This window comes from Merops nubicus, unplaced genomic scaffold (genome assembly GCF_000691845.1).
Source record: "Merops nubicus isolate BGI_N331 unplaced genomic scaffold, ASM69184v1 scaffold5261, whole genome shotgun sequence".
Classification (NCBI taxonomy): Eukaryota; Metazoa; Chordata; class Aves; order Coraciiformes; family Meropidae; genus Merops; species Merops nubicus.
Window position 1 is genome coordinate 1 of NW_008590142.1, and position 104,996 is coordinate 104,996.

Consider the following 104,996-nt stretch of genomic DNA (forward strand, 5'->3'; position numbering starts at 1 on the left):
GCCCGCCCGGCTGCCCCCCTGCCCCGCCTGGGGCCCTCCTGCCCCATGGCCTGCGCCGCGGTCCTGGGCTGAAGCAGATGGCTCTGACAGACCCCTCTGTGCAAGAGTGGAGGGCACAGGCCAGGTTCTGAGCACCCCTTCGCGTCGGGTGTGGAGGAGACAGCTTTCCGGGGGAGAGCAGCACCCAGGGGTTCTCTGGGCTACACCAGAAAAAGAGGACTCTCACAAATAAAACTCTGCCATTACCAAATTAAATTAATTAAGCGTAACAGCACAAAATCGACCATGCGTTTTCCAGAGTTTTCACTAGTATAAAAGAGTAAAAATCAAAAGTCTCTTTCCTGAATATTGTTGAGGTGAAATGCCCAGCTTGGGAAATGACCCATGACCCAGGGATGCCTCATGCCAGGAGGACAGCTCCCCACCATGCAGGCTGAAAGAGATCCTCTGTTTGCTCCAAGCTGCGGAGGGCCTATGGCACACAGACACGTAGCTTGGACTGCCTCCAGCTGCAAGCGGGGATATACATGCACACAAATTCATCACACTGTCGTATGAGATTATTTCCTTATGCAAAGCTGGCTCCCTTCTGGACACAGAAATTCCCGCTCTGCTTCCAGCCGTTGCCACAGGGAGATCTTACAGCCCCTCCTCAGGCACCCTGACCACCAGAAAGACTTGGCAGCTGTGAGCCATGCCATGCCCAGCATGCCTGCAGAGCACTGTGAGTCTTCTCTTCATCCCATCCCCCTGTCAGCCCCCTCTCAGACCACTTTTTACCTGAAAAAACACGTATGGCCTTGAAACAAACACGTGTGCCTGGCCCAGTGGAGCAAATCCCAGGAGTTTTATGGTCAGGCACTTGTCTCTGGAGGTTTCCCAGGGACTCAAGGTACTTACAAGAGAGCTTAAGGAGTATTTTAATTATAGACTTCCCTTAAGAAAATTAGTCCATTCAGTGTACAGGGATCTCCAGGGGCAACACCTGAATTATGGCAAAGTAGAGTACCCTTCTGGTTACCCTGTTAGTACTCCATGGGATGAGGAATTTGAGATATAAGTACACAAATTGTACTTTAACTCCGCTCACCCCATGCCTCCAGTTCTTTGGCTCATGGGTAATTTAGCCAGTCACTTTCTAGATGTACTTACTCTTCTTCCTTCTAACAAGCCTCCAGAGCAGAGGATGAGAGAAGTTGTCACACTCTTATTCTGCAAAGGAAATGTGCTCTTATTCTGCAGAGAGTGTGTAATACACCCCAGTGGGGTGAAACCATGAAGAAGCAGACCCTGTCTATGGTATCAGGTAAGTACACTGGCTTTTTAAAAAATACATTTTACGGTCAGTGTCTCCACCACAAAACATAAATCCTTCCGTGATACCTTTTTTCAGGATCCCCGTTTGCCAACAGTAAACATATGAGAGCTGTTTTTATTCCCACAGCAGTTTATTGCTGTGCAAATACCATAATTTTCAGTCTCTACAAACAGAGATCCTCATCCACCCAGTTTGTTACTATACTTGCTGGGCAGAGGGATGCAGTAAAAGTCATGATTCCTCTGGATGTCCAGAGTAGAATTCTATTTTTTAACTCTTCCCCTGCCTACAAAGGCTTAGGGTGATTCTTTCTAATTCTGACTATGCTGCACGATAAATTAGGTCTCTGGTCTGAAAATCCACTCCACTTTCTTCCTCCCATGTTGGCCATATGCAGAGGAGGAATTGCCACACAGTTACTAAGACACATTGTCAGCTTGTGGAAATTGGTTTAATGGAAAGTGTCATGCTGAAGCTATGCAACATTTGGGTTATGGGCTTAGTTCCAATATAACAATTAATGAACCACCATGTTCATGAACCACAGTTGGTCATTCCCCTTTCTTGTCTCTAGTTTTGGTTGCATAAATCCAAGACTCTGATATCGCTGCAGTGTAGGTCAGCCCAGCATCTTCCAGTTTCTCTGTATATGCATGGACATGTGGAGTGAGCATATTTGCCCCAACAAGCATCCTCAGCATGTACCACCACAGGAAGAGGCAAATCTAGATGGATTTAGGTGACCTGTCAGGCTATTATTAGTATAGATGGGTCAGCTCCTGTAACAGAGGGCACACAAGCAAATGTTGTAATTCCACAACTATAGATGACTGATTCCTAATCTGTGTGACCAGGAGCAAGAAAGGAAAGCAGGAAGCAAATAGGAATAAGCTGGAAAGAGTAGACAGTATCAACTGAATCAGTTTTCTCAAACACATAGTTCAGCTGGGCTGAGGACATCTAGTTTTCCACAGAAGCAAATGGTGATATCAGATCAAGGACAAGGAATGGGATATGTATCAAGAAGCCATAATTTCATCAACAATAGAGGCCAAATTCTGTTGCTAAATCAGTACATACGCTAAGTTGTGCCATTGCAACCACTAGGCCCATGCATGAGTTTTCAGCCACTGCCACCTGATAATGCTCTATCTTATTTAAACAGTTCGCAGTGGCACTGAGGTGAAGATCGGTCAGGTGGGATGAAATTCACTTTATTAAGGGTCCTCTAGTGCTTAATGCAATGGTCCTCCTAATTCCTTATATATTCGTGTTGTAGTTCAACTCCAGCCAACAACTAAGCAGCACACAGCCACTCGCTCCCTCTCCCCCTGGTGGGATGGGGGAGAAAACTGGAACAGTAAAAGTGAGAAAACTCGTGGGTTGGGATGAAGACGGTTTAATAGGTAGAGCAAGAGCTGCATGCACAAGTAAAGGAAAACAAGGAATTCATTCACTGCTTCCCATCAGCAAGCAGGTGTTCAGCCACCTCCGTCCTGCATAATGGTTACCTGGGGAGACAAATATCATCACTCTGAATGTCCTCCCCCTTCCTCCTTTTTCCACCAGCTTTATATGCTGAACACGATGTCATGGCAAGGAACAGCCCTTTGGTCATCTGGGGTCAGCTATCCCAGCTGTGTCCCCTCCCCAGTTCTTGTGCACCCCCAACCTACCCAGTGACAGAGTGGAGTGAGAGGCAGGAAAGGCCTTGACTCTGTGTAAGCACTGCTCAGCAATAATGAAAACTTCGCTGTATTATCAACACCATTCCCAGCACAAATCCAAAACAACGCCCCATACCAGCTACTACAAAGAAAATTAACTCTATCCCAGCCAAAACCAGCACAAATCATTATGGAAATGAAGTGCCTTCAGAGCCTCCTGGCTGTATCCACAACGGGGACTGAGGAAAAGCAACCAGGTCCTGGGCCCAGATGTGTAACTCGGCCACAAACTTTTCTTTCTGTGGAAAAGAAATCCAGGTGTGTATGTTGGAAGGGGGCTAGCAGTGAGACCTCTCACCTAGTCAAGGGGAAACTGTGGCCGTGAAGCACCTGATTTTGCTGCCCAAGTTCAGCTTTATGGGGAAATCAGACTCGTAAGGAGACCCAGATCCCATTAGCAAATACATCCATCTTCCCTGTCAATTAGATGTACCACTTTGCTCTCAGATGAAGGGAGTTGAGCACAGCTGTTACCCTGAAGACCAAACTTGGACCTCTGTCTTGTGCCTGAACAGGCAAAGGACACCTCTCAACACAATCCTGTAATTATATTGAGACATCTTCATCTAAACATTTTAATGCACTTTCTTGAATGAAAACATTTTCATAAGTATATACATTTCTTTTCTTGTTGAAGTGCTCTACATGGGTTGTTTGCATATTTTTCAGTTCAGAGCCTTGTGTATAGTGTACCCATTTTTCATCTTTTTCTCATTAAAAGTTTTTTTTCTAAAAGCAGCTTTGCTTTCATTTTTTTGAGGGTCTTTTGAGATTTCCTTTTTTAAACTTCCAACGAAGATATTTTTAACAAACAGTAATTATAAAACACAATACCTGATAGCTTCCCAGACAGATGGATCACAAGAGAGTGTCATTGGAGGTGGGTAGGAAATTACACCCCTACCATTCACAGATGCTTCTTTTCCTTAGACAGAGACACGTATTCTGCTCCTTGAAAGCTCTTTAATCTAACAAGCACACGGGGAAGAAAACATCCTGCTTATTTCTACATTGAATATTGTTGACTACAGCTCTGTCAATCAGTGCAACCCATTTCAATTAGGTTTTAGACAGTAGATTTTGACAAATCACTGTCTGTTAGTATAAAGTTGCTATTGGAACAAGTTGCTAAATGGTGTGATGCATTTCCCATTATTTATCCAGTCCTGACTCAAAGTCTCTGTCTTTGTAAAATATGTGCTGCAGTTCCACCGTAAATTATGCTGGGAGCAGTTTTCATAGTACAAAATCTATGGTATGTGTAATACTAGTCAAAATGGGAGTAAATATTGCAGACTAAAGCCTCATCCCCCTTTTTGGAAGCAACTTGGGACTATGAACAGCAACCGTTTTATGACAAGTTTCATGTTCCTCCTAATCAAGGAAGGACACAAGGTTGCTAAATCACTGAGGTATTTCTGAACCTGCCTAAGTCTTGGCCAACCTAGAGTTAATCTCTAGTGTTTCTGGACAATTTCTTGTCCAGAAATAACCAGTGAAGTTCTGTGATGAAAGGCTTACCCCCACCCACAGAGAAGAGCCCAAAGGCACCAAGGAAGCCCCGGTTAAAGACACAAGACTGTGTTCCAACCTCCCCCGGGCTGTCCCAGGAGAGCATCAGCCCCATGGTGCCGATGGTGAGACCGAGCACTACGAGCCCCTGGGGGCAGCTCTCTGAGGCACTGCACAGGCTCAGGGATCCCTGGTCTCAGAGACAGGACTCATTATGGGATGCGGGGGAAGAGTATGCTGGGATTGTGCAAGACGTTATGGGATGTTTAAGAGAGGAATCAAAGGAGGGACAAATGTGCTTAGGGGAGAAAAAAATGCGAGGAAATAGAGGGAAAAGGACATAAAAGGGTCCAGCTGCACACAAAAAGATGCCTGGTCAGTATGTTTGTCTGGCCATGCAGCAGTCTGTCCTGTCTTAAACAACTCCATTTTGAACTCTTTTCTGGGAGCAGGGCTCTCTCTGCTGTGTGCATGTGTGCAGGAGGTTGGAACACAGCAACTGGAGTGGGGCTGTGGCCCTGGGACCTCAGCTGTGGGACCTCAGCTGTGTGGGTGCCAGCAGCTGAGGAAACTGAAAACCAGTCTGAGCCCAGCTGCTGGAGGGATCCACCTTTAGGTACGAACATCTATCTATTCCTGCTAATGGACCTCCATCCTGCTGAGCCAGAGAAGAGGACAGGATTAGGTCATTCATGCCATCTGTCAGTGTGTATTCTGTCTGCTTTGCTTTGTGCTACTTTTAGTCAGTGCAGATAGGTGTATGCTCTGCATGTGTGCACGCATGTGCCTACCAGCAAAACATGCTCAGTCTTGCTGCTGGCTGGGCCAGGGAACACTGGAGCTGCGGCAGCTTCCCCTCTGTGGGGCTACTGGTTTTGGCAACTGCTAACACAAGCCTTGTAGATATTTTCAGGCAAAGTTTGAAATTAAGAGTCCATTATTCTTAAGTGAATTGTCAAATGTCAGACTGAAATAAAACACAAGCTGCAATGGCCATTAGAATAGGAACCATGGGGAAAGTAAATAACAATACCAGATCCTCTTAATAAAGCCACAGTATCTCCATTTCCAGCTCAGTCTTGAGCTCTTCTAGCAGTGAAAGAGATAGACGCAGTACGGAAAATGATGGAGGGAAAGCCAAAAAGCTGGGGAGGGGACATCCTGGGAGGTCTGAAGGCTGTCGGCTCTGTCAGAGATGAGGACAATTAGATCAATGTAAGGCATATTTGTAAAAGTGTCCTGACCGAGCAGATCAGCCTCACAAGGCCCTGGCTCCATCCCAAGCCGCTGACACCCGCTGACCCAGATCAGAGGCAATCAGGGAGGCACACAGCATGGCCAGCCAGCCAGAAACAGGCACGGAGAAACACAACCAAGCCCAGAGAGGACCAGATGATGGTGCTTCTCCTGATCTCTCTCTTCATCAACACCAACACAGCCAAGAAGAAGCGTTTATAAAAATACCATTCACACAATTAGAAGACAAGGGGGAGGAGGAGGAACAGAGGGAGTATTGACAACATCAGTATGACAGACAGACGTGCATAGCACCGCCAGCCCTGATCAGAAACTGAGCCAGATGGTCTTTATTTGTTAGGTTGATTAGTTAGTTGGCTTGTTTGTTTCTCTTAATAGTAATACTCTGTGGGTTTCTCCTTGCTCACCTTTTGGGTTTTGAAACTTGAAGTTTTTCTCTCAAGCTTTTCTTCAACAAGTTAAAGCATTATTTAGAAAATTACCTTCTTCTAAAAAAATGAAACCTGAGACACTTTTCCACTCACAGGAAGTAACACTTAAAGAAAATAATCAGAATCAAGAGCCACACAAGAAAATTGCTGCACCATCATTTTCCCAATTGACTACAGGAAAGTCCACATTCCTTCAGAGCAGGTGAGGAAGTTTCCCTTCCCCAACTCCTCCTTCAGTCAAAAAGATCTTAATTGCTCAGCTGTAAGGGAAGATTTCATTTTCCTTAGCTACAGGACAGCCAGAGTATAAGGAGATCACAGAGGTCCAACGCTGCCTGCACCAACTCTGCTGCAAGTCATGTACTTGGCAGGGCAGAAGGGTATTGCTCTTCAAGTAGATTTGCTGTTACTATAACCAGGAATGGGCTGCAAAGTGCCCAAGGCAAAATAGCAGGATCCCTCTATTTTAAGGAATGTGTGTATATGCTAAGTATAGAAACCAGATCTGACATCCAAAGCAGCAGAGAAAATTAAAAGAAAATGAAAATAATGCTATTTATGACTAAAAAAAATCACTTTAAGATTAGCAACAAGCAAAAGAGAGCTGGAGAACTATATAATCCTGTTGCCTTGTCTCTTCCAGTGTTTTGAAACATCAACAAAACCAGCCATGACACCAATGTTTAAAATGCAGCGCACGCCCCAAATGTTTTTACGGTGGCTGTTCACAAGCAGGGTTAAGCTCTGCTGCAGAGTAGCCAGATTTATCATGTTAGCCAGTCACCCGCAGAACGAGACGTGTGTACCCTAAAGATCAAGTACTACAGCCTATTAACCGCTCCTGAAAAAGTTGGCCTGACCAAACAGATTAAAAGCTCAGCTGTTGAGTGGTAACCTGCTTGCTAATTACCCTTTTCCCACATAATAATTGATTTATCTTTTCATTAGCATATCATTACCCACCTTTCCTGGGCTACCTTCACCCTCTGCTGCTCTGGGAACTACCCCACATGTAGGTGGGTGCAAGGAACAGGAACCCTCCACTGCTAGAGGACCACCAGGCCTCAGCTTGAAGCTACGAGCTGGGCATTAAACACCTTTTTGAGGCAAGAGCAGCTTTTCCTTAGCGATTGCCCAAGGCCTCAGCCACGGGAACTAACTTAATGCCGTGATGTAAACCCAGCACTTCTGCGCTCTGCCCTGGCCATGCATCCTCCCACCAGACCCCCAGTGCATCTGCCAGCTCCTCCTCAGGGGAAGATTTTCAGTTTAAGCTGGTGACCACCAACTCTCACCTACTGACTCCAATGTCCATGGGCGCTCACTGATTGGGTGCCACAGACACAAATGTCCCCCAGAAAGACCCCAGCTAATGGGGGTGCAGGGCAGCAGCAACATCAGAGCAACAGATCTCCACAGGACAAAGTCATGAGGACATGCTTGTCGTTCTCCAGAATCTGCCAAAGTTTCATCCATCCCCAGGAAGGACCCTGAGTTGCTTGTGAAGCAGCAAGCTCAGCAAACCAAGACCACACAGAGCTGGCCTTGAAATCCAGCTTCTGTGAAATTTCAATGTTACGTTCAGATGTGCTAAAAAGAGAGCATCCACCTTCCAATTTCCTGTCTGAAGGCACTTTGAAGCTGGCCCATATTATTTAAGGGTATTTTTTTAATGCTAAATTTGAAAATTCCTTCGTTTAATACAGAAAAATTATTATAGATGCTGGAAGGTTTCTAACATTTCACCTGAAACGCACACATCGGATTAAACTCTTGGCTGCAATGTCTGAATTAATGTAGATGGCTGCAAAGAAAGAATTGCTGAATTTAAGCCCATACATAGAAACCAGTGAAGGTGGAGAACTGCAAAACAAGGCATGTAGGACTAGATGGGAAGACAGATTCTACCTCAGTCAGTTATCAGTATTGAAGTACTCGAGACAGAGGTGATTATTTCAGGGAATATATGTAACAGCACGTAAATCCTTCATCTCTAATGCCTCTGATACAGCCTAAGTTTGTCAGTAATAGTCATCTAGCTCATGTGGGGCCCATGGGCAACCCACAAACCGTAAGTCACCAGACGGGTCGGTGAACTGATTGCAGAAAAATAATTAAGAAACTAAAGCAAAAACACACACACACATCATCCCACACAGTTGGCAGGAGCTCATGGCAGTGCCTGCCCACAGGCACCATTCGCTCCCCGGTTGCTGGTGTTCACATCAAAAAGGCTTGTAGGTCCTTTGATTTTAAAAGATTGAGAAATACTCATTTAGTTTATGTGAAATAGGGCAGAGCTATGACTTTGGCTCCTCAAGCCTGAGTCTTCCTCCCCTCTGCAATCAGGAACGTGCCACCTCCTCCTCACTGTCCCTCCACCATGCAAAAACTACCAACAGGATTTTCCCAGGCTGGCAACAGAAGCAGGTCCAAGGTGTAAAATCTGCATTTGAAGTCAAATTTCCACAAAACTCTTCCCCACTCGGTTCCCAAATCTTCTGGTCGGTAGCACCAGTGGGGGGCAGGACTGGACCCTGCTGTGGTGAGATGCCCGGTGGGTAGCGTTACTGCTCCAGCAGCTTCATCTGCCCTCTGTGAGATCAGCCCACCCGTGGTCCCCTGCCCAGGAGCAGGACAAGAAATGCATGACCCTGAAGGGTCCCCAGCGCAGTGCAGTGGAGTCTAGCCAGAGCTGCAACCACAGGCACCTGGCTTGTCCCCCAGGATACATAAAAGGTGAAAGGACCCCATTACTTATCAATTGGGCATCCTGACATCACCAAATGAAAACAAAGACTGAGAAATTACAACATACCAAAAATAAGGTTTTCAAGTACTAGAGACCCCACAGTTTTCCAATAAGTAGTTAGCGTGATCTGCTAGGAGTTATTGGGTATGCATATTTAGCTGATTGATAGATTTTATTAGTAAAGCAGATTTTTCTGTTTCAAGATCTGTCCCAGTCTCCCATTAGGAGTATGAGAATGTTGTTCCTCCCCAGTAAGGAAACCAGCATCTTATAATTGCTCAGAGAGAAGAAAAATGTAGTGCAGGGATTTATTTATTTTTTTTTAATTACCCTATATTTAAAGAAAATTTGTGCTTTTTTTCCTCACTATTTGGGTGGAGAACCAGGACCAGCAAGCTCCCTGTTTCTCCTTGTTTTGAGTTACCATCAAAAAGTTGCCTGACAGTTTTTCTAAGAGCCAAGAAAGTCAGCTAGTAATCATATGGGGTTGTGTGGCCAAAGGTACATAAACTGACTTCACCTGGGACCAGCAGTAGATCAGATTGCATTGGGCGGAATGAAATAAAAAATCCCAGAAGTCTAGTTTCTTTGGAAATACACCAAAACTGTCTCACTATACCAACCTGGCACATCATATGTAAAAAAGTGACTATTTCCTAGTACAGTATATGGGGTGTTTTATAGAAGTCAAAAAATCAGAATGGCTTTAGTTTGACATCGTAAACGCAATATATTGTAATGTCATTGAGAGACTACTTGTTACCCTACTTGTCCCAAGATTAAATGCTGAAATTGAGCACACAGACCTACCTACAGTTCCCCTCTGAGCACAGACATGCTGGAAAAATCTCTTTGTCATGCAACTTGGAAATAATTACAATAACTATGTAATAGTAGAAAGCACTTCTGTTTAATTCACTGATATTATTTACATCGGCCCAGAGAGTTTAGAGTGCTGGAGAGCCACACTATGAGAATGACACCTTCACGTGCAGCAAATCTCCCTATCTGCATCTACAGCTATTCTCCTGCTTACTTTGCAAGGCAGGCTGTGTTTGTAGATACTGGTTAATCGTCCTCCCAGGGGGTCACCCCCTGCCAGGGGCCCGGGGCAGAGCCGTGGGGATGGGAGCCCACCACCACAGGTGTAGGACTAGCAGGGCTGCAATGAGGCATTTACCTCTTCTTCTTGGGTTGCTATACAGGATGCCATCCATGATTATTTTTGTTTCTCCCCCTGTTCATGATCAGCCCTGCAATGGCAAGTTGGTAGGTAAGGGGGTTGCAGAGAGTTAAAAGCTGTCTCAGTGTAGCTTTTGATGTTTTGATGAACAGAAGCTATCTGCTGTGTGTTGGGTGCAGTAGTAGGTTTAGATTAGATTATCTTTTTTTAACAGGCTGCACCATAGGTTGGAGTCAGTGCACCATTCTTCCTGGATTAGATATATTGTCTCCAATGTAATTTACAGATCACCAGCAGCCTGGAGGCAGGGATTATTCCACTTTAAAGAATAAGAAACAATGATAATTAAAAGATGTTTCAGACAAAAACCTAATATGATTTTATTCAAATGAAGTTTTTTAAAGTGTAAAACAGTATTTGTTAAGATTTTCTCACAGATTAGCTTCTGAACTCCAGAAGAAAAGCATGGTGGCTTCACCCCTCATGCAAGATACCTAGCCTTTTAGAGCTATAAAATACAAAATGAAATGTCAGTTAGATCTGATGATGCTTGCTCTAACTCCAGATATTAATCACCAGCTATTCATAGGCATGTAAATAGAAAAAAAAAAAAAAAAAAGTAGTGAGAAAGGACTAGGAAACCGATATGACCAGCTGACTTCCTAAGCAGCACAGGACCTAAAGCTTTAAGTTTCTGCCCACAGCTCTTGCATGTCTAGCTTTCAAAATAACTTGCTGTAGCTGCATCCAACCGAGGGCAAATTAGTCATGCTCGTGGAAGAGTGGCTTCCATGGCTAATGGTTAATAGACATATGCAGTGAAAATGGCCTTCATTGCAAAAGGTATCCATGTAATGGAGAGTCTATATTCTACTTAGGACACTTGCTCCTAAAGTCCAAAGGTATTTCCAAAAATGGGAGTCAGAGACAAAGATTTACATGCTCTTTTTTTTTTTTGCCTTGTATGGTTATTAACATGTAGCAATTAACTCAGCCACGCTCTCGTTGCTGCTGGCTATCCCCAGCAGCCGTTACTGGATCTCACAGTTTGCTCTCTCCCCGCATTCCTCAGCTCTACCAGATGTCAGCCTCTTCCTTTCAGACGGGCTGAAAGCTCCTTCTGAGAGAAGTCCAGAGCCCTTTCTAACTTCTCTGTGTCTAAATTGGTGTTTTTTGGGTTTTTTTTGGTTTGTTTTGGTTTGGTTTGGTTTTTTTTGGTTTTTTTTTTTGATTGGTTTTTCTTTTCTTTTCTTTTCTTTTCTTTTCTTTTCTTTTCTTTTCTTTTCTTTTCTTTTCTTTTCTTTTCTTTTCTTTTCTTTTCTTTTCTTTTCTTTTCCTTTCTTTTCTTTTCTTGTCATGAAAAGACAGAGTACTGAGGACCTTAACCCAGTACAAGGTTATTCAAGTTATCTGCTTGCCATTAGGTATCACTGTTCAGCACTGAATTATTTATTCCAGCTTCCTAGGCAGGTGTGTGGCAAATTTCCATACAGCTTTAATGGGAATCAGATTGCCAGCTTCAAACCCAAATTCTTCATCTGCACCACAGCATGACTGTGAAGTGTTGCTGAGCAAGGGCGGGGTGAACAGCTATGTAGGAACAGACCGCATGGTCACAGCTGGGAGAAGTATGTGGGTCTCACTTAATAAAACTTGAGAGAAAATATTTGTAGCTATACAAAAATCCCGACAAAGATGGCAGCGTGATACGTTTCATGTAACCAACATGGCTCTTTCCCGAGGATGGGCACGTAACACGTTTCGAAGCTTGATATCAGTGGGACTTGATTTTCAGAGCATGCAGGAGGGCACAGGCAAAACACCTGCTGGTAGATACAGAGGAGGGTGGCACAGCTTGGCAAGGACACTCTTCACCTGCAGACTTGCTCTCTTCCCATTTCCAGTTAGAAATTCATAGTAGCACGTGCCCAGGATGAAGAGATGGGATTCTTCTACATATAAAGGACATACAGAAGACACGAACGAGCCAGGACAAATTAGGTGGGAACCTCAACCCTAACATGATCTCACTGGAGGTACCAAAGGCTATATCATTTGACTGACAGTCTGTGTGTTTACCTGAGCAGGTAACCCTGTGCCTCCTCTGAAGTCATCACAGCTCAGGGTACAAACATCTCACCAGAAAGTAGGTGCTGACATCTGGTCCTCTGTCCATCGCACGCTCCACTGGGAGATGCCCAGATGATCAGGTCCAACAGGCAGCAGAAGCCAACTGAGATGAATCGCACCATGGGCAAGTCATACACAAGAGCCTTTTGCAGGTGGGTAGCCTCTAGATGAAAGCCAGTTTGTGTGGTCTCATCAAAGGGCTTGCCCAGGCCAGCAACCAGCAACCCAGGTGGTATGGCAGCCAGCATCTCAGTGGTACTGGTACTGCTGGATCTGGTCTAGAAGTAGGTGGTGGGGTGCTCCTTGGGTGGCAGCTCCCAACAGTGCTTCCCCCTGCCAAGCTGATTGCTAAAGATTTATCCTACCCAGCCCACAATTAGGAAAGTTCTGTGGGGAACTATGGGATGCACTTTCTGCAGAGCACAGCACACACCTGAGTGCCTAGAAAAAAAGTTTGAAATCACATTTCACAGAAGAACAACAGAATGCCTTTATTTATTCCCTGCCAATATCAAACATGACTCAAAGCCAGATGTTAAAACAAAATGTCCTGATTTTTACTGCCACTGCTACTTTGTGCTGATTTGGTCAAAAATAAAAACCTCTTAAAAACAACAATTGCACAGTTCTGGAACAACAAACCAGATCAGTGAAGAAGAATAAAAAGCTGGTACTAACTGATGGTGTCTGAATTTGTTTCTTTTAATAGATAAATGTCTGTGATTATCACCAAAGGGGTAGAGCTAGCAGTTTCACTGAAGAGCCCTTGAGTGAAGGGTCCTCAGTCTCTCCCTAGGCTTGCACAAATTGCATGACTGCAAGGCTGGCTGAGCTTCTTGCCTTGACAGTGGGGCACTGAGGAAGGGGCTGAGAAAATATGGTCTCAGTGGTGGATGGGGAGAGGGAGACCTGTGCCTGTGGGAGATAGTGGCCGTGTTTGCAATGCTGCAGCTTGAAAGCGTGCCAACGGCAGGCATACTTTTATCACAGAGGAGCAGACAAAGAGACTCACTAGCCCTGAAATCTCAGAGCTGTCTCAAATAACAGAGTCTTTATATGAAATTCAAACACCCTACGGTGGCTTCTGTGAGTCGAGTTGCCTGAAGTGTCATGCAGCCTCGGGTGAAGCAGGTACCAGAGGGCAACCTACATCTTAACTGCTCACTTACATGAATAAGAAAATAAAACAGCAATGGAAAGAAAAAGGTGAAGTTCTGTTTTGGTTATACTTTCAACGCACAACATGAAGGTCAATACACCTTTAAAAAGTTCAGACTTCACATCTTTGGCAGGTCGGTCTTCTTAAAACAGCCTTTGATGGGCACATAGCTTATTAACTGCTGTGGAAAGTCTTGGCCTGGAGTTGGCAAAGCTTTTCATGACCAGTATGTGAACAAAATAACTCTTGCTGAAAAAATAAGAAGCTCAAACCAAAGGCCATTAGAATATAATATTTTTTTGTCATCTCCTATTTGTGAAGGATTAGAAAAGGTCTGTAATTCCTATAGATATGTATCATCCTTTAGAAACAAAGAGGATTCAGGGCTGAAAAGACCACAAAACAGCAAAAGACAAAATATCAAAAAAAAAAAGACAAAAAGATAAAATGGATACAAGAGATGAGGCAAGAGGTTTCTCCTCCTGTGGGAAGGGAGTGGACATCTCCTCTGCCCCATGGCTCGCATAAGTTGCTTGCCCCCAGCATCCTCCGTCCCTTCACAAGCCACACTCTATTATAAATGGCCTCACTTGAGCCCACTTCTGACACTTGGAGAAACCCTTTTTCATCCTGTCAGTTGTTGGCACTTGTTCTTCAGGAAACTGAGCTCTCTTCAGTTCTGCAAGCCCCACTCCTCTCCTGGCTTTCCCACTTCCTCTTTTTCCCCTGCTTTCATTTCAGAGACTTCTCCCCAGCCCCCGCGTGCCTCAGCAGCTCACCCCTCGACGTGCAGGCAGCTTCTCCAGCACCAGCCCGGGGTGGCTGCACCCTCCTTCCGCTGCACTCGCTGCCTGCAGGGAGGCGCCCGGCACAGCTCCACCCCAAAGGCAGCAGGAAATTGTGCTGGGCAGTGCACAGCCTGGCAGCACCTGCCCGCACTTAGAACGAAAAACAGCCTAGAAATCGGTGAGGCTGAAAAGATTTCTTTTAAAAACAAAAGTTCTCCGTATCAGGGTCCCAACAATTCTCAGGAGATGGGTCCTGGCCTTTGTTTTTGTCATACTGAGCAACAGAGATGGAGCAGAGTATGAGTGGTCATCTCAAGGCACGGCACAGAGGAGGCAGTCAGGATCTTGAGATGAGGAGTCTTCATTCAGAGGGACAAATAAAGTAATGAATTAAGGTGTCCTGGTGGCCAAAGGGCTATTACACGTGAAATAAACAACTTTAATGAGGTTGTAACTCTAGATTTATAATCTCATCTCGACGTGCAGGACTTCAGGTGCAGAACTCCATTAGCACTAATGGGATGTGCACAATTAAAGCCCCGAACACCAAGATGAGACTATTGCTATTAAAGGCAGCCACAAACCAACTTCAGAGAGGTTCTCCTATTCAGCTCAGCAGAGCGATCCAAACGAGAGATATTCTTTTGTAGCTAATCTGATCACTTTGCAAGGTGGTCAAGTATGAGCACTCCCTGTGAATTCCCTGTAAGGTGGAGGTGAGTTGGTGGATACTCTGTATTTCTTGGGTCGGATGTTACTCCTGTTCCTGCACATTTTATGGGCCAACAGTTCTCCTCTGCCAGGAATAGGCTCCTGCTCTCAGGAAAACGGTCAGTAAAACTCTTGACTTCAGTCACCGTTGCTTCTTGCTTTCAAACTGGGGAGGAAGCAGCACAGACTTCCCACTCCAAATGTACCAAAAACCTCTCACCTCCCATGTCTGCTCCCTGGCACGTGGTGGGGAATGAAGCACAGGATGAGCAGAGTGGCTCAGCTCGCAGATATCGTGTATCTCCCCTGCAGGGATCTCACACTGAAGGCTGCTTATACTGTGGGTGGCAGAGCAGTGCAAAAATACTTCATCTAGTTGGGATACCACAGCAGTCCAGTGAGGTGAGTTATCTCAGGCAAAAATTCATCCCACTGAACTGCTTGCTCCCGAAGCCAGCTCTGGTCTGGCCCATGCCCCAGCATGGCAGTATTTAGCTCTAAAAAAAATCACCAAACTTTTGGGAACTCAACCCAATACGAAATAGCATTGAAGATGCTCTAGACTTTCATGGGGACAAAAAAATCATTGCCTATCCCAAATGAAACACAGGACAAAGTAGCTCAGTATTTTCAGTGTGTAAATGTCTCACCTGTTTTTAGGAGCAGAGCACGTATTCCTGCGCCTGAGTGACAGTGTGCCAGCTGAGACCTGGGATGCTGCTTGTTTACCTGCTATTTAATAGTGGCACCAGGCAATGACCACCAGCTGAAAAGGGCAGCACCTTATATTATCATTTTTTTTTCAGCAATCCATGCAGACAGTATTTTTGGAATGGCTCTCTTGCCAGAGAGTGGTAAAAGCTATTTAAATCTGAATAACACCACAGCATATCTGAGGGTGATGGAACAAGGTGCAGAGGCTGCAGGCAGAACTACAATGATAAAACATTAAATACCGATATGACTTTAGGTATTATATTAAACTCTCACGAGAGTTGTAATTCTTCAGATATATGAAGCATTCAGAAAAAAGGAATTGAACCCTTCATCACACGATTTTTTTTCTATAATATTAAAAATGTAATTTTACCAGAAGCCGTAGGGACTTCTGTGTTCATAATATACTTAAAGATTTTTACAAGCTAACATTAAAACTGACTGAAAGGCCACACACCTCTTGTTCACACTTAAGTCTGCTCTGAAAGCTATTCAATTCAGTTTTGCATTGTATTCTTAATACTCACAGATTTTAGCAGTACAAAATTCTGACATCATTCCTGAAAAGTCCATGTTCTCACAGAGTCCATGGTTTTACTATCAGCTTTAGTGGTAGCAGGCTTAAGCCCAGAAGTCTTAAATCTGATAGACATTAAGAATGGAGAAAATTTACTGGTTAATCTAATTTAACTAGCACAAAAACATTCTCTACAAGGCCAAGGTTATTAATGGCAGTGTAAGTAGCCACATTTATGTGGAGGCTACTTAACATTTTCCATTGTAATATTCCGCTTCAGGATAACTTTGAACAATTCAGGCTAAATATTCTTGATGTTAGCTGTCTGACTAATAGGATCTTTTTTGGGAAGCTTTTGCTCAAGGGAATCAGCGATTTCCAAGGCTGTTGTTACAGAAAAGGAAAAAAAAAAAAAAAAAAAAACAAACCCCACCAAACCTACAGTTTCACATGAAAAGCTCTGGTGCTTCCATAATGTAAAACAAGAGGCTTGATCATCACCCTGTCAAAAATTCAAAGACTAAGGATGAAGGCTGAGAAAGAACACAGAGTATTAAGAAATTAAAAGCAGGTGCTAAGAAGAGGCTACAGATCAACCTTATCTGTCTGGTAGGGTTAAAAGGCTAGGAGCATTGATCACATCTGTGTATTTCAGTCTCAGCACTGCTTTGCTCTTTGGCAAGTAGCAAAGAAGCCCATGAATGCCCCTCTGCTGTCACGTATGTACAGCAGGTAATTGCACTGTATTGCTGCTTTCCACTCTTTTATCTCTGACACAGGATAACTGTGCTTCCAATACAGCCTCAAAATACTGTTGGCATGGCAGTCTACACAGATTCATACAATAAAGTCTGCTTTACTAAACTTTGGAAACCTGAACCCACAAAAGACAGGAAAAACTTGGAATTGTCAGAGCAATCTTCATCCAGTTACTCAGCATACAATCTTTTAATGGCTTAATCATGTACTATTTTCTCTGTAAGATGTAATGATCAGGCAATTATACCTAGATTGTCCAAATTATATCAAGGACCTGCTGAGCCTGGGCTGGATTGAGCATATGAAGCACTTGAAATGCATATGGCAGACATGACATCTGTCTTAAGGAGCTTACACTCTGAAAATACAAGTGACAGAATCGCTACTCACTGCACCGGAGGAGTGCAGCACTGAGATTCAAAGACCTGCTCAGGGTGTTTATCTGAATCTACTATACCCAGGTTTAGACACAGGACTCCCACCTGGCTCACATCTACACTGTCAGGCTGGTGTGCAGCTCATACGTTTGATATCAAGAGGAGCTGCTCTAAGGAAATTACTCAGCTGTATTTACCAGCATGACTATTTACACTCTCGTGACAGGAGTGGCAAGTTCACAGCTCTTGCCTGGGTGGCAGGCAGAGGTGGTAGAAAGGAAAGCTTGTGACTAGTGGGGACAAACTTCTCTCCAGGTGTGATAGTTCCTTCCTTTGGGACTGCTCAGCTCATAGCCCAGGTGCCCTTCCATCTCCTCCAGTGAGGAAAGCCCTCCTGTTTTCTAATAGAAAAGCAAAGCTTCTCTTGTCCCATGAGAAGAATCAGCAGCCACCTACAAAAGGGGATGAGAAAATTCAGGTGCATGCCAGATTCATACCATTTTAGTCATTTATTTTAAAATAGCTGGAAAACACCGTAAATATACAAATGGAGTCTCTTCTAATAATGCTGCGATCTGATGAAAACTCTTATGACATAAGAAACATTTGCACTAACAACTGCTACAGGAGTTAACTTTCATGCCAGTGTGTATAATTTGCAGAGAACCACAATCCAGTCACTTTGTGACCACATAACTGGTTTAGTGCTCTGTCAGAAGCCTCTTTTCTTCTCATAAATCACTGCATTTCCCTTCTACAGATATATAAAATCAAAACGTCTGAGTATCTTTCCAAGGAGAAGTTTTTCCTTTCGAGAGTGGAGATCCATTAAATATTCATCAAAACATTCTAAAAATCAATAGGCAAATGGGAGTTTTTAATTTCCATGTGGTTTGCTCAACTGCAATCTATGCTGTCCACCCCAGGACGGATGCTAGTGGTCCATCTGAGTCCAGATCTGCAGAGCTTCCTCTTCACACACATGCACTGTTCTATGCACAGCTGTTGGTATCAGTGTAAATGAAGGGTTATGTTGGGCTTTTCTGAATAAACAGAGCTTATGCAGTTATGTGGTCTCAAAACTCCACTCTGACAGCTTCTGAACTCATTTGCCAAGTGTAATGAGTGGCCAAGGTCCCAGAGGAGACGTATGTGATGCAGTCTGAGGGGCTGGGAGCAGGCAGTGATGGAGAGCGACTCGCCCAGCCTGCCAGGAGCCAAACAGGTGAGGCAGAATGCTCGACCAACAGGCATTTGAAAGAGGGTAAGAAACTCCTGGAGGGAGCTGAAGATATCGTGTGGTAGTTGTGTGCAGGAGTCATTTGGAACAACTATTTGTGGTTGAAATAAAAAGACCAAAAAGCTTCAAGAAATCAAGTTCTTGCTTGTGCTCATGTATGTAACTGTAGAAAGTGCTCCTCTATAAACTGAAAACATTTTTCCCCCCTAATTGTACTAGAAATTTAGATACTCTTAGAATATGAATTCAGGAGTCAGGTTAAAAATGATTAAACTGAATATGACCTTGCAGTCCATGTAAACAAGTTGTTAACATCGTTGAAGCTCATAACTGCAAATCCTTTTGGAAACTATTTTTCTCATACCTGGTTACAATGGATTTGCCCGACTACTGCGTTATGTTAAATGCTACAGCAACTAATATGACTATGATTTTTTTGCTAAAAGGAACATAAATATCTGTGTACAAGTCACTGATTTGGCCCAAAGAGAAACTGCTCAAGTGCTGCTGTAAGATAGATTAGCCTTGAACATCATATTGCTTATTACTTCTCCTAAAACTTCTAAATTTATTGTTATTACTTATATATCTCTTTCAAGCATTTTTTATTATCATATCTTGAAAACAGGAAGACTGTTGCAACTGGTGAATTCCAGCTATATAATGTGTTTTCTTGCCTTAGATGCAACCTGCAAGCTAATGATTAAATTTGCTGATGTTAAAGAAGTCAAGCTAAAAGATTTGGAAACCAAAAAATTATCCAATTCTGTAATAAACAAAATCTACTTGAAATCATTTGATTTGTTTTCAACATCAGGGTACATAAGCAAGCAAATACTGAGTGTGGGATGGGACCCCTGAATCTTTTGACTTTCTAACCTCTTAGCTATGACTCTCCATCAGTTTTACAGAGATACAAGAGATGAAATCACACACTGAATGATGCGAACAGGACACTCTTTTTGCATATAAAACTAAATTTGTATTGCTAAAATCCAGAAGAAAAATATCAAAAGCTTGATGTATCATATGCTATTTAAGGAACACCATCCTCACTAATGGTGAGAGATTAATAAATCGATCAATTACGCCAGAATGGAAATCCTTGTTGCACCCATTCTTTTCATCTTATGAAGCATTTGAGTCTTTAGCTGTGTTTCTGCTGGAAAAATATATTGCTACTCTTCCTTGTTTATTTTACTGATGCCCTAATGCCTTTTAATAACATTGTAAAATGGATCTGGCCATTTTTCCTCATATATAAATGTGTGCTTTAATTGAAATAGGACATTAACTTTTCTCTCACTAAGGAGCCTTTCACCAAAGCTGTTGTTTCTAAAGACATCCTCTACAGCTCTGTTCAATTTGCTATCACTCAACATATGATGAGTTGTGTCAACAGCAATCTGTGCTGTCAATTAAAAGATCAAAAAATAAAACACAGGCCCAACTTCGTATAAACCTCCTTCCAGTTGTGAAGCTGCTATGAATAGCTTCTGAATCACTCCCTCTAGACTAGTCCCAAGGAGCAGCACCACCACGCCCTGAGCAGGGCCAGTGCATCCAGGCCCCTGCTACTAAAGATGAAGAGCATGAGGAAGTTGAACTCAGAACCATACCTGACACCTGAGCAACTGAAACTTCCACCATGAATTTGATGTTCAGATCACAATATTTAAAGCATCTTTTCAACTGCAGATAGAGCTTTCCAGAAGAATTCATGGCAAAATAAGGCACATAGTGACAGAAGGCACTGGATTTAAAGCAGTATACTCTTTTTGCTTAAAAAGTCCACAAGCTGTGGGCCAAATGTGAAGAAAATTCAAAGGAAGCATAAAATCCAGGGAATGAAAATGCACAGGCATGGAAAATCATGAGGAACATCTCTCACCCTAGGGCTGGCAAACTGGGTGGGAAGTAGTTCTACAGAGAGCAATTCAATTCCTCTTATGGCACACATCACACAGATTTCAGCTGGTGATATCATTTGCATGACCAGTTGCCATTGACTTCTTAACAGAACACCAGGAGTCCTTTGGCTATCAAGTGAGGACCAGTAAATAGCGCTTGCTTCTTAAATACATCTCAGATTGTCACCAGTGATTTGTCATACCAGAAATTCATCAGAAGGAAATTAAACCAGGCAATACTGACCAACAAGATTAAGGAATGACTGCTCAGGAATTTGCAAAGCACAGAGTATAGACACAACGACATCAGATATCCTGTCCATGTGTTACTGGTCACCGCTGCCAATATCATACTTTGGTGCTTTGTTAGCACCCAGACGGACATCTGCAACCTCCCCCAGACTTTCTCTACCCTGTCCTCTGTGCAGTTGTTTACATCTGCACAATTGCCACACATTCTTACCTAGCAGTGCCTTACATTTGTCCTGTTCAGCTTTGCAGAGAAGTCCAAACTTTGATAGGATGAAGAGGAGTAGAAATTCAGCCTCTAAAATGTTTTAAGTATATGGGGGAATATCACATGGAGCACAGAGGAAAAAGGTCACGACAATCTGATGTAGAATAACTGGGGAAAGCACACCAGGTTTCCTCTGTGTGGGCAGGAAGGGGCAGAACGATTGCAGTTCAGATGGAGCTTGGTCCAACTTTGAGAACATCAGAAGGATAAAGGAATAACAGTATGGTGTTATTCAGTAGATGCTGAGATAAGAACATGCAAAGTATGTTTGGATTACAGAAAAGCTCTCCCATGTGGTTTAGTTTAAATATTAATATAAAGGATTAGTGTCTGATACAACTGTGGCAGTTCACCGTATCTGAGGAATTACACATTTGCTTAGTTAACCGAGCAGATGGTTCAAAGTTTAGGATCCTTTCCTATTGTCTGTCCTGAAGACAACATCAGGGCTGTCCACATAACCAGACACAATTCAAGCTGTTAGAAAGGTTGAGTTGAACCCTTTCCACTTCATGTGGTGGAGCAAGCATCCACCATCCATTATTGTGACTCCTCAAGGCACGTGCTACCTTTAAGTATAGGAGTACTAACTTTTATCTATGTAATATCAAATTATATCTACCTCACTTTATCCTGGTAAAGCCCTAGTTTTCTGTAGAATGTGAAAAGGGAGCAGGGAGAGAGAACCACAGCCTCCCCTAAGCAGGCGGTCATGGCAGTACAACCAAGCTAGTGCTACGATTACGAGGTGGCACTTCACATCCTACACAGGCTCCAGTTACCAGTACAATCAGAGTATTTTACAAGAGCACTGGAGCAGAGACAGTAAGTGTCACAGCAAAACTGGTGTTATACTGGTGGAGATCCCAAGTACTGACCAACAAGAAGTACTGTTTTTATTCAGCATCAAAACTAATCACCCCTTTTTCCTCCTTTCAGACCTCACTGTTGAAAGACTTGCACAACGTCTAGCTTAGACAAGTTCCCTGTAAGGCTTGTGCCAGTTAGAGCTAGATTCCAAAGTAACATTTTCTCTTACAAGGATTATAGTTCTGCACAAATAAGAACCAGTTATTGACAAACTATGTCAGCAGAGACCTGCATGGTTAGGAGTATGACAGGAGAGACTGTGGCTAGATGTGGAATATGTGTATAACTAACAACTGCAAGATAAAATGCGTATTTTATCTCCTCTGTGCATACTCATTACCTGTGGACACATGATGGAGTTGGAACCATGGGATGGACGTTTTGCTTGCATCTGCAAGTACAAAAAGCTTGCTGATCAAAAAGAAGTTCTAACTCCTTTAGAGATGATTTTTAAAGACTCTAATGTCACTACATTTTTATTTGCATACAGAAAAGCCTTTCACAGCCAAGGAAAGAGAAAAAGTACTGCTACAATAATAAGAAATGGAAAGAACACGTCTTATAGTGAGTGAGCTTCCAGCACATTCACATTAGGGAAAAAACATGTAAAAGCGAAATTCCACAAACACAGAAATAGTGGGGAAAGCCCACGTCTAACCCAGCATGGAGACACAGTCCCATCCCTTTTTGTTCCTAATCTCCATAGCTGTCATTTCTCATTTCTAGATAAACAGCTTCAACTGACTCCATCTACCTCGCTCAGGAAGGCTCCCTCCAATTATTTCCCTTATGACAGAAAACTGAAGTGTGATTCAGAACAGACTAGTCAAATCATCTCCAAAGTCGACTTACACCTCCCCTGCTTTTGAATCTTTCTTCTGTCTTGATTCAGGTCCATGCCTTTAGAAGCCACAAATCTCTACTGAGATCTTCTGTATTTCATCATGGACTTCAACTGACATTTAGCCCACTTGATCTATATAAAATTTACCAACCTTGTTAAACTCCAGCACAGTAGAATATTACTGCCCCCTTGCTCGCATTTACATCCTTAATCTTAAAGAACATGCAACTTGTTTTTAACCTATTCCAAGTACTTATTTTGCTAACACCTTCTTTGCAGACTTTCCAGTATGTATAGTGTTACTGCTGCTTCCTTCTATACACAGTCACTACAGAGCCTGTCTTCTATTCCCAGTTACCCAGACGATCCTTTTTTCTGTCTCAAATGTCTCATCTTAGTCTAGTTATCTGCTCCTACTGGTAGTTATTTTGGCCCTTCAGAAAACTAGGAAATTAACATGGTTTGAGTGTTATTTGTGTAGGAATTGAAATTCAGTCATGTGGCACTGTAGCAGGATACTTAACTAATCTGTGATTTCAGAGTTCACTGTATGGAAGCTAACACAAAGGTGCCCAAAGTTTCCAAGGCAAAAGATCAGACCGGCATTTTGCCAGATATGTGAGGGCTGAACAAAATTTGCATCCATATTTACATAAATAATGCAATCACTACAGTTTAGACTGGAATAGATTAAGTCCTTATTCTAACCTTCAGTTTTCACATACTTCTGACTTTCCAAAACAATCACCTCAGGGGCTGAAATGTTCCATGCTAGGTCCACATTTAGAGGATGTTATTTATTCTAAAAGACCAAAGCACACTCCTTCAGCCATTTTAGGCTTTCAGAACTCACCACACAATGACAAGCAAGAAAAAAATCAAGGAAAAAAAAAATCTAAAACAGTAACATGTGTGAGTTGCCACATATTAAACCTTGAAATTAACATACTCGTTAAAAAGATAGGTAGCCCGAGTTCAGGAACAGAGGCACGTCCAGATGGAGAAGTTAACGCAGAGCAAGTATGATGTCCACGTACACCACACGAGCTGCTTCAGCTCAGCTACCTCTACAGTTCCTGCCATGAAGACTTCAGTAGCATCACCAGATTTTGGGCCAGTTGGTGGTGGCAACAGAAAATGGAAAGACAGCTTAGCATGCCACGGTGTGGATCAGTCTCCACACACCACTAGCTTTGTATCTTCCAAATGTGAAGCCTATTTGTGATATATGGAAGGCCCACTGCACCAGGCTGCCCAAACAGATGAAAATAAAAATGAGCAACTGCTCCCAGTGACTAGCATGGTATGGTTGTAAGCGCTCAACCAAAACTGGGAAATCTTACATTTCTTCTGTGAAGTCAACTATATTGAACATTTATATTAATTTGGTTTCATTTCAGATTCCAAGTGAAACAAAACCTGCATTATTTGCTATGACTAAACATGAATAACTGCCAAACATTCAAAAAACCTGAGTAACCACATAAAATTCCAGTTCAATAGGGCCAACAAACAAGGAAATACTAAAATATTGTTAAAATTTGCCTTTATTTTTCTTACAGGAGAATTCAACACAAGCCAAGGTGACTCTGTTTTACAAGACTCTTTTCCCAATATACTAAATTTTCAAGAGGATCATAAACAATATAAACTGTAAATAACTTTTCCTGTTGAGGGCTAGAGCAAATTTTCTTCAGTTGTTGTTATCTTGGAGAGCCTGAGCCATGAAGAGCTTGCCCAGGTTCTGTGCATTGAACTCCTTAATATTCTGGCAGTAGGTATTAATTTGACCTGTCAATAGGAAAGAAGAGTAAACACTTGTCAGTTCTGAAATTCAGAAAGACATCCTAGAACATAATTTTTAAAAAGCCAAATGTGCATGAGTCATTCAGGTTTTGTAGAGAGAACTAACCAAACCAGCTAAACTACCCTATACTTAGGATTTTTACATTTTCAGTATTCCCAAATAGGTTTAGGAAGAAGAAACTAAATTAGCAGAATAAGTAAACTGATATGCTCAAACCCCCCTTAATTTTCCTAAATTTCTATTACATACAATTTCTGAAAATACATATGACAATAAAAAGAGTAAACAATTCTTGCTGCTCTTCTGGAATCTTAATTACATTAATTGTTCAATTTAGTTGCTCTAAAAATACTACAAGACTGCATTTCAGTTCAGTTCTTATGCATCTGCTCTCCCTATTAAAACACTCATAACAAATATTTTTTAGGAGAGGGCTGAAAATTGTGGTACTCCTCTTTGACACTTTGCTAGCCTTCTGTTCTGCCTAATATTTCACTTTTTTAGCTATTTCAAAAATTGAGGTATGAAGATGTATCAGCGTTTTACAAATGAAATGTGCCAATCAAAACATTTTTATACATGTAATACTACAAATTATTTCCCTTGTTAGCTAGGAATAGCAAAACATGAAGCCAATTTAATCAAAATTAAGATTGTTTAGAAGGCAAATAAACTCTCAGTTTAATGCTCTGTTTGAAAAGTTTTTAAATGCCTCAGAGACAAAAGAGCTAAGTTTTATACCTTCTCCACAAACTTTACTTCATCTAAGTTGAAATGGATGCTTTCAATTCTTCCCCTGACTACGGTAAAAGAAAAACGAAGAGTGTGCTTTGGCTGAAAACTGTTTTTTCCTTTAAGTATAATAGTTTTCAATTCCTCCTCTTATAAAAAATGATTCATCCTACGCTATCACTTTCATAAAGCACAAGTGTATGCACATAACACTTCTGTTGCATTTTTGAGCTATGCTAAAGCTGAATGTTTAAATACTTTAATGCTCCTAGGATTCATTAACTGGTAAAAACTACCAAAACAGTAATTTTTTTTTTTAAAGACTCTGGAAGGAACAATAAATCAAGAACATTATTTCTTCTAAAAGCAGCACTCATTACAAGTGTGTAACAATATTAATATTTAAAAAATAATCTCTTGGTCACTCCAAAATGTAATTCTTTTAGTTTTAGAGCGGTAGTTCAAATTAACTTCTTTTTTTAATGTCAAAGCACTGTTTTCTGCACACTAAATTACCAGCACTTCGGTTTAATTTTCTTCCCAGTACAACACAAGGTGACAACTAACTGATCCAAAAAGCCTGCTATAGTTAAATCAATTTGCTTTCTCATGACATTTTTCAAGTTTAGATTACTTAGCAGGGCATCTAGGTTTTCTGCTCTCTGTTGCCATTCTGAGATCCCAGACATTTTTACCCTTCCAGGAGGCACACGACAGTCACTGGCTTTTGTACCAGACTGTGGCTATGTGCTGCAGCATACCAGCAAACTGAAGAAACTGGGTGTGTGGAACCTAGATCCCTGCTTTGTTCCCATTTACATTTTCATTCACTTTGGGGTGCAGGAAGATGGGGATAGTTTCCTTAAAACTGTCTGTAGAAATCAAAGCAATTATCCCAATTCTGTGCGAACTTCAGAGCAAAACCTTCTCCACAGCCACAACAGCCAGTTCAACACCCAGGGATGTCATCAGTAGCTTAGGGCTGCAGATAACTGCTCTGCTCTGAATCAGCAGCTCCAGCCCAGTCCTGCCTCTTGTCTGTACAGCCCTTTCATGCAGAAAGATTACTCCATGGGTGTTTCGTCAGCTCTCCTTTAAAATCCCATTTCACGCCTACAGAATGGAGCCAAGGAAGAGGCTCTGGCTGCTGCTCTTGCCCTTTCCCATCAACCCAGGAGGCACACAGGGTCAAGCAGGAGTCAGGCACCACAGCAAAATAAGAAATAAAGAGAGAGAGTCCCCATACGTGAAGTTTAAAGTTTCATGCAGCCATTCCAATCAAACCAGTTTCTTGCTTTCAGAAACTACACATATTCCTATCTGCACAGGTAACGTGCCTCTGCTGCTTGCCCAGATGGTTTGAAGTTTTCCCGTGCGCGGTAGCCTCTTCTCTAGCAAAGGCCCGGACTGCACACGAGCAGTCACATTTGGCATTTTTTGTTTAATACTGCAGACACTAGCTAGGGCTGTAGGTCACAAGTTAAAACCACTGCCTTGGACCAAATGAAGGCTACCATATGGAGTACTATCAACACCAAAACAACACACCACAATGGCAAAGGTAATGAAAAATGAAGATGCTTTCTAAGGTCACAAGAGCACGTTTTCCCAAGCTAGCATTCATATATGAAAAGATATGTTTAAGAGATGACTAGAACGTTACCTGCAATAAGGAGTGACTCCATTCTTGGAGGTGGCTGTGGTGGTTTAAAAAGCTTATTGATGTCCTCCTCAGGAAGAGGGGCTTCTCCTCGGCTTTGGCGCTGCATATTTTCTTGCTGACGTCTCTGCTGGTACTGAAAATAAAGGAACAGAAACAGAATGCAGTAGGACCTCCAAAGCAGCAAGACATTTTTCTTTTCAAATGCTCTTTACCTAACCATCAAGTATGTTTTAAAAGTTATGCTTTTTTCAATATAATTCAGTTTACTTCAAATCATGCAAATGCAATTCACAGTTTATTTCAATTCACAGGTAACAAGCACTCCCCTCCTGCCCCAAGCTGGCACTGAAAAATTAAGTGGTACTGAGGTGGTATGGTCAATCTTTTTTTTTTTTTTTTTTTAATAGAGATAAATACTGTATCTGATGGAACGTATAAGCGTAGTAGGTAAGGCCTCAACTTCTTCATGCAAAAAAGGAAAATGAGGTTGGAATATATAGGTATGAGGAGCCATTACCTCAAATAGTTACAGAAACCCGAAGTACTGAGTTTTATGCAAGTTAAAGGTCAAAACAATATTAATGTGAAAGAGAATCTGATTATTTTAAGCCAAAAAAGACTAACACTAAGCTGAGGAAAAAAAAGGTGGATGAAACAAAGCACAATGATTCATTTCTCCATTACAGTTTAGATATATTCCACCACTTCGATGCCATTTTTTTTGTGGGTTACCAGAGGATATACTAAATTAGCAGTTTGTAGAAATTATTCTGCTATAAAAAAAAAAAAATTAAAAAAAAAAAAATCAGATTTATTTTCAGTGCTTCCCTTTGCCATGTACATTACACAACCTTCATAAAAATTAAGGCTGACCATTTCTTCAGCTACTGGATAAACCTCTGCTCTTGCAGAAGTACATACATTCGAAAACACATATATGAGATTTTGTCCTGTATGTCACAGCCAGGAATTAGTTGTTGTGTTTTCCTCTCAAAGCCCTCTCATTCAGCACAAAAAATCTTTAAAATAAACATGCCTAAGAGTACAGGGTGTTTTCTCTCACTCACTTAAATGTATCTGTGCATGTGAGTCTGAAAACAGTTCATACTTGGTGGCATACTCAAATGAAGTAATTTTTTTTCCAGTAGTAATGACAAATACGTGTTTTTGGACAGTGTTAAAAATAAAATCTTAAATGCCCATATTTGTAAGTGAATTGCATGCAGTTTCTTCTTTCTTTGCATTACCCCATTCACTTCTCAGCAGTCTGCCTATTATTCTCTATTGAAACAGCTTGCTCTTAATCACAACTACTCCATTTTAAAAACAAAGTTAAGACCACTAACTATGCTGCAATGAGCCACTACTAAAGAAGCTATAGTTAGCAAAGAAATGAAGTGAGACACCATGGAACCTACTTTGCTCTGCTTTTCATAATAAAGAGATCCCCATGTTATTACACTTTGAAGTGGATGCCATCTTTCTATTCAAATTAGGTAGCAAAGGAAAATAAATTTTCTGAAGGTAATGTGCGTGAAGCTTCTCTGTCCTCAGGAATTACAAAGTCAGAAGAGATCACTGATCATGTACTACCTCCCTGAAGTGTTCTCTGTCCAAGCTACATTTTACTTAAGTGAATAAAAGCCAATTTTGATTTTAAAATAGTCAGTGATGAAACATTTCACGTGAACCACAGGTGCTCTTTTCAATAATTAGATACTCTGTGTAGCAATAACTGCAATATTTTATCTTTAAAGTGGCCTGGCCCATTTTCAGTTGGCTGATACGAAATCTTGTCATATCTCTGTCTGCTAGATTAAGGAGTTCAAATTTATTTTTCACGCAGGTACTTCTTGTGTAAGCAAGTCACTCATTAACTTAATTTATCATGCGAAGTGAATTGCGTTCACTAAGATCTGCTTTCCAGGCTTTTAAATCATTCTCATAGTGCTTTTTTCAATTTGCCAGCATTCATCTATAATTAGACACAGTACTGCTGTATCAAATGCAGCAACAGCAAATAAAGTGATACCATCTCCAAATCACAGAACGGTTGAGGTTGGAAGAGACCTCTGGAGGTCACCTTGTCCAACTCCTCTGTTCAAGTAGGCCCACCTAAAATCAGTCTCCATACTCAGTATTTTCTAATTTTGGATTTTAAAAAGGTCATCATTTTTTTGGCATGAGGAATTAAAGTCAGCATCACCTGATCAGTATCACTACCTACTGATACAAAACAAAACTGAAATGTCATTTCCAATTAGAGAATAGTCTTCTGTCTTTCAAGTATGGACTATATTTCTTTAATTCTAGATGCGTGACGACATGTGATGGTATTAAACACAGTTTGTTTTGGAACAATTCACTTGTACTTTCAGCTCTTTCATTTACTAAACCTCTAATCCCTGTGTTCACAGCATATATATCAATGGTTTTGGTTATTCATAAATCACTAACAAACGTGTAAAAAAGCACAGAAAGACCAATCCACACTACGTGTCAGCAGAAGTGAATCAATTTGAAAATTCCCCACTGACAAGAACATTTTATACATCTATTTAATGGATGTGTCTCTGAAAGAATTTTATCTTGCTTAGATCCAAATTCATCTGCCTTAGATAACACCACCCAAAACATATGTTGTAGAAAAAAATGCTTTCATTCAGGTTTTTCATGTTACCAACCTGGTGTTTCTGTTGCTGCTGCTTGCTTACATTCCTCAAGTAGGTATTGTATTTAACAATGTCTTGGCTCATCTCATCCACTCTGTCCATCAGCAGCTGCAGACTCTTCCCTAGGTGATTACTGAAATAGAAGAAACACTACTGAAAGACTGATTAAAAAAAGAAAAAAAAAAAAAAAGTCACTTGAGCAGCATTTCTGCAATAATGGCATAGTTTTCAAATGTTAAGTTCCTGGTTATCTGTGTTCATATATTTATTTGGTGATACTTTACACGGCATCTTCTCCTCCAGCATCTTTGCCACATTGCAAACACATTTAAATGTTTTGGTCTTTGCAGGGAACCTCACAGTTCTTACTGATATCAGAGACACAAGTCAAACCTTTAACAGAGAAAGTCGGATGCTTTTGTGACATGGCAACCGCAGTGTTCCAGGAGATGTGCTCAAAGAATTTGTTTTCAAGTTACTGCTAAGTCTTCATGAATATCTAACTGTCCCTTTGCAGGGATAGTTAAATACTCTTCAGAACTTCACCTCATTAACTACTCTAATCAAACCGTGCGTGGAAGTTCAGCCGACACTGCTTGATCCTAGCTGTTGGGAGGAGTGTTGGGTCCAGCCCAGGCAGCCCCACATTCCACGCCGTGAGCAACATGGAGGCAGCTCGGCGGGGCGCGCCCAGCTCCAGTGACGCGTCTCCTGCCTTGGCCAGACAGATGCAGTCTGTTAAACAGCTTCACTGCAGCCGCTGTCAGCGGCGCATGCTGTATTCTGCAGGAATGTTCAACTGAAGGTATAGCTTCCAAGTCAAAGTTTTGGAAGTTTTCAGGTTGGTGCCCATGGAGACAGTATTCATCCTAAATTGTGTTTACAGGGTAACACAGTAAAGGAAGGATACTTACTGCTCTCTATTGATCTCTTCGATCAGAAGCTAGCTTGTTTGGTGGTCTGATGTAAGTCTTACCCAGTCCTACTCGGATGAAGACCAATGACTCGAAAAGCTGAACTCCTTCATTCTCCTCCTCGACTGAAATTCACTGCTATTCATGAGCACTGCTTTCAAATAAAAAGTTTGGTGCACTTCTATGTCACAATCATATCCTTTGGTCACTGCTTCTCCACATTGCCCAAGTTTCTTTCTGCCTTTTATAATGCTTTCCTGCCATCCTACAGCCTGTGAACTGAGGAAACTAACTGGATGAGACAGGCATGAAGTGAAAAGGGAACTGCATATGTAATAATATGCACATCCCCTTTTAAGTGTAAATTATTCCTCAAATCCACAGAACTCCTAGCTGCAGACAGAAGCTGGTAAGGTACTGAGGCATGAGAGGATACCTGCTAGAACGCAGCTATAGACACCCTCATGTCTGAGTACTAGGACAGCTATTTCACTAGCTGAGATCCCTGCTCACTGAACATAACTTGTACCAGTAACTTCAGATCACAACTTATTTACAAGCCAGACTTTTATGTCTCAGTTCTGTACAGAGGCAGATGGTGAGGAGGACTTCACGTACAGAGCAGCAAGAAAGGCGCCACTATAATAATTATTTTTAAACTTCTTGGTTTTTTTCTGGTTGAACATTTCAAGCACATGATATTTAGATCTGTGTAGTATTGCCATGGCTAGGGGTGTGCATATTTTCAGGTTTTTATAGAGTTTATATTATAAAGTTAGTGTTAGAACTGGATATTATCAGAAATGCCTATGTAGGTACACACTAAGCCTTGCAGGGTATGTGGACATCAGGAATACGTAATTATTTTACAGATAGTGCCCATATGAAATATAGCTGGTTACAAAGAATTATTTTATGTGAACCTCTCTGGGACCAGCTTAGTATAGCAGAATACAGAAACAGAGAGTTATTGTTAGAAGCTGCAGTAACACAACGTTTGCTCTCACTGCCAGGGTAACAAAAAAAGCTAAAAACAGATAACTTAAACAGATGTGAACGGAGACATGAAGTGATAAGTATACTGTAAATACAGGATCAGCTTTTTCCTCAGTTCTCATGTGGTTGATACCCTTTTTTGCTCCATCTTTCAAGAAAATCAAAAAGACTAACAGGAAGTGATTTGTAAAAATGTATATACACAATGTTTAAGGAAAGTTTTATTCAGCTTTTTATTCCATTTATTCTGGTTAGATTCAGGAAGTTAAATCGCACTGCTCCAGTCCCTAAGACTTACTGTACACTTATTTAGCCTAAAGACTCCTTTAGGCACCTACTCACCCTCTGTGCTCCCCTAGAGTGGATCCCAAAGATCAAACTGCTAGGTACCTAGACAACCCCTATGCACTAAAAAAAAAATATTAAATAATTAAAAATATATTTGAAAAAAATTTTTAAAAGGGATGCCAGTAAATGCTGCTCACATCCCCATCAAGATTCACTCTTCTACAAGGCTCTGTGATAGTTGAATGCAGACAATGTGGAGCTCAGCACTTGCATTTGTTGTTATTCTGAGGGTATCAGTAATAAAGAAAATGCATTTTCAGTGGATGCATTTCAGTCAGCTGATTCAGCAAAAGAGTCAATTACACTGAGTTTACATTTAAATAGACAAGCAATGTAGACAAACAGGAACAGACATATTAAGGAAAACAGCTGGTGCTGAGAAACCAGTGCCCATGCTACATGTGTTTCAGGAGGTTTCTTATCACTAGTTCTGACATGGTCCAGTGACCTGAAAGCCTGTTACTGGTTGAAGTACAGTAAGTACCCTTTTAAAGCCTATTTTCAGTTTAGTGTCATCTGAAACAAGGCAGGTCTTAGATCACCTGAAGATAAGGATCTGAGCACACTCTTAAACTGAACTAAATGACAGCTCCACCTCAAGATAGCACCAGGAGACTACCACACCTCAGATATCAGTGAAACTTTGTGGGAGAAAAATATCAGCAGCAGAACTGCCATCATACTATGAAAGACAAAATCCACACATGGGAGCTCTCCTTTTTGGAGGACAAATATAGAGAATAAAAGTAGAAGAAACAGAATGGATCTTCTCCTGTAGTTATGACAGTTAAAAATATGTCATGTGGACTCTTACACACCTAATGAGAACACTCCTTCACCAGAATTGCTATTAGGATCACTCACCTGTACTGAGTGACCTGTAAAAATTCCAGAAATTTATCAGTTGAGACTTACCTTTGCAGTTTGGATGACATAATCAAAAATGCCAGAAAAGGACAAACACATAAAAACTGTCAAAGGGAAACTGTCAATGTCTGTTTAGAAAAAAAAAAGAGCCCAGAAAGTATAGCCTGCCAAGCAATTTCTCGTGCTGTGTGTTTTTGCTCTAGGAGTCTTATACTTGATGGGGTATAATTCGTCACCCCAAAGGGCAGATATGAAATCAAGTCTTTGACACACGGATTAATTCTCATTCCTTGTTGAATAATAACAAAGGTCAAATAATTCTGAGGATGAGAAGTAGAAACCTGTGAACAGAGTAGCCTTATCTGCAGATATCGGTCATGATATTTTCTATGTGGTGAGCCTTACATTTGGTGGTGGTTATGGTCTAGCACCCACAGAAGGAGAGAGCAACTGTACATTAACTAAACTCCTGTATCACTCACTACACAAGGGCATCCTGTTAGGATACAGATCTGGCTAAGAGACTCAAGTGCAAACTTCCCTCTTCCTAAGGGAATGTTGGTACCACAAGAGCCTCCCTTTGCAGACAGATGTTAAGGACAGCAAAGGTGCAGCTTGCTGGTGCCGGCAAGGCCAGTTTAAGAGGTTCCAGCATCAGCATCTTCCTGCTTCTCCCTCCCTTTTTGCCCAAGGATTACAGCTCTCTCAGCTGTATGGATTCAGCTGTTTGCGTGGGCACACTTCAAACTCTTTCAGTGAAATAGTCTACTGTAAACGCAAAAACACCCTCTCTTGGGGTTTCCTTTTTTTTTTTTTTTTTTAAGGAAGGCTGAAGGAAAGGCTGGAAGGGAAGAGTAGGAGCCTGCCTTTTTCCACCAGAGTATTCCACAACGCTATTTGTACAACCATATTCTGAAATAGATGAGGAAATAAAAATCTTTGAGGTAGGAGCGGTGTTAAGATGAAATGGGGGTAGTGGGGAGGAATGATGCAAGCAGCTGGGGCTGGAACCTCAAACTGGCTCTGCTTCTGTAGGATTCATAATGGGGAACTACACATGAAGCCCATATTTACTTCAGCATCTTTAGTCAGGAAAGGATTCCAGACACACACTCGCTAAAGGTCTAAAACACCCAAAACGCAGCCTTAAGTCAGACACCAAAGCTTCAAAGAGAGGCAGCAATTCACATCATGCTCAGCTTCCCATATCCTGCTTATTAGTTTTAACTGTCACCACACACAGCTCGTGGGCCTCAGCTTGCACTTTTGGAGAAAAGCCCAACTACGTACACAGGCCCAAGAGGGAGCAGAGGCACCCAGCCTCCGAGATCTGAATCAGGTGCCCTGGTACAGCACAGTAATTTTTGGGTATAATGCTTCTGGAGTCCAAAGAAGATGGTCCCCTAAACTTGCCTAGCATCACCATACACAGACCCCCTCATTTATTTCATTCTATTTTGCTTGCACCTAGCCAAGGAAGATGAGGATAGGGAGCAGCTAGAGGAAGCATAAGAAAATGCTGTATCTGCTGCTCTGTTTTGCCACTTCCCATCAGCTCATCTGAGGCCCCCCGCAGAGTCACTTTTTTGGGGGAAAGGTGCCACCCTGTGCAGCGTTTCTGCTGGTGAGAACAGCTTTGTGTGGATTAGAGAGGTACTGCTGGGCAAAGTACATCTTTTTTGATTAAATATTTCTAAGGAACGTTCCCACCGTTTAGCAGAATTTGTTTATATCTCAGCATTTCAGCCCAAGTTCAACCTGTGCTCTTTTTAAGAGGATTTTGTTTGAATGCAATATGTAAGTCAGGAGTCTTGAGCTCCATTCCATTTTCTACTCTGACTTTGATGTGTGCCTTAGGGCAACACGTTTACCCTCTCTGTGTCAGCTTCCCCCATCTGCAAATTAGAGATTTTCATAATTATCTTAATAATCCGTTAAGCCCATTGAGATTTCTGAATAAGCAGTACAATGTACAAAGGTTAATATTATTTTCAAAAGCCAAAGCAACTCTCCTTATGTCATTTTTGCAAAATACTGCATCTGATGTTCGAAAAAATCTATCTGCCAAGTAGATGTTACTGCAGTAAATGTTCAGCACATGTTTGCTTCTACTGACGCACACTATTAGAAAAATTGCTTGAGACAAATTGAGATATTATAGAACAACCCTATTATGAAGCTAGACCACAAAAAAGCTTTTTTTAATTTAAACTAGATCATCAATAGAACAGGGAAGAGATGGATGAGAATGGGAAAGTTGGTTGTAATTATTTCTCTGAAGATCTGGAACATTATCTGACAGGATTTTAATTCTTGAGTCTCTATCAAAAGACTGGCAGTACTCCAAGGTCTTCAAGATATTTTGGTCCTTAAGAGTAGCAGGAGGGTAACAGTTTGAGCAAAAGGCCTTCGCTTGCTATTACTTGCTAGTCTTGTGCCATGCTGCCTTCAACTCCTTTCCCTAGAATATTCCAGTCAATTCAGATTTCACAAGAGAACACAAATTTATGCCCCAAAAACGTAAACTACTCTATACAATTATCGCAAATGTACTTCAAAAAGACAGATATTAAGGTGTAGACAAAGTACCTCAAATAGGTACAGCCTCAAACTCAGACAAGGTGGGTGGCTGAACATGTGAAAATCTTGATGAAACAAACTCTCCAGAGGAGAAGAACTATGGGTAAATAATTTCATTGCCAAAAACATTGCTTCAGAAGATTAAAAAAGGTTCAAGATACTCCCAAAAGACCAAAAAAAAAAAAAAACCACCCCGAAAGCCCAACCAACCCCCAACCCTTATAGAAAATAATAAATAAGGCAGCCTTAAATTTACTGCCAACTAATTCTACAACAGTAAAGTTAAATGAGGATATGCGTCAAAATTAAAAGTTAGTATCTGAAATGTTTTAACCACAACTATTCCAAGAGAAAAATAAGGAAGTGCAAAGTGAAAATAAAACTCCAGAATAGTGGAGGTTTGAACTCCCCTACTTCAGGCAATGTATTCCTTGACAGAGAAATCTTCGTAGTTGAATTCAAGTAAAAACTAGTTAAATATTTCAGCAGGCAGTATAAATCACCCTACCTTGACTAAACAAGCATTAAAATGTTTTAATTTGCTAGCTGCTGAGTTATACCAATGTAAGCTATCAGTGAATGTAACCTGACTGGTAACTGAAAGCAGCTATCAAATATTAAAAAAAAAAAAAAAAAAATTTAAAAATAACCAACCAAAAAATCATAGAAAACCCTTCAAATAAACCCACTGGGGTAATTCACAAAACTTTATCTTCTTCAAGGCCAACTAAGCACTAAATACAAATTCAAACATACCAGGTGATCCAGAAGAATGCTGCCAGGAAAATCAGTTCAAGAGGCATAATTCAGAAATACCTCTGAAAACTGATGAATCTGTTTTTTAATTCTCCATTATCAGGAAATTTTACACTTCAATAAGCTCAAGAAATTTCTGCAACTATATAATTTAGTAACTTGGTAAGTTAATTGAAAAAGCACTTTTAACTAGGTTTATCAAAAATCCAGTTCCATCTGTGTCATTGTCAAGAACAGCACTGCACTGCTCCCCAGAAAGAAAACACCCAACAAAAAGAAACTTTGATTCACTAAGAAAAAAGTTCTCTCTTTTTTTTTTCCCCCTGTTATGAAGGATTCCTAAACGTAACTGTGAAAGATTCTTTTTCTTTTGGGCTCATGTTTTTTTTGGTCACTTCTCATCCTGTTCACTAAGGACCAACACAAAAGCCTGTCTTGCACCAGGTTATTAACACCATCATTTCAGAAAAGAAATTAATCTGTACAGTTCTCATCTTTTATCTTGAGTCAGGGCAGTGGTACGTAACAGTTACCGTGTGATGCAAAGCTGATGAAAAAATTCGGGTGCGGTTTGTGATCTGTTCCCATCGATTTCCACTTCCACAATTACGTTGCATGACTATAGTCATGCAGCCATCCGTGCTAAGATCCAGGGTGCTGGGTAATCCCAACAATTTTTACACAGAAGCAGTCAAGGGCCATGCTGTCAGATCACCTGGACACCTCCTCAGCACCACCCTCCTTTTCACAGTAAAGTGGTAGAGCTCATGAGCTCATGTCATCTCCTACATCCAGTGCTCACCCTCTCAGACAGGAAAAGTTTTGTGATCTTTCACCAAGGCAAGAGCCTGACAGAAGGCCTGCAAAGTCAACCAGACCGAACATTTTTGAATTGATGAAGTGAAGACTTTTTGCCAAGGTGCAAAGTCACAACTTGACTGGACAAAATTGTTGACTAAGTATCTCTTGTGACGTTTGTAAATTCCCTGGCACAGTTCAGCCCTACACCTGGTTCTCTAAAAGCTATCAGATCCCTCGATACGTGCGTGAAAGCTCAAGTAAAGAAAATAGAGTGGAAAATTCTTGTGAACTCAGGCAGTATATGGTGGACTACCCCTATGGACCTTACACTTTGGGGAGTGAGAGGAGGAACCAGAAAAAAATAGGAAAAAGAAAAGAGGCCACTAGTATTCAGCTAATGAGCTAACTTCGTTATCGGAGTCAGAGGGAATCAGAATGTTGGCAGATAACACCCTGATGTAAAAAGAAAGTGTTACACCCCAAAAACCTATTAGGGAATACATCCCAGTTTCTATGTGCAACAAGATATTGCATCATTTTGTGTATCCGGTTATTTTAGTCGGTCCAATAATAATCCAATTAACTGTACCGTGTTGTGTAAGATTTAAGCACCACCAACTTTCTAATCATACTGCTAAAGGTCATGCCTACTTTGTTATGTATTTTCAGGGCAAAGTGCTACATGAATAAAACGCTATTCTTAAACAAAGTTATGATAGGATCATTCTAGAAACTCCTAAACAATTTCTGACATCATGAATGCTGGCTGTCATGACAATCAGTTTAAGTATTTTTGCCAGTTTCTCAGATACAGGCTTTTTTTTATTTTATTTTAAATGCATCTTGCTACCATTGTAGAATATGATTTTTTTTTTATTAAAATAATTTATAGAATTACTTAAGCAAGATTTAACAAAACAATTTTTTCTTTCCAGTTCTATTTGCCTGAATTTTATGAATGCCAGTATTTTCCTAAGAAATATACACTACTGAAAAGATTATACACTTCAAGCAGTACAGGTATACACAGATTACAGACTGAAATTAGTCTTTGAATCTAATGCTATAGTTTTACCATGAAGCTTTTCCTTCAGCAAAAAACATGAAGGGTGAAGTTTTAACCTCATTAAAAGTGAAGGCAAAGCTTCCATGGACTGTAATAAGACTGGGATTTCACCCAAGGTGTTAAACTGTGGTTTGGGAAAGCGAATAAAAATACATCCATTATTGTAACAAGTACTTACCTGCTAGCCAGACTGAGCAATTCATGTCTATCGGCTACTGCAGATTTCTTTTCCAGTTCCCACAACATCACATTGATCAGGTATGAATTCTTAATTACAATGGGCACTTCTTCAAACATGTTTTCATAAGCAATATTTGCTTTTTTCAAGCTGTGAAAAAAGTTTAAATATTTATTAATATAGCCAGTAAATTTCTTGTTCTTTGTACTGAAACGTTGCTCCAACAACAACTGGCAATTTTTTAAAAACTCTTGATTTTCGTAGTTCCCCAATCAAACAAGAGTCACATTTTGGTAAGAGAGCATTTGCATGGCAAAATTTCACATTTACAAAGACCAGGAAAAGCTGCTCTAGGAAAAACTCTGAGAAGTCAAACAGCCGCTTTGCTTGCTAATACATTACTTACATGAAAAAGCCTCCAGCAAAAGTCTGTACGGACAGGATTAACTCTGCCCCTTCCAAAATACTTTACTGATTTCCCTGACATCAAGGTTTCTTAAATAGAAGTGAAAAGTTAGTTACCACATGACACTGAAATACCTTTAAAATCCTAACTACTACCATGAAAAGAGAAATTTACTCAGTAAATGAATAATTAAAATTTTTACTGGCCAAAAATGATATTGATATTCTGATATCAATACTGTGGATATTAAAATAGATTCAGTGTATATTTTTTTACAATAGACATATAGAAAGTATTGTCATTGCTTTATAATAAAGCAGACAGTAATACCTTTTTGTCTCACTCACTCTCCTTTTTTTTTTAAGCAGAGAAGTGTTTGTTTGTCATGGAAATGTTATGTTTAGGCACCAAGCAATGCAATGATTACGTTTTTTTCCTCAAGGAAGAAATTTTAACAAGTGCTTGTGCTTTTGTCATTGAACACCAAGCTGTCTCAGAAAAATGATGACAGCTAAGGCCTACATCTATTACAAGCAACTAATCTTTTGAAACAGAGTAATTATCCTACTTTATTCCAGAAAGTTGTGTGCACAAGAGGGAGTTAATTTAGAATAAATACAGAACAACTATTCCAGAATACCTGATCAACTTTCCTTATGGAAAAAAACCCTTTAAGACAGACCAGCTATTTCCCCCTCTCCATTTCTTGCTATATTATGGGCTCTGTCCGCTGACATGACTATCTTCACCACGGTCCTCACAGCCAGCTTGCTGACCATCTCCAGAATCTGTTCAGAGTTTCACCACTTCAGCCCTTAATTTAGATGCCTGAAGACAGACTTCCGTGCCTTCTCAGCCCACTGTATCAGTGCACATCTATCACTGCCCATGTATCTCCACTGTCCCCAGCACACACTATGACATGAGATTTTAAAATATAGTATTTCATCATTCCATGTACCCTTTTGTTTCCCAAGTAATCCAGCAAAACCTATGAGAAAACACTATTTTAAGTTACTTACGCTTCTGGAGAGAAGTCTTTTTCTTTGCAAACTTCCATCAGTTTGGGAGTCAGCCTATATGCCTTTAGTGACAAAGATCCTTGGGCAGTCTTAATGGGATCTATAGTTAAAAATTGAAGAAGCGTATTGTTACTGACTCCACTTTGCCTTTTTTTTTTTTTTAAAGATCTGAATGACATAAACAGAAGGAAAATAAATAAGTAGCCTTATTTAAAAAAAACTTAAGATAACCAACACAGAAAAGACACTACAGAGGAAGTAAACCTGTTCTACTGAAATGTGAAGTACATCCAGCTATATACAGTGAAGCTGATTAATAAACTTTACTTGGAGAACATGAGGGGATCTAGACCCATTCTACTCACAACATTATTTCTCCATTAAAAGTCTAATTCACATTTTCTTCTCCTTCATATGAGCTATCCACAAAATTTATGTAAGAGCCAGCTCATTTAAATAAAGACTTTTCCCTCCAGTCATTATGCAGTTAAATTAAAATATTCATTAAACTACATTTTATTAAAAAAAAAAAAATGTAATTTCAGAGTAGCAACAAACTAATTCAGATCAAGTTGCCCTGCTGCTTCGTGCATAGCAATGTAACTGGTATACAAAAAGATCAGTTTTGACTTGACACACTACCGAATTTAGGTGGAAATTTTCTAAACAAACTGTTACATTCCTAGGACAAAGAAGCTTAACACTTGCAGCATGATAACGGCTGAAGCATGCCAACATGAGAATAAAAGCTGTGTTAACATTCATGTTGTCTGAAACTTAATACAGTAAAACTTTTAGCAATCGGTGATAAAATGAAAACCAAAATAGACTGAAACAAGTGGAAAATTCATCAAGGTCTGATGATGCAATGTTTCCAGCCAATATAAGTATACTTTAACAACTTGTTCTTTACTGTAATCCAATTGTTAACATACTGAAACAATTTTGGGGCAGCTCATAAGATTGATCGTATTCATTAGTATTTTTTCTGACAGATACTCAGGACGTTACATTTACTTCTCAGCTGGAAACTATATGCAAGTCTGCCAGATATGGCAAACTGTGAGTGTTTGGGGAGGGGGAGGCTATAAAGCTGTTAAATTGCCTACGGTTCTGATACAGCACAGAACATCTGGTCTGGAGAGCTTGAGGAAACACCATTAAATAGGCAGAAAAGAAAAAAATCTTTGTGCTAAGAAACAGTCCAGGTTTTGTATGCTTCTGTCAGAGGTATAAAAAAAACTTGGCAATTTGTGCGATGATTGGTCAGTCACGTACAGAGCCAGACACGCTAGCAAGCGGGGTTTGTTAGACATCTGGTCAGGTTCCACCACCCCTTCAACGAGGGAGGGGAGATGAAGGAATAAAAATGAAGCAGCTACTCCAGCATTCCAAAACGTACACATCAGGGCTCTGATAGCAAGAAAAATAAACAGAAAGAAGGAAACCCTGTCTAGACTTAGCTGCTGCTGAGGCTGCCGTAGACACAGGGTTGGTTGGTATTTACTCGAAAAGGCCTGCCAGGCTACTCTTACAGGCAAAAGACAGAATACAAAAATAGTAGTAATAATATTAAGAGGGGAAAAGAATAATAAAGGAAACCTCGTACTAACCGTAAATGAGAACTACAGACTCCTCAATTGCATGCTGGTAACTGAACTGGGAGTCCAGGAGGGCACGAGTGACAAAAGAGCCATAGTAGGTGGACTGGTACCAGCCAACGTGAAGATGGTCGATGTTTACGTGGCGAAGGCTCCGCATCATTTCCATCTGGTATTGAACTAGATTGAACAGAAGTACGTTTCGGTTAAAAAAGTAAACTCACACAATCTGTACTATTTCAAGAGAGACCTTGGTATAAAACGAGGAAATTGTATTTCATCTTCATTTTTGCAACTGCATAAAAGTTTGTTCATTCACTGCTGGCCTGTCTTCATTAAAACCTAGAGCTTCCTCGGAGAATGAGATTAAGACTAGTCTGGGTAAGCAGGCTTTTGCCTGTTAATTTGCTGAATTTATTTAATTGCTGAAGAGATCAACAAACTGTTACATGTCATTTACAGTGTGTATTACCTTGCTTATTTTTTTTAAAAATAGGATATAGGTTTCATCAAGCAATAACATTTTACCATTTAGTAGCAATGAAATACTGTAATTTAAATGAAAATACTGTCAGGCATTAGGCAACTATTAGAAAATTCAAAAGGGGAATTATTTAATGAGTGTATTAACTAGAAAACAACCTATTTATGCCTTTTCCACAACATAAAACTACACTTTCAGTCCTAGAGTCTGAGGGATCAGCTATAGCTGTCAGTTTTGAGTGCATTTATCTTCAAATTCGCTACACTGTTTCTTCTTTTTAGGTATACATAAATGCCTATGTATGCTTCTATTATACAATATACACACACCTATTTATACACAGGAAGTAACCTTAGACAGTAAAACATTTTTTCCCCATTCTTTTAGCAACAGCTGTAATGTCTCATTGCACCAACAAATAAATTCTGTTTCTATTAAATGCCTCATTCAAGCAGATTGTCTTGATGGAACAGAATTGTATTCAGGAATGTTTAACATAATCCCATCGAGCAGATCAACACACCTTACCACTTCGACCTTTTAGACAGACAGACACTGTGACTGCTGGTTAAATTTACAGGAACAGACTTCAGTGTGATTATCAGATTAAACAGCTCTCACAGACAACTGATAGGGAAGCAAATGCAACCATACTACACCATCCTTATGTTTTGTCTGCAGCTGCAAAATTTACAAAAGATAAAAAGCAACCTCCTTCTATTCCTTTATTTTTGTTAAACTTTTCAAGGCTTTGCCTTGCACAGATGAAAATATGATATTCATTATAAAGGAAAGCAACATAAATTAATCAGAGAACAGAATGTGCTACATTTTCAGACCCCACTCCATATCCTCAAGAGGAGGGAAAAAAACCCTACCATATTCTTTAAAGATACTAGGAGACATTTTTCAAGATTGAACAAATATTTTTCCAACTTATCACCCTTACAACACCAACTGCATTCTGCAGTCTGCTGGCCCTTTTCATTAAACTGACGTATCTTACTAATTGCATTTTTAAAGTAATCAACATACACTTGTATAAGCCCTTGCAGTCTTCCTCCATCAGCATATGTTGGTGCTTGCATTCTACTTCACGATATCTTAGTATACATTACTTAAAATCTGTGTTTCATCCATGATAGTACAGTACCTCACAACTAATACAGCAAAACCATCCAGGCTATAGTCTGAAATCCCATCCTACACTGCAAGCAGAGAAAAGATCTGCACCACTTGGCTGTCTCCAAACCAAGGCGAATTGGAAGATGCCACTACACGCTCCAGGGCAGACAGCTAACTAAAATTGATCAAACAACTACTTCAAAGACAGTTTGAAAATCTTTTCCCTTGCCAGATCAAAACAAATTTTAATCCCACTTTCATTGCTCAATTCCTGAATTACTAGCTAGTTTCAAGTATGCTTTAGCAGGTAGCATCTCAACATTTCTCACAAAAGCAAAGCCCAGATCTAGCTTGTCAAAGAACTTCGGTCCTCAAACTTACAGTTTTGTTGTTTTTTTGGCGGAAGGGATGACACTAGCTTTCTAGAATTTAAAATTAAAACAAAGAATACAGATCTCCCCCAGACCAAACTAAAAGACTCCTGCTGTGACCACACTTTTGAATTGAAAAAGCACATGAGCCACTTATTAAATGTAGCTAAAATAAATTATTTCAGCTAAAAGAAGCTTTTCAAAGATATGTGTGTGTGGAAAGCAAGAAAGACTCGCTTTTGACATGATGTGCTCCAACATGCTAAAACATGAAATTGTGGTTAGATTCATTCTAGCCAAATGAAGTCATGAAAAGGAAAATGTCGAAAGGGATCTTCAAAAGCAGCTGAAAGAGATAAAACATCTTTTCAGACTGAAGTTAACTGAATTTTTGGATAGCTGAGGTAGACTGCTCCTTGCAGTGGCAATTCTCCTGTAATTGAGGACACTGCCAAAGTAGAGGTGGTCATGCAATGATGGGAAGATATATATTCCTATGAAATCATGTGGCTGACCCATTTAGATCACGTCTTCCTTAAGAGGTGTAATGTTAAGGAGAGTGAATGCCCTAAGAAGACATCTAGATCTTTACAAACCTGCATAAAGATATATCATGCCCTTAAAAGTGTTCTTCTGAGAGATAATGGGTAACCAAGTTCCAGGACAGCTTATTTTCTTATAAACACAGTGTAACCAGCAATATGTTAACTGAACACAAGTGTAAGCAATGTTGTCTAGAAGAAAAAGGACTCACTGAAAACCATCCAGATTTCAAGTCAGCAATTCCTTCTCTCAGGACTGTTAGCAGTTAGATGATAATGAAGGCAACAGCACAAAGATCTCAAAGAACCAATAACGAACGCATCAATAGCTAACATCTCTGCCTTGGGAAAACAACTGCAGAAATTAAAACAATGATGCAGTCCCCACCAGGGAGAAACGGAAACCCTTTTAACCAAATGTACATATTTTATAAGATGTATTAGTAGCTAGATAGCTCCAACAAGCTGCCCACTTGCACAAATGGATTACAGCCCCCAAGCTGATTTTGTTGATATCATTACCACCTTTTCTTTACATCTTCTGCCCAGTCTACAAAACATCACCTTTTTACCTAGAAGTTTAGCACAAACTAGGCGAAAGCTCTCTCCTTCTACCCAGTCCTCAGTCTGGTAGGACTTGGGACAGTCATGCACTTCTTCTAACGAAGAATTCACCATTTCAAATCATAACCTCTCCTAAGCCATGGCGCAAAGGTGCCACTAAGTCTGATGGTGCCCAGAGCTGAAGTGAGAAAGGAAAAGAGCAGCAAACACCCAGGCCAGGATGTTTCCCCATCTCCCCCACATTTAAACTGTGTATCTATTTTTTTAAACACATTTTTTCACAAATGTCCTTATGATGAGTAAAGCCAACAGTCATGTTTGTACTTCCCAGCATGCTTCTTGCACTGAGAATGCACAGCTTCTACCTCCTGAGCCACCACACACCTCCTAAGCAACACTCTGGTGTGGGCTTCCTTTGAACAGAAGATTCTCTCTCTTGTTATTATTTTTCAAAAAGCCTTCCTCCAAAAGGGCAAGTTTTCTGTTCGTTTGCAAACAGACTGCGGGAGGGAGCATAGACTGTAGAGGGGTAGGAATTAATGCAGCCAGAAAGTGTCATAACTTGACCAAAGAAGATAAAAATGCAAAAACTATATAGTATGGGTAGCTCGCTTGAATATGACTGACTTCTGTCAATTTGCACTAACAAAATCCCTTGACTGGAAATAGTAACCTCTATTACAATAGTTTGGTGGGTATTCTCCCCACCCTCCCCCCTGCCCCGAATGCAACCGTGTTTTAACAAACTTGCTAAAGATTAAAGAAAATACTAAAGTAAACACTTTTTCCTTTTCTAAAAGGTACTGGCAACAATAGAAATTTTATCTGGGCTTTAACACATAGAAGGCATATACCCTACCTTACCAATAAGAAAATAACATACCCAAAATTACTTAATAAATCAGAGACAAGGCCAGAAGCAGATGACCCGTTCCAACAATGGGACAACCCAGCCACATCCTCTAAACACCTTAAAATATCCTTGGTCAATGACTTCACTATTTGAAAATCTCATTTAAGAATAGGTCAAACCAGATGAGGCACTGAATAAAGGAAAAAAGGTCCATGTGACAATTTTGAAATGCAAACAGATCTAAGACACCAGACTTCACAAACAACTGGCAAATTCACATCCTTCTTGAAATAGCAGCTTATTTCTAAAATGCTTCCAAAACAAGTGTTCGTGTAGTGACCTGATACACAACGCAAGCTTATTATCACTAAAACGGTATTATTTTTATTTCTTCATAAACAATTCATTAAAATCCAGTTCTCAGGAGGTCATGTATCAATGCACGTGTTGCCGAAATTTAGCCCTTAAATAGCTATCATTGCCATCAGAAGAGATGCATTTCAACTTGGCCACATTCAGACTGCTGGTAAATATTATGACATGCGAAACTCTGATCAAAGATGGCCTGAAGGCAATACATTTGATGGCACCTCAGACGCTCAAGGCCTTAATTTCCAAAACATATTTTAAGCTGATACGCCTTCAAAAATCTGGTCTTAAGAGCAGCAACTCATGTGTCTCCTAATAAGCCAAGCCCCACGAAAGTGGAAAAACTCTGTACCCCATATCATGTGCTGTAGATTGGTTTTATGTTGCTGCTCACCCACCTCACAGCAGCATACACTGGGCACAGGCAGCACTACCACAGGAGGTTAACAACTGACTCTACACCATGAACCACTAACACCTGGATAGCCTTCAGTCTGCATTTCACAGCTTTGTCCCTAAACTACGGGCTCAAACAACAGAAGTTAAACACGTCTTCATGAGGGCAGCTCACCTATTTAAGAACAAGGTAGACCTTTACTGCTCCCTCACACACAACAGCCTCCTCAAGAAGGCTCTCTGGAGTATCTCGGGATGAATATTGTTTCCTCATAAAATTTTGGGCATGCAGAAGACAGATGAACTAAAACTTACGGTTGTCACTTCAGGACTGGGCATAGTTTCCAAGGGACACAAAAGTCTATCAGAGGAAAGAGCACCCAGCCTCTATGTTAAAACATCTCTGAATTTAACTGGCAACGTGAATATGGCAAATTTTGGTTACTCTGATCAAACTACATTGAAAAACAGCTAAAATATTCCTTTTATAGCACCAATACTAATGTGGATAGTATTTTTAAGGCAATAATTTGTCTCTTCTGAAGTGCTACCATGTGGTAGCATGCGTACTGAACAAGTGCTATACACTACACGATACTTTTTAGCAGCACAAAAAATTCTGTTTTTTCTGTACATACTAAGCTTTGCCAAACCAAATGTACGCTTCAGACAGTATAGTATCTTCAATGACTAAAACAAGTTCGCAGATGCTAGTTCAAGGAACCAGAGTGTGCATTCGAGAAGAAGGAAAATTCATTTAATTTAATTAAGCACAGAGAACTATGGAGGCAACGGATTAATTCATTTCCCTCCACACACAATCTCAATTATTTATCTAAAACCTATGAATAAAAATGACTGCATCTATCGATAACAACTGCAGTTGTGTAGATACAAATATAATTAGTACCACAACCAAGCTATTCTGGTTTAAAAAATACAAATAATGGGCAAAGCGAAACAAAAATTCACAGTTAATTCCAACAAAGACAATGTTTTACCTGGAAAAGCCTTTAGATACTGCTGAAATATATTTTTTAAGTGTGTGACATATATGCATGTATGTATTTGCAGATTTTTATCTAGATCCAGTCCCCCGACACTTCTCCCAAGACAAATGCACAAGCTCAGTAACTCAACAATTCCCCTATTCAGGGAGAAAAAAAAAAAAAAAAAGTAAAGTAAATATTGCTTTCCTCAATAGCATTCATTTCCTCCTCTGAAATATCAAGTTAGGGTTACAAAACAGTACTGTATTTTATGCACTTTTTTCTATACTGGGCTAAAAGCACCTGATCTCCTCTAAACTTGGAAGCTAAGGAGACCAGGGCCAGTGAGTAGTTGGATGGGAAAAAAAATCACCTGAAAACAGGCAAAAGTCCGAGAGTCATAGTCAATCATAAGACCACAAAACAGGTCAAAAGACTTAATTCAACTCCGTTTTAATTCAAGGACACAAAAAAGGACAGACCATATTTGTCCACAGTAATTAAATTTTTATTAAGGAATTGTTATATTTTAATAAGTTCGCAACTGTGGAATCATCTGAAAGACTTTGTTACAAACCTGCATTTTCTTCATAGACTGTGGGATACACTGCAAGCACATCTGTAGCAATCACCTCCATCTATACCACTGATGTTACTGCTTTAGTAAGAGCAAATCCAAACATCTTCTGTGAGTAAATGCTCATTACGGCAATTGAGGCTTTGCTCATGTCTTAATGCTTTCTAAAGCAATAAAATCTTTCATTTTATGAGAAAGGGGAGAAACAGAAGAGGTAAAACTTTAAAGTAACTATTCATTGTGCATGCTCAGTGAACTCACTCATTTTTAATCACGACCACAATTCACTGTTAGTTTTACCACAGCACTGTGTGATATTGATTGTGCTCTACAGAACAGGTATGGGGCACTTGGAGGAGGTATCACAACCAGTAGGTGCACAGTGAAAAGTTACAGCAACATAAAAAAAACAAAACATGTTTGAAGTGCTTCTGTCTGGAGATACTTACCCAAGATGTTAAGCAGGTACCTCCAGACTGTAATTATCAGTTTAGAGAGCTGTTGCCCACGCAGAGTCTCCACCAGAGCTGATGACTAGCTCTGGCAGCAGCGGTAGCTACTCTGGAGTGTGGGACACCACACCAAAGCAGGCAGTAACTGCCCATCACTACTTTGCTACTTTACAGAGGTGGCTCCAAGACATGGGCCAGCAAAAGGACCTACCTCCTACCAAAGCACAGCAAGGTAGGAAAGGGTAGCTCTGTCACTGGTGGGAATAAAGGAGGATGAGGATGAGTTTCCAGAGAAAAATGAGTAAAACAAGGGAATGAGGAGCACAGAGATGTGCGTGACAGGACCAGGGGAAAGCGGCAAATGGAAGCACACCACTTCCTGCACATGTGCTGGCACTCACCCAGTGTTTTCTGACAGCAAGTCTGGGGCTCTGGTCTAAGCACATAACCACCAAATTAGGAGGCAGTCAAACCAATCAAGCCATCATATCATTTCATTAACACAAGCAAACACTCAGATAAGCCTTTGGACAAACTAAATAAATCTCACGGACCACACGATTCTCTATACAACTCAAGGTAATGGAAACTTGTGCTGTTTTTAAATAAACACATCAAGCCTCAAGAATAGGCTAAAGAAGATGGGCAGGACTGTCAAGATAATTTGCAACACTATCTTCTAAATTAGGCAACGTTATTCCAAAGAATAAAAGCATTATCATACTATCTTCCAGAAATATTAAAACACTTGAGTCTTCTAAAAGGATTTTTTTAACTCAGAAATCCACTTTAGCATCATGACATTAAAGTTGAAAAGAAGCAATATAATTTCATGATTTTGCGGACAATGATCTTTAAGAAACAACTGCCAGAAGGAAACGTGACATATTTTGAAGGTTTTCTGCCATATATTTGGACTAGTTTTCTTGCCATTTATATGGAAAGCTCCATCTTCACAGTATCTTAGAAACTCTCACCACTTAATCCTCAATCTTCTCCTATACAGCAGGTAAACATTCATATGTAGCCATCCAGTTGGCCTACTATGCTACTATTTTTATGTTGACTAAAGATGGATTTGACAGAAGATTAAAATCTTTATCAAGAAAAAGAGTTTCAGTCAGCCAACATTGTCGTGACAGCAGTAAATTACACTACTAAAAATGCCATCTGGGCAACTTAACTCTTGCTTGCCTTATAAAAGGATGAGATGCTCTCTCGTTTCCTAATAAACATCAAATGCCTAATGAAAGCATCAAGTGTTTTCTCTCAGGAAGGCATATCCATGAACTTCAGCACCCTGAAGACTTTACTTATACAATTTTCGTCCAATAAGTATCATTCTAGCCATTAAAATGCAAAGTAGGATTAGAGGCATGAAAAGGAATCAGCACCATCAAAAAAAACCTGTCTGTTAGAGTAACTTCACATTTGACTAAGCACATCCTTTAAAAAGACAATTTTTTAAAAGTTTAGTGAAATTTCCTTAAATTTCTTTACTGGTCATTGATTTTTTTTTTTTATTGTTTACTCTAGTGAGGCTAAATTAACATGTAAAAGCTCCTTCTTTACAAAACATTAAAAACGTATCTACCTTTGTGCTACAATCTACAAAGCAATTAAGCACACAGTAACACAACAGTGTGCGGTGAAAATCAAATTTCTTTCCTAAATGAATGGCAAACAGATTAATGTACTTTTACGAATTTTTATATTACATAAATTATCAAAACTGTTATTAAACTATCTGGGAAATATTTGGAGATGTTTAAAGATTAATGAATTACATGGTCATTTTTACTTTTTTTATTTAACACATTTTCATATTCAAAAATCTGAAAGCAAAATGGAGAGAGACACTGAAATGGAAACAACTTAGCCACCGCTGCACTTTGAAATTCAGTAATGTCACAGAGCACGCATCACAAGAAAGTCAGTCTCCTTTGGTCAATAACTTTTCAGTAAGTGAAGAAAAACAATAATGATTCTATATAAAGGGTTTGGAGGAGGCTTTTAAATCCTTCACCGCCCCTTGAGAAGCAGAGCAAGATTTTTCTTTTTTGTTAGGCTTCAAAGTTTGGGGATCTTGTACCACTCTTAGTTCACACTGCAAAAATTCAAAGGGCAGGGGGAGGAGGTGGGACATCTTAAACAGCTTACTTAAAGCCAAAACACCCATCCTGTCCTACTAGATACAATGAAGCAAGTGTTTTTCTGATACCTTAGCATTAAATATCCACATCTGTTTTGAAGAATCTCTCACACTGTTCTTAAGTTTCAAGCTGACAAAATGTGGTCTGAACACTGAGGCAGGCATAGCTCCCACACAACAGTTTTCCTGATCAGGAGTCATTAAAAGGAAAAATCATTGCTACAGACTGTTTCTTCAGTTGAAACCTGCACAAGCTATTTGTTTTCTGTGACCTCCACTAGCCTGTGGTGAAGCGATAACACAGTTGAACGTTTGGCAAGGAGAATCAGTCACGAAAAGTTCTATTTTTTTTGCAAAACAGAATAACAACATGGTAGGTATACCCCTATAAACATGTCTTTTGAATCAGAATTACACAAGTATCTAGCTTTCAAACATGTTGACTGCACTAGAAAAAAAAAGACAAGCATGTCTTCAGCCTCAGGCTTACAGCTCCTTCCATCAGGGAGCTATTTGTGCAGAGCACAATCTCCCCATGCACCAGGAAGGCTTGAAGAAGTTAACATCTACTGCTCCTTTAAATAAGAAAGGAGGACCCCACACAAGCCCGAAGATTCACAGTAGTTTTGCAAATACTACCAGTTTTATCTAGTCCTGGTGCTGATACTGATCAAACAGCACTAAAATGCCATATTAACCTTTTGCTTTTCAGTAAGACCAACACTTTATAAAACACCACCTGACATCTCTCTGTAGCACATCCTATCGAGCAGGAGACATTTATATGTCCATGACACAAAGAAAGACTGAGACATCCCATCCAGCTAGCTTAGAGAACAATGAGTAAACCATATGAACGCTCCAACAGAAGACAGCTTCATTTGGATCTCTGCTGCACTGCCACCTATTTGTACTCCTCAAGGCTGGCAGCCAAGTCCTCAAGCCATGAGTAACATAACTTTAACTCACACAATGTACAAGTAAGTCAGAATCCGAGCGAAATCTTTAAGTCCTACCCAGCAGATAGATGAGAAAACACCTCTCCATTACAAGATCCAGGGTCAGCCATTCGCTTTGCAGGCACTGACTTACAGATAAAATGACTCAAGTCCTCTTGCTTGCAAACCCTGCATTAATAAAAATCTTCACCCTTCTTTAGCCTGCAGACTGTAAGATCTGAGAGTGATGGATTCCCTGTTGGTTTAGTTCTCAAGCTACAGATCCAATCACTACACAGGAGACAAACACACGTTCAACATCACTTACATTGCTGGGCAACTCTTTAAGAGAGAAAAATCAACTTTTACTATCCTAGTGTTAGCACAAAAAATTCTTAACACGCAGGTTCCTGAAAGGATAACTAAGCAAATCCTCCATCTAAACATTTCCAGAGATGATATGAAAGGCTTGTGCTGCACATGTGGAGGCTATGGATCCACACTTAGCTGATGCCTAATGAGAACCAGAACTGTGTATTTGAAATAACTTTTTTTTTTAACATATTAATATATTCATAAAGGATATACATTACACTAGATTTTTATTGCAGAATGCTGTCTACCAAGAGCTGTTCTCAATTCTCTGCTAGGATAGTTCAGAGTTTGTGAAACAATATGAAGGAAACGTTGCAGGTGGTGTCAAGAGTAGAAAACACTGACTAACATTTTCTAGGGAGCTTGAAGAAAAATATTCAATTTTGGAGTACGAGTAGGACCAGTGGTTCAAACATTGTGAAAGAATTTGCCTGAAAGATTTCTGAATTATTGCAATTGACAGGACATTTTCCCATCTCATGAAAACCTACGTCTTTTTACTAAGTCCTGTGTGCCAATGGTCATGGCACAAACATTTTGAAAGCTGCTGGCTTCACCAAGGAACAACACATTGAATCAAATTCCGATAGAGGCAGTCCCCTCTTGCATGTGAAAACCAACCTCCTCCAATTCCTGAAGCCAAATAATATTATCTAAATGTCAACATGACAGACAATAGCATTAGCAGGGTACTGGAGATACAAAAAGTTATTTAGTGACTGTGGATGCCAGCGGGCAGCAAGAGCCTACAGTGATGAGAGACATGACATTCTGACCAGAATATCATCATCCAGAACTGATGGCATCCACATTTTCAGCACTTCTCATTCCATACAGCTAAGCACCAATGTTAGAAGAAAAACAATTTGTTAACAATTTTGGAGCTAATCAATTGAGGAAGTATGTTATGCTTCATTAGGTGAAAACTTGTTTTTATGCCAATTCCAACACAGAGATGTTTGAGAACATCACTTGTACATCATTGAGCTGTTTCCTTACATGACTGCTGCCACAACAGCTATTGACTAAGTAATGTGCAACATTTAGTTAGTGAAACAGCATTAATGTACTCGACATTTTAAAAGCATACAGTTTCAGGCATTACAGTACTGACTTCTTAACTGCAACACAATGCTTTAATGCAGGGTTAGTGACTTACAGCACAGGTACCACGGAAAGCCAGCAGGTAGACTTTTGAAAGACTTGCTGGCAGCAACTGCATCATTTTGACAAAAGAACCATGAAAGTCTTTTTTTCTCCCAGTTCCCATTACCCTTGTACCAGAATGCTCACTCCTTAATCTGGGCAAGAAAAATACAATTTAACATACCACACTTGGAGGGAAGGGAGGGAAATGTCAGTCCTAATTTTAACACACAAGAATTTACCAAAGTACTTAAACAAGCGTTGTTTAGTCTTCAGAGGCTTTCCACACAGATGTGGAGGAAGTAAAACCTGGTACAAGTGAATGACATTTCAACTGGCCAAGACAGTCTCAGCCCAACTGTGGTGATGCATTAACATTCTCCAAATCCCAGAACTATTTCTACATCAGACTTCCAACCTTGTCTTGGACAATCTGAATAGTTAGCTACTATAGGTCCCATTTTCTTCCCAAGGAAATCAGACTTCTCATCCTCACTTACTGCTTCCTTCTTTTCACTCATGTGTGTATGTATATGTACATATGTACACACATATATGGGGAGGAGGAGGAGGAAGGAGAGAGAATATATGCAACTCCCTCTATATTTAAATATGCATTTAACCAAGAATTAAGGTGGATACCATGGTAAACGTTAATGCACGTGGCAATGTTTTTCTATACATGGAAGAAGGGTGTTGTAAACCAAGTTCAGTAGTAAATAATGGAAAGGCAACTTCTCAGCAACAACGACACAGAAGCCCAACAGAATATTACAAGGTTGATCTCTCCCCTACCCTACCCCCATCCCAAACTTCCCAAAAGAAAAAACAAACAAACAAACCAGTTTATAATTTCACACCACTGCCCAGATAATAACCTGACAGGGAATTCAGACCAAGGTAACTCAAAAAAGAAAGCCCCGTTTCACTGGGCTTTAGTGCTGCAGTTAGGAGCTGTAACAATGTGTGGTACATGCTGAATGGCGTTACCATTGCTGTTACTCCATGGAGTTTCTAAAGCGCAGGCTAACACTAGCAAGGCCTGTTGTTAGTGTAACTTCTTCAATGTGTCCTCAAAGAAACAATGAGTTCAAGCCAGCTTCAAAAAGTCTTTTCCACAGCACAGTAAGAGGAACAATAAAACCAGGAGTGGTTAGATATTTGAGGTGAAATGTCTTCTCACAAGCAGCCTCTGGCATCTGACAAGTTGAGATCATCCATTATGTTCAAATGCAGAAGATAGCAAATAATTTAAACAAACAAACAAAAAAAAAAAATCAATAGTTTAAGAATATTACATTTAGAAAATAAAGTTTGTGGTTTTTAGATCAAGCTACGCAAGACAGCGCTAGGGTGAATTTCACTCCTTTCTAGGGCTTGTAACATCATATGGCAGGATTCTGCAAGCCAAAGCTAATATTTCAGCAACATAGCACTTGCAACTTTTATATCTTAAGTGTGGCTTGTTCTTTCAAAGTAGCCAAGAAAAAACTCACACCCTGTTTAAACAGGCAGAAAAAGTGCTCCGTGCCAAGGAGGAAGTTATAAACTTAAAGTAGGTTTTCTTCATGGGAAACAAGTTGGGAAGCAGGGGGACAGATCCCCTGCAATCACTCCTCTGACAAGTAAGAGAACAGGCACAGGGTAACGGGCAGTGCGTTGGAGCTGGGGGCAGGAGGCTGCGGTTCCACTGCTCGCCCAGCTGAAGGACCCCCTGCTGGGGGCTGGACCAGCCTATTCTTTCCAAAAAAAACTTCTCTAAAGATTATAAACCCTTGGGACAGCATTCACCATTTATTCTGAGCAAAGCCCCAAAGCAAAACAGCCCTGTTTGAGGAAAAGATGAATCATTGAGTCACTTGGTGGTACCTACATTTCACTGACTGCCAAAACGCCTTCATAACTAAATTATATTTACAAACCTAAATTACAGGTGGAGAAAAAAAAGTTCATCAAGATTAATACTATTCAAAGAGACTTTAGATAAAAGACACAGTGATGATGAGGTGTGCAGGATCAGCAGCACAAAGTCCATCTGGAGGCCAGTCACTAGTGGTGTGCCCCAGGGGTCAATACTGGGTCCAGTACTCTTCTGTCATCTTCATTTATGACCTGGATGATGGGAAAGAGCACACCCTCAGCAAGTTTCAAATGATACAAAACTTGGAGAAACAATCTCCAAGAACTAGAGGTTTGTGCTGATATCCAGAGGGACTTCAACAGGATGGAGAAATGGGCTGACAGGAATCTCAAAGTTCAGCAAAGGGAAACGCAAAATCCTGCCCCTGAGGAGGAATAAGGCCAAACACCAGAACATGCTGGGGTTGACTGGCTAGAAAGAAACTCTGCAGAAAAGAGCTTAGGGATCCTGGTGTACACCAAGTTGACCATGAGCTAGTAATGCATCCTTGCAGCAAAGGCGGCCAACAGCCTCCTGGTCTGCATTAGGCAGAGCACTGCCGGTAGGTTGAGGGGCATTGGTGGCACACATCTGAGGTGATGTGTCCAGTGCTGGCCTTCCCACTACAAGACAGACACGGGCTTAAAGGAAAGAGTTCATGGACAGGCCATGAAGATGATGGGATAGCAGGGCATCTGTCATACAAGGAGAGGCTCAAAGAGCTGGGACTGTTGAGCGTGTAGAAGAGAAGGCTCAGGGGGATCTCATGCATGTGCATAAACACTTAAGCAGTGAGGGGCAGGGATATGAAGAAGGAACAACTAGACTCTTCTCAGTGGTGCTAAATGGCACAATTAGAGGTAATAGGCACAGGAAATTCAACTTAAACACAAGAAAAAATTTTAAAAGAAGCTGTGAGGATGGACAAACTCCAGAAAAAAATGACTGTCCAAAGAAGCTGCAGAGCATCCATCCTTGGAGATGACCAAAACCCTAATGTACAAAGGCATAAAGAGCCTGTTCTAGTTGATTCTGCATTGAGCAGGGGGACTCTGCTATTCAGTGATTCTGTGACTGAAAAATAGAGCTTAGTAAGTTAGAATATGGTAAACAAATAAATAATCAAACCAATAAACCTTAACTCAAGTCTTTTAATTCTTTTTTTTTTTTTTTTTTTGAGAGCAAAGATCACAAAAGTTCCACTACATACTAAAGCAAAACTATGACGTTCTAAGTAATCCAAGTTTGGCTTAAGTAAAATACAGGCTTTTACAAGCAAACAACCATAGTGTGAAATTTCATCAAATGGGACTTTTTGTGTTTCAAAAGCAGTTATTTTCATTCCGCATTCATCTTTTTGTTAGTTATTGAAAATGTTAAAAGCAATTATGCAGAGCGCTATATAATTCTCAAAGGATTCAGCCCAAATACTTTTTCAAATGCAAACAAGACACTAGTCACAATAGGTACAAAATCTTCGGTTAACAGTCACAGGCTATATTTATTTTAGCCACACTCATTGAATGTCAAAAATGCAACAGAAATGGTTTCAAAAAATTAAGAAGGGTAAGCCAGTCTGAAAATATTTTGTTTCACAAACTGTGCTTAGGTTTGCGACTGCAGTTCAGTATGGAAAGCAAACATGAAAATAAGGAACTGTCAAAGGACAGAAAGGAATCGAAGCCAAGGCCTGAATAACACTGAACTGCATGTCAAGAGGGCTTGAAAAGAGAGGCCTAGAGAATTAATTTTGTTCCACAGATGGGGAAACACGACAAAGAAATACAAATTTAAAAGCATCTTAGTACACTGACCATGATCTCCTCTTTAAAATTGCATTTAAGAAATATTATTACAGCCATCAACAGCAAAGTAAATAAACTCTCTTGAATAATAATTTAACCAGAATAAAATCTAGAAGAACTGCTGAAGATCCTTTCTCTGCAGGACATTACAAAGAATGCTATTTTTTGAGGTATTTCACTGAGAAACAAAAATCTGCATTTGCCACAGATAGACATTCATACCAGAAAACAGTTCAAAATAATCAAAGTTTAATGAGTTGAACAGTGGCAGCTTTGAACTACCTGGAAGGTGAAAATTCAGAAAGAATAAGCTCAACTTCTGTTTCCTTAAAGTAATTATTTTAATCTTCCCAATTCGTTTTATTTTTAAGCAGAAAAATCATAGCATCAGGTGGCAGCAGGAAATACTGCAAACTCTGTCAAAAGTTCTCTGCCTCAGAAGAAAGGTTTTTTACTGTTCTCAGAGTCTCCAAACAACTGCACAAAAACTGCAGTTTCTGTTTCCAGCACCTCCTCCATACTTTACCGTAAGAATGCACTCAAGGGGACTGAAGGAAAAAAAACTCCAACACCTAAAACCCCCTTCTTTCTGTAGGAAGGCTGTGAGCCACAGCACTACTTATTACCCAGCATTAATCTATCCATAAAGACACAGAGCTTGTGGTGTGTGTGCACAGAGTCCTTAGTTATGAAACACCGACTACCAATATGATGTTTGGCAGCACAATAAAAATATTTATTTCCACATATCAAATAAGTTCAATTCCTATGTAGTTTAAGAGTCTAAGACACTTTTTCCTACAAATAATCTTGGGTTTTCATAGAATTAGGGGGTCTTGAAAACCATGTCCCGCTACTTGGGTGGGTGGAAGAGAAGATTCAAGGTGAAAAGTGGCCTCACTAGAGTCCTGTGACCTAGAAACATTTGATAAACTGGCAGTTGCATTACCAAATCCACAGCGTGGGAGAGCTGAATTCACAGTGATTTCACAAATCCAGACTTCCAGCAGGGACCCAGCATAATTCACTCCATGGTACACTACCATTTCTACAACGGACAACCCTTCCGTGGGACTTTTAGGCAACTGGCTAAATTAGATGTCTGGTTATGACAACACAACCAGAACTTTCCCGTTCTGCTGTTGTCTTCTAAGGGAGAAGTGGATCCCAGGCTGCTGTCTCTTCTCTATTCCCACAAGGCCACTTGGCAGTGAATCTAACCCTCCAGCCCTCCTTTCCTGCTTTGGAAACAGGAGGAGGAACAGAAATACTGTGCCTGACTTAAAGATATGACAATTATCCTTTAAAATAGACTTCCAAATTATGTTTTGGAGACCAGCTGCTGATCACATCACACTGGCTATAGTAGCCAGCTGTTGTTTTAAAAAATAGCTATAAATACACAAAATACTCTCCCGATATCACTTTTCTATGTAAGCAATTGTAGCTGTTACAAGGAGGCTATGTAATTAAGTCCCAAAGGGGAGAGATGGTTGCACAGCCAGAAAGGAGAGAAACACAAATGGAAGAGTACGTACACAGAGTAATCCTTGCTGAGACCCGCTCGACGTTACACAAGAGTTCAGAAAATCCTGATCCAAAGTGTTTTTAAAATGACTGTCTCTTTCACTTCTTCTTTCAAGGACAAGAGCAATAAAGGACTTGTTTTCCAATGCTGCATTTCAAATGCAGGAATTGCACTTCATCTTTGCTTGATTTTGCAAAGTCTGACAATTTTTCTCCAGAACTCAAGTGTAAAATTCAAATCTACAGAACAGAGACAATTTAAAGTGCTTACTTGGTTCCTGCTTACATTCTAGCTGAAGCTGACTAAGAATGCACTCTGGGGTTTTTTTTTGTAAGCTGGGAAATGGAGTATTTCTTTTTCATGGAACCAATATAGCGAGCAAAGAAAAGACAGAAGGCAGAGCCTGGTGAGCAACACCATTAAATGCACTTGATGAGCAAAAATCACGAAACACTAAAAGACTTGACAGACATTTCACTTGGTGTCCCCTACAATTTTCACTGCTAAGACTTTCCAAAATCTGGTCTTGTTATACTCCTGAACCACAGGTCAGAAGTACTAAAATTTTCATTAACAGATACCGAACACACATCAGCTTTAGAACAATCTTGCGACTCAAACACAGCAAGGACAGCACATAGTTTCAAGCATGTAAGCAGGTGCAAGAGCACAGAAGCTGAATTTCTGATCTCCAACCCTTCACAGAGGCAACGGTCACTATTCAAAGACAATGAGCCAGAGACGTGGCCCAGAGATCGATCTCCTTTCACAACTACCAACTGAAACCCCCTTTCTAAGGGATCTCTTCTTGAGATTGACAATTACTGAACTTGCTGAGGCTTCCTCAACCAAAAGATTGTTTTAAGCTGTAAACACATTTTAACAGCAAGAATGTAAGATATTAAATTGCATGACCTCGTAATAAAGAAATATAAAAGCAGACAATGAGTTACATAAAACCTGCTCAGTTTAGGGTTGCATTATCTTTACAAACAAGCTTAGTGTAAATCAAATTGGATCACTACATGAAATATCTTGTTGAAATGTAGTTTAAAAGAAAAATATATTTAATAGGAGATATCACAATGCTTCTCTAGGTTATAAAAGGGTTCCTTTATCTCCAAATACCCATAACACGTTTAAAATACGTTCTGAATTTTATTTCTCACAGTGTTTGATATAAAAAACAAACCAGAAGGTTGCCCTAAAGATAAATGAAACATCTGGTGAAACATGTAATAAGCTTCAGGCTCACATCTGCTACCGAAGTTAGTATTCCCTCACCATAGCTACAAGCTCTGTGCAAAGCTCTGTAAGAATAACTGAGAACAGGGAGGATTATAAGGAACACATTCCTCAATCTAAATTGATATTTCCTCTTCCATCTGAATCAACATTGTGCTTCCATATGTAGGTATTAATGTCCAGTGTTAACCCTCAGTGGAATGTAATTTCTAAAAGTAAAGTTATCTCATTCTAAATCTACTCTATTTTATATCAGAGGGGGCTTTAGGCAGTTCTATGCACATGCAACCATTTATTTAGGAATATTTATATGCACATAAATATGCATGTGTTTCCAGATAAAACTAGATATACGTACACATATATAGTTTTCACTCAGCTTAGACCACAAGCAAACTTAGAGCAATTAATTCATCCAAATGTCACTCCATTTGATAGGATTTGTTTTGAAAAAATGAGCAGACAGTAAAAGGCCTAGTTACTGTAATTATATAAAAGTGAAGCATCAAGTATCTTCAAGTAGTAACTGATAAAACTGAATGTGAGATACTTCATAAAGAATAAACTATGTGTACCTCCCATTCCTGTTTCTATAAGAAGATTGCTCAATATTTATCTTTTTTTTCCCCATTCACTCCTAAACTTTCAGTTTCTTCCATAAACAATGACAGCAAAGTGTTTACTTTTAACGCAAGCATAAATTGCTTTGTATTTGTGACATTTTAAAAAGACCCTTTTGTGCCATGGAGAGTTTAGACAAAGCCAGATATCTACACAGTAGGGAAAAAACTCACATTTTGTAACAGCTGTGAAAGATCAGTCCTCCAGAATAACTGAAATCAACAGCAAACTGAGAAGTGTTTAGGAAATAAAATGTTTCCATCACCTCATACTATCATTCACTTCCATTAGTACTGATGAAAGAGAGACGGGATTTTACACAGTGTTATAAATGGTAGGAACATTACTGACAGTGGAAACGGAGCTTGGTCACTAAACAATTCTAACCTCAAACCTGGGACAAAAATCAGAAGAATAAATACCCTAGTGGGCATTTGGTTAAGTCAGATTTAGAAGATGAAGAAGTGATATCCAGACCCAAACTTATTTTCTCTGGATGAAAACTTCATAGTAGAACTGAAAGCGATTAATGCCATCCCAGGAACACTGAAAGTTTTCCACAGAATAGACCACACGTTAACACAAACTGTGTTGCAGAGAACTCCCTCAACATAGGACCCTTTTCTCCCACCTACTTTTGCATAATAGCCTTTATCATCAGAATCAAAAAGGTTTTACATGTACTTAATGCAAGACATGAGATAAAAACATTGAACAGATAAATGTAATGTGGTCAACTAAGGAAACTAGAGACAAAGAATGAGCCGTGGAAAACGTGGTTAAGTGAGTAGTATCTTGATACAAATCACGCACGAGACCAAGAACCTATCATGCAGAAAGAGAACTGTGATACCAAGCATACCAAATTATGAGGTGTTGATGTGAGGCTTGTGCCCTGCCTGACGCCCTAGAGAAAAGTGATGAAAGGTCCCAGGAGAAGACTAGATAAAGGACCACCTCTGACACAATGAAAACCATGAGGCAGAGGGGGCACTTGCATTTGTTCAGTTTTAAAAATGAGTAAGCAAGCTCCAACTTCTGTTCCCAGCTACTGTGACCAAAAAAGTCTACCTTGCAATGTAACTTCAAAACACTTTGAAGGCAAGTGGGATAGCAAAGCATAAAATTGCCTAACTCAAATCCGCTGTGGGGAAAAAAAATACCACACACAAAAGAAAAAAAAAAAAAACCTGTACAAATGATCAAAACATCATTTTGACATGGAAAGCCCAAAGAAATTTGTACGCTAGAGTCTATAAATCACTATATGTTTACACTACCTTCTCCATGTACAGCAGTTTGGAGGAATCTCAACCAAAATATCATCTAAAGACAAATATTCGGCTAACTTGTAAATTTGTGCTCACAAAGACTTCTTCCCTTAATGAGAAGCAGAACAGTTGCTCACCTTTTCTACATGATTTGACAAATAAGTCTACAGTTGTGATACAGATAGTATTTTGCTCAGGCTTATTTTAGAATTACTGGATCTGACATATTACCTAGACATTTAGCTAAGTGTAAAACAGGTCATCCCAACAGCATTTTAGAGCTCTTGACCATTTTATGATAAACTAAACTCTCCACTGTTTTAACAGACAACAAAGTAAGGCAAAAAAAACCCAATACTGTTCCATGTTACGCTCAGTCCTTTACCCCGAAATGCTGCTGAAAAGGGTGGCTGCTCATTCCTCCTCTTCATCTAGTTATGTGAGCTGCCACCAACTTCTTAGATACACTCTCCAGCAGATCAACAAACTAATCTGACTCACTTTATGTCCATGCAATTTCTAGATTGTATGCAAGGGAGAAGGCAGGAACGTGCACCCAGATGCACAGAAGAGTCAGGACCCATCCCATCCTCTGACTCTTAGATTAGATGGCATGTATTATGAAATTCACCTGCAGACAACAAATCACTCCCTCTAGAATGAACAGTATCATAACTCGAAACAACCAAGCAAATTTATTTTTTTTTAAATACTTCCTTCAAAAAAAACTGCCCCACTAAAATAACAAAGAAGGGATAAATTACATGTTACAGTTAATTTACCGTTTTTGCAACCATCCAACTTAATACACTACTGCTCCTAGGCCACAATATAAATGCCTCTGTTACCCAAGATTTGCTTTGCCAGGGAGTGAGCTCTGAATGACAGATCCTTGTATTACAAAATTTAACAGACGAGAGACTGCTGCAAGCACATATTTAAATTAAACACTACCTACAAAGGTCTCCCTGCAACAACCACCACTTGCTTCAGAAAAGGCAATGCAATGAAATTATCTGCTCCTAGTAATGCATGCCCTAACAAGGGCTGTAGCTAATTAGGAGAATCACAAGAAAGAAAAGTAAATAGTATTAAAATTATTTAAAGTCATCCAGAACTTACAGAATTTATCGAATAATATGTATGTCCAGCCTTACTTTGATTTTCACATATGAGAGACTGAAAAAAAAAAAAATTGCAAAACTCAAAGCAAGAGCCCTGTGACATTAACTGGAAAATGTAATTTGCTTAAGTTTAGAACGTGAAGTAGGACAAATCCATACTCAGTGCCCTACATATGGGTACAAGATTTATGCGGTGAATTATGAAAAAGGAGCGTCAGGATTCTGGAAGAATATATCTTTTATTTAAATGAAGTCTTCTGTGTAAAAAGCTGTGTAAGTGTGTTTAGTTGCTTTGTCAACTAAAACAGGTATTTTGGGAGTAGTGTGTACCAAGATAGAAAGTATTCTTATACATACAAGAAAGCTCCAAAGCAGTTTGGAATAGAAAAGCATTCAACAGAAGAGTGCATTAATACACGATTTGAGCATTTTTATATAAAATGAAATTATTAGGAAATAGACTTGAAAAATTCTATTGCCAAGTAGTTACTGGGCTTGGAAATGTTGACATATCTTGCTCGAAGCCATTCTGCATTCTTCTTCCCATCCCGCAGCGCATGCAAACCACTCCCTCCGCACACATAGCTTTGTGGTGCTGTCGGCAGGTCAAGCAGGATCAAATTATGCAGAAGAAATAATGGTACATATTGTATTTCACTCTACGACCAATTAACAACTACATAAGTCAAGACTTGAACCATCAAAGAAAATGTCTTCCCCTGTGCAGAACTCTATACAGACAAAATGAATCACAAAGACTATTATTCAAATTCCAACTGTGAAATGCATTTCTTGTGATAGAGATTTCTATTCTTGGGAGACTGGTAAAGCAGCAGAAACAATTAAAAGGATTGAAACATATGTTTAATTCTGCAGCAAATGCAAGATCAAGTCCCCAAATTGGGTTTGATCCTTCAGAGTAGGTAACAATGGCCTGAGTTAACAGCTCCATGCCCCTTCTAGAGAACTGACATTTTTGAGCATCTTCCTATGGAATGAGCACTACTTCACCAGCTCAGGCTTCATACAAACAGTCTGAATGACCTTTTCCTTGTTTCTCAAAACTTCTTGATTTCCTCTCTGAATAGGACAGCTGACAAATACTAGCCAGTACCTTCTCTTCTTTTTCCCAGTTGGCCTTCTTCCTTAGTTTGACATTCCCTACAGCTCATTTGCTTGTTAATCCAAGCGAGCTTTATTTTACATGAAAAAATCTCACCTTGAAATACATCTATTTTCATCGATACGTACAGCTTACTAAATATACTGCTCACAGTCAGCACGTGGGGATACTCTCAAGTTCTACCCTAGACCCATCCTTAAAAGAAGTCACTCTTATGCACAGGAACAACAAACAGACAACTACATGAGCTTGATATTTTCTTGATTATAAATCTGACATTTGCTTTCCTTTGCCTTTGACCAGTACACTACCAATTTCTTCATATCAATTCACAAAGCTGACAGTTGTACTAAAGTGGTTGTATAAGACAAATATACACCAATACAATACATTCTTTACTTTAAGGGTGACTGAGCACTGGAACAGGCTGCCCAGAGAGGTTGTGGAGTCTCCTTCTCTGGAGATACTCAAAACCTGCCTGGACACATTCCTTTGCAACCTGCTCTAGGTGAACCTGCCTTAGCAGGGAAGCTGGACTAAATGATCTCCAGAAGTGCCTTCCAACCCCCACCATTCTGTGGTTCTGTATGCTATAACACAAGTTGATCTCCCCACTTTTAAGGCTTTTGTCTGCCTTTCCATTTTCAGTTTTGCATGAGGATTTACAAGCAGCAAAACAGGCTCATTTCATTTTTGCTATTCCCACATCCCATACCCATACCCATCACCTTTTTTTGCAGTATTTTAACTAAATCTGTGAGGGGAAACACAAATACTGCCCTTTTTGCTTACGAAGAGCTGTCTGAAATCAGTTGCAAATCCATCTCATTATTCTTTGAGAAACCACTCCTCCACCAGGATGTTTAAGAAAGCTTGGTAAAAGTCTATCAATTTATCAGGTCTACTTTAATACCCAAGTTGGTAACACTTCCAAGCAGGGAAACATGATAGTCAGGGCACCGCAAAATAACAAATATCTTCCCACAAATAAGCAATAAGTTTACTAAGACTGGGTACTAGGAAGGCTGAGCTACCATAAGGACACAAATAGTAGAAAAATTTCTTAAAACTGTTTCAGTTCATTTTCTAAATTATAAACAGCCACACACACACACAGAAATCCTCATAGATACAGTCCCCTCCATCTCACCACAATACTAAGGGCAATGAAGGTTTAAAATGTGCTTAAACAAAGAACTCATGAGGGGTTTTGGAAAAAATCAACATGTATACACTACAACACAATAAAAACTTGATTAAAAGCTAGTATCTTATTTTTTTTTAAAATGGTGTTACACTGAAAGCTTGTTATACCTTGAAAAGTAAATCCTGTATACAAGATATCTCAGCCCTATCCTCTCTTCACTTGCATGTTTCTGTGAGGGTGTACAATAGTGCTGCCTTATAAACTTGGAATGAAAAATTATCATCTCCTTCAGTAAATACTTCCAGCCTTTAACAGGTTAGTCATACACTGCTTTAAATATTTACTTTTACCATTTGCTGATTAATTCCTTTCAGTGATATGCCTTTATTATAACCAAATCACAGATACAGTCTGATTCTGAGGTGAAACGTCACTCGACATCTTCCCTACCACCAAATTAGCTACTCTCTTTGAGCTCTTCCCTCTCCTAAACAAAAAGCAAGCCTAGCGAGACCTATCTTGATAGAACAAATTTGGCCTCGGAGATATTGTCAAGAGACATTCACAAGCCGCTACTCCATCCTTCATCCACTTTCGTAAACTGCTCCCTTTGTCTGCAATTACCGATCACTTCCACAGCTCATATAGCTCCCCAGGCATTGCAAAATACTAGAAATACCAGAAAAACCTACATGCTACTTTCAAGTAATTCAAGAAAGTAAAAAAAAAAAAAAAGTTTGAAAATCAGTAGGATTCCCTCTGTCCACAGTGTTGAGTGTAACTAGATTATGGTCAACTCAATTTGTCATTGCTTTTTCCCTCAATTATCCAAGGCCAGTAAAATTTTCAGAACTGGGTAGGTAGCTGTCTTGTTCTAAAGAAACGCTTAAAAATCCTGCTTCAATCTGCCGACTGCAAGGAACAGTGCAGTTACCAGACTTGCTTATCATCTTTGGTGGAGTTCTATATAAAATAACTGAAAATCCATTAGTTTTGTTGATTTTTTTTTTTTCTATTTGTCATAACTGACTTGTAGAAATTACATGAGGAAAAAAAACCTTAGGAGTCGTTAATTAATTATACTTAGAAAAGCAACATGTTTAAGTATTTCTAAAGATTTTACTTTTCCTCCTCTTCAGCATTACAGTAAGAATCACAAGCTTTATTTATTTTGAAATGACTTAGAACCCATTTTCCTCTAGCTGTTTGTAATATTGTCCACTGTCTTCTAATAGCTGTGATGTATCCCTTTTTTCAGTACCATATTATACAAACTATTAGAAAGTCAGCTGTTTTGTTTTTTCAACTTCCATGAAGGCCATCCTGCTACAGCAATTTACTGCAATTTATTTTCTTCTTACTTTTAAGGAAAAAATATGCCTAAAAAAACAGCAGACAGAGTCAAGTTCAAATACTGTGACTCTCATGTTTGTTCAGGTCTTGTTCTCCAGTTGCTTCTAAAACAACATAGCTAAACATCTCCAACAAAACTTTTTAAACACGTGTTTCTGTTTGAGGGGAAAGAAGAAGAGCACTATTTACATGCCCAGTTTTCAGATAAGTTATGTTTAAAATAAAATCTGGCCTGAAACATCAGAATACTAGTAAGTATAGTGTGCCAAAAATGCCTGCCACCATCTGATGGCACCTCAAACAGACTCATCTAATCATTAACTTTGTATGCAACCCAAAGTGACAATATTTTGTACAAACAGCTCTCTTGTTTACAAAAATAATCTGTTTTTGCTGAGTAGAAACAAATAACTTTCCTAGTATGTAGACACATTGCCTTCCATAACATCTATGCAGTACACCAAGTTTTTGTAATTCATACCTTAGATGTGTTTATCACAAACTACAGTCTACAGTTATGGAGCACACAATGATAAAGCAGCTTTAGCAATTTCTTAAAAGCATACAATGCATGTCCCTCTGAAAATAAAAGGGAGGTAGCTGGTGTGCTTTAGCTTTTCACATGAAGAACTACATAATGCTTAAGAACTTTGACATTTTACACTTTGTCTTCATTTTTTAAAAAGTAAAGCCATGATTTAATATGAAGAGAGAGGATTAGTCCATAAAAGTCTGAGAGGAAAAAAAAAGAAAAATAACTAGATCTTTTTTTAGCAGAAGACACAAACTGAAACAATAGATTACTATTAAAAAAAATCACCAAATGTTCTAAAACAGATGCTGACACTTTTACTTTGTAGTGTTTATATAACTGAGGAACTGAAAATGAGATTAGGTGACACAAGGCAAAAGACTACTATCCTCTTCCCATTCAAAGCCCAGATGACTACCAATTTAGGTGAAACGTATTCTTTGCTGTCAGATATTCAGCAACTGTGTTACTGGGAGCCACAGAAAAGCCTAGATGAAACACCATGTCTGCATTTCTGGCATGACTGAAGAACATATATATTAGGTTTCCATATGAAAGTTCTCTCTTTACTTAGGTTAGCAGCAGGAGTTATTTTAAAGAATTACACATTTCCCTCAGTGTCAAAAACTTACAGGTCCTGAGGGTCTTTTGTGGAGGTAAAATAATCACTTAGCACACAGTTCATCAAATTTCTTCAATGCTGCTTTTATGCATTAAATCAAATCCTGCAATTTTTACATTGTAAGAAATAAACTTACCCATTTTAATCTTATCCTTATGAAATGGAGAGACTATGCTCAAAGGGAAAAACCAATGCTTTGTCTTGTAACTTCTACTTCTGATCACCATTTCACTCCCAGGAACATTGAATTACAAATCACACCACAGTAAATATTTTATTTATTCATGTATAAATTCTCCTCTTTCCACTTCTTTCTGTTGTGATCTCTCTTAGCTAATTAATGCTCGTATGTCTTCCGTCATCCCTTCTGCATAAGCTTTGCCTATTTACTTATGCAACTCTCACAGAGTAAATACAAAAAGTAGTAAATTATCATCTTGCAAACATAAAAGTAGCAAGCTATCATCTTCTGCATTTCTTTTAAGCATTCTCTGATATTTTTTGCCAATCCTTCTTTGCTTTTGCATCTCTAGCGGGGGAGGACCAGGGCTAATCCATCTAAAATTTTCTCTAAAGTTCTATTAAAGACATTATTCTTCCCAGTATATATTGTAGGTAAGCATTACCTAGTAGCCCATTTACTACTTAATATTAATAACCTACTTGGCCTGTTCAAGTCTCAGTATGTAACTATTTGGCATGTCTCTATTCCTCAGCAGAATGGACTTATAATACTTTTTGACTGCTATGATATCAATTAATTACTGTATGTAGACGTCATGATATAGAATCATATAGCTTCCATTATGTTATATAAAAATTATTATAAAATAATATCTACTTCTAACAGCATGCTTCTTTAAATAATGAAAACTTGTTTATTTTTAAAGTATAAATTAATAAAATGTAAACTTCAAATCAATATTGAGCTGCAGTGAGACTACTACCATCTTACTTTTCTTGGGAGTAAAACCTAACTAACTTGCACTAAAAGTAGCCAGTTCAATTCAATTCAAAAAAAAAAAAAAATCTCCTCCAGGGCTGCATCATTAAATACTAAAAACTTCATTTCCAGCTCACTGTGAAGGGAAACGGCAAATACGTGTTTCAAAGAGGTCAGCTGGATTCTCTTTTGCAAAGACAAGAAAACTACCTGAAAAGACGTACGTTTTCTTGACCATTATTGTTTTGTGAATTCTTTTGTAAAAGCAGCAAAGCAAATAAATCTGTCCTTCAAAGGAGCCATCCAAGCTTTTGAAAAAAGTCTCTTCACATTTCTGGGGTTTTCTGCATCTTTTAAAAATAATTGTGTAAAGCATTTGAGAGGCTCTACTAGTTAGTATGATACCAATTTAAAAGAAGGAAACAACATGTTCTTTTGCCAGATTCCAAATCAACTTGATGTCCAGGCCAGGAACAAAGAACCACCATGCTCTCAAATAACGATTTAATAAAATTTGTGGCATCTGAAGTAGCAATCTTTACCTCAGCATGATAGGCGCAGGCATCAAATTTAATAAAATGACCCCAATAAAAGTTAATCGGAAGTGATTAAATGTATTGGCAATAAAACAAATTTTATGGCCAGCAGAGTCAGTTATCTTCTGTGTGACACATTAACTGAGCCCTGCAAATGGGCAATGCATCGGGACCACTTCAACAACGACAAACCCGCGAGTCAGCTGGGAGAGAAACCCCACGCAGAGGGAGCACAAATTAATGACACCTCCGCAACACTGCACATTTTGTGCTACACAGAAAACAGAAACAGCCAAAGGGGTTTATTTTTCTTCAAAAAAACTTTACTGAGGCTACACCAACAGGTATCCCAGTAACACCTGCTCTTTAGCTACACACAAATGCAGAACCAGTACCATTAAAGAGCCATGAGCAGCAGGTTTGCAGGTGTACTTATAAAACAGGGGATTCATTCTGCTCCACTATCTATCATGCAAGTTTGAACCCTTACCAGTGTGAACCTCCAACATTTGTAACATACCTAATGTGACCCTAATTAACTTTCTTTGGAGTGAGGCTGATAAACTAGAGTGAGCTGGTTAATACTGCATGGACACAATAGATCACAGGAGTAAAAAACATTTTTAAAAACAGCATCAGTGGATGCATCTAGCTCAGAACCACTCAAATTGTTTTCTGAACTTAAAGCTGATGTTTTCCCCCTGAAAACGATCCATCATCTTTCCCATCACAACAGTCATCTTTTTGCCATTTAAAATGTTTCTAAAATTGTCTCCTATAAGCTTTGCACATCTGTTGTAAAAGATCTCTCTTTAAGAAACTACTTAAATTATGTTCTGCTCTCATTGCTCTTATTTTAAAGAAGAGCTGAATAGCTTTGCTAAAAGAGATCCAGATCTAAAAAGGGGTAAAAAAAAAAGTAAATAACAAAAATGTTGTCCATCTTGAATATTTGACCTTATGATTTTGCCTTGCAGCATGAGATGCATTATTGCCTATTAAGAAGCAGAAGAAAAAAAAACTAACTTGTGAGACAACTGCAGCTTAAATAAAAGATTAAAACCAATTATCAGTCCTGTCAAGTAGCAGTATCTTAAGTGCTGTTTACTTTTTAATTTTTCTTCTCCAAAGCCGAGGTCAAAAAAATGTGTTTTGCTTGCTAAGCACCTAGGTAATACCAGCTTTCTTTCACCACCTCTCATTGTCTAGTGCCTTAAAATCAGAAGAAAGTCACTACTAACAAGAAGTGGTACATGTAATAAGGAAATCATGATTCATGAAGTTTGGGGGGCAGGGGGGTGTAGGAAGGGGTGCATGCAGTGTCCATTTTTATCCATACGTACTTCAAACCAGAATATAAATTGTCATAGTTCCAAGAATTTGTGAAGCACTTTTCTATCTTAAGAATTACTTCTCTCAGTCACCTTTCTAAAGATAGCTTTTTCTATATATTGCTAAAAAGGATACAGCCTATAGCACTGTTTCCCTAAAAGATATATTTCATTTAATATTCTAACACCTCTTCAACCAAATATCCCATGTATCCTTTCCTGGTACATATTAACTTCTACTTACTCCTGTCTTTATAACCAGTATAGACAAAAAGGCCCTTTATATGGACATGGTTAAAATAATTTGAAAGATAGCTCTGATTATTTTACTCCTAACATGAAAAAAGGCCAGTTAGGAATGAACTAACTGTAAAAGTTTTCCATGGGCCACAGAGAGGTGTGATCATACACGAAAACAGAAATGCCATTTTATCTGATGCTCATCAGTTCTACCCAAGCCACAGCCATGCCTTACAAGAGCATCACTGGCTCACCTGGCATTGTGTGACCGTCACCAGCTACACACTCACTTACTGAATGAGCAGGGAACTCAGGCACTACAGGATTACTGGTTTATGATTTCTCTAAGTGACAAGAACAATAAGGCACATAGGGAGAAGTTTTAAGACAGTTGAGGAGAAAGGGAAGAGAGTGAAAACACTTCAGTTCTTTCAAGGTAAAACTCCAGTCTGCAGCATCTAAAAAAAAAGCCAAGCTGCAGTGCTTGTAGCTCTCGGCTAAAAGAGTACTTCGTTTCCCCTTCCGACAGTTCCCCACAGCTGCCACCTGTAAGATCACAGTTCAAAGGACCATGGTGGAGGGAGACACAGGAAAGGAACCCACACAACTGAAGAGCTGGAGAGGCAAGAAAGAGTGAGAATCAGTTACTGTCTTTTGTTTAGGGAAATTAAGAGTTGTGATGTTAGACATTCCAAAATTAGCACAAGACAAACTTCACACATTTCTCCCACGACTACCCAGGCATCCCAAAGAAGTCACTTAAATTCCTCTATGCATCAGTTTCTTTAACTGTAAACTAGTGACAGTTTACCCCACAGAGAGGTTATGAGGCAATTAACTGATCATAAAGTGTGCCAAGATCCTCAAATGAAAGGTGCTATGCAAGTGCAGGGTATTAATCTCACACTCTAGGTACAAATCATTCTCTTATCCCACCTTCTACCTGGTGTTGGCAGCTTTACAACCATTTAAACTCTCTACTACACACGTTGGCTAAGTTCCCCATAGCAGACATCTTAGACACAGTACACTTTTGTGGTTCAGCTACCTACAGTTTCCTGCATAAACCAAGGCATTTGGTTCAAAACATCTGCAGCTTCATGTAGACTGCCCAAATCCACAGCCTGTGAGCTGCATACAGACATCGAGTTTTTGGCCTCAGTACTATTGAGAACCATGAAACTGCTGTCAGCTGCATGTAACAGGTATGTTGCCAGATACCATCTAACTGGCATAAAAGCTGTAGCATAGAAGCAGCAAAAGGACCACTGGCCCTTTGTAAGTTGAACTTCTCTTTGTGTGGTTTTCAAAACATGCATTGGTTCTATAACCAGTCAGAATGCTTACACTTTACTCATCATAATACTATTTAAATACTAATTTAGAAGGAAGTCTTCATCTAATATACCAAAACAATCTTAAGTTTGGAACAGGCAGTAACATTAACACTGGAAAATTCACAGTCATGATTCACTGGCGAATATGGATCCCGCAGAGGCAGCAAAAAGGACAGCGCAGCAAAGGGATAGTGCTTTTATCAACCTGGTCTGCAGGTCAGAAGATCAAGTAGAGAAAAGGTTTCAAAGCAAGAAATATAGGGGGAAAAGAGCAGCAGTGCAAGCAAGAGTAGATCTGCTCTATGTTAACAAGACAAGCTGGGGGAAGGAAAGAGAAAGATCAAGGAGAGAGATGAAATAGTCATTAATCAATTGTTACCCTAATGCCATAATCTGCATGGGAGAGACTTCAGAAAACAGGTGATGGTAAAAAATTATTTACCATAAAGCAATATTCCTTACAAAAAGACAAAACAAAAAGCAAAAGACTTTAGAAAGTTAAAGAAAATACAGCATTTGCAAGGTTTCAGATTGGATGGAAGAACAGCAGTTTCGGAGTCCACACGTGTGGATGACATGATGACAACAAAGCCAGTTCAAAGACAGCCTTATGGGACACTACGAAGGAAACGCAAAACAAACCAGAATGATGATCAAAGTTACACAGCACTGCCTAAATCCACTTTAGTTCTGCACTTACTATAGCTTCTAGTTATGATTTACTACTATAAACAAAGCCCTCCCCGCTCCAGAGGCTCAGAAGTGCTTTGCAGCTCCCCAGGCTTGAAACCAAGGTCCCTTTCCATTCTTTTCTTCCAAGTCCCTTTTGAATATTTTTCCCTTTTCACAGAGCCAACAGCAATAGCATTTTATAGAGGTTCAGTGAGCTATACACCTTTCTGCTGTACAGAGACAAAAAAGTATGCATATACATTTACAGGAGTCCTGACTGGAGAAGAAAAGTATATTTCAAAGAAAAATAACAACGGCACTTCTAAATATTTAATATTTTTTTGAATTAAAAGACTGCTGAAGTGTATAAAAACACCGGATCAACTACGTTGTTCATGTCATGATCTATTAATTCTATTCCTACATAACAAAAATGGGAGATAATTTGTTAACTTGTAGGAATTTGAATAGATTTGTAAACAAAATACATTTAGTATTAGTAAAAATTTGTAAAAGCTTTAGTTATTCAATCACACCTACAACTCTCTTAATACTTTCAGCCATTTCTTGATAAAAACAGAACAGTGATCTTGGTTTTATCAAAGTATGATAGTCATCTTTCTTGAGTGGAAGTTTTGTTATTTTATTCCCATAACAGTTTATCATAATTAAAAAAAAAAAAAAAAAAAAAAAAAAAAAGATGAGCTTTTACCTGAGCTAAAGATCTGCAAGACCTTACTAGGAAATGGAGAAGGGGAGGAGAAAATGGAAATGGATGGAGAGGAGGGGGGACAAAAAGAGTCTGCAACCAGCTGAAGCCCCAGAATTTAGCAGCACACTTCCTAACAATGGCTTATACAAAAGCATGCTGTTAAAAGTAACTATCACTACCTTTATCAAGTTTACAACAATTTGATCAACTAGTTTCCATAACTCAAACACGCACATTTGACAGAAAGACTTGGAGCACCGTGGAAGTTGTGTCACTCCTTTATATGCACGCATATAACCTGAAAACGCAGACCTACTGCTATGTCTACTAAGATCATAGCTTTTCTTTGACTGCAAAAAAATGTCAGCAGTAGAACTCATTAAAAATTTAGCTTAATAATTAAATTTTATTTGTTTTGAAAGAGAAAATCTGGATTAATGAAACAGCTGCTTGCATATATTTATTGAACATTAAATTTTACACTTAAATGGCTAAAAAATATCAACGAAAAATCAGATTACAGGAAAATATATTAAGAAAGCTTTAACATTTTTATGTAATCTAGTAACAGGAAGGGGAAAAAAAACAAACACACATACACACCCAAATGTTTAAAAGTGGGGAGGATTTAATCTATTCCCCCATCCTCAATATTCTAGCCCCAAACAATGACTTGCTCTCATTTTATAACACAGTGGATCTGAAGGACATCTGAACATCACACTGTTTACCATGCTCACAACAGCTACCTTCCTTCTCTATATTATTCTGAAATACTTGAACTACAATGTTTGAGATATTTTCATAGAAACCCTGGGCTTCCATTTCATAACACTGAATATTTTTAACTAAACTAAACCACTTTCATATCAACCCCTGCACAAATGAAGACTTCCACATATAAGTCAAATACATTGGTCAAATTACAGATGTTGAAATCCATAGACTTTAGTAGTTTAGAAGTCTCATTCAAATTTGGGATAAACAGGTTATCGAAATCATAGGGACAGACCTAAAAGTTGTTTGATAGCCATTTCCTTCCATTATATATTGTTTATAGTGAGTGTTTGGCTAAGATGTCCTTCGAGACCTCCATAGACTTCCCCTCAAGTTGTGACAGCATATCACTACCCTTACAGAGCTCCTCAGGATTTACCCTTGATACAAATTTAACACACTGCTTCTTCTTGCAGCCATCTTGGACACAAGAAAAAGATATTTCCTTCTTTTGTAGAAACCTTTGTCTTAATGGAGACTTGTCCCTTCACCCTGTGTACCCTTCAGAGCCCAAAAACTCACAGGAGAAACAAAGAAAATCCTGATCGAGAAATACTGTCATCCTTATTATTAAACACTAGCTGCTACTGTTATATAATTTAAAAAAAAAAAAAAAAAAAAAAAAAAAAGGGGGGGTAGGAATTTCAGTAGCAGATAAACTCAACAAAAAAAAGGCACTATTGTTAGGGGCTGAATAATATGCTTAAGCATCTGCAACCAAACCAAATACACAGATGCTATCAAACAAGCAGTTCTCCTAGCTCTGCCAAATGGCAAAGCATCAAAAAGTTATAACCTAGCCATTTTGTATATAATGATGGTTTTATTTCATGTCTGCAAAACTACATCAAAATTGTATTAAAAAAAAGAATAAAGACAGATATGTTCCTTATTCAAGTTATTAAGATGGAACAGATTTTATTAATCTATTAGCAAGAATGAGCAAGGTCAGGGACAGACCTAAGTGTTCCTTCTTTAAGTGCCACTTAAACGTGTGAAGGAAAAGCAACGGGAAATCATGAGGAGCACGTCTGCATCGTACAGAGGGCAGTGCTGGGAAGCCAAGACTGGCCCAGTGTCCGGCTGTTTCACAGTGCAATGCAAAGTGGTGCACAGGGCCTGCAGCCATGCTTACTCAGGACACTGGCTCCCGAAGGACACAGCTGCAGCATACCAAGGTACTCGTGTCCTTAATGACGTCCCCTGGTCCCTCCAGCCAGCCAGCAGTGTACCGCTCCACCCCAACTCCTCCGCCCGCTCCCCGCCAGTCCCAGTCATCACTGTTGTGCTCCGCAGCATGATGCTGATGTGTCCCACCTCTGCTGAAAATCATCTACTGGCCTTCTTTCAGATTACAGGTCTTGTTTAATAGGTGCTTTTGTTCCAAGGCTGACAAGTTGACCTACCAATTACTGATGTGAGTACTGCTTTGGTTTCTGCAATCCCTTTTCGCATTGTCAGATTAAAATCTAAATCCCAGCAATGACAAGGAACATTGACCCTGTAAGCAGACAATTCTAAATAAAGTTGTGATCAAAGCATAAAGTACCCTAATAAAGCCCAGGTGGCTCTAGCTTATCATATGCCATACTCATTGTTTCAAGTGTCCCAATTAATAGAATTCCAGGTGTCAAAAAACCAAGGTTTGCTGCCAGTCCTTTCAATCCAGGCCCTGTTATGTATCTGGAGCCTTTTGATAAGAAGGTCTAATTTAAAATAAATAATAAAAAAAAAAAACCAACCCAGTTCATAAATTCTTATTTTAAGAGTCAGGCTTTCTGTCACAGTTGGCAAAACCACAGAAACCGATGTGGCTTTGTATTATTCACTATCTACATAAAGCTAAGCTTACTACAAATGAGATAGCGAATGATTCATGTTTGCCACAGTTTTCTGTGGGCCTCTGTGTTTGTCCTGGAGAGTCAAAAAAATTAAGAGATTTAACCTCCAAGTTTCAATTAAAATCACAGTCAATACTTTTAACTACTTTTTAAAGTCTTTACATTTATAATGAGTGTAAGCTCTGACAGCAAACAGGCCCAAAAAAAAAAAAAAAGCAACACAGATGACTGGACATTTACTCTGCATTTTAACTTTCTGCTTTATGCATCCAAAAACATCCATTAATTTTTCACTTTTTTTCACTTGAAATATCATTTCAACAAAAGTATCTCAGAAGATTCAGTCAAATTTCACAGAATAGAACACTGTGAATAACACAAACCTGTTTTCAAACATCATTTTAAAAAGGAAAACCAAGAGCTCAAATTTCTACATTTGAGGACAGAGGGAGTTTTTTGTTTTTAATTCTACACCACTGCATCAAAGCGAAATTTCACAAGGAACTCTGTCATCCCTCAGCCTGCCATTCATTATTTCAAGTAACGTCTTGCTTCCCTCCTACAGCACATTTTAATTTCTGAACCACTATTTCATTTTCAAACAAAATAGTGGATAAAAGTTTTGCATAAAATTCAGGTTTAGAAATCTAACATTTTTAAAATGCTACAGCATTTAGCCTTCCAAACTCCCACTTGCCTTTCAGTTATAACCGAAATTTCAGTTTCCAATTCAGTCAGGTAGAAATGCCAATATTCCACTGAAAGCCATTAAGTCCTGGACACCTAAACTTGTGTGCTGTTTCTAAAACGTTTTCAGCAAGTATGTGTTTGTACTATGTTTAGGATATCCAGAGCCGGCTGACGCCTCTGGGCATGAGCAGAGCAAAGCATAAATTGCATTGCACTTCCTAGTTTGAGAGCTGCACAGCTTTCAGGATGAGAGCACTGTATTCCAATTCACATCCAAACACTTCTTACTCCCACTCCTCACTCTGTCTCATGAGCATTCATCTATCTTCAGCACATGGTGCCTATTAGAAAGAATCACTATACTCTTCCAATTCTGGTTTCAGTAAATTGATCAATCCCAAACCAATCCTCAACTGTCTGTCTTTTTATCTAGTCTTCCATCAGAAACACACAACTCAATGACTTTCGATGCTGTACTTTCTAAAACGCATACGACCAAAAGACAAAAAATACCTAAACAAACAAAAAACCAACACACCACAAAAATAAACCACCACCTTAAAAAACCCTTAAAAATGTCAAGGCAACATTTCATTACTATTTTTTTGTCTGCTTTGAAACTATTCTTCCTATTCCTGAGAAGAATTGCCATGTTTGGGCTAGTTCCTGAATACTTGGTGCTGCAACCTTGTCTTTCTTGTACATGAAGGAAGGTATGTAACTAGAGAGTAACACATCAAGTCTAGAAAATCATACTCAGTAGAATTAAAATAATTAAAAAAAATAAATAAATCCTGCTCTTGTAGCTTTAGTTACTCCTTGTAGGACTCAGGAATACATTTTTCAGCTAGAGGAACCACTGGGCTCATGGGACCAAGATCTTCAGAATTTCCTGAGTAACAGACATCCATTTTTAAAAGCGCTTGTTGTTCCAGTGCCTGAGAAAGGCTTTCGAGCCTCACTGTGTACCAGGAGTGGCACCCAGTGTCCAAACAGCATCCTTACAACAGCATCTCCAACTCCTTTCTCAAACGCCTTCCCTCACTCCTCTCTCCCAGGCTGCAGCCGCAGGAAGTCAGCAGCTCTACGCTTAAACTGTACATTTCATAAAGTGTATTTTAAGTAAAGCAGTTTACACAGAGTTTTTGCCAAATTACTTTAATCAATGCTACATAGATGAATCACATTTTCAATTATTTAATGCAGAGAATAACTATAAAACCCAATAAAATACATCAATTAAGCCATACAGTTATGGATTTAAACTCTGAATGGTCTTTCAGCTTTACTCAACAACCGATTTAACAGCCACAAGCTGATTTATTCCCAATCATTGGCATTGCTTTAATAGCCCAGACCAGTTTTCCTAAACATGCTGTTAGAGCAAAATTAAAAGTCACTTCAAGAATGAGAAAAGAACCAAATCTTTTATTTTCACATTTTCCAGCAGGATTTTAAAGATCAGCTACTGTGCTTGGCTAAGGCAACTGAGGAAAAATGAGAGTAACAAACCCAGCAAGTAAAGTCTTTTTGTTTCCTCCCAAAATTGACCAGAGGAATAAGACTTAATAAATAAGACTCAATACCTGAAGAAATAAGACTCAATACCTGGAGTAAGCTATAGAGAAAGTTTCCCCCAACCTGCTGCAAAAGCTCCATTTTCTACATTTTTTCTTTCACTATCACAAAGAGTTCAGAGTAGGACAAAACACTGAATGAGTAGAACAATTATCCTAGTGCATTAAACAGCTATTACTCTATCACTAAGAACACAGTATGGAGCAATACAAACTGCTAAAAAGAAAATGTAAAAAATTGAACATGTTAGGGCAGGGGGAATGAAAAAAAAAAAAGAAAAAAACCACACCACACAAACTATCTATATGTGGAAGTCAAATTTCAAATACCCTTATCAGTAATTTTGCCAGACTCCAGCTAGTCAGTTTTCCTTTTTCACTAGTATTAAAACCTAAAACCCACCATAACCTTTCTCTGCTCAACAGTGAAGCCTAAGCATTGCCCACCTTACTTGCTGTCTGCCTTGTGTGTGCTAATTTGAGGAACATTACCTGCACCTCTTCAGGAGTCAAATGTCTTTCAGCTAAGTAAAACTCCCGAGTTCACGAAAGCGTAAAACATTAGATCTCAGTTATTCTGCAAATAACTCTGAACAAGCTTTTCTTTCTTAACCAAAGGGGCAAAACTTAAGAGTTTATCAAGAACTCTAATATCCTGATGTTCAGTGTCCGTAGTGCCTTTCTAACATACCCCTCTAACTTCTTTGCTGCATAAATGCACGCTATAAAAGCTCCAAGATATGTCACATAGACTAAGTTTATATATAGAAATACATATACACACACGTATAAATATAGATTGTTTTAATGTATCTAGTCACACACACATATTGAATATACATTCAAAACTTGTTGAATTAATTCCCCGTTAAGATTTATTTTGTTTCAACGAGACTTCAACTTGCAAAAACATGCACACATTGCACAGCAAATATATCTCTGTTAGGTGCCTAACATGGCCAGGGAAACCATTTTGATTATTCTGTGCTCACTTATGCATTGTCCTACAAAACAATATGATAGAACAGCAAGAAAATAGCAATTAAGAAAGTTTGAATGCACATCGGGAATCACTAAAACACACACTAGCCAAGTCAGGAACAATATGACTGATGAATAGGCCATATTATATTAGGATTGTTAGCAAGTGTTAAAAAATTATCCTTAGCAGATGTCCCTTATGACCTAAATATATCGCACAAAGTACATGCCCGTCTTGTTTTCTAAAAAAGTTCTAAGAAATTTTTCCATTTCTATTTATTGACTAAACTCCACAATGCTGCATGTTGGCTATAAATACGTATTTATCACACTAAATTTACAAGAACATAAGAGTATTCTACTGAAGAGTAAACAATCTATTTTAATGTGTATTTTTCTACTGCATGAATTTACGCTGAACTGAAGCATGTAATTCAATAAAAGAAATCAAACTGTATTCAGCAAACAGTGAAACAAAAGACAAGCTGCACACTGCAGCAACTTCTCAACCAATACACCACACACCAAAATATAGTTAATGTCTTGAAGTTAGACGAGTCAGAACAATCTTATCTGCAATAAATACTTTTTGTAGATATGAGTCGATATGGAATTAGATAAACTGAAGCTACTATAGACCATTACATGTACAGATATGCACACCCTGCCCATCTTTACTAGGGCTTTGAAGAAGTTTTTATTTCCTTAAATTTTCCTATTATTAAGATTCTATGTACTGGCTTACCAGACTACAGCAAAAATCAAGATTTGCTCAGTTTCTTTTTCTCAGTTTCTCCAGATGTTTTTGACTGCACCACTGGATTCAGCAACATGTATTAATCCTAAATAAATAACATTAAAACACACATCTAAACTTAAAACTTTGCTAAGGAATTTTCTCTTTTCTCTCACAGAGCAGTATTTCTCTAGAAAAATCTTTTTAAGTTATATACTCCTTGTGAAACAATTTCTTGTCCTTTCAAACTCCACTGGTGCTGTAGGCTTCCTATTATAAAAATGGACTTCAAGCCTGGTCCTCAAGTATTAAATTTAATATTTAGTATTGAACCTTGGGCCAGTAATGCATCTTTATCTTTCCATCAATAAAATAAATATAAAAGCTATAAACAAAAAATGTGCAACTTGGGTTTAATGTGTTCTATACCTCAAGTACATATCATTTTCTTTCAGAAGAGAATAACGCTACATTTTTCCAGATTATGTAGTTGAGAAATCCATAAAACATTATGAAGTGAGAAACAAGAATCAAAAATGCTTTCCTTAATTTACTTTTACTACTTATTTCAATCAGTTTCTATTATTTTTCACCCAGCTGTATTGATTTGAATTGTTCTTCAGTAGAACTATAGGCATTTCCTTCATCTGGGCTCTCAGGGAAAAAAAAAAAAAAAAAAAAACTATTAGCACACGGGATTTTTTCATTTTGCCCTGCTTTTCTTCAGCTCCCTCAAGTTATTGCAGTGTTCTTTGGGGAAGGAAATAGCTAAATACTTGCATTAGCAAAAAAAAGGAAAGAAGGGGGAATGGAAAGAGGTAGTAAGAAGGTGTTAAACGAACACTCTTTTCCTCTTGGTCCAGTCATGATGGGAGAAGTGTTACCAGAAGTACAAATAAGTGCAAGAGTCAAAAGATCTGGCCAAAGCCACAGGGGAAACACAGGGACCACAAGCAATCGGTCTCTTAAGAGAGGACACGCTACAGACCCAAACACGGCATGCAAAAAGCACAGAAAGTGATCCAGGGAACCCAATGGAAACTTCCACTCCTGTAGCACACTGCCCAAGATTGAAGGATCATAATCAAGGATGAACTAGGACAAAGTTTTTAGCAGAGCTGAAAATGCCATTTTTACATGGTCTGGGCTTCCTTCTGGATGAAGCTTTACTTCCTTCACACACAGAGGTAGCCTAAAGCTACTGCTTTTCTAATTTTTAGGCACTCCAGGTGGCACCTACCTCAGCTGCATAAGATGAACACAGGATCTACCAAGTTGTTTATCATATGTTCTAGCAATTGTCTAAAAAAAAAAAAAAAAAAAAAGTTTCCTTAAAATATAAATGGGTGTATTCAAACTTTTTTCCCCTGAATTGAAGTACAGCGAATTTCAAATGCTTAGTAAAAAAAATAGAGTACATCTGGGGAGAGAAAAAAAATTTAAAACCCAGCAAGTTTCACCTTTGCCATATGTTCACAGCAAGATCACTTCATAAAGTAATCTATAGCAGAACAGCTAAAAGAATTAGATGGAGGTCTCTGCTTTTAATATGCACTAGCATATTAGATACTGTTTGCCATAATATTTCCACAAGTTAGTGATAAAATACAAACATGAACTCACATGCATCTGTGTATATTTAAAGTGTTGGGAAATATAAAGCATTTTTGTATTTCAGACTTCTAGCATATTCCCAAAGCAGAACAAATACATTAAATGAGTTTTTAAAAATTCAAATGATCTTCAGATTCTTTGTAACTCACCAAATAATATTTTTAAAACTTTTGAGTATGCAAGGTAAATAACCTTTACATTTTACGTCCCCTAACAAATAGTAAGCAGAATGGTTAATATTTTCAAATCACAAACTACAATCTACGCATAAAATTCAGACTGATGCTTGAAATCAAACAACAGATATTAAACATCCGAACACACTTTTAATTGGTTAGCCTCTTCTGTGCACTTTTACAACTTTAATCAAACTTGTTCTGATTCTATTAGCAAGAAAAATCAAATTCAGAATAGCTCATTTGTAATATTTTACCTAAACAGCAGGTAAAAGAAATTGGGCTTTCACATTGCTGTTTACGTAAAAGTTAGTGAGCTTCTGCAAGTGTTACAAAACTATATGAAAATCTACATAGCAAACTAAATGTTCATAGATGATGATTATAAATAAAGAACACAGCTACGGTAGAACACAAACTATACAGTAAAAATCTCCTGGCTTCAAATTCAGAACTTGCAAATTGTGAAATGGTTAAATGCAAAACTAAGCTGGATACAATCTTCCAGCTCATTCTAATGCTGCTAAAAGACAGTTACATACAGCAAACTACTTTTCAGTTAAAACAGACGCTTCCCTAACTTCATTTTTGGGAGTACTAAGTGATTATTCTTAAGTCTAATTTTCAGTAAAGTTCAGTATGGAAGTTTATTAGATATGACAATATCATCCATTGCAATCACAATTAAAAAGAAAAGCAAACTGTGACTACTTTTATCAGAATCCATAATGACAGCCATAAGGTTTTTATGTTTAAAATTACTCAAGGAAAAGTGCCATGAAATATGTTTTCTTGGAAAAAAAATAAAATAATATTTTTCTACATTTAAAAGTTAATTAGACTAACCTCCTTAAAGCAAAACTTTAACAGAACTGGATTTAAATAAAACTTCAATATGCCTGGTGCTTTAAAGAGCAAAATGACATTTTTTGATTCAACATTAAACGCTGAACAAAAGGATTTACCTACCACTTTAAAGCATTGCCTCTACAGTGAAAAAAAAAAAAAAAAAAAACCAAAAAAAAAACAACCCACACTTGAAAATCCAGAAATGCAATAATCAAAGCATTTCAGGCATGTCATCCAATACTGTCAGAAGAGGAATAGTTTATATGTATTTTGTAAGTCTGCACAGACCACTAGTTTAAAACCACTTAAATAAGCTAAGAAGTCCCATCACAAGTGCTATGTCCTCTTTCTTAGTTACGTGGGGTAGAATTAGGAAGTGAAGAAGAGAACCTACAAAGCAAGAAAGCTCCTGTTCTGTTTTTAGGATACTTATACACACATAAGAGTCTCTGAATCAAATTCAACCAATCTATATAGTTCCTCAGAACATGCAGCACACTTAGGCTGATTTAAGAAACGTTTTTACATTTGACTCAGTAGAGCTGTGTTTAATTCAATGCACCTAGTTACATACTTTTGGAATACATTTGTATCAAAGATTATATGAACCTTATCAGCTGAAAATAATTTTTATCCTTTTCTGCCTGCATGCCCGGGCAGGTTTGCTGGCTCGGTGCGCTGGGTACGAGTGCCCTCTAATGGGGCTCCTCCAGCTTGGCCACAGCCCCAGCTCCAAGAGCTCTGCAGTGCAGATCAGGAGGCACACACACACTCATCACAGCCCTCTGTTGTCTTTAAGGTCATTAAATGCACTTTTTCTTAGGGACTTTTCTTACAACAACATACTTAGAGGTGCGTTGCTGTACCTGAAATAGACAAGTCTACGTATCTGCACATATGGGACACCAACCCTGAAAAGCAGCCTTTGATATGAATTTCTTCCTCCTTGCTCAACACAGACAGAAACCTCCAGCAGAGATAAGTCTGCACAGTATGAAAACTTAAGCAAAACATTTAACATGCTGATTCCTGCTACTCCACTGAACCATTACAATTACACAAACCATGTCAATATTAGTTTCCTTTTAGGAAACAAATCAAGAACTCACAGTAGTGAAAGGTAAAGTACAAAATAACTTGGGTGTAATTAGCAGTTTTATTCAAGAACCTTGATTATGTAATATATCTTATTACATGACAATTAAGCATACCTAATAACCTACCTCTTTGTCACTCAGTATATTCCAGTATCAGTTCTGGCAACTCAAAAAAAAAAAAAAAAAAAAAAAACAGAAGACTGATTTCCTTATATAAATTAATCCCTAACAAGCCTACAGACAATTTAATAAATTCTTTACACTCAAAATGATGGGGGGGGGAAAAAAAATCAACTTAAAATTCAAGAAAACAAAGTGAAAATTCATAAATACATGCACAAACTTGATGGGTTTTGCCAGCAGTTAGTAATTGAAAAGTCAACATTTATATAGTGTAGCTTTCTTCCTAAATTACTATAGAACTTATGAAAAAACATGGTTGAGGAATTCAGATAAATGAACTACAATGAGAGCCAGAACCAAGGCTGTGATTTAGGAGCTTTTGGGTCATCTGTTTCTGTCCTTAATGAAATAAATCTCATATAACTGGATTTCTGCATTTCATAAACATTCCATTTTCTTACAATAAAAGCCAATACACATGACCTTCTCTATTTTTGCCAGCAGTTATACCTACAGAGAATAAACCAGAACAAAAAAAATAGAAAAAATAATGCAGTTAAAATTGTGTCTACCCTATTCAGAACATAGTTACAACATGCTCAAGTTCTGTCCTACAATACAAGAGGCATAAAAGATATGAGTGCAATGACAAACGTTTGTGGTAATACTAGCAAGATTTAAAAAGCGAATAACTGGAAGTTGTTTTCACAAGAAAAACTGACAAAATATAATCTGACAGAAAACTTTACAGAAAGGAGACAAATCAATAAAGTTAGAGAGCTCCGACTTAATGACATCAGGACTCCTACAGCAATGTTAGGAAAAGAAATCAACCTTCAGAGTCCATTTGGTCCCTATAGACACATACGTACTGTCTGGGAGACTGGTTTGACCACACAGGGGTTTCAAGCACCTTAGGGCTTCACACTACCTCCCTAGTTACACTATCAACCTAATAAAAGAAAAGAATATAACTCTACATGACAGCAGCCTTTCTTACTACAGTGCTTTTTAAAAAGCCACAAACAGTCCACCAAACACCACCACACCTATGCACAGAGACAGTACACTGGAAAGCCTAAGAACTCCTGTGACTTGGGTCCTGAGGCCCCTAGCATGTCAAAACAATGTAGCTGATCACAGGCTCTCCATCAAGAAATGTAACCTCAAGAACAAGTGCTGTAATAAATCAGGAGAGGTTTTAACACAGGCAACACTCGCTGCATTCTCACTGCAGTAGGCAACAGTTCAGAAGCGCGCACTCAGTTCATTGCTTTACCTTAAATTAACTGTTCTATGCATCTTCCTTCCAGCCACCTGCTTCTGCAAGGACCGCATACTGCGAGTCACTGTACTGGCAATACTGGAGGTAAGGCTCGGCAGTATGAACTGCTGCTACCCCATGCCTATTAAAACCCTGAAAAAGCAGTACATAGGGGCTATGACATGGTTCTCTATATGCAGCTGCATTCATCTCAGGCTAAAGAGAAGCCACAAACAAAGAAAACAGTGAGTGTTTTTGCACAAATGCACTATGTTATTTTCAGGTGTTATTACTGATGATACAACTAAATACTACCTACAAAACAATCTTTAATCACAGATACTTCTAACCTGAACATTGGAAGATAAAATTAAATTTCTCATGTAAGAAAGTAAAAATCATGTTGTGAGGGAGTGGGTGGGGAGAAGGTGGCTTCACCTTTTCATCTGTAGCATTTAAGAGGGAATCTAAGGAAAACTCTGCATAGTAAAAGAAGAAAGTTACACCTTCTAGAACTTCTTCTGATGTATAGTTATTTAACTGGCTTAAAGCTTCTATTGGCATAATTACCACAGCACTTAATATCTCAGCTTTATATGTATGTTACCTAAGTGTATCAGGTTGAAATAAAATCAGTTTTAAAATATCTTACTGAAATGATGTCTCACAAGATCTAGAATGAATGACAAGTTGTATACTACATTTTAAAATGTTGCTTTCCGTTAAAGGAATACCAATTTCCTTTAAACAGGGAGAGCTACTCAACGAATAGAACTGAAGATAAAAACAAAGTGCAATGGATTAAATTTAACATGTTGCTTAGAAACATAATTTATACTCAAAAATAATGCATGCATTTCTTAGGAAGAAAATACAACTCATGCATTACAACTTTTTTGTAAACCTTAACTGAAAAAAAGCAAAACTAAGCTCATACAAAAGCTTGGATGTATGCTAAAGTACAAGTAATTCTCAGAAAACTACCCTCACAAGACAAGCTGAGGTACTGCATCACTTCACAGAAGTGCTTAAGCCAAAAATCCTTGAAGCAGAAATTTGATTTTTTCCTAAACAAGAGCTGAATCCATCAGCTGGAGGATGGAAGGGAAGAGGGATGTGCAGGAATAGGGGTTGTACATGCTGATAACTGAAAGTATCTTCCTAAAATTAAAGATGTGTGTTCTGATGAATAAATTCAATACCTATGAGGATTCAAGTGCACTAGTAATAAGGAAACACAGTTATCTGAAAAGTTAACTCCTGACCAAAAGTCCAGAGTGCAGCCTCAAAATACCAACCTTTCGTGTTGAATCATCTTTTGCTGAAGACTCAACAACGTACCCCTGTTCTGCAATTTTCCTCCGTTAGCTCACACATCATCAACTAAACTTCACCTACAGATTTCTAAAACAGAGAGCTGGGTTGAACCCTCCCACCTCCTCCAAAACTCTTGTGCGGCAACAGGCCAACCTAAGTGTTTAAGACTTCCCTGACAGGAAAATCTTACCAAAAAATTACACTTTGTAAAAAGAATTGTAGGAAGATGACACTGCAGGAGAAACTTTCCAAGATGAAAAACACCTGTGAACTCATAAGTGGTAGACAGTCCTCCCAGATTTTTACTGAGAATTACACAAAGCTAAAAAATCGTCTTGTGTTTTCTGTAGTTTCTAAAAATAGTCCAGTTCAAACTGCACTAAAAGAATCTTCTTGCACTAAAAGAGCAAGTCTGGGTATGGGTTTGTTTTTAATAAAATAATGTATTTTTGAAGGAATTCTGTTGCAGCAAATAGTCAAAACTTAATATTATTTCAGGCAGTAGCAGCAAGAGACAAAATGGCACTACAACAAAAAATATCTAAGCGTATCTTAAGAAATGGTTGTTGCTAGCAAGTTAGAAATACATCTTTATCAAATGGATTCTTAAATGTCATACATACCTATTTCAAGTTCAAATTAAGGATACTTTCTTAGCACCCTCAAAAATGTGTTTTATATTAGATTTGCTCAGTTTAAAAAAGGAATGCATTAGCTTAAATGTCTCTTGCCAACTATCCAACAGTTTGTTTGCTTAAATATCATTCTGCTGTAGATAAGCTCAATTCTCTTAACAATCACCTCAAAAGCACAAGGCAAATGAGTATTTTTCAGGTGACCTGTTCCTAAGCTCCTCCAAAATGATAAAGAAGTTATTTTTTGGGCATATACATTCATTTCTCAGCATAGCAGATTAGGAGTTCTACAACACATAACCAAACTGTAGCTGCTCCCTGTTTCCTCCCCTCAGGAGAAGGGCAGCTGGGGTAGTGAGGCCTCTCAGCCAGTGCAATTGTCCCTGCATTAAGACCAAGTATGACCAAAGTCCGCTATAAAAAGCTTTCTGCAGGCCCAAAAAATTTGGAACCTCAATACGATTGTGCCTATTATACAATCCTAGACAAAGGGGGTTGGGGGTGGAAATACATGAAGGAAGAAGACAAGACAATACAATGTTATTCTGATCAAAGACAACAACAGGAAGTATCACTCTGGGTGATAGTGGCACTGAAGTGCCAAGACCCTTATACTTCCCTGCCGTATCTGCAGGCCTGAATTTGTGGAAATATATAAAGCCAGTTACGATACCGATGTAACACACCAGCCTTATGGGGAGGGAAATGCCTTGTTTGGTTTGGTTTTTAGCATTCTAAATTTTAACTTTCCAGCATATAACAGGAGATTTCTCTGCTGGAGCATCTGTTTCTATAAGGAAAAAGAATCTTTTGAAATCTGGCAAGATACTTGCATATGAAAACAGCTCCAGATAAATCTATATATAAAACATCATTGTTTTTCACATTGGCAAGGCAGAAGACAACTCTATATAGAGCCTAAAAAAGTACCTAATGCTCAGCTGGCAATCTCAAGAGACATTTTATTTGTGTTTTCATCTTCCCTAGCCTCTATCACATAAGGTCAATGGGCTGAACAAGCCCTAAGTGATGGGAATGCAGAACAAACATGAACACTGTGCATTTCCTGACTGCTTCTAACTGTAGTTCACTGAGAAGAATATAGAGAGAACCTCCCTGCAGCCTGTACAGTAGAGGCTAGGGAAGATGAAAACCAATACAAAATGCCTCTAAGCTTGGCTTATAGGGATCAGCACAGTCAAGCTCCCCTGACCTGGCTGCAAATTCCCTGTCACTTCTAGTGTGCAGCAGCATCACTGTGATAGGTTCACTTTCCACTCTGGCAAGAGTTTGCTCTTCTTTCTGTGCCTGCAGCATGGGAACAGGGGGTTGCCCAGCTAAGGCATCCAGGCAAGTGAAGCTCCACGAGGACTACTCTTTGCATCTTCCTCAATGCCAGGATTACTGCCTGCTGCAAAAAAGGGAGACAGAAAGACTGGCAACAAGAGTCACTTTCTTGCAATCAAGTTTCTCCCAAGCAGTAACAGTTGAGCCTTGCATACCAAATTACAAGCTTACAGCTTCAGCATGGTAGTCATCATATGGTAAGATGAATCCATTTCTAAAACTAAGAAAATTATTTCACTCCTTGCTTGCCTATCAGCTATATACAAATAATTCAGTCATTTTCCACAGGAAAAACACGTAAGCATAGGCTCCCATTAAAGTTTAAGTTACTCCAATCCTTTGAAGAGCTCCAGAAGAGAAGGAATCTTTAAAACCTCTTTTAGGTACAGTTCCGACTTAAGCAAGGTATTAATGTAGGACAATTAAGATTCCTTTGTGGTTTGCTTTTTTTTTTTTTCATATAGCAAATTTCAAAATCCCAAAACAGAAGCAGTAAACAGCAAAGAAACCCCACCAGGTTGCAAAGAATTCTCAAAATTATCTGTTCTAAAGACAGGGTCCAAGATTCTTTTGTAACAAGATAAAACATTAATTTAATGATATCTAATCTCATTATAAGCCAAAAAAATGTAGTTTATACTTAAAGATTAACTAATCTTGTTCAAACTGAAATATCAAAATTAGCTAGACACAAGCTTGTAACTGCAGCTATTTTGACTATATTGCCTCTGTAGTTACTCTTGAAGTTAACTGTCTCTTTTTAAGCCCTAACAAAGAAGTGTTTCTAGTAGTATGACTAACTACATACACATATGTATATTACCAGGATTAGAATTGTAAGACTTTCAAGTTTATTTTAGAAACCTTGTATCATTCTGCATCCTCAATAATACTGACTTACAGTGGCAGGAACAAAACATTACTAGGACCAGCAAGGAAAACACTGAGAGACAGAAAACACTGATGCTACTTCTAGCACACTTAAGAGAAGCAAAAAGATGACCCAGATTTCAAGTTAACTGGACCCTCTTAAATTTACAGAGCTCTGCTCTCCAGGCTTTCAGCAGGCATTAACACATCAAAATCAATCCAGGGAGAGGCAATCTGTACACCTGACAATGTACATATGTATAGGTGTGCATACATTCACATTTCCATAAAAAGCTTCAAAGTCTATATGAATTATGGACTGGAATCTAATGCAACTTCCTGTGTGGACAGTGTGACTCTAAAGTAAGTATGACCTTAGAATACAGCATTTATCCTAATAACTTCCCTAATACAGATGAGATTTCAGTTGGATGTTCAGGGTGGCACTGTAACTCATTGATACCTCAAGACAAAAACACTTCCTGATCACATACAAGCTTCTGGTCACTGCAGGAAAAAAAATTAATTCCATTTTTGCACATATGGACTTTTTTTTACCTAAAGTTTTGCAAAACTGTAACCATTACCTTCATCAAAGTCTGCATCATCTTCTGTATGCTGAGGGAATGGGAAGCAATTTGTGATTTCAAGTCTGTCATCTACCACAAGACCCAGCAGCACTCCTTGGACCACTTCATTCCCCTGTCCTTCTTCTTGGTAATGTTTAATGATCTTTAACACAACCTAGAATACAAAATAAGAAAATCATATGCAACAGAGTTTTTGGCCCTCAAACTACATATTTGCAATTTTAATTTTTTTTAAGCGTTGCATAAATTAGAACTGCAAACCCAGTGAGCTACTGCCTTAGACACTTGCAATTATAATACAAGTTGAAGAATACGCAGCCATTCTAATATTACAAGAGAATAAAAAAGACCATTAAAAAAACAGGCAAAATAAAGCTCTAAACCCATTTTCTGAAACACCTTTCTAACATAAAGTATTGATCTCTTTTACTTTACTTTGTTGCTGTAACTGTTAAAGATCTTGCAAGGCCAATAAGCTCCCTCCTGAGGGAAACCCTGCAGAAGAAACTAACAAAACACCTTGAAAGTAACAGTGCAGAAACCAGTAGGAAATCTTTTAAAAGGTACAAAATACATCAAATTTCAGTTGCATTAACCTTCAAAATTATATGTCATTGCAGTTTTACTTCAGATGATAGCTTAATTTATATTTTATAAACTATGTGTCATGGGATACTTAAGAATAATGAATGATAAAAGAAAGAATGAAAAAGAAGCACAAATTACTCATCATACTTTTAATAATATAATTCTCACTTCCTTCTCTAAATCTGAGCTCTACAGTGAATAATTCTCATGAGATAATATTGTAAATTGGAACAGTATGAACAAAAACCACTCAAAAATAGTCAATCATTTGCTAGAAACATTTTTACACTTAAATAACATTTCATACTTAACAAGAACCAGAACAAGATAAGGCTCTAACCACAAACACTGACATGAAAGAACATATGCTTTGTCCAGCGTAAGTGGGATTTATTTCACTAAACTCTAATCCATCCAGCCAAAACGCACCAGAAAATGCCTGATGACTATGTTGTCATTAAAGCAATACTACTTTAATGTCTGTTGGCAAACAGACTACTCTAATGGATTTCAGCTCAAACACCCCAAGAACAGATTTTGTCCAAATACTGTTTTTTAGTGAACATTCTACAAGGGAGAATAAAAGTTAGACTTATATTTACATTTCAGTAACATACATTTGTCCCCAGCTTTCTCACTGGTTGTTCAGCAGAACTTTACGTCACAATTCCAGAAACACCATTAATGAATTAAAGCACCACAGTAAAGGTTAAATGGTAGAAAAGGCTGATCAGAAAAGAAATTCTTTACAAATACATTGACTTCTTGGGATAAAATGGGAAAACAAGAGCTTCATATACAGCCTGCCTGGGGGATGGGCAAAAGCATGAAAAAGAAATGCCTTTTTCCAGCTAAGTCGGGTATAAAGATCAAAGCAGACTAACACCCGCTGACTCCTTGTTTATTCACAGTATCCCTCACGTGTGTATTCTCTTGCATCTAGATACACTTGCACTGACGCTTCTCCTTCACAGGCTATCACAAGTAGATGAGACCGTTCCAACAGAATACACATTCACACCTGTCTGTCAAGTCCAATGAAGCCATACCTTTTCATCTAATTTGTTAAAACAGGTCTACAGAGCAGGTAAAGATGGATACTTTGGTTATATAAATCTTATTCCATGAGAAAACAGTAACAAAACTCAGCAGGCAGCAAAGTAGAATTTAACGATGCTGAAAGCAGAACAGCAAACACCAGTTTGAGATCTCCTGGATCTTGAAGATGGATATCTTCTACCACAGAGCCAGCACATAAATAATATTCAACTTGCCTTTAGTGTAAAGTTAAGGTTTATCATATATTTGCCATAAGCTGTCTTCAACAGTCAAGGAATCCATAACTAACAGGACAGATTACATCACAGCTTGCTCGCTGCCCACTATATAACTATTCTCACCATCTCTACTATCTTGTAAGCTTCACCTTTTTCAGCATTCTTCTCCTCATTTGCTCTTGAGTTTTCTATGCACACCGACTTGTCCCTGTTACTGTGATTCCCATTCGCTTGATTCCATTCCAGGAGCAACTGTGATACAATTTCAGAATTGCTCCCAGAAAGCAGCCACAAATGAAATGAGCATGGGCTGCACCAGAATATCAATGATTTTTCAGGGAGGTAAAACTAGGAGTTCAAAACTCTTAAATGCTAATTAAATACCCCAATACACAATGAAGTTATCACACAAGCCTGCAGTTTCCAAATCTCCAGCCTTAAGACCACAGCAGATACTACGCAGGGAGATACAGACCCCAGTTTAGGCCTACCTGCAAGCTTGTTTTCTAACAGCATCTGAAAAAGGTAATGGACTCACTACTCTGAATTTCACACCCATTAGCAAGCTGCAGAAGTACAGGTTTATGACCGCACTGGAAAACACATTAGCTACTGAAATAATTTATAAAAGATACCTGAACAAGATGGAAAAATGCATCCAATGATGCATGATTCTTGTTTTCATTTTGGTCTTTGGTCTGGAGAGTTTTATTTCACACATAAGACTCAAGTCTTCACTACAGCAAGCTCTTAAACTTGGACTGAAAAACCTGCCATCAAAACACTACCATATGACCAGGAGGCAAACATGCACTGGAACTTATGTTTCAGTACTAAAAACAGGGCTTCAAGTGTAAAGTAGAACTACTCTAGTGATAACAAGGCCAGTCCCATACACTAAAATTGTCATTTCCATTTGTTTGCTAACTTAGATACAGCAGTAAGAGCTGTCACTGTACAAGTAATGCTGTGACATTTCAAAACAATACTTCATAGCGAGCAAACCACACACAACACCCTCAAAAAGGAACACTAACTTGTATCTAGACATTTCAAAAAAAGATATTATTTATGAAGCATCAGAACATAATCAGAATAGCTTTCCTGATCTGAAAATAAATGTAAGAAGTGTCCACATAAATAATGCCTACTACAAGAAAAGAAGCATTCTGAAACTATTACAAACTTCAAAGATACATATTCTAGCTGTAGGAGTATAATGCCAAATTTTAACTTTGGCCACATCCTGACATCACAGTTGTCAACTTCATAAGTTTGTATCTCATACAGAAATACCAATAGCACTAACTGTGAGCTGAAGTGTTGTAAGCCTTTGGGGCGTCCTGGGAAGATTCCACTTCAGGGACACAAATATGCTGAGATGCACATTTCTGTTTGTCTCAAGAGAGACAACAGCCAATCAAAGCACTGAAGATTCATTTATGATTGTGTTCCAGAGAGCTGGAAGTCGCCACATGGAAAACAGATTTCCAGTACCTGTGCTGTGTCTTACAGATGTGATATCAAACAAGAGAAAGCTTCTGTTAGCCCCTTGTAAATATGATGTAACAACTCCATTTACAGTCTTAAATGAAGTATTTTAATCTTTTTGAATACTTAACATTTTTCCCTCCCCAGGAAGGCTTTGTCATCAGAATCACTAGCATCAACTGCCAGCATCTGGGGAGAGAGACTAACACCGTGTTATGGAGCTGGTTTCAAACCCACCATGGCCAACGTGAGCGGCAAATGTGGCAGGTGCCACGACGCCCACATCCACCCGATATTTAACACTGTGAAGCTGTGACCAACATCTGGCTTGGCAAGTGCTGTGAAAGCCACTGCTGCCAGTGGCGTCTGACCCATTTTGAATCCATCTGTACCACGTTCAGAGCCTCCTCCATATGAATCCTTAAAACCCAAACCGTGAACTTTTACATTTAAGCATTACAGCACGAGCCAATTTACTTCAGCTCCTAACACAGGCAAAGTTCAAGAGAAAACTGTTAATACAGTTCTGTAAACGGATAGATCTCAACTATCAGTACTAACGATGACTCCAGCAATTGAGTTTGAATTGCACTAAGGTCAAGGATGCCTAGAATCAAGACATCTGCCTCATACACATAAAAAGCATATATGACACCCCTGGAAAAAAAAGTTAATCTGTTTAACATTATTTTATATTAATTAAATTACAGTAGCTGATCTGTTCAAGGGGTTTATGTAAAGCATCTGGCACTGTCCCACACGACATCCTTGTCTCTAAATTGGAGAAACATGAATTTGATGAATGGACCACCTGCTGAAAAAGGAATTGGCTGGATGGTCAAAAATAGCTGTGATAAACAGCCTGATGTCCAGGTGGAGACCAGTGATGAATGGCACTTCTCAGAGGTCAGTACTGGAACCAATACAGTTCAGGACCTTCATCAGTGGCACAGACAGTGAGATCAAGTGCACCCTCAGCAAGTCTGCATATGACAAGCTGTGCAGTGTGGTCCACACACTGGAAGGAAAGGGTGCCATTCAGCGGGACCCTGACAGGCTTGAGAGGTGTGCCCATGTGAGCCTCATGAAGGTCAACAAGGCCAAGTGCAAGGTCCTGCACATGGATCAGGGCAATCATAGAATGTTTTGGGTTGGAAGCGGCTTTTAAATCTCATCTAGTCCCACCCATGTGAAGTAAGCCAGGGCATCTTTAATCAGATCAGGTTGCTCAGAGCCCTGTCCAACCTGACCTTGAATGTCTCCCGGGATGGGGCATCTACCATCCCTCTGAGGAGCCTGTTCCAGTGTTTTACCACCCCCATTGTAAAAAAAATTTCTTCCTTAAATCCCAAGCACAAACACAGGTTAGGTGATGAGTGAACTGAGAGCAGCCCTGCAGAGAAGGACTTGGGGGTCCTGGTTGCCAAGAAGCTCAACGCGAGTCAACTGTGTGAGAGCAGTCCAGAAAGCAAATCATATGCTGGGCTGCATCAAAAGAAGCATGGCCAGTAGGTCAAAAAAGTGATTAAGTGATTCTCCCCTTCTATTCCACCTTTGTGAGACCCCCACCTGGAGTACTGCATCCAGCTCTGAGGCCCCCAAAATAAGAAGAACCTGGACCTGTTGGAGTGGATCCAGAGGATGGCCACAGAGACGATGAGAAGGCTGGAACACCTCTCCAATGAAGACAAGGTGAAAGAGTTGAGGTTGTTCAGCCTGGAGAAGAGAAGGGTCTAGAGATAACTTACTGTGGCCTCCCAGTCCCCAAAGAGGGCCTAAAATAGAGCTGGAGAGGGACTTTTTACAAGGGCAGTAGTGATAGAATATGGGGTAATGGCTTTACACTGAAAGAGGGTAGATTTAGATTAGATGGAAGGAAGAAGTTCTTCACTGTGAGGGTGGTGAGGCACTAGGACAGGACAGGCTGCCCACAGAAGTTTTGGATGCTCCATCAAGGGACGTGTTCAAGACCAGGATGGATGGGGCTTTGAGAAACCTGAACCAAATGAAGACACACTAAGTTTTACACATCAAATTCTACCCTAACTTAGTGGCCCTGCCTGCTTCCCTGGCTCACACTACCATCAACAGCAAATCCACAAACTGCATTGTGCTGAAACTTAACCAGTTAGATAGACAAAGATTAAATTTAAGTAAACCATTCTGAAATCCTCAGGTAAGCATGGGAGGGCTTTGTTCATACACAAAGACTTGAGGGAAAAGAAACCAGAGGAAGATATAATGAAACACAGGGAATGTTAACATTTTTTTATAGTTCTAGATAAGGGTTTTTTTCAGGGATTTGTTGGGGGGACAGGAGGGAGCTTTGGGGAGGGAATGTTAGTTTGTTCGGTTTGGGTTTGTGGTTTTTTTTGGGGGGAGAGGAAAGGGGAGCGAGATTCTGGTTTTCTTTTGCTTTGTTTATTTAAACAAAATAATCAAGCCACCAAACACTACAAATAAATGCTTATCTTATACTTACAAAAGACAAGCTCTGGAACCTGCCTGAGCAGATTTGTCTCTGGCTGTAGCACCACTTGATAAAGATGGTCACAAAGACTCTTAACTTTCCCACCAGGGGAAAAGGAACTCTGACATAAACTAAAGATACCACTGCAATGGTTAAGAGTCAGAAAATATATGTCTAATACACACGATGCTTTCTTCCAGATGATTAAGGAGACAGATGTTTACAGACATGCATAAAAAAAATTCCAACTTAATCAGTGCAGTCCCCAGAAACATGTTCTAGAAAGCACTGCCTGACAGATACCACACCAAGGCACAAAATGAAGCAGCTGATGCTGTTGACTTCCAGGTGTTGGATAGGAAGCTTCAGGACTCAAGGCTGCCACGACAAAGTCGTGTCACGAGGTGAACTGAAGATCAAAGGTGAAATTGAATTTTCTGTGTTACACTAATCTTGAGAAACATGACAGTCTATTGACAACCAAACCTAATTCACTTCAATGCATATTCTAGATCTTCAAGAGACTTTTTTTTTTTTGGTCTAGATTCTTGGATTTATTCAAGAGTGCTGATTTTTTTTGACCATTCCTGACATGATCACTGTCTAAACACTTGTTCTTTTCTTTCTCGTGCTTAACTTGGGAATAAAAGCTCTTAGAATTGTGAAAACAATCTTATTTCACGAGAATGAAAAAAAAAAAACAACACTGTTTTCCATTAAGACCTTCAATATTTTAAAGTATTTGTTTTGCCAGAAATCTTAAATTGTAACTGTGATTGGTGGCAAAAAAAAAAAAAAAAAATTTAATTCCCAGACAACTAATCAGAAAGCTACTTAATCTGAACATACTGTACAAAATCTAAGGCCAAAAGGACAAGACTGCATAGGCCTGAAAACCAAGGTAACTTTAAAAAAATATTGTTTCTGAACAGCAAGTTCAGAAATAATGAGTCCTAGCCCTCCCTGTTCTGTCTAGCAATTATAAAAGTCATCCTTAAGACAGTGGGCCTCCAACACCCCACAGCAAGATAAATTTACCTTTATCTTGACTGGCTAGAACCTTACAAAGCAAATAAACACCAGATGTTAAAATCTTATTTCCAAACATGACAGAAATTTGAGGCTTAAAACTAGTAATTATATAGAAGGCATAACAGAACTTTGCATGCTATTTCATTCCATCTCAATCAGGTGGAAATATCAAAAATCTTTTTGACATGAGTGGAAGTTTCTTGCAGCTGAACCCGAACTGAACTATTATGAGCAATGAATATTGATCTGAGGTGCTCCTCAAGCAGGGAATACTGCATGTATTTTTTACATAAACTATAAATCATAACATTCTGTTGGTTTTGCCTCATGTAGGTCCTCAGTACTAAATCATTTTGGAAATGCATGTTAAATGGAACGGAAAATATTCCATCTTGAACTGCAGGGCTTTGGGGGGGTGTGGGGGGGTGAGAACCTTACATGCTTCTGTACTATTTTAAAACTTTTGAGTATTAGGAGGCATATGAAAATACCCAAAGCTTTTTGTTCCCTGGATGACTTATTACATCAGTACGCACCATATCACCTGCTTAATTTGTAAACATCCAGATTTCAAATTATTGAAGTATAAAAGGGAACATCAGTAACCTTCAAAAAGGAGTGCAGCTCTACAATATGTATTTTAGACTGAAGAAAATTAACCAAATGATAACAGATTATCGATTTAACATCAGTATTTTCAGTCACTTCTCCTTGCTCTAGGAACCCTAGCACCCTGTAATTGTAAGAATCTCAGTGGGTTTCCATATTACCTCCTGCCTCATGAAGTGCTTACAGCCATCTCACTTTCCTGTGTTTGTTTTTTTTTCCCAACAATACAGCAAAGGCAACATCCACACACAGCATCATGCTCAAGAGAATATACCTTGACGCTTCATCTCAGTTAAGCAGCTGACTCAAGGCACAACTCAAACTCGGTGACAGACCATGAAGCATTTTATCCCTCCTCCCTGAACATTAACTGGCTATGTGCACTCTTTGGGGCATGGCTGGAGAAGCTGTACCTTGCTTACCCTTAAGTTCAGTCCTGAAAGAGTAGGCATACCATTCCTTTTTCACTTTCTATAACTCTGTTACACAGATTATGTGTATCTCAGCAACACAGTCACTGCAAACTGAATGCAAAGCTTAAACCACCACCAGGAAATTCCCTGTATACTTCAGAAGCATGCACTCTTTCAGTTGTTTTGTAAATTCTCTTTTTAAGAACTACTACTTCCAAACTGGTGCAATCCAAGAGCTCCAGAGCTTCCCTCAAGCAAGAGGGAAACCCAGTCTACCAAGAAGAGAATTCCGTCCATGGTGATACAGCCTGTCTGAGCATTCTAACAGTCCCAGCCTTCCAGCAAAGGTGGCTGATCACACAGTGCAAGTCCAGGCTCGCTGTGGACACTGCCAAGTGAAGGGAAGCACACCCAGCTGCTGTACACATGGGGTAGCTTCTCACTCAGTCTATTACTGCCACACTTCAAAACCAGTAGGGATTTAAAAAAAAAAGGAAATCTTAAAGCTTATAAAAAAAAAAGCGCTACTCCAAATTATAAAAAAAAAAAATCACTGATTTTATATAAAACCAGACACACAACATGAAACAAACCATTAGTTAAGATCTAGAACTAAAACTAGTAAATAACTCGAACATAAAATGAAAAATATTTTGCTGTGGACAAATAGGTAGGTGAAACGCAGCTGGAAGAACTGAAATAGTACAGACACTAAGCCTGTTTCTGTAGAAATACATTAGACGGGGAAATTACTGGGTTTGGTTAGAGGCCTGTTGGGTTTTCATAGGCTGTGGTTTTCCTTGATTCCATCAGCAACCTAACGTTAATCAGCTAGTGTCTTGTAGGTACCATGAAACATCTGTTTAAGTCATTTATTTACTCTTGTCCAAGTGAGCTGTTCTTGCAAATGGATGAAGTTAGATACAAACTGCAGTGCACCAAAGGAAAAAGTCATTAAACAGTGGAGAAAAGCAAGAAGTTTATTAAAACATAAAAAAATATCCAATGTTAGTCAAGATGTATTTTACCAAACAGACCAATCCTTTCCTGATTTCTGTCCTGCTACGTTCTCCTTTGGTTTTTCTAGACTGCACAACACTTCAGGTTAACAACTACCTCCACAGCTGTTCGCAAACCATTAGTACACTTTAAATATTGCCTCAATGCAAGTAAAAATGCACCATTACATTTGTACACGGAAATTCTCCATTGCCCTGTTCCCACACTGGTATAATGTATTTCTGTGCAATACTAAGTCTCATAACACATTTCACAGTACATGGATTCATGCTCATTCCCATGGAAACCATCAGGGCCACGGGTGCTGCAGAAGCACCTCCTTGTAGAAACATTTCTGTAAGGCAGCCCCAGGATTTCAATCGTGTGAGCAGCAGGGCATTAGATGTTATTAGCACGCTGCTAGGAGGCACTGATAGGGCGGTAGTAAGATTAACATTCAAAATTCTGCCAGTTACAAGTGGGACCGGGTATTTCCCCAGGACTACTTAGTGCATTATTTCTCCTATTTCACAAATCTCACCCAACTCCAATCTTTTGAAAATATTCAGTACTTCGGGCAATTTCTGTAAATTGCCAATACAATTTCTATTTATTATTTTTAATGAATTCAATATCTAACCATCATTTCAAGCATGAAAGTAGATGAATATACTCCTTTAGAGCGCAACATATGGAAATTATATAAAAGTAGTAAAGGCAGGCACAGTTTCAACATTTTCCACTCATTCCACCAGAGCCTTATGCTTAGAGTTCAACGTACACTTGATAGGCATTTTCTCTATATTAGTGAATCACCACCATTCAAATATTCACAGCGCTCATAGAGCTAGTAGTGTATTTGCAAGTAAAAGCTTTTGTCTTCAGCGCCAACTTTTATCAGCTTCCTATGGAAAGATTTAAAGATGACAGCTAAAAGCAGCAGTAGCAAGATTTTATTTAACAGTCTACACTTATCGGATTGTGCCAAACTGTTATCATTTTGAAGCTGAAGAAAAACAGCAAGACAGTTATCCTTACTTATTTGACCTTCAAAAACCAGTAAAATACAGCAGGGCTAGATGGGGAGGAGGGAGTGTGGGCTGATCTGAGACTATTCATCTTTTTCAAAGACCATAACCTGCACAACAGAACTGGAATACATACACTAGTTAAGGGTGTGTCTGCAAATCATGACTTCCATATGCATTCAACAGATGCTTCCAAGTAACCAGTAAAATCCCTACTGGACATGACTTCCATGTCATTTTAATAATTTATAACCTTTTGTGAAACAATTTTTTCCACATTCAAGCATTTATTCGTTCTGGCAAATGCTTGGTTATGTGCTAAGGGGCTGCAACAGAGACAGCTCCTCCTAGTAACAAGTCATGCAGTCCAGAGAACTGAGCCTGGACCGAGTCTCGGTTCTCCTTCTGACAAAGTATAAAAATGAGGAAAAATCATGAAAGTCAGTTATTGCTGGTAAGCTTCAGCTTCCCCGTCTTTCAAATAGAGATAAGACTTGCTTTTGTATCACCATCTGAACATGGCCATGTGAAAACCATTTCCAGAAGAGCTCCATTTCTAATAACAGCTGCTGTGACAGTGAGATTAGAAACAACCATTCTAATTTTATCACCGAGAGTGCCAATGGATAAGGCGCTATGGCTTTCAGATTGTTCCCAAAAAGTGACAGCTGCAGTTGATACCCTCTATGTCAACTAAAGTTTGAAAACCTTTAAAACAGTTAATTTTTTGCATAATAATGTAATAGGAGAAAATAACTGAGTCCTAAGTCCTTAAAACTCAGCCCTCTGTTAATGAAGAATTTTGTCAGTGAGACTGCTTATTTTCCTCAGATATGCACTAAATAAAAAATCAAATACTGACAAGAAGTGCCTTGCACCTCCAGCCGAGATCCTAACACCAAATGGGCACAGACGAGGTCTGTGTACAGTGTACTGCTCACATATGGGGCTCCACAGACAGGAAGGATGCGCAGCAAAGGACTGCAAAGCAGGATACGTTTAAGCAGAACAAAGGCAGAGACTGACAAGCCACATATGCTCAATGCAACATCCTAATCCTCCTTTTCCAGTAAAAGATCAAGTATTTATAAAAGATAATTAGGCTGTTATTGCATACATACAGCAAAATTCAGGTGCATCTTCAAGGTCAAGTGAGAAAATAAGCATCTCAATTAACTTTAAAATTAAATTAAGCCAGAAAAATTAATTAAATGCTTATCTGAAATAATTATTCACATACAAGTCATTAAACAGTATTTCCACACTTCTTCCTACATAACCTTGCATATGCATGTTACAAAAGACATTACTGAAGTTAAATAATTTATAACTTTTGTTTAGCACTCCTGATTATAGATTATTGAATAACCTTACAAAACACTAACAAGAATACTTATTATACAAGCCTGAAATTTTCCAATTTATTCCATGAACAATTTATTTACTTTCCACTAAAGTGATAACATTATGTTACATGGTAACATAATCAAACTGCTAAGCATTGTGATTAAAGCAGGTATCACATCTCTGCAATCTTAACACTGCCTGAAGTTTGTTTTTGTTTTTTTTTTTTTAAATAAAAAGAATAGCATACTCAAAACTGCAACAAAACAAAAACCTATTTTGAGAATTTATTTTGAGCATGTGTGTAAATATGGAAAAATAACACACAAAAGTAATCACATCCAAAATATATCTCTGGCAAAGAAAGATTAATAAAAAAACACTATAGCAACAATAAGTTGAAAATACATCGTCTTTTTTCAAGCTCTCAGAAAAAACAAAACACATGTTCCTTTTCTTACAAGGCCGCTCATAAGGTCTGCAACATTTCTTTGAAAGGTGGAAGAAAAAGTCCTAAGACTTAATGGGGTATAAAAGCTGTTAATTTTATGCATACCACAAAGGGCCTTTCAGTAGCTGTAGCTGGTGGTTTTCTACCCGTGACCTGCTGTACCTTGTATGCTTCCCTCAACTACACCATGCTGCACGCCAGCTGCAAAGGTCTAATTTTGTTACAATAAACCAAAAGCAAAAGGCAAATATTTAACAATGTTTCAGTGTGCAAGAGGACATAATGCATTGTCTCAGCAACAAAGCCAGCAACTGTCACCTTCTCCCTCTTAGTTACTCAGCAAATTTAACACTTAAATAAGACACAAAGGTAATGCTTATAACCTCATTTGTTTCTGATGTAACATTCTCACCTTTAAAAAATAGGAAGTTACTTGAAAGATTTTAGTCGAAATACTCCTTGCCTTGGTATTAACACAGCCAAATAGGTACCACGAGAGCACGATCTCCTGTTTTCAACAGCTACATGTACATAATGACAAGGCAAGAGACCAGTTTGGTATGTACTTAACAGAAAAAAAAAAAAACCAAAAAAAAAAAAACCAATGACAAGTTTAACTGTTAATGACAGCAGGGTAGACCAAAACACATCATTCCTCCTTGCACGTAAAAGAAAAAGGCTGTTTTGAAATAATATTTTCCCCTTTGAGTCTTGAAGTGTAACTGCTCAACACATTTAAGTCACCTCCACGTTCAGATTAACTCCTTTTGTCAGCACACTAGTTTCATGGTATGAAGTGATACCAGATGTTCTAGTTCTAAATGTCTCACTAGAGTATACTTACTCTGACACTTAGTAGATGCTGAGTGCACCAATGCACTTTTGCAAATCATTTAAAGTTTGTGCTCTGTTAGCAAGTATACCTGCTCTTCATTGACAAAACACACTCACATTTTCATTCTCAGACAATCACAATGTGAGTACTTTCCCATTTCAGGTTAAGAAATCTTGCCTAAGCCTGAAAAGTGTTAGATTCCAAGGAGATTCTTGCTCTTTCAACTTGCTAGTACACATCAATGCCTTCTCTTCTGAAGGTAAGTACAGTTTATATATCAGAAGCTCCCCTCTGGTTTAGATTCACCTAAGACATGGTACTTGAAGATTAATAGAAGGTATTACATATCACCCAACTAATACAAAACACTTCTGTCTTTTCCATGGTTCAGGGTATCCATGAGCACATCACACTAGTATTCAATTCACATACTATCTCTCAGTGCCAGCATAATCTGATCTCCATTTTTAAGGAAACATGTCAAGGAAAAGTCAAAGATATTAAACTTCAACTTAAAATTCCACTGAAATCATTTGGAGGATGCACAAAATACAACACAGCCTGAATGACATTACATTCTAAAATTCCATTCTACAGCTCTTCAATGTCAAGAAACTGTACAGAGAACAGCAGGCAGAACACAGAGTTTGGGCATTCTTGCAAAGTCTTCAAAAATCATAGAGGAGAAGGAGAGAAACCACAAGAAAAAGCTGGGAAAAGCACACAATTCACAACTTAAAAAATGTCAAAGATTTTTAGCCAGTTCACTGTTATTAGCAATTACTCAAATACTACAGAAATTGATTGCTTTCTTTCCGAGAGTGTCAAAAGCTGTCTTTTAAAAGTGGTTAAACAAGCATTTGCAACATGAGTCTCAAAACCTGATTTTCAGTAATCACAGTACCTTATTTCACTTACTGTGATCAAACTTATCATCCTAAAGAGAAACTCATCCAAGCTAACAAGCATTTTCCTATTAACAATCTTTACTATCATATGCCTCTAGGACAAAATTGGCTGCTAATACAAAAACTTACATACCACAACTATGAGTGGAGTAACTATCGAGAAACAATTCAATAATGTTAAGGTGGTTTTACAAAGGCAGATTCACATGTTTTTGTCTATATTTTGAAAATAAAAAACCCCTCTCCCTACCACAGGTGAGAATACACTACACCATCACCAAATCAGGGATGATGCAATGAAGATTAAAGCTTCATTGATTTAGTCATACCTGACGCAAGAGAAACCGCTACACTATGGCCCCACTGGTGCAAATACAAATGCAGATGAAGCCTCAATTTCTAACTATCTTCTTGTCATATTTATGTTTTAGCCAATGTATGTTTGTATTTAATAAAAACAAACTGGCAAGGGCATCTTAAGGTTTAGCTTAAGTTCTACATAAACTTTAAGAAGTACACCATAATACATATTCAAAGACTCACAGGATTAAGTACCTGGAACCAATACTACCTGGCATTAGAAGATCATCTGGAATATTAACATGGCCTCTAACCCTCATCTCAGAGTTTCATGGCCTAAAAATTCAAGTATTCTTCACCCATTGCTGTCTATGAAGGCTTGTGTTGAAAGCTCTAGCAATAACCATTAACTTCAAAATGGCACTGTGTTACTAGCATTAAGGCTTTCCACATTAGCAGCTATGAAGATAAAGGAATAGAAATCTACACTTACTTTGAGAAGCCTACATAACTTTTGCTAATTTCCACAACATGTAAAACCTGTGTGTAATGGGCATAACTGTAAAAAGAATTCATACGCAGCAGTTTAATAGAAAAGGAGACATTAATGAAATACTAGGAGCAATGCATGCTTTAAGAATAATACATAGCACAGAATCATAGAATCAACTAGGTTGGAAAAGACCTTTAAGATCATTGAGTCAAACCATTAATTCAGCACTACCAGGTCACCCCTAAACCATGTCCCATCACCATGACATCTATATGGCTTTTAAATCCCTGCAGGGATGGTGACTCCACCACTTCCCTGGGCAGCCTGTTCCAGAGCTTGATAATCCTTTCAGTGAAGAAATTTTTCCTAATATCCAACATAAACCTCCCCTGGTGCAACTTGAGGCCATTTCCTCTTGTCTTATCACTTGTTACTTGGTAGAAGAGACTGGCACCCACCTGTCTAAAACCTCCTTCCAGGAGTTGCAGAGGGCGATAACATCTCCTCTGAGCCTCCTTTACTCTAGGCTAAACCACCCCAGTTCCCTCAGCCACTGCTCATAAGACTTGTTCTCTAGACCCTTCACCAGCTCAGTTGCCCTTCGCTGGACATGCTCCAACACCTCAATTTCTTTCTTGTAGCAAGGGGCCCAAAAACCGAACACAGTACTTGAGGTGCGGCCTCACCAGTGCCGAATACAGGGGGACAACTACTTCTCTCATCCTGCTGGCCACACTATTTCTTACACCAGCCAGGATACTGTTGGCCTTCTTGGACACCTGGGCACACTGCTGGCTCATATTCAGCTGGCTGTCAACTAGCACTTGCAGGTTCTTTTCTGCTGGGCAGCTTTCCAGACGCTTTTCCCCAAGCCTGTAGTGTTGCATTCCGGGGAGGGAGGAAACTCCAGTTATATTGTTATCCAAGAGCAATGTGTAAGAAAACCTACTCAGTCAGTCAACAGCATTAACTGGATAAAAATTGTAGTGGATACACAAATTCAAAAGGTTAGGGTTTTAGAAACAAACCAAAAAAAGTCATATATTAGTGCTTAATAATTTAGTTGGATTGAAAATTTTGTTACTTTTACTTTCATTCCTAGAACATCCTCATGCAGAGGACTGCAAAGAGTGAAACAGCTTCCCAGTAACAACAAGTTACAAGTTCTTTGTGACTACACTGAAGGCAAACCAGATCCATAAAAACCACTTACTTGGCCTAGCAGCCAGCACACTTGCCTTGCTAAGAGATCTCCAACTCCCAACCCACAGCTGTTATTTTCCCAGAAGAAAGTTTCCATATATCCATTATCTACATACTAGTGGTCAGACACGACCCACAATCCACCACATGGAGTAAGCAGTTTTGAATATTAGTTCAATTTCTGTATTACATAAGCTTTCAAACTTATCTAGTAAAAATGTTGCTTTCCCTGCCTGATCTTACATCTGAGTGATACACCAGTTCATCTCTGCTTTCATTGTTTTCTATCTTGCCTGCTATCACGACTAAAATTATGGTAACTGCAGAGATGAGCTGAGGAGGTCCTTGGCAAGTGTTATTTTAGGCAGTTGAGCAGTTAGGAGTTTCAATAAAAAAAAGCACTCTGCGAGGTCTTCAAGCTTTGATGGAAAGTTAGACTCTCTTTGGTGTGTGAGAGAAAGGAGTCAAAGGTAACACAGAGCAAACAGTTGGCACTCACACAGCTAAAGGCTATAATCCAGTGGATATAAAGAAGAGGTCAAAACATGGGTTTGATGGGTGAACCACT

General features: G+C 39.0%; 1 protein-coding gene across 1 annotated transcript; it reads right to left on the bottom strand.

Annotated features, from left to right (window-relative positions):
* Positions 1-24,243: 24,243 nt before the first annotated feature.
* Positions 24,244-92,718, bottom strand: EIF3H (eukaryotic translation initiation factor 3, subunit H). Its single transcript, XM_008949814.1, has 9 exons — positions 92,581-92,718; positions 90,976-91,104; positions 88,985-89,141; positions 41,141-41,308; positions 39,528-39,627; positions 38,100-38,249; positions 29,606-29,726; positions 26,922-27,054; positions 24,244-24,510 (listed from the first exon to the last, which is right to left on the bottom strand). The coding sequence occupies exons 1-9, from the start codon at positions 92,716-92,718 to the stop codon at positions 24,413-24,415; spliced, it is 1,194 nt and encodes a 397-aa protein (XP_008948062.1). The 3' UTR covers positions 24,244-24,412.
* Positions 92,719-104,996: the final 12,278 nt, after the last annotated feature.

Coding starts and splice junctions, on each gene's coding strand:
- EIF3H (XM_008949814.1), bottom strand. CDS start 92,718: ATGGGTCAGACGCCACTGGCAGCAGTGGCTTTCACAGCACTTGCCAAG. Junction 91,105..92,580: donor TGCCGCTCACGTTGGCCATG/GTGGGTTTGAAA, acceptor ATTGTATCACAG/TTGCTCCTGGAATGGAATCA. Junction 24,511..26,921: donor GGAGTCACTCCTTATTGCAG/GTAACGTTCTAG, acceptor TCCTATTGACAG/GTCAAATTAATACCTACTGC.